Raw genomic sequence first — 144,179 nt, 5'->3', positions numbered from 1 at the left:
ACGTCCTTATATACAGGTAATCATATACTGTATACTTCCCTCTATGCAGGTAATCATATACTGTATACTTCCTTATATACAGGCAATCATATACTCTATACTTTCCTATTAGACATGTGGCTTAAACAGTGAGCTGCATACATAGATTCCTTGAAGGAACATGCAGCATGCCAATAAAGTAATCTGAGTAATAAAAGCTGTCTTCACGTTTTCTATTATAATTACCAGATGGGAAAGAGAGAGGTGGGCAGGACCGGAGAAAGCAACGGAGACAAACAAAGACAAACTAAGTCACGAGGGTGCAGATCAATCCACTTTTACTTTGAGAACTCTCTCTTCTTTTTTGCTAGGAAGTTCTAGCCAGAGGATGACAGCAGTACAGTTTATCCCTTAATTTATTAGCCTGCTCTGACATCAAGAGACAAAGTTCTGCAAGTCCCAGGCCATATATACACAGGAATTTTAGCACTTGACCAAGAGTGCATTTAAAGTTTTGAGGGAACAACTTAGCGAACACATTTGGCGAGGATGTGTTGTGTAAGGCAGTTATTTCAGCTCTAACTTAAAGCTGTTAACTGGGAGGTGGGGAGTTGTAGGTGGCTGAGAACATATGTGAGCATGCTGTATTCTTTGAGAACATATGTAAGCATGCTGTATTCTTTGAGAACACATGTGAGCATGCTACATTCTTTGAGAACATATGTAAGCATGCTGCATTCTTTGAGAACATATGTGAGCATGCTGCATTCTTTGAGAACATATGTAAGCATGCTACATTCTTTGTGAACATGTGTAAGCATGCTACATTCTTTGAGAACACATGTGAGCATGCTACATTCTTTGAGAACATATGTAAGCATGCTGCATTCTTTGAGAACATATGTGAGCATGCTGCATTCTTTGAGAACATATGTAAGCATGCTACATTCTTTGAGAACATGTGTAAGCATGCTACATTCTTTGAGAACATATGTGAGCATGCTGTATTCTTTGAGAACATATGTGAGCATGCTGCATTCTTTGAGAACATATGTAAGCATGCTACATTCTTTGAGAACATATGTGAGCATGCTGTATTCTTTGAGAACATATGTGAGCATGCTGCATTCTTTGAGAACATATGTAAGCATGCTGCATTCTTTGAGAACATATGTAAGCATGCTGCATTCTTTGAGAACATATGTGAGCATGCTACATTCTTTGAGAACATATGTAAGCATGCTGCATTCTTTGAGAACATATGTGAGCATGCTGCATTGTTTGAGAACATATGTGAGCATGCTGCATTCTTTGAGAACATATGTAAGCATGCTACATTCTTTGAGAACATATGTAAGCATGCTGCATTCTTTGAGATGGGATACTAATTTCAAGACACCTATGTCACACCTCCCCTGCGTGCATCATTCAGCCTATTAACCTCAAACAAAGCGCTTACACTAGGTAACAGGCACACACTGCAGTCAGTGCTGCCCACACATACTGGTTATGAGCCTCTCCTGAAGTCTGCACACAGGGTCCTGACATCAGACCTTGGAGCTCCAAAGCAAGGGCATTTCACAGCCATTCTAAGCACAAGGAGTCCTAACAAGTATTCCCATTTTCTACATTGTATTTTCCATGAGTGAGTAGGGTAGGGGCCGATATATGCAGTTCTTAACACTCATTAGTTACTTCTGATATGTATTCCTGCTTAAGAACTACTGGCTCTGGGGCTGGACACGCAGTGGCTTAGTTACTGCTGGGGTAGGCCAACTGAGAGTCCGTCCACACCACCCACTGACTGAAGCACACCCAAACCTTTGGGAAGTAGCAACTGTAATGCTACCTGGAGAACAGACACACACATCGTGGTCATTTGAGTTTGGGCTACCAGAGCGAGGCTGAAGTGACTCTCAGGCACCCTGTAGACTGTGCCGCTGCAGTCTTAACCTGTGGTGCTAATATTTATGCTCATGAGCTGAGTGTGGTTCACACATCTGCAATACAGGCACTGCAGAGAAAGGCAGGAGGAGCCCTGTGTGCTCCAGATGGGCCACAGGTACAGTGAGACCCTGTCTCAAAACTAAAGAAATTCCTTGTCATGTGTGCATGCATGTGTGCACACATGACAGTATGCCGTGATATTTCTTCTCGGCCACCCTGACCACACAGACACCAAGGGCTAGTAATACACATTTCTGTTACCTTCCTGCACAGAATCCTTACTTCAGGGCCAAGTACAATGCTTAATATACAACAGACTTAAACTTACTATAAAAATGTACAGAATAAAAGCTAATTACAATGGAAGACACAGATTACAAAGCTGACAAAGAAAAAGGAATGTAAAGTTCAGCCTTAAACACTAGTGCACACACACAGCACTCTGTAGTGTACAGACTGTCTACTCTTACACACCAGTCACTAGTGCTGTGTGTGCTGGCACACGGCACTCTACTGTAAACAATAACTGTTTAAACAAAGTAACCGTTTTCAAGCAAGTGAATGATTTCCTAAGGGTACATGACTTATGAATACTGAGTAAGCTTACTTGTGAGGGGAATTTTGTAACATTTATTTAGCAATTTATAGGCGACAATCAAAAGCATCTGCTTGTTCTAGGATTTAAAACTTACCAAAAGCTTTAGCAGCCTGGATAGTTTCCCTGGATCCTCGAATTGTCATGATTTGGGCCAAAGCAGTTAAGTCATCGCTGGCCTTGTAAAACGGGTACCGCCCACTGAGCAAGGAAAGGAATATGACACCTGCAGACCACATGTCAATCGCTGTGACAGAAAACATACTTTAAAAACTAGCCCGAAGTTCTCAATGTATGATCACCTAAACCAGTAGCTGCAGGACTTGACTGAGAGCTAACAGCATCTGAGAAGCCCAAGTTAAGACACCCAGGCTCAATCCATCAGAACTCCCTCAAACACTTATGGAATAGATACTGAAGTTTCTTGGGAGCCTCAAAAGTGCGACCACAAGCCTAGCTCAATACTCTTTCTGCAGAGCAGTTTTCTCTCTTGAGCACGCTGCTGGATTAGAAATAGCTCATCATTAGAGAACTGAAAGTAAATGTACACTTTATAGGGTCAAAGGAAATTCAACAAGAGCTATATGTGAAGAAGTCTGGATGCTTTTCAAGATGGTGACTTGGTTGATACATATCTTCTATTCAGTGAGACACACTGAGCATTGACACCAGCACAGCTACAAGCCTGGCTTTGAGCCCTAGCACCTGAGCAGAAACAAGGCCAGGCTGACCTGACCTATCTCCTAACACCCTAGTGTTATGTGATTGGAGTTCTCCTGGCCACTCAGCACTGCCCTCTCTTAGTTTCATTTGAATCACTGTCTGCTCAGTCAGAGCTGAGGCTCCTCAGAGTCCAATCTCTTCGTCATGTATTCTCCCATCTACTTCCCTCCTTTACCCATGCTAGACCGTGTTTCTACCCCAGCTCCTTCCCTGGGCTCCACACTGACCTCTTGCTCTGTAGGACATTCCATCTGGATGTGCTACAGATCTCAACCCAGCCACGACTCAGTGCAGTGCTACCTTTGCTGTAACCAGGCTCTTGGTCATCCTGTCTTGTTTCTGGGCACACGCCCATGTCCCTCAAGCCAGTACTGTGAGCATTCTGAGAGCTTTCCCTTCAGCTCAACATGAGTGTCAACACGCAGCACCTTCTCGGCTTGTCTGTCATCTGCTCACCTTCATTTTCATTCTTATTACAAACGTGTGCACCCAGGCCCTCCTCACCTCAGCCGGACCCCGGCAGGACACTAGCCTGCAGAATCTATTCTCCCTGCACTGGCCTTCTAGAACACAGCCATTCTGTCTCCCCCTGAAGAGCATCTGTGGCAAACAGTCCCAGCAGTCACTCGGTACACATCTAACGTCTCCTGACTCCCTTTCGTACTAACAACACTACTCATGGCTTCCCCCTCAGAGATGCTGCTTCTTGAGGCTCTCAATGCCAATCTCCGACTGGATAGGATTTCCTCAGGTGTCTTTTCTATCGCTCGACCTTCTTTTCATAACCCTTGGGGTGACAGACGCTCCTCAATGCCCTAAGAGCGTCAGCACATTTGACAGGTCACTTTGTGCTCATGAGCATGTGTGTCCTAACGAGAATGGGGACAGCTGTGCTCATTCTACAGCATGACAGCAAGGCAGGTGCACAGTGGAGCCAAGGACCCGCAGGAGTCGCTGCTCGTTTAACTCAGAGTCCTCTAGGCTCTATGGCTTTTTGGACTCTAGTAACTTTTTACCCTTTTCAAAATCTGTTAACTGCTATTATATTATTTTCATGGAAGAAAAAAAAAGGAAAAAGAAAAACTTCACCTATACCACAGAGAATTTCCAAAGTACTAAGTAAACAGATGAGCACTGCGATTCTAACCCCAACCAAAAACTAAAAGAAAAAAGAAAAAGACTGAATATACAGTGTCCCTGACAGCTGACAGCAAGAATTCTCTTGTGAAATTATCTTTCAGATAGTCTGAACAAATATAATCTATAGGGTGGAGTGGGGTGGGGGTTATTTGTAAAAAGCAGCATTAAGATCAGAAGTTGCATAAAGAAACACATCGTCTGAGAAGCCCTCCGTAGGGTGAGAGCAGGGCCCTTCTCCAGCTCTGTACCTGTAGTCTGGTCAGGACACTTTGTCAGGACCTCTGGCGCTCTGAATCCTGGTGTGCCTGCCCTAGGGGCAACCTGCTGCCGCCTTAAGAGGAAGAAATAAGACAGCCAGTTATGCTGAAGTTGGACTTGGAAGACAGAGGCTAGCCTCGCCTACATAAATAGTTCTGGGACAGCCAGGGCTACTTAGAGATCCTGTTTCACACACACACACACACACACACAGAGAGAGAGAGAGAGAGAGAGAGGGAGAGAGAGAGAACAAAAATCCCTATGTAAGCTATTAATTTAGTTCACACAAAATCCTGTCCTGGTAGCAGTATAAATAAAATTCCTATAAGCAATGAAAACTTAATGTGATAAACATTTATTCCCCAACCTCCACACCCTGGCCTAATCCTTATGCCCTGGCCTTGTCCCAGACAGATTTCAACACAATTTCCAAGTATAAAAACAGATGGCACATAATAAAAAACATAATAGAAAAATATAACTTGACAGGAATTCATATAAAAACTCTTGTTTGGAGTCCTGAGTTACTGATATACTCATTCACGTGTAGATTTTAGTTAATCAGGAAAGATCTGTGAAAACAACGTCTGAAGAGACACATCCTTGTCCTGGTTACTAAGTGCAGGCAGGGTGGAGAGGGCAGAAACAATGCCATCTGCAAACAAAGGTCTCCAGGGGCTCTACCCATTCAGCTGCACTCAGCAACTGTGATTTCCAGAGAAAGTGGTTTCGCCCAGTGAGTGCATGCCAAGCTGTCTGCTCACTGCACTGCCGTGACCAGGGCCCCTGTCACTCCCTCTCACTCATAAACCAGTATCCCAGTCATTTGCTGTGACTCTCCAGCATGGCAGGAGCATGTTACCTCGACAGGCAAACGCTGCACACTCTATCTGTTCCATAGCAGTCGCACGTGAGGGCAGCTGGGCAGGACCTGGCAGAGTCCCTCATCGAGCTATTCACAGCCTTTGTAGAAACGGCCATCTTTTTTGTTGCTAGCTTTCTTGACATTATGTCCACAGTCTTCGATTGCTTGATGAGCTACAAAAGAAGTTGTGACACTCAACACAATGCCTTCCAGTGTGAGCACATTACAAGCAGCGTCGGAAGCATGAGCTTCACTCAGAACTGCTGAGGGTACTACCAGATTGCAAGTCTAAACACATTTTAAGGCCACTGAACATGGTTCTACACGTTAATAACAGCACAACTAGGGAGGCTGAGGCAGGAGGATTCCAAGTTTGATGACAGTTTAAGCTATGTAAAAAAAAACCCTGTGTCTCAAAAAAAAAAAAAAAATGTAAAAACTTTTTTGGGTTTTCTGACAAATAATATTAAAAATTACTATTATCTTGGCAAACATTTAACACTGTAGTAGAACACTTCCCGATACAGCAGGAAAACACTGTACCAGTACTAACAGTTACTAATCACTGAGGTCTGACTCCATGTCACAACCGTCGCCTGCAGTTACACCGCCTACACAGCCTGCTGCTCATCACAGGTGCCTACACCAACTGGAAACCATCCGACCTGAGGGCACTGACTGTGGGAACTGGGAGGCCTGGGAGCTCACGTGGTGAAGCCCAACCTTGTTCTGACTGTTCTCTAGAGAAAGAATGGTGATAGATAATCAAAATAAAAAACTCCACCCAAAGGAGTCCGTGAAAGACTGAAGACCGAATTCTGAGTAAACGCGTGAAGTAGCAGTACCTCTGCCAAAGCCAAACAGGCGCTACCCCCAGCGGACTCGCCGACTGAGCGGTCCGTGCGGCTGACGGACAGCTGGGCTAGGAAGCTACATTACTTACTTTCTCTGCAGGGCTCTCATGTGAAATGGAGCTGTGTATATTGAAATTTCTTTCTCCAAAAACAGAGCGCTGGACAGAAAGGCCTACAGACCCCTCCTACAATACCAACAGAGACAAGGAGAGTTAAGGGTTAGATCTGTAACACTTTCTGCCAGCTGTCCTCTGCCACAGTTTTGAAAGACTAAAGACATCCCAGGCACTCGGGCACAGAGAGGAGACACAGTCTAGGCAAAGCTCAGCACCCACACCACGTCACCACAGTGCACACCCACGACACTAAAAACTCTTAAGGCCACCCGCACAGGCGCTTCATCTTCCTGGACAGCCAAAATGGAGACAGACATTTCAGAATTTCCCCTGTAATAATGCTCTTTAAAGAGAGAGGGGAGACATCTAATTTAAATTCTATAACATGAATTTTTGTTTTATCATATAATGTAATCTATAACTGCAAACCATAAGCTGATAGAGTAGAACATTTCAGTTTAAACAAAGGATATTGATTCAGTAACACTCAGTACTAACCAACTAAAACATGTAACGTAGGTTTGCAAAGGCTTCTTAACCCTAAGTGCTATCCTAGTATTAGGTCTCCCTCTGTTGGTTGATGGGAAACATTCCTAAATGTTCTTATTGAAAATGTAAAAGGTAGAACCTTTCCGTCTTTTCCTTGCTTAATGTGAATCTGTGCGTTTGCATAGGATCTTTTGACAGAAGTTTTTGCGGTGATGTGCTGATCCACATTTTTAGGTGCTGGGCGACTCAGTGGGCCCTTGTGTCCAATGACTCCATGACATTTGTTTCGTGAACAATCTTCCTGCTGAGCTTCAGACTGGACAAACTTGAGCAGCTCTATCTTTGTGTCACGGGTTCCTTGGGCCAAACCGAAGTCCACCAAGGCATACCTTAGAAGCAAATCGAGTATTATCACCCTCCTAGAGAGATTCAATCTTAATAACATTGTAAAGTTGTCAAATCACATCCAAAACTATACTTTATTCTAGAACAATTAAGAATGTATAATATTCTTTAAAAAAAGAAAAACTAAAAATTCCCAAGAACTTAATAGCTAAGACTGGACATTAAAGCTGTGTCCTTGAACCAACCAGCCGAGTGCTGTCTGCTGCTCCCTGGCCTGCACCAAGACGAGGCAGAAGAGGACTCAGCAGAGACAAACGACAGAACCCTGCCTTGTAGCAGGGAAGATGGCGCAACAGCAGAAAATTTCTAACTAAACAACAAGGGCCAGTGAATACGTCTAAATCCTTACCATACCTAAGTATGATATTTATAAGTCGCGTCCATATAGAATCAACAAAAATACTCACATAATAACTTTGGTTTTCACACAGAAAATGGATTATGTGATCCAACATTCTCATTAAAACAAAAATAAAAACAAGGTCAAAGGTCAAAGCAGGCCGGGCTCCAATTCCTTCCCCCTAAGTGCGTCTCTCAGGATGCGCATCATGTTCCTAACACAATCTCACTTTCTTCATTCCATTCCCTCTCCCCAGACACACTGTGAACACTGCGTCTCAGAGATGGGCTCCGCAGCGTGAACCCGATGCCCGCGCTTCCTGGACTCTTGGCACTCACTTTTTCAGGCGTCTATTGTATAAAAAGTTACTGGGCTTCACGTCACGGTGAACAATGCCAAACTGGTGAATCCGCTTCAGAGCTACGAAAAGGTTGAACATATATTCTCGAACTTCTTGAAAGGAAAGAGAATTCAAAATGTCCTAAAAGAGAGTTATGAACCACATCACAAATTGTTTCAATTTCACTATTTAGCTGATTAAAGTTAAAAACGATTAAAACCTACCAGAAAAGACTCATGTTCCAGGTAGGGCATAGCAATCACCACATGGTCGTTCTTCCTGAAGCAGTACTTCACTCCCATGACATTGTCCTGCCCCCTGGTGGAAAATGCATATGAACCTTAGAGGGAAGGTCGAACGCACCGTAACTTTATGCCTTAAAAAGAATTAGTTGTGCAATGCACATGTACTCACTACTAGAAGACACAAAATCACATTTATGAATATAAGCATTTAACTGACATGTAAAAGATAAAATTTTCAAACTAAAATAGCACCAGCTACAAGGCTACTCTAACAATGCAAACATGAAATATCTGCAGATAGCACGAGTGAGTTATCAGCAGATGCGATACGCCTAGTAACACTCCCTGACCATCTCCATGACCAGCCAAGCTTTGGTCTAAGCATTTTACACCTATTAATACTCAGCCTGACATCCTCAAACCACTTCTGTCAGCCCAGAGAGCTATACGGAAGAGCAGAAAATTTAAGAGCCAGAGGGGATGGATGACTCCAAGCAAACAGATTCTTCCAGATACAATACTGAAACATGCACAAACTCACAGAAGCTGGGGCAGCACACACAAGTTCAAACCAGATGGGGTCCCAGCACTGCGGGGTAAGAGATGGGCTCCCACCCCTAACGAGGAGACTCTCCTGCAACTGGCACCTGCTTGCAAAGGAAATTAGCCTTCCCCAACGGAGTCTCACAGGTATACTAACCACATGCAACCAACCAGGTCTCCGGGGTACTGACCACAGGGAAGGCAGGCCCTACCCAGGAGCAGACGGCCAACACAACAGCACAACAACAAAGGCTTCACTCATTTTTATAGACACACATTGTTTTGTTTGGGTTTTGTTCTGTTTTGTTCTTAATAGTCTTTGCCCTGTGTGCTATGGTTTCTGATCGTGTGTGTGTGTGTGTATTTTGTGCGTTTATTTTGTTTTTTGAGACAGGGTCTCTCAATGTAGCTCTGGCTGTTCTGGAACTCACTGTATACCAGTCTGGTCTAGAACTCAGACATCTGTCTGTCTCTAACTCCCAACTCCTGAGATTAAAGGCGTATGTCACCATACCTGGTCTTCTTTTGCCTGTCTGTTTTCTAAAAGGAGAAAGGGTGTCGATTGGGTACACAGGACAATTCACAAAAGTATGGTGTAGGGGTTGGGGATTTAGCTCAGTGGTAGAGCACTTGCCTAGCAAGTGCAAGGCCCTGGGTTCGGTCCTCAGCTCTGGGAGGGAAGTATGAGGGGTGGGAGGGGAAGGGGGGTGGGAGTTATGGTGTATATGCAGGGAGTTTCTTCTAGACATACATCTTACTCAAAATGCTGGACCTATGTGTAAAAGAAAGGACTTTACAAGGAAGGAACATGGATATCAATAAAGTAGGAAAACCAGACAAGAAAGCATCTAAAAGCACGAAGACCTCAGCCCTTTCCTTTTCCTGTTCACATAATGGAAACCAAACAAAACTCTGACAAAGTAACCTAAGGAGAAAGCGTCTACTCTGCTGCCCAGTTCCATCAAGGCTGCAGCACTGGGGCAGCGGTCACATCACATCCACACAGGGAGCTGAAACCTTCTCCTGTTTACATAGTCCAGGACGCCTCCAGGGAATGATCCCGCCCAGTTAAAATGGGTCTTCTCTCACCAAATAACCTAACCAAGATAATCCCTCAAAGCCTCAGAAACTATCTAGAATCTAAATAATCCCTCACAGCCTTGTCTCTAGATTATTTCAGATCCTGTCCAGTTAAAAGCACATTAACCATGACATTTTTCAAAGTGTGAAACCAACTTGCAGGGAAAAAAAAGATATTTTGGGTTTGTTTTACCTGTTTGTTTTTTGTCCATAATCTCACTATAGCTCGGTCTGGTCTAAAAACTCATACAATCCTCCTGCCTTGGCCTCTCAGCTGTTGGGATTAGAGGCAAGCCAGATTTGGATAAATTTTTATGTACTTGATGACAGGCACCGTTTAGGAGTAAAATGAAGATGTGGAGGACAATAAATACATGTATGAAGGATGATAGATACATCCGTGTCTGGATGATATGACATATCCATGTCTGGCTTGAGCAACTGAGGAGATAAATGGTGGTATCTTTTGCACACGGGCAGACAAGAACATTTACTGGGATGGTCATCTTCTGGCCAGAGAAGGCAGACTAAAATTAAGTAGTGTATGTGCACATCCATGCATGGGTGCAGTACACAGACAGGGTTGGAAGACAGTCATGGAAATACGCTGGTCACGAGTGACAAGACCTCATGCTCCGCTACAGCGGAGTGGCAGAGTTCACAACTGACTGATACACGTCATCCGCAGGACTGACACACACAGAAGAGATACATCTTTATAGACAACAATTACTAGTGACTCTGATTTGACCATTATACATGATTTGCATGTATAAAATCACTAATCATAATCTGTAAATGGCACACTGAGTAACTTCTAAGAGCACTGGTCATTAAAAAGAGCACAGGACCAATAGAAGACTAGAAGAGGGGACAAGTCAGCACAGGAGCAGGCCACCATGTCCACGGGTGACAGGAGTTACCTAGCAGAGAGAAACTCGTATGCCAAAGGACTCTGCCCTAAGAAGACACAGGAGACAAGGCTTCAGAACTGAGGTGTCAAACAGTTCTTCACACCAAGAACAAGCCCGGACCATGACCCGCGCCTGAGTATTGGAAGGAAGGAAGGTTACAAATACAGAGTAAGAACAGGATGCCAGGCTGGGCCTCAAGAAAAATGCCCTCTAAAAGGACTGACAGCAAGTTAAGCATCACAAGTACAGGGCAAAGCCTGGCCGAGAGCAACGATTAGCTGAAAACTAATTCAGGCACACGCGCATCACCGCTACTGTAAATATGTAAACCACACGCAGCCCGTCCCACTGAACGCCTGTCAAGGCCTACCCCGCGACTGTCAGACACTGAAGCTCGGCCGCAATCCTCACAGGATGGCTTGTGGGAATTAAGTGTTTCAGCGCAATCTTCTCTTCACGTCCTTCTTGCAGCTGCGCTGTGGCCAAATAAACAGAGCTGAAGGTGCCTATGAAGCAATGGGGTGAAAACCCACGTTAGCTTGAAAATGCTAACAGAGGCGACTCCATTAAGACAGTTCAGTGTCTTAATGCATGCTAAGTTAGGACTAATTTATCCTAAAGATTTACTACTTCCATTCTGTCTAGAGAAGAAAACCTGTTGCCATAGTTACTAACATTATTAAGGTTTTAACAGTTTAACAATAGTGGAACATACCTTTAACTTACCTTCTCCGATTTTGTCCTTAATTTTGAACACACTGACAAGCTGTGGTACGGCTTCACAAAGCTCCTCAATATCTCTTTTAATACCTGTGAAGGAAGTTAGGGTTTGCAGCTGAATCGCTGAGGTACAGCCAGGGTCTTGCTGTTCCTGGTGTTAGGGTCAGGGTCTTCTTACGGCCCAGGCTGGCCAAGGCGTAGGATCCCCCACCTCTGCCTCCTGAGTTCTATTATAGGAACGTGACACCATGACCTAGCTTATAATTCCTTAGGTTAAAAAATAAAACCATGGATTATATTTTAAAACAATTAACCACAAAATGATAAACATCAAAACTCCATAGAGTTGCTAAGAAATCGCAAGTTGCAAAATTTTAACTAGCAGGAAAAATACAAAGCTGGAAAATTAAACAGGGCAACTGCGTCCTGTACGGGAGGCACACACTAAGTCAGTACATCTCTGGCCTTTAAGATGAAAATGCTAAGTTTAAAGCAAAAAAGACTAAAGTTTCTCAAAGCGGTGTGGCAGTCCCACCCACTCAGGAGACCAGGCAGGAAGAGCACTTGAGCCAACCGGGCTTAAGACCGGCAGGCATCTCTGAGTTCGAGGGCAGGCTGGTCTAAATACCAAGTTTAAGACACTGGGACACACAAAGTGAGACTCTCAAAAAAAAAAATGGATTTTTTTTCAGATATGGACATCTAATCAGAGAAATTAATCATTTGCTCAGCTTCGGAGAGGTGCTACTGATGCTCACCGGTACTCTTGCAGCCACTACCTTTAAAAATAAGTCGTTTTAAGCATCAGAGTCTAAATGAACAAGCTGGTGCAGAGGGATTTCTCCAGGAGCTGAGTGTGGGGAAGTGTTGCTGTAAAATTGAAATAAACGGTGTCTTCTATCCCGCACTAGGTCTGGCACCTTAGTGCCCCAAGACATCTGGTAAATATCTTCATCTCAGTGAGCAAAGCCTCTCACCCGCTCTGCTCCATCCCATATCACACTGCTGATGACTACTCTCTGTGCCTGGCAGCCTCTCTCTACCCATCCAGTTCCCAAGGCAGGTTGCCACCATGCCAGACATACACATCCCAACTCCATGGTGGCCCAGTGTCTCCAGCCACCATACACTCTCTTGAATTCTATTAAATCGCCACATGAAAGAACACACAACACAATAACCTCTGATCCAATTGATAAGATATAATTGTCCACCTAGACATACAAAAGCCCCGTACACATCCATCCCTTAAGAATATTCATAACAACCTGTAAATGTGCAGAGAGGAGTTTAACATCCACCTCCATGTTCTCTTGGCTGTACTCCTCCCTCACTCCAATCTCCTCCTCCTCTCTAAAACTTTTCTCCCACCCATCCTTCCTTCTCGTCCAATAACAGGCCTTGTTCTGTCTTGTACCTGCCTTCACCTGCATAATGACATCTTCCTAGATTTCACCCTTTTTGTCCAGTTAAAAGGCCTTTCCCCCTCAAATATAATTATCATTCTACAATTTATAAAATATAAAATACACTTAACACCCAGTCCACCAATTTTATCAGTTAAACAGAACATTTAGTTATCTATTTCAGCTTAAGAAAGGCTTAAAATCTATGTTATATCCTGGCTAGCTTGTATACTATCTGATACCTATCTAATAAAACATGTATTTTCAAAGTTAAACAGTCTGATAGGCTACAAGACTATAATCAGTCATCAACCCCGTCAGAAATCTTAAAATGACCAAATATCTATAAACACAGGAAGCCTAACACAGCTTTAGAACTGAGAGGTTGTAAAGACAAATCTTCACTAGCATAGTCCTCTGTTAGCAACATGTGTGAGTGTCTTCAGCCTTCTGGCCCAAAATTAACTGACAACTCTGGAAATGTAGAAACCTCAAAGGGCTGATAATTCTGACTCGGTCTGCCCAGATTATCAGTCAACTATTCTGCATAAAGTGTCCCTTTTTGGACGGTATTGTCTGTAGATGAAATGGGCAGTTTCTGCCCAGTGGCTGCCTAGCCACAAAGTATTATCTCACCTGGAGGTAGAGATGCTCAGTGGGCTTCTCCAGGAGCCAAATGTGGGGAAGAGGGGGTGCTCTCACTCTCAAAGCTGTATGAAGGGTGCAAGTGCATATACGACCAGGTACAAGGGATAAGGGGTGGGGCAAAGAAATGCCTCTGAGGTGACAGCAAGCCTTCAGAGGGTATTATCCCAGTGGTGACAAGATGGGTTGCATTTCAATGTGGAACAAATTAAAGAAAGAAGGAATGATGTCTGCACAGACACTGAAAAGCTAACAAAATACAATCTAGTCATAAACAGGCAAAGCAGAGAACGTGCTATGGAAAGGTTCACATAGAGAGGAGGGATGAAAGACGCAGGGATCAGGAGGGTCCAGAAGATCCAGGGCAGGGACTTCCCACTACAATGACCTCACCTCCCACAGTTTCAATACTGGAGGCAATTTAATACAACGCGGGGGATGGAGACTAAACTGGAACCTCGGCTCCACTGTATAGATAGCACCCTGTTATTACTGGCTTGGGTGGAACTCATCTCTGTGAATCTAAGTTTCCTGTCTATACGTATACATTTATTATCATTATTACTGCTATTATCATTATATTATTATTATTATTATTATTATTATTGTAGTGTTGAGTCAAACCTTGTGCATCCTAGTAAAGTGCTCTCCCAGCTACTGAGTCACAGCACCGGCATTGTTCTATCATCCACAGAAGAATAAGAGTTGCAGATAAGGTTGAAACAGCACCCACGCCATTTGGGTATTCCAAGGACTAGGATGACTTATGCACACACTTTACACACAGCTGTCACCCAGCAATGCTAAGTGTATGACTACGGTGACCTTTACTATGACAGTTACATTTTGTGGGGGAAAGGATTGAAATGGGGTCTCTATGCAGTCCTGGATGTCCTGGAGTCAGAGATCCTCCTGTCTCTACATCTGTAGTGTGTGAAGGCATGTGTCACTACTTCTGGCTACAGTCAGCTTGAGAACATTAATTTATGCTCTGATTGTTGATTATCTCTAATACCTGCTTATAACAGACATGTGGTAAGTACCTCTTAGAGAAGGTTTTCAGTCTCATCATGGAGTAATAGTATAGGAGTATGTTGTGTTTATTTTGGGACTTTATACGCTGACTTAAATTTCCTATACTTAGGGCATCATATATTTTCATACAGGCTAGAGTACTCTGAAGAGTAAAGAGAGAGCATTAATCATTATTTGGTAACAGGAGGTATAAACTGAATCTGTCCCACACAAACCAAGATGGCTCCTGAAACTCACTGTGGAAACAGGCACCACGTGGGTGTTAAGACCTCTAGTGTGACACCTCATTGGAGACACTCAGCATATAAGTTAAACTTCATTCTTTCATCAAACAGATGTTTGTCCTTAAACTGGGGATATACAACTTGAAAGCCATGCTTGTTGAAACAACAATAAACACTCAACCCAACCCTATGCCAGGTTCTTGTGCACTGAAGCATTTTCAACAGGGAAGAACTGAAAATGATTGTAAAAGGCAAGGACAGCGTATTTAGGCAATGGCATTTAAACTGAGCTGTGGAGCAGTTAAGTACATAAGACATTTCCAAGACAATACAGAGGAGCTGGGGGTGTTGCTCAGTGGTGGGGTACTTGCCTAACAACACAAAACTCTGGATCTAATTCCTACCACTGAGGGGAAACAACATTAGAAGTAAGTTGACTATGATCCCAACGAGTGTTTAAAATATGTATCCTAGGCCTGGGAAGATGGCTTCGCTGTTAAATGCTTGCCTTGAAAGCATGGGAATTGAGTCTGATCCCAAAACCCATGTAAAAAATCAGGCATGGGAGCACACACCAGCGATCCAGTGAGTGCCGAGCAGCAGACACTTGGGGCACACTTACCAGCTAGCTTAGCTAAATGGGTGCGCTTTAGGCCAAAGAGACCCTGTTTAAAGAACCAGAATGGTGGGCAGTACTTGAGAAATGATACACAAGATTGTCCTCTGGCCTCTACATGCATGTTTATGCGTGTTCTATTTCCATAGACACAGACACAAACACAGACACAGACACACACACACACACACACACACACACCACAGACACAAACACAAACACACACAGACATAAACACCCACATACACAATACTAAAGGACTAGACAGTGGAAAATACTTTGGCTTTCAAAATTTCCCAAATTTTCTTCAATAATCATGAATAATTTGTTATATTACAAAACTCAACAATACTACTAAACAAAGGGCTTTGCTACACCAAGTATTTATTTAATACCATCAAGCCCCTACTGTGTGCTGAATCTTCTTTGGTTCTACATATGCAAAGATAGACAAAAAGTTCCAAAACTCCTACCAAAACCCAGCAAAACTTCAATAAGGAGTTAGACAAAGTCCAGGTACGTGATGGTTCCATGACCTCATGTACAGTATATGCAGACCTCATCAGTGTTATGTTTCCAATACAGCAAGTCACATTAGGGGCTGGAGAGATGGCTCAGCTGTTAGGAGCACTGGATGCTCTTCCTGAGGTCCTGAGTTCAGTTCCCAGCAACCGCAGGGTGGCTCACAACCATCTGTAATGGGAGCTGATGCCCTCTTCTGGTGACTCTGAAGACTACGACAGTGTACTCGGAACATAAAATCAATTTTTAAAAAGCATCACATTAAAGAATCCCATGGATAAAAGTTCAGCATGCTTTATAAATTATGTAATTTGTAGTTCTACCACAAATTTGTAATGTCCTGTTCACATTACATAAAAGTTACAAAAGTTGTCAAATGGGACATAAAATTCACCCTATTAATCCACCAGATTTTCAAGATATTAGAAAGAGGAGTACTCCTTGAGAATCCCTCTAGAACTAGCTCAGATCCACACATGCGACCCCTCCAGTTAACGAACAATGCCAACCTGAATACGGGGTAAAGGAGAGGGGAAGCCAGGCGAGAGCAGTATTTCAAGGTTAATCTAAAGGCACATGAGGCGGGTTGGGGAGCCGCAGAGTAACAGGAGCAGACGGTTTAGGTTAAGGAAGTTAGTGGTACTTCCGCAAAGAACCAGCCCGTGTGGTAGACACGGACCGGGACAAGCAGCGATATACACGGCCTTTAACATGGAGCGAGCTGGAGGACTGCACACAGGGGGAACACAAGGGCAGATGGAAGGGGACTCCCAAGTCTTTAAGTTCTGAAGTAATAGTGTTGTTCATCACCAGGAAGAGGACCGTTGGGAAAAGCACTTGTTCTAACAATAAGGAACAGTTTAGTTTTAGCCAGAAGTAAAAAATATGTGACGTTACACTTTTTTAAACAGGGTTAAAGCTTTTGGGGGTATATAACGTGCATATCATAAATTAAAAGTCAAAACGAGTATCTTTTTGGAAAAGCCTAAATTTTCTTAGGGCCAAGACGATGGCTACATTTTAGGACTGAATACGGCCAAATGGAATTTTGTTTAAAAACATGTTATGTGATCACCTACACATGGGCACTGTGCACAGATCGTGGGAAGAGACACCCTGTTTCTCGGGTGGGGCTGAGGCAGGGTTGAACTCCTGATCCTCCACCTCCACCTGGGTCTACAGATGTTTACCACCATAACCCGCTGAAGGTACACAATGTGGGAACTTTCAATCGCCTTCTAAAGCTGGAGTCTGTGGTAGACCTGCATCTCACTTCGTGAAGATCAGGGACATGGTGCTGTGTCAGCTACAAGCATTCCATTCGTTTCTGCCTGTGAATTCTGTTTATGGATCCTTAATCCCTTCCCCATCAATTCCTAAAACCAAGCTTTACACAGTCTGGAAGAAAAGTCTGGCATCGACAAGCATGTTTCCCTAAAAAGCCACTAATACTTGGACCTAACCAACATCCTGTAAAAGGACAAGGCTGGATTCCAGCTCTCTTAAAATATGACCCAATCCTAAATCTAGACCTCAAGCTATTCCGTGGACATGTGAAATCCTACATAAACATACAACTCAGTTTATGAGTCCGGTGTGTGTGGTTTTCTGTTTATTTCTGGGGGTGTAATTTAATTACGTCTCTTCCTTCCTCTCTCCCAGTTTTTAAAGAATTAGAAGATGCAGACTGGCGGCCCGTGAGACTTCAGAACTGTACAGTCGGAGCATTAAACACATACCTGAAAGTTTAACACTCTGCTCATATTTTTTTAAAGAGTCATCAGCCGGACACCTGTCACAGCCACGCAGGGGAGAAAACGCCATTGGCTCCTCCATCTGAGTCCCCAAAGAGGCTTCCACCACGCACCACTGGGATGCAGAGAGCAGCGGGCTACCGAGTCATGCGCACAGGCGAGAGCAGCAGCTGTGAAAATCACAACACGGTGAGAAGGGCGAAGTCGCTCACCCAAGCAGGCACGCACCAAACCACCTGCCCTTCAGGAGATAACACTGAAACCCGCACCATATGTCCAAGTCCCAACCGGGGAGGCGTCGCTGCCACTGGCCTGCGGCGAGCACTCCCGCGGGGACGGGGTGGAGCCGGCTACAGCGGGCTGGGACCCCCGGGGACTGCGAGGGAGGGTTGGCGGTTTGCTCCGGAGGAAGTCTCTCGCCAGGCCGTGGCCCTCTGCCCGACTTGAGCCAACCGAGGGCGGCTAGGTGCTAACGGAAGGATGAATGAATGGGCAGCCCTGGGCGAGCGCGCAGGGCAGAGCGTCCGCCAGCGCCAACGGGAAGCTCAGTGCGCAGGCCCAACTCTTCCCGCCGCGGGATGCTCGCAGGGAGACACCATCTAAGTCGCGATCAGGAACTCGTCCCCGGTCCCTCGCAGTCCACGGCTGTGGGACAAACTGTCAGAAACTCACGGTTCATGGAAGTTAGGACGTCCGCGGTCGCTGCCTCCCGGAGCGTCCCACTGAGCCGGCCCGCCAAACGCGCATGCGCGATTCTTCCCGCGCTGCTTTGAATTGCTCATGCGCACTCCGAAGCCCTCTGCGCCTGCGCAAGAGGCGTGGTCTGTCAAAGCCAGGCGGTCGGGGAGACCGTAGCAGTAGCTCGGTAGTCCTCTGCCAAGCTCGAGAGCCCAGGGTTAAAGAAAGCGTCGGAGAGAGCTCGCCCTGCTCGCTCGCCCTGTCCTTGGGGTCCTGTCTCCGCATCACACTGTGATCACAACTGGACACTTGGTTGAAAAGGCACTTGGTTGAGTCCGGTTTTACTTTTCTCCACTGAAAACGAAAAGTGTAACTAACCGCTGGTTCTTGAGGATCTTAGAGACGAGCAGCTGTGTATGTCCATCATTTATCTAGCTGTGATATAAACCACAGCAGTCAAAAAGCTATCCCAATTTCGCTTCTTTTTTTTCTTTTTCTTTTTTAAATAACCCACTAAGTTCATACTGCATGGGTGTGTGGTGATCCACTGGATTATGCATGGGACTCTTATCACTGGTCGCATCTCCAAAAAGAATGATCCCAGGATCGGTGGTTTATCCTGTGCAGGGCAAAATGGAGCTCGAAGTCATGAGTAGGTAGACCAGCCCAGTGAACCCGGCTGTCTTCCCTCACCTGACTGTGGTACTTCTGGCCATCAGCACGTTCTTCACCCCACCCCCCCCGGTTCTTCATTTACGAGGTCACCTCTACCAAGTACACACGCGGTGTTTACAAAGAGCTCCTCATCTCCCTGGTGGCCTCATTCTTCATGGGCTTTGGAGTCCTCTTCCTCCTGCTGGGGTACCCACCAGGAAGCTCACCAAGACTCTCCTTTTGTAAATTAACTTTTTTTTCCCATTGCTATGTGTCCCACCTGCTGTTTACAATAAAGGCAGATGTGTGACAAAAAAAAAAAAAAAAAAAAAAAGATCCCTCCTGGCCTGGCAATTACCACTGCCTCGGTAAGGGGTGGGGCCAGGAAATTACCCTTCTAGGCTGGAATTTTGGCCGGTCTTGTTCACCTACTGAGAGCCATGCCATAGCCAGATCTTCACCATCCCCAGCTCTGACATTCTTTTTTTTTTTTTTTTTCCTTTTCTTTTCTTTTTTTCGGAGCTGGGGACCGAACCCAGGGCCTTGTGCTTGCCAGGGAGAGGGAGGGAAGCAGGCAAAGATCAAAGCGTCCTTCTGTTACTTCCAGTTGTGTGGACTGCCAGAGCAGCTGTGGCCCAGATTCAAGGTGGATCTTCTAATCTCAGATGATCTGGATTTGGAGTGGCTCTTCCACCGCAAATAAACAAACCAAGAAAAATCCCTCACAGGAGTGCCCAGATACCCGGGTTTTAGTTAATTCCAGATGATGTCAAGCTGAGAACCAAGGTTAGTCACCGTGTTCTTGTCTTTGTTAAAAGCATGGCTGGAGGGCTGAAGAAATGGCTTAGTCATTAAGAGCATTGGTTATTCTTCCAAAGGACCCAGGTTTAAATTCTAGTACCCACATGGCGGTTCACAGCTGTCTGTAATTCCAGTTCCAGGTGATCTGACATCCGTACTGGCAGAACACCAATGTAAATAAATGTTTAAAGGTTTTTGTTTTTTGTTTTTGGTTTTTGGTTTTTGTTTTTTTTTTGTTTTGTTTTGTTTTGTTTTTTTGTCCCCAGCATGACTGGTCAGTGAGTCTGATGATAAGAAGGAAGGGAAGAAACTAGAAATGATGGTCATGTTGTAATTTCAGCCCTTGGGAAGATGAGGCAGGAGGATCACCACAAACTCGAAGACAACCACGGCTACATTAAAGAGACCCTATTTCAAAAACTAAAAATATAAAAAATAAAAAGGTAAGGAAGAGCTGTCATAGGTGTGACTTCACTCTAAACTACAAGGCCCTGAGTTCAATCCCTAGTACCAACACTGAACACACAGACACAGTCAGTCACATACACACACACCCCCACACTCACATCACAGTCACACACTCACACACACAGAGACACACAGACACACACAGAGACACACACATATACACACATACACACACACACCCACACACACATATACACACAAACACACACTCCACACACAAGACACACATACAGACATAGTCAGTCACACACACACACACACTCACATACATACATGTATACACACACAGAGACACACACAGACATAATCATATATACACACAATACACACACAGAGACACACACTCACATACACACACATACACACACACAGACATAATCACATACACACACAATACACACACAGACACACACTCACATACACACACATACATACACACACAGATACACACACACAGACACACTCACATACACACATATACACACAGATAGACACACACAGACATACTCACATACACACACAATACATACACAGAGATACACACATATACACATACATACACACACACATGCAAACACACTCATATACACACACAATGCACACACAGAGACACAGACTCATACACACACACATGCACGCACACACACACACTCAACACATATACAGTTTATCCCCAGCTATCATTCAGTGCTGGAAATACCTCCCTAAGACTCTTCCCCCAAAGCAAGGATGTTGATCTCAGAGATATAGGGAGCCAGTGGGGATCAAAGTCTTCTCAACATCTTGAGTTATATACTTTGTACGTGAGTGTATGCACACGTGTGTGGGAGGCTGCACGTGTTTGTGTGTGCAGGTGGGTAGAGAACAGGGGACATCCTCGGGTTTCATCATCTCTCAGGTGCTATCAATATTTTGTTTTCTTGAGATGGGGTCTTTATTTGACCTCAAACTCTCCAACTAGGCTAGGCAGGCTGGCCAACAATCTACAAGGATCCACCCACCTCTGCCTTCTGGTATTGGGATCACAAGTTCACCCACAAGCCTCACTTTTTAAAATATGGGTTCTTGGGATCCAGTTCTGGTTCTCAGTCTTGTAGGTTGAGGGCTTTACCAATGAATCGATCTCTCCAGCCCAAGCTATACACTTCAAGAATATAGAGCTCCCATCTCTCATGGTCATTGCATAGCTAAGGAAGTAGGTGAATGTGGGGACCAAATATCAGAAGAGAAAACAAAGATCCGCATACGAGAATTGTTAGTGCCTTCTTAGATACAACATAAAAGAGGACCTCTGAAATATCAGCCTTAAAGTTAGGAGTAGAAGCCAGTATACCTTCTGGTATTTGATCCTAGAAAGAGACAAAGATCATTTAAACACTCTTCTACCTGACAGAAATCACGTCTCTGGGACGGTGTTAGACTTCAGTAATCAGAATTTCTGGTCCCGTGAATCACATCTGGAACTTGTCAAAGCAGGTTAACTTTACAAGACAGCTCCTTGTGGCAGCACCCCTGGCCAGGGTGCTCCTTCTGTCGAATTCCCACCGTCCTTTCCCCTTGAATAGTCACTGTGGTTATAAAAACAAGGGGAACATTCCCTTAGACCTCAGGTTGTGCTTGGGGGAAAAGTGGGGAAGAAAACAAAGTTACCGTAAAAATAATTAACAATCGGCATTCCGAACGTTCTTCTTTTTTAAGCAAACCTTGAGCGGGCAGTTAATGGAAGTGAATGTGGCTATCCTTTTATATTTGCGCCTCTACAGTATGAGATTAGGAAACCCTTTCAGCAAAAGTAATAGAAGGACTATTCAGTTGCAAGGCCTGTAGACCCATCGTCATATTCTATCAGAATCCAGAGTCTGAGTCTATGTGACTAGGCCCGTCGGCCCCAGTGTGGGTGCAGTCAGTAACTCACCAGAGTGTTACCTCTGCCTTATGAATCAAGCAGTGTGCTCTAGTTCACAGCCCTTTCTGCTATAGTGTTCTAGCACGTACCACTGGCAGAGAGTGAAGCATAGGGCAACAATTTGTAACAGGGCAGGCCCAGGAGGGTGCACCCTATGCATTCCAAGAAACCACCCAGCAATGTGAGAGGGGAAAAGCTGTAACCAGGCTTCACCTCTGGTTCATGTTTATTCAATAGTATCAAAGCCCTGAAGGTCATGGATCCTAACACGGAGGCCCCCAAGGTAAAGGGGCAGAAGCTCCTGGGTATCCTGATGCCGGTCGTCTTATAACAGCAAGCGCTGGTAATAATAGAGCCAGGAAATAGAATGCTCTAGACTTGTGGCCTCCGAGGAGGTGAACTTAGTCCTCATTGTGTAATGTAATCATCCCTCAGCCCCCTCACTCTGTGTCATGCTCTTAGGATCTCTGGGCGTCAGCTTCATTAGTCTTCCAAATGAAACATTGGCTTGATCAGTAATTTGCACACACAGTGCCTTGCCACTTAATCTTCAGGCCCCACCTCCCACTATCCACATGGCATTCTTCATAAAGACGAATCTAAGACACAGGGCTAGGAGTTGCCTACTTGCTAGGATGCACCTTTCTGTGTGTAGATGCACGTGTTGTAACATCTGGTGTAGACGCATCCTTCAAAACCTACTTTATTAAGGGTTCTCAAATGCTTCGACCTCCCTTCTAGGGCAATGTCTAACCCAAGATAGTGGAGAGAAGGTGGTAAATAAGACAAGGGGATGGGGACCTTTTTAGAAGTAGCTCTTTGGGGGAGATTCCAAAGGCTTGTGCATCTTTAGAAAATCAGCAAAGGTAAGAGAGCCTAGTTAAGGCTTATTCCCTTCTCACATTGCCAAGTGGTTTCTTAGAATGCATGGGGGTACACCCTCCTGGGCCTGACCTGTTACAAAATGTTATTCTGTGTTTCACTATCTTGGTCAGGATACCAGCTGTTTAGTTCAGTGGTGTCAGGATGTCAAGCATAAATCAGCAATGGTGGCATGATGCAGCAGAAACTGCTAGGCCTCCACCTAATCGGCATGAGTGACCAGAAACAGCTGGAATGCCAGGACTTCTCTGTTGTGCCTCTCTCAACAAAGTGAAGATCAGTAAAGATGCAAGACCAACAAAGCGTGGGAGACCAATGAAGTGTTGCACAGCTATTTACACTCTCTCCAAACATCATGTGTCCTCCCACTGGTCTTGCCTCAGCAAAATACCATGTGAGTCTATATCACATGACACAACCAGAAACTTTCACTTCAATCTGATCTTGGTGTATTTGTGCTGATGTACACTGAGAGATAAACCCAGTAGGTGCACATGTGGTAACATCTGGGTCTTGGGGTATGCATGTTAATGTACACTGCTCCTGGCCAGCAGCCCATGTAAGACCCTGTGAGTCATTCTTCATGAGTTCATGGCAGGCACCCCAACAAGGGCCTCTGTAGGTTGCTTCTGGGAGCCAGCCTCAGTGATGGCCAGATCCCTCAGAGGAAGTAAAGAATCTGCAACAGAAGAGTAAGTCAGGCATTGGTGATCAGGAGAATCTTGCAGCCTGACTGATTGACAATCAGCATACTTCTTTATTAGTATAGAACTCAGTAGACAGAGATAGAGTCATGTTGTTCCAAAACATAGATCATATCATTTTTGTCCCCAGACACGCATTTTAACTTCCTCTTGGTCGTATATTTAGTCATCATTGATAAACCATAGCAGAGCGGAGTTGTCTTTTATAATCATTTTCCCTCACTGACCTCATAACCCAACATTTAAGAATCTTGCACTTCCAAGGGCGCCAGACAGAAAGAAATTCTCCAAGCCAGCCTGGACAGATTGCCAAGTATCGCAGTGCATTATTAACTCTTAATGGTCATAGTGTTGATTGTCATTAGAAATAAGAAAAATCTTCAGGTCAAAGCTGCTACAGTGATTATTCAATTTCTGCCACAATAAAATGTTTATATCCATGTAGGATTTATTCATATGTCTAATCTTGGTATTCTTTTGATCCTTGGTTGACCATCACAGTAGTGGGCCTGCACAAGCTAACTTTTCTAAGAAGGGAGGGGGTCTTAATACTTCATTCTTTTATCATTTATCCACACCATTCTGTATCAATATAAGCCCCTGTGTAGGGCAGAGATAACTCTGGTCAATCTAACTTTGTTGTTGTATATGTGGCCCCAATCATATATGCCATGTAATCACCTGAGCCTATAGTAGGAAAAGACTTCAATTCAATCTGCTGCCAAATCCTTTATCTCTCTGAATTTTGTTTGCCTTTTAAAGTTTACTTTGTTCTGATCATCTTGCTCCTGGGTAAGTACAGGGGGCAGATGTTCCAAGAGTATCTTGGAGCTAGAGCGTCCTAAAATCTTTAGAGTCTTTATGTGAGTCACAGCAAGAAAGATCTTCAAGTAGGCCAGATAAGGATATTTCTCCTAAAATCGGGAGGTGTTTCCTAAGGACCTGGGGAAGCTTAGAAGTAGTACTCTTCAGAGAAGGCATAAATAATTCGTAAGAAATTTCCCACCAATCCAATATCCCCAAGTTGCACAACTGTTAAAAGCATGCAACATGTGTCAGTGAAGAAAAGAAGTAAAGGACAGAATGACAGCAATTGCATTATACAATGCAATTGTATACATAGCTCGGTTATGCTGGATCTTTGTCAAGTGGGCTGGCTTCATGACTTCCGCTGTTGCCATTGGACATCTATCCCGTATAATATCTATTCTGCTATATTTCAGGACACATTTTACCCAGACTCCTCTGACACCGTGGAGAGCAGGTACACTCAGCAAGCTTGTTAGTTTAAACACTACGGGACTAATTCTGCTCCTCCCTTGCCCTAGAACTGCCTTTGGGAAAGGAGTCTGTAAGCTGTGAGCCTGTACTGGTCCGTGAACCAGTTTGCACTGCGTTTTTCTCGTTGTCTCCCCTTACTATTTTCTTGGCTTTAGGGAAAGGATTGTTGGACCCCATTTCCAGACCTGCTTTACATTTATAACTCTTCTGATATTCTTCCCCCTCTTCCCGATGCTAGGGTGACCTCGATACCTGCTTTTTAATCTCTTAATTTACACACCGGTGGCGTGCAGTATAGTGGACAAGCACCAGATTCTGGGACCACCTGTACCTGGCCTCTCTGTAACCAGCTCCCTGACCTCAGGAAGTGAACATAGTCACTTCTGCTCCAGTTTTACTTCATGCAAAACAGCATTATGAGCATCCTCACCAGCTTTTTATTGCCGTGATATTAATTTACCACAAACACAGTGACTGACACACACCAGATCCATTGCCTTACAGTTCTAGAAGTCCTGAGGAGATGATGAAATTTGCTTTTTTTTTTCTTCCATATTCGACATTTGAGCTTAGACAAGGGGCCACGAAATGATATCTTTTTCTTCGCTTGAGACCACCTGAATTTCACAGGTTCCTCTGCATTTGAGCTGCCTTCTCTCCGGGCACCTCTGCTTCCTTCTTCGTTACACACCTCTCTTACTCAGCTTCCCTGATTTTGTTGGAGTCCAGTCTGGATAACTTAGGTTAATTTCCTTATCTTAAACATCTTAAATAATCATATTGCATGCTTGCTTTTGATCCATAAGATTACAAACATCTGCCACAGTTTGGGGGATTAGGAGATGAGCAATCCTGGCGTGAGGTATTGTTCTCTCCCCCCTACCGTCTAACAGGGTTATTGTGAGGAATGAGGTGAAAGAATGCAGGTCCGTACATGCTCCAGAAGAAGCACCTAAGTGCCTAGACCAGTGGTTCTCAACCTGTGGGTCATGACCCCTCTGGGGGTTAAATGACCTTTCACTAGGGTCACACATCAGATATCCTGCACATCATATATTTACATTGTTATTCATAACTGTGGTGAGATTATAGTTACGAAGTTAACAATGAAATAACTTTATGGCTGGGGGTTACCACATCGTGAAGAACTGAATTAAAGTGTCACAGCGTTAGGAAGGTTGAGAAACAATCATCTAGATGCTGTTTTCCAAAAACGAGCTTGCCTGAGATCTCCTCCTGGCTTTTCTGTCTACCTTGAGTTTCTCTTGCCCTTTCTTCCTTATTCAAATCCCAAGAAGTCATGTAAATCCTCAGAGGGACAGTACAATCCGACTTCAGTGTGGTGCAGAGCCGCATCCTGAGAAACAGAGCCCCATCCCAGGAAAGGAAGAATGTTTTATAATATTCCCAAGTTAGAGAGCATACATAGCAAGGTGCCAGTGGAAAGAGGCTAGAACTTGACACTGAACTGAGGTAGTCTTGCTTGGTTCCTCTGAAGAGAACCAGCTGCTCTTCCACAGTCCTCAAGAGCTGTGCTTGCTGGACCAAGCCAAGGCAAGACTGCAAACTATCAACAGTCACATGACAAAAAATGGACAGCCCTGAGATCCGAAGCCCAGGAAGGAAATTCCTCTTCAATGCTGGGAAAATTATATAAGAATGTGTATTCTCTAAAGCAGGGTCAGGAAGTCCCCAGAGGGAAGCTCTGTGTCTCATTCTGTAAGTGACCTCTAGAAATCAGCAGCCTGGGCCTTGTGGGAACTGAGGGGCTGTTTTAAAGAAAAGAAAGAGCACCAAAGACAGAAGCTGTGGTTGTAGGGAAAGGAGAAAATGCATTCATTTAATATTCAGAGCAGCTGCAGTATATCTAGGCCAACAGAGATGTCTGGTCAGAAGACACAATGACCTCCGGCACTTAACGCAGATCAGTAAGGCTCGCCAATTTCTGAGTTATTGACATATTCAGGACCAGATGGTTGGGACTTAACTGTTCATTTTGTTTTGTTGTTGTTGTTGTTTGTTGTTTTTATTCATTTGATTATGTTTTAAGTAGATTTCTCTAGGAACTCGTGGTGATTCCACCCCAGCTAGCCTGTATCACCATGCTGGCTTTATTTTATCTTTGTCAAAGCAAACTGTTAGGACACTGTTTTATTCTACATGGGGCACTTCAGCTGAGGTGAAGGATCGTATTGTCTTACAATATTTCTGGGAGAACAGAGTTTGATAGTATATGCTGACAGGCTTGGTATTTAGAAGATGTTCTGCCCCCCAAAAGCACAACATTAGAATGCTTACAGCCTCAAGAACCTGGCTTACAGAAAACACTAATCAGGTGATATTTTTAAATTAGAATTTGTTACATACTTTTGAACAGGACACTTCTTATAAAGGGTATTTTTAAAACCAGAATGGGCATTATATAATTATTTTTGTACTGGGGATAAGTCTACTCTTTTGTTTCTTTTTGTTTTAACAGAGGCACACCAATACAGGAGTAAGCTACCATACCCAATTTAAATGTACTCAGAAAAAATAGTCGGAAGCTTGGTCATGGAGTGCTCACCATGAGTGGACATGGTCTTCATTGCTATTCCAAGCACCAAAGAAAAAAGAAAAGGAGAATGAAGAATGGTAATTGGGAAAAGAGATGGAGAGAGTTTGGGGTGGGGGATCTGGTTCAACTGTCTTGGAAATCGGCCTATGAGATGGCATCAGAGAGGCAGACAGGACATGAAGTCTTACTAGCACAGTTTTAAGATTACATTTTTATACCAAACGTGCAAAGGAACCATTGAAAGACATTGAAATTCTTCCTCTGTTCAGATTTTCAGATTAAAAACATTGTTTAGGGAACAGTGTGGAGGGAGGAGACACAGTGCTCAGTATAAGGAGAGTCAGGAGACAATAACCCCATGTCTTGGCTTTCTTAGCTGTGCAATCAAAGTAAAAATATTACAGACCTCACAGACCCAGTGCAATTTGACAAAAGAGTTGTCTGTAAATAAATGCAATACAAAACAATACATCATTGCAGCACCTGCTGTATCATGAGACCAAACATATTATCTTATTGTCTGTGGATGAGAAATGACAAGAATCTGGGATAAGGCAGTGACAGTTGGGAAGGAGGGAAAGGTATCAAGCAAGTGGAACCGAAAGGACTTTTTCTGAGCTGATTAAGGTGGCTTTAAATGGAATGGAGAGTCAGGCCTGGTGGTTCAATCCTATGACTCCAGCCTCCGGAGAGCCTGAGGCAGAAGGATCCCAAGACCTTCTTTGATTACAGGGCTTCCTGGCTACAGGCGGAGTTCAAATATGACACTTTGTCTTAAAATAATTAAAATAAAAACGGGAAACTGAAGAGATTAATCAGCAGTGAAGAACATTTGTTGACCCTGCAGAGAACCTGGATTTGAATCCCAGCACCTACCTGGTGGTTCACAGCCACACATAATTCCAGTTCCAGGGGATCCAACATTTCTTCTGACTACTACAGGCCCCAGGTATTTACATTGTGTACATACATGCATGTATGCAGATATTTATACACATAAAAATAAGATAAATGAATCTAAAAATGTTTAAAAGGAATTATTTCATATGTCGAGTCCTGCATGGCCATGAGGAAGGGACAGCTAACATAGTTCCCAACCCTGGAGCAGAACCAGCAGGGCACGGGCCTCCACGAGTGTTGAGAGTTGTGTGGGCTAGGGGTTTGCTTGTATAATAATGTATATAATTTACTATATATTCCTCCTTCAGGAAATTTTCTCCCTACCAAAGTTATCAGGGAACATTCTCCTTGCCAAGGTTAATATTTCTATGATAATTAGAAGCAACTTGAGTCTGAGAGGCCAGGGTGTGTCTAATGTCCTTAGCAAAATGATAAACACTATGACCTTCAGGACAGCCCTGAAGGCTGTGGGAAAGAACTCTGAAAACATGAGTTCAAGAATGGATAGTTTCTCAACTATGCAAAATATAAGGATGCAATATGAATTTATATGAGGGGCTTCATGAACCTAAAAGAACATAGACAGCTGCACTGTGAACCAGCTTATCAGCAAGATATTAAGGAAAGAGATAAAAAGATTTAGGGAGGGTTGGGGATTTAGCTCAGTGGTACAGCGCTTGCCTAGCAAGCGCAAGGCCCTGGGTTCGGTCCCCAGCTCCGAAAAAAAAAAAAAGAAAAAAAAAAAAAAAGATTTAGGGAGTGGTGTTTGAAGGGCAAGATCCCACCGAGTTAAGTTTATTGTTTGTGCTTAAAAAGGCAGGCAGATTCCTGAGTTCAAGATCAGCCTGGGATGAGCTAATTTAATTTAGGCCCAGGTGGGGTGGGAATGGTGATCTCAGAGCTGGATTCCACCCAACTACCCTATTATCTGTTCCTACCAAGTCAGGCAGATCTCTGAATTCATTGCTATGTCAACAAATGTATTTGCTGTCTTTTCTGAGAGTCAAGGAGCTAAGGTTATAAAATGCTAATTCATAAGATAATCAAAAGGGAACCTGGGGTGGATGATTAAATTGATAAGCAAATAAAAGGGTAGACTTTGGTCTGCAAGAGCTGAGCTGTCTAGAGACCTCTGGAGAGCAGAATACAAACTGCCAGCTTGTATCCACCATTGTCTGTGAGTCATTCTTTCGATGTCCCAAACACAAACACCCTTTCCTCAGAACCTCTCTCTAAGCCTGGGCTGGTCCTTGGCACTGATATATTGAACAGATGAGAAGGGAAGGAGGGCTCAGTTTTTGGATCAGTGTTAGACAAGATCTGACATGGAGGCACATACCTGACATCTTAGCATTAGGACTCAGAGGCAGAAGGTTCTAGAGTTTGAGGTCAGCTTGGATTATGTAGGGAGACCCTATGAAGAAGGACATAAAAAGGAAGGGAAGGGTAGGAGAGGGGAGGTAAAGGGGAGGGGAAGGAAAGGGAGAGGAGAGGAGGAGGACAGTAGGCTCAGTGAGCTATTCCAATTCACTGGGAAAATGTGGGAATCTACTCAAACTTCCTGGTTTATGGTCTTCTCTATACCTCCTTTGAATAGGTCATGCAGTGACTGTCATCTTGCTTGACTTTTCTGAGCATCCCATTCATAAGTGTGCACAGAATAGAAACTCTTTCTCTAGCTAAGATTTGGGTGTTGTTATTATTTATAACCTTTGTTTTGGGTGGAATGTTAGTCAGGGTTCCCTAGAGGAACAGAACTGATGGAATGAATATCTATATTAAAAGGGAATGATTAGTTAGAATGGCTTATAGGCTATGGTTTGAATAGTCCAGCAGTGAGTGTCTCCTGATGGGAAGACATAGAGTCCAACAGTTGTTAGTCCACAAAAGTTGGATACATAGCTGACCTTCAGTATGTTAGAAACACACACACACCCCCCACATCATACCACACACACACACACACACACACACACACACACCACACACACACACACACACACATACCCCACACACACCACACACACACCACACACACACACCACCCACACACATAACATACACCACACACACACCACATCATACCACACACACACATACCACACACACACACATACCACACACACACACACACACACACACACATCACACACACACACACACACACACACCACACACCCCACATCATACCACACACACACACACACACCACACATCATACCACACACACACACACACACCACACACACACACCACACACAACACACCACACACACACACCCCCAACATACACCACACACACACACACACATCACACACACACACACACACACACACACATCACACACACACACACACACACACACACACACACACACACACACACACACATCATACCACACACACACACACACACACACACACACACACACACACACACACACACACCACACACACACACACACACACACACACCACATACACACCACACATACACACACACACACCACACATCATAACACACACACACACACTCACACACACCACACATCATACCACACACCACACACACACACCACACATCATAACACACACACACACACACACACACACACACTCACGCTCACACACACGTTCTAACATTGGTGAAGGAATGCCTCAGCAGCAGAGCACGTGAACTGCCAGTGAACGTGAGGGCGACCAGACAAAGAACGGAAGCCTCCTTTCTCATGTCCTTTACGTGGGCTGCCACCAGAAGGTGGGGCCTGATTTAGGGTTGGTCTTCCTATCTCAAGTAGTCCAGTCAAGAAAAAGCTCTCACAGACGTGCCCGACTGGTTGGGTCTTAGTTGATTCCATAGGTGGCCATGCTGACAACCAGGGTCAGCCATCACAGGAGGCAACAACATCATCCCAGGTCGGCACCAGCATCTTCTCTTTTCCTCATGTGCCCTAGGGTTAGAGCCATCCCAAACCCTCACCAGTTATATAATCACTCTGCTTCAAAAGTCCCCATTTGGGGAGGATCAAGAGATGATTCAGTCAGTGAAATGTTTGTCTGGCAAGCATCAGGACCTGGGTCCAGAACCCCAGCACCCACAAAACGTGTTGTGTAAGCTGACACGTGTCTGTACCCCAGCACTGGGGGGCAGAGACACACATATTCCTGGAGATTACTGGCCAGTCAGCCCAGGCAAATCAGGGATCAGTGAGTGCCAGGTTCAGAGGGGGCGGTGTCTCGGAAAACAAGGTGGAGCTCAAATGGGGAGAACACCCATTGTCGACCTCTGACCTACACACACACACACACAGAGAGAGAGAGAGAGAGAGAGAGAGAGAGAGAGAGAGAGAGAGAGAGAGTGTTTATATACAGATAATGAATACCCTTACCCCAATACTTGCCTGAAAACACAAAAAGTCTTATTTTGCTAAGAATTCTTTCCCCGGGTTGGGGATTTAGCTCAGTGGTAGAGCGCTTGCCTAGAAAGGCCCTGGGTTCAGTCCCCAGCTCCGAAAAAAAAAAAAAAAAAAAAAAAAAAAGAATTCTTTCCTCACATTGAGTGAAATAAAAAAAATATTAGGGAAGATCTCTATATAAGTCAACTATAAAAACAATTTCAGTACAAACAAATATGCATTCCATTTAGCGCTTTCTCTCTTACATCATCATTTCTTCTCTCCTTCTCCTCCTCCTCCTCTTCTTCCTCCTCCCCTCCCCCTCCTCCTCCTTCCTTTTTTGAGACAGGGTCTCATGATGTAGTCCTGGCTTACTTAGAACTTGCTACGTAGAGGAAACTGGCCTAAAGCTCAGAGCTCGTCCTACCTCTGCCTCCCGAGTGTGGTTTTAGAAGATGTGCCATCGTTTCCACTTGCTTTGCTGTGGTTTAAAACTTCTTCACTGCTCCTGTAACTTGACAAGGAGACGTTCAATCGTCTACTGCTGCAGGCTCATTCTTTCATTTTGGAATTCTGATTGTCTGGGATAAAGTGGAAACACACAGTTCCTTGATAAAAGTTGTTTCTTTCCACCATTGATGTGGTCGCCCACTAACACAGTCTCTAGGAAAATGATCAAATTTCTATTTGTCAGATGTAGGTTTGTACATGTGTATGTGTGTGGACCTGCAGGCGCTGTGTCTGGTTATAACCCAACTCCCTGATTCCAACAAGACACCTTCCTACTATATTTTTGGGGAGAAGATGAGTGTTGTACCCTCATATGGTGAGGACTAGGAAGGCGAAGGGAATGATACAGATCCCAGTCTCATCCTGCATGGCACCATGCTCTGAACGTTATTACATTCCAGATTAAATTTCAGCACGAGTTTCGTTGGCTGACCTCCTTAGAAATCTCTAATTTTATGTACAGAATGCTATTTTCGGATGTGCTCTGAGGAAATATGATTCCTTCTCTCTTTCTAATGTTCTTTTGCAGAACTGAGCCATCACCTGTGGGATAGGAGCAAGGTTGGAGGGCAGACGGGGCAGGCTTGCTGCTTTTGTCATAACTATCTCCAACAAGTGTTTAAGGGGCACACGAAGAATACCCAGCTCACTCCATTCCCGTGGTCCGAGCTCTTTTTATTTGCCTATTATTTATATATGTATTTATTTATTTATAAAATTCCAAGGCAGAGTTTTTCTGTATAGCCCTGGCTCCTGGAACTCAATCTGTAAATCAGGCTGACTTAGAATGCAGAGATCGTCCTGCCTCTGCCTCTCAAAGGTGAGATCAAAGGTGTGCACTGCCACCACCACCCAGGTATGGTCCAAACTCTAAAAGGTGCTGCTACCTTTCAATAGCACCACCCCGAGAACAAGTCTCCTATTACAGTGGATCACGAGGGGCACAGAGTGTACTCACGTCAGTCCATCAGAGGGGAGAGGGGGCTGTTCTTTTGAGTATTTAGGGGAAAATGCATGAAGGCAAAGAAAGGTGGAACTTTATGCTTACAAGGACACACTGGAAACGGGTTCTGGGTTCCTCAGGCACTCACAAGTTCTGACTGTTCCTCTTTCGGAACTTGAAATTCTCTTCCCTCTGCCTCTAAGACCACGTATATTCCAAATTCCCTTTCAGAGTGATTTTCTGGTTCTTAGGTTTAATTTTCTTCATGTTGTTGTTTTGGGGTTTTGTTTTTTTTTTTTTTTTTTTTTTGTATAGTTTCATGTAGCCCAAACCATCCTTGAACTCCCTATGTAGCTGAGGCTTCTCCAAAGCTCCTGGCCTCCTTGGTTCCACCTCCCATGTACTGGGATTACAATATGTACCACCTATGCGCTCTCTCTCGCTCTCTCTCCCTCTCTCTCTCTCTCTCTCTCTCTCTCTCTCTCCCTCTCTCTCTCTCCTCCTACTTTTGCATCCTCATCCTCTTTCCATCTCTTTTTTACTCTCTTCTTTATTCTGTCTCCTTATTTCTATTATTTCTAATTTAACTTCTCCAACATTCTCTTAACAAACGTTTCCCCACTTTTATTAGATGCCGGATACTGTGTTAAGTAATGGAAATGCAAATCTGTCCCCAAAGTACATCTAGTATGGAAAACATATCAGCCATTAATTATGGGATGGGATGTATAGTAGGACCTGTGAAAGGGAGGCTCAGAGTGGGCTGGACAAAACAAAAGTCAGTGTATGAAAGGGTGAGTGTGTGTGTGTGTGGTGTGTGTGTGTGTGTGTGTGTGTGTGTGTGTGTGTGTGTGTGTGTGTGTGTGGAATGTGTGGTGTGTGTGGTGTGTGTGTGTGTGTGTGTGTGTGGTGTGTGTGTGTGTGTGTGTGGTGTGTGTGTGTGTGTGTGGTGTGTGTGTGTGTGTGTGTGTGGTGTGTGTGTGTGTGTGGTATGTGTGTGTGTGTGTGTGTGGTGTGGTGTGTGTGTGTGGTGGTGTGTGTGTGTGTGTGTGTGTGTGTGTGTGTGTGTGTGTGGTGTGTGTGTGGTGGTGTGTGGTGTGGTGTGTGTTTTAAAATAAGTTTACAAACTAAGGGAACCTTAGAGAATGTTCTTTTACTGAATTTTTCGAAGAAGCTTGGGAGGATAAAGGAAGGACTGCAGTGAAAGAAGCTGAATAGCACTCACAGAGCAGCACTCTCTGAGGCGAAGCAGCATGCACTCCCTGTGACTGTCAGCCATTTGCTGAACTAGGTAGTACCTGGAGATTCACAGGCCACAAACAAACAAAAGAGCTTTGCAGAGTTTCTTCAGATAAGGCTAGCAGCCTAAGTAAATTACAGAAGAGTGCAGACTGTGACAAACCAGAGAAAACACCCACAGTCCAAATAGGCAACTGCCGGTCTTTCCACCCATTCTGCCACTGGGAATGCAGGCCCCCAAACTGACAGATTCTTTTGTTGTTTTCCAAGAGAAGTCTAAAACTGCAGGTTTTCATGGGAGAGTTTCCCCCCAATCATTAAAGAATCATGGGACCAGACAGAACACATTTGCTCGAAACCTCTGAGTCAAGTCATGAGGACCCTTTTCTGTGGGAATAGTGACAACATGCCTCCTGAACACACCCAGAAGGCCATCACTGGGCATTTGGATGTGGGATTGACATCTCATACTTATGTTCTGCAAAGGTTACAGAGTGCTTGTAGAGGACAGGTTGGGGAGAGATTAGAAAACGGTTACTTGCTACAAGCTTGTGGTAGGAAACCAAAAGGAGCAGTGAGAGAAGATATTGTGGCAGTGGGTGGGGTGAAAGGGAGACTGCAGATGCAAGGTCAGAGCGAGAGCTGCAGTGGGGGGGCTCTCATTACATAGACAATATAAGGGAGGGAAGATCCAGAATCCCTTGCTTTCTGCATATAGTAGTTTGTAGAGGCCCATGGACAGTTCTTTTGGAAGAATTCTGCAGCTAAGAGAGGAAATAGAAAATACACACACACACACACACACACACACACACACACACACACACACACGAAATAGGAAAATATCTCAGGAAATTGAGTCAGGGTTTGTTTGGTAAAATAACTGAATATAGCATTTGTGAATGCTTTATGAACCCTCTCCACTCTGGGCCTAGTGTCCATTCAGCATGGAAGCTAGTTATAACCGTGGAGTTAGAGTCAGTTAATTTCCACTTCAAATTTCCTTTCAGAGAATTTCTGTTATAATTTCATTTCTGTTGTTGTAACAATGGTTAATTCTTTCATTGATAGGAAAATCAAGGTTGAAACTCAAACCAGTTAGTCACATTGTATCCACAGTCAAGAGAAGAGAGAAGCACATGGACTCCTGCTGACTGCTTGCTTGCTTTCTTGTCAGGTAGCTTTCTCTACTCTTATACAGTCCAAGACCTTCTGCCTAGGGAATGATGCTGCCCACAATGGGCTCAGCCTCCCTTTGTAAATTAACAATCAAGGCAGTCTCCCATAGATATGTCTACAGGCCAGCCAGATGTAGGTACCTCATTAAAACTCTTTCCTAAGTGACTCTAGGTCCTGTCAAGTTGACAGTTAAACTGAAGACTATAATATCTTTCAAAATTTTAGCTAGGGATTGAGTCCAAAGCCTCATCTGTGCTAGACAAGCACTCTATCACAGAGCTACACCCCAGTCAGAATGTGTTTTTCATACAGCTACTGATTTAGTTCATATTCTTAGGCTCTGGTTATGACAATGGCTACCTCATTAGTCTTCCTGATTTTTAGTCTCCATTCTTTAACTAGTTTTCAATATAAAACTTCTTTCTGACATATCAAAATTAAACTCCCCTTTTCCCCTGGTTTTCGAGGCCCTCCAAAATCTAGCATTGACTGGTCTATGAATTGGGTTTCTAACTCTTTCTTCAAACTGCTCTCCTGACTATGGCCATGCTCTTCACAGGCTAGTCTCACCAAAGCCTGGTTTTGTCTTTATGACCTAACTTTTTGGTCTCTTCTCCCAGTGATGCTCTGCCCAGGGAGTGGCCCTGTTGGAGTATGTGTGTCACTGTACGTGTGGGCTGTAAGACCCTCATCCTAGCTGCCTGGAAGTCAGTCTTCTGCTAGCAGCCTTCAGATGAAGATGTTGAACTCTCAGCTCTGCCTGCACCATGCCTGCCTGGATGCTGCCATGCTCCTGCCTTGATGGTAATGGGCTGAACCTCTGGACCTGTAAACCATCCCCAATTAAATGTTATCCTTTATAAGAGTTGCCTTGGTCATGGTGTCTGTCACAGCAGTAAAACCCTAACTAAGACACTCCTGTTGTTTTCAAAGTCTGGTCTTCCTTTTGGAAATCTCCAGTGATTTTCTCCTCACAGCTCCTGCCGTTTCCTAAGGCAGTCTGCGACCTCTGCTGAATGAGTTTTGAGAAAGGACGTGTTAAAAACGCCTATCACGTGTGGGGACTGGCCAAGCTCTTTTTTCCTGGGCACCTTGTATTTATTTTAGTAGAGGGAATTCCCTGACCCCAGCTTAATATTATCACCACAGCTGGCTGGACTGGATGTATTTGGGCTAAGCTGCCTACGAGGTGGTTTGTCATGACCCTGACCCCATTGTGGCCTGTCCTCATTTAGGAAAGGATAAAACACTGGGAAAATGGCTTACTGTGACAAATACAACACTCCTGGTTCTCTGTGCAGCCACCCTATCTACCCCTACCCAAGGATCCCCAAACCCAGGTGCTCTGCCTGGCTGGAGAAGCAGGTCCTTGTGGCACTCCAGGTTCCCACATATTTTCGTTAATAATCTCTATCGTACTGCAATAAGTTGGTGCACGTCTTTTATTCAAGTTGAGAAGGCCCCCCCCCTAGAAATACTTCAAATGGATAGCACATGGGTAACTCAGGCAAGATCTGTTGGCTACCTTTCAAGAGACTCCACAAGATGAATTACCTTGGTAGATTTATTACAGCCTATGCTCTGGTTCTCAGCCTATAGATTTAGAAACTGGGTTTTATCAGCATAACACAGATCTATTTCTCATCACTGGTACACATTAATCAACTCACAAAGACTTGGGAAAAGCCAGTATAACTATATATTAGTAGCTGTCTTAAAGACTGGAATACTTTATAGGACATCATATTCAGCAAGAATTAGAGTGAGGAGGAGGGTCCGTGTGTGATAGCATCCATGGAGGGAGGTGTGTGGAATTAACTCTAGGAACTGCACATAACCGTCAGCTGGTATTACTGCTGGGGAAGCTGGCAGCAAACTACTATCTCAGGTGGGTTTGTTCCAGACGTGACGGTCTTTCTTCAGTTCAGTATTTGGCGGTGGACCATCTGGGATGGGTTATCCATTCCAGGGAAAAGGTCTTTCATCTGTACCCAAGGATGACGACAATAATAAATCATACCTAAGAGGTTGACTCAATAATTGGGTCTGGAAGATCGAGGTCAAAATAGGAATTAGAGATGCCTCTCCCAGTTACTTGATTCAAATATACGGGTACATAACAGCCATTTTATTTATGTAGAGATAAGACCGTGGGTTCAGTTTTGGATATAGAGTGATGTGGGGATAACTTCCAGACTGAACTGCACTGTAGGGAGTTACCTATGCAGACCTGTTACTCAGGAGTGGGAACTGTGCCAGAGACATAAATTTGGGATTCGTCAACCTATATGACTGAAGCCATGTGAGTTGATTTAGGAGCCCATGATGTTGCTCTCAGGGAAACACCCAGAGAACAAAGAGTACACGGCCTGGGGCAGGATTCTGATCTCACCAAAGTTCAGCTGTTGGGTAGAAAATGAGAAACAGACTTAGAGACTAATAAAGAGTAGACAATGAATCTTGCTTACATGGAAAAGGAGGCATAAGACTATTTACACAAAGCCGTGTTTCTCAAACGGACATAAGTTCTGATACAAAATGGCACCCGCACTTCCAAGAGTGAAGTGAATTGTCTTGAATGTTGCGGACCAGACACTGCTGCCCCTGAACTCACTATCCCCCACTCCCCGGGAAGGACTTCAAGGAGACTTAGTAAAGTCCCCTGAACCACGATGTATCCGCCCTCTATGATGGAGGCTTCTTCATTTATTTACTACATAAGTAAGATGAGAAACTTAGCAGGATTAGCAACAAAAGAAGAACAGAAAGAGATGTCACTCTTTGATGCCCTCTCAAGAAGTCATATCAGGGGCACTATGGGCTAGTCGGGGTGAAATTACAGTAAGTCAAGAAGCCCAAGGCTTGCCCAGGAGAAAGAAGCACAGGTGTGAGTGTGTGAGTGTGTGTGTGTGTGTGTGTGTGTGTGTGTGTGTGTGTGTGAGAGAGAGAGAGAGAGAGAGAAACAGACAGAAACTGTGTGTATGAGACAGACAGACAGACAGACAGACAGAGTATATGTGAGTGTGTGTGTGTGAGAGAGACAGCCAGAAACAGAGAGTGTGAGTATGTGTGAGTGCGTGTGTGAGAGACAGAGTATGTGTGAGTGTGTGTGTGTGTGTGAGAGAGAGACACACACACAGAGTGTGTATATGTGTGTGTGTGTGAGAGAGACAGAGAGAGAGACAGACAGACAGAGTATGTGTGAGTGTGTTCATGAGAGACAGAAACAGAGTGTGTGCGTGTGCGTATATGACAGAGACAGACAGACAGACAGAGTATGTGTGAGTGTGTGTGTGAGAGAAACAGAGACAGAGTATGTGTGTGAGAGAGAGACAGAGAGTGTGAGTTGTGTGTATGTGTGAGAGAGACAGACAGACCAACAGTGTGTATGTATGTGTTAGAGAGAGAGAGAGACAGAGACAGACAGACACAGACAAAAAGACACAGACAGGGACTCGGAGTCATATAATGTTACTAAAAACTAGGGGAGGAACCAAATCACGGTATCGCAAAACAGATTTTTGAGGGGTGGATATTAGCATGGGAGGGTCTTGGCATGTAGCCTAGGCTGGCCTGGAGCTACGTAGATCAGGCGGCCCCTGAACTTACAACCCTTCCTCTGATTGCCTCCTAGGTCCTAGGTTTACAGGTGTACACCATCATGACGGACTCAAAAAACTCTTAAATATATTACCAAATAATAAAATTTATTTTCGTTTTGTGTGTGTCTGTGTCGTATGTGCTTTTGTATTATGTGTGATGTGTGGTGTGTGGTGTGCGGGTGTCAGTTGAGTAAACGTGTGAGTGTGCTTGTAGAAACTGTGGGGGGGGGTGGCTTCCAGAATCACTCTTCACCCTGCAGTTTGAGACCAGGTCTCTCACTGAGCCCAGAACTCACCAGCTGACTAGACTGGCCTGCTAACACACCCCAGAGACCCTCCTGTCCCGACCCACCCTGATGCCTGGCCTTTTACAAAGGTCTAAGAGATCACTTAGGTTGTAAAGTGTGGGTTACGGGCACTTTACCAAATGAAACCCCCTCTATGCCATCAAAACAACCTGTACAAAGTTACTTTTTGATTTAGCCACAGACACTCTGTGCTAGTATGTAAAATGGAATTTGGTCTTTAGAGCAATGGACCGTTAATCACTCTAAAAGTTAAGTCTAGAAAGGCTTGAGTGCTTCCTGAACTATTTGACGTTCCAGGAAAATGACTTGAAACAATGACGGCAGGGGGATGGGCAGGGGGACAACCGCATCTTGGCTGTCCTGGTTAAGCTAAGGTCAAAGGTTAAAACTGGGCAATTCTGAGCACACACTTGAGATGGCATTTGACAGCTTCTGTCTATAGCGTGGAACTCCAACAAAATTGACCACTCGCCACCCTCAGCACACGCTCCTCTCCCCCTTCTATCCAGACCCAGCCTTCTGGGCTTAAAGAGGCAAACAGGGATGCAGCCTTCATGGATGTCTTAGCTCATATGCCTATCCCCACGCAGAGACACACACACATGGTTAACTAAAAATAATGTGCATTTGAATGTTCAGATAACAGGAAGTAGAAAGTAAGTTCTGTGCTAGCCTCAGTCTAGTTCAGTAAGACCCTGCCACCAATAACAAACAAACAAAACCAACATTGTGAGTGTCTGGTCTGTTGCTCAGCAACAAGGCCCTGAGTTACATCCCTTACAACACCACACACACACACACACACACACACACACACTCACACACACACACACACACAGGGACTTTACGTAGTATACACTATATATTAGAGTTTCTTCAATCAAACTAAATGTAAATTGCTTTATAAGTTTTAGTGCAACAGATTTCAAATTTCGACTTACACATACCGGCTGAAAAAATATATTTCCAAACAACCAAGATTTATTAATTAACTGTTGATCAAATACTGTTAAACACTGGTTCCTCTGTGCTGGGGACAGAAATATAAGCACCTAATGAAGAATCTAAACCCACTGGGGAATAGACACGAGGTGGTTTTATTTTCCTTTCCCCCTTAATTCTCAGAAGCATCCACCACAGAGGCATAGGTTTCTGGTACCACACAATCAGCCTTACCATCCTAAACACCAGTCCCATCCTTTTCAGACTGTAAAGTCTCAGCTTGCTCGTGACTCAAGAACACGGTCAGGGAAGCAGGGGCCTCGTCACCACCACCATCTGCTCCCTCATCCTCCCTGAGCTTTCTGGGCTTGAGGGCGGGGAGGAGAAGTGGAGCGGAAAAGGTATTATTCTTTTTCCTTGGTTGAGCCCATTGGTGGAAATTCTGTTCATGACTGCATCTGTCAGAAATGGGTCCTGGGCACCTATCTGTGCCTGCCCTGTGGCGGGTTTCTAACGGCTGGTGTCTGTGGGAACCCTGTGGGGTCCTTTAGAGGAATTCCTTCCTCTAGAGCCTCATGGGAGTTACACTGCCTCTTAGTGCTGGCATCTCTTCGACAGCAGAATCTAGCAGGGGTGCAGGGATGCAGGGGTGCAGGGGTGGAGGGGTGCAGGGATGCAGGGGTGGAGGGGTGCAGGGGTGCAGGAATACAGGGGTGCAGGGATGCAGGGATGAAGGGGTGCAGGGATGTGGGGGTACAGGGGTGTAGGGATGCAGGGAAGCAGGAATACAAGGGCGCGGGGGACAGGGTGCAGAGGTGTGGAGGTGCAGGACTGCACGGGTGCAGGGGTGCAGGGATTCAGGGATGCAGGGATACAGGGGTGCAGGGATGCAGGGGTGCAGGAGTGCAGGAGTACAGGGATGCAGGGATACAGGGTTGCAGGGGTGCAGGGGTACAGGGGTGCAGGGATGCAGGGGTACAGGGATGCAGGGATACAGGGGTGCAGGATGCAGGGGTGCAGGATGCAGGGATGCAGAGAAGCCAGGAATCCCCATGGCATCGCTCTTGTTCCTCTGTGTTCTACGATTTCATCCATGGGAACATGTATTCTTACAGTGCCTACGTGAACAACCTTCTCTCTGCCCCCACCCATGGACTCCTGGTTGCACACTGGGCTAATGAGATCACTGCCTGGGCTAATGAGATCATCTACCCGAAGAATGAGGTTCTTGTGTCATGAGCACCTCTCAGCTCTTTCATGGTACTCCATGGCTTGGGCGGTGTATGCACCATGAGAGTTTCTGAATCCCAGTGCAGGGAGCCTGGGCTAAGGCGGGGCTAAGGTGGAATCTGGACCAATGTCTGAGTTGAGAAATGAGAATGAAGTTATGCTTCATTTAAAAGAGTTTTGGGGGGTTGGGGATTTAGCTCAGTGGTAGAGCGCTTGCCTAGCAAGCGCAAGGCCCTGGGTTCGGTCCCCAGCTCCGAAAAAAAGAAAAGAAAAAAAAAAATAAAAGAGTTTCAGGGTTGGGGTTTTAGCTCAGTGGTAGAGAAATGACATGGTTTGGTCAGGGGGCAAGAAAGAGATCAGGGAGAAGAGAGAGAGAAGAGGGGCGAGATCCAGAGATGAGTGAAGGCTCCTTTCAAGTGTCCAGCAGTATACGGATCAATAGTCATGGCAGAAAGATACGCATTTGCCAGGGTTTGATTGTGAGACCCTGGCTCAATGAATACCGTGGAAGAGCGATAGAAGAGGACTCCCAATATCAATGTCAGGCCTCCGTGTGCATATGTGCACACACATGTTCCCACACCTATGCACATGTGAATAATAACACGCTCACGGAAATGGAAAGATAACACAACAGCGTCCTCATGTTCACATCACACCTAGAAACAATTCCTTTAGTACACATAAAAGGCAAGCCTTTAAATAGTGAAGACTGTTTTCATTGTTAACACATAACACTTCAAATATTTGATAATAGTTGCTGTGCTAGGCTCTAAACTGCATAATCCCCGTTCTCCACCCGACTGTGTGAGGTGGGCACTGCTGCTTCAGTTTCATGGGTGAGGAAACTGGAGTACAATGTCTTTTAGGAGCCCTGAGCTCCAACACAGTCATAGACAGAGGACTAGGGAATGCCAACGCCCACACTCTTAGTCACACCCTATGCTTCTTCCCGCAGCCCTTCTCCTAATAACAAACGCAGTGATAATTAAACCAAACCATTGTTTGTTGAGCATAATTACTCCAAATCTGTAGGAGTTTAAAGGATATCTTTGCCACAGTGATTCTTTTATGAACAGTGAGAACTTTAATCTCAGAGGGGGTTTATTAACATGACTTAACTAAGCAGCTAGCACGTGCAAATTTTGGAGAACATCACTTAAGACCGTAAGTTCTCCATGATAGCATTTGGTCAACTTAACTTTCTTCTGTAAGAAATCGAAGTCTATGAACTTTTCCGTCGTAAAGATTATAGATTTCAAAAGATCTATCCTACCGCTTAGGTCAAAAGTAAAGTATAGTAAGATGGGTGCTTGCTTCTCAACCACTGCCAAATATCAAACAATAGTCTGAGGACTTATAAAAAATGTTTTTAAACCATGGGATGAAACAAAGAAGCACACTGAGAGAAACCTAAGTCCAAGAGCTTGACAGAAGTGCACATACACCCAGCAACAAGTACGAAATGTTCTGTGAACCCAGCAGCCAATGAGCTGAGACCCCGGGACCGAAAGCGGTGCATCAAAGCAGAATCACCCAGAGAGAGCGGAGTAACCCACCCACCTCCTAAGGGGCTGAGCTTAAAATATTAAAGCTGAGATTGCAATGCTTTAGCAAGGACGCTGCAGCTGTGGTGAGAAGAGACTTTGCTCCGGGACTCCGGTTTAGCGCACTGAGGCAGCTGGTTCCCCGAAGCAGTTTCAGTGTATCCCGTCCCTCTGTTCTGGGAACGCTATGATTAAAGAGCTGCAGAATCACAGAGAACTCGGGCTTTGCTGATTCCCGCTCCAATATCTCTCAGAGTTGTGTGAGATGCATTTTAGAATAAAAAAGACTTGTTGCGGTCACGAGTTTTAAAAGGTAATGAGCTCCAAAAAAGATTAGATAGGAACGACTATCACTTCATGACCTTTTGGCTCAGATCAAGTGTAGAAGCTATCAATACATTGTTTGACATTAGCTGTATTTCAGATGTACTGTTGTTTGTTTTCATTATGATTCTCTTATACGAGAGTTGTATTTTCCTGTTCATGTAGATTATAGAAGAAATGACCAACTGAACATTCCTTCTTCTCTGTGCTGGAGACTATACTGTGCACAGGGCACAGCCTTGAGGACTCTGTTATACCTGTCAGATTTAGGAGGCTTTCCCTCCTCTGTGACCCTGTACACTGTTCTGGTCAAGCTTGGGCCACCCATATTGTTACATGCTATTGTTTACTTGTGTATTTTTCCCCAGAAGACATTGTTGCCCTCTGCCTAGGCACACAGGATCACTGTAGGATCCAGCTTGTGGAAACCAGCCACATTTGAATGTCTGAGTCAGACCAGCACCACTGCTGTCATTAGATTTTATTGGCAAGAGCTCATGCACAGTGGAGCTCCTTGGTTCCTGCATTCAGTCGCATGTGGAGTTAGTCATCCTATCCCTAGCATGGTGAGCCCAGTCATAGCTTCATTCCTATGGAAGATAAGAAAATGGATTTTAGTGAATATTTGGTATTATTCACCTAGAGAGAAAGAGGGGATAACAGCATTGTTGATTATTTTGCATATATTATTAAAAGCAATATATAGCCACTGGGGGTATAGTATAGTATAGTGTAGTATAGTATAGGGGATATAGTATAGTTCCACAGTAGCAAACTCCGCAAAGTCCTGGGTTTAATCTCTCCAGCATGTACACACACACACACACGCACACACACACACACACACACACACGACACACTGAGGTGAACTTTATTTATACCAGAGGAGCATCCATCGTTTGCCATAAAACAGTCTCAAAATTTGAAATTACAATCTGAAACTAGTAATGTATTTTACAAATTCAGGAAAATTTTATTCCGAATTCCTATTTATTTTTAAATAGCCAGGATTTACAAATATATATCTTTAATTTCCTGTCTCATCCTTTTCTAAATCATATCATTTAGATAAACTGGCAAACATTTTGATTTTTGCAAGAGCTGTAGCTAATATAAAGAAAATAACGTTGAGTGTGGTGACACACTTGGAATGCCAGTGTCTGGGAGGCTAAGGCCCAAGGATGCCAGGAATCTGAGCCAGCCTGGGCCACAGTGAGTTCAAATCCAACCTTGGTTACATAGTGAGCCTGAGGCAGCCTGGGATATCCAGGAAGGCCCTGTAACAAAAAGAAAGAGAAAATATAAAGGAATTCCACTGCCTACTAAGAAAGTCTAAGGTCACAAAGCAGACCCCCCAATGGCAGGGTTGCTGACAGTGTCGTAAGGTGACAGCCCAGGCCTGACTAGGGTGGATTCTTACCTGATAAACATATTTTTAAAAATTATTTATTTTATTTTATGAGAGTTTTGCCTTATCTGTGTACCATGTGCATGAAATTCCCGCAGAGCCCAGAAGAGGGCATCGGATTCCCTGGGACTGCAGACATAGCCCGACGTGAACTGGTGGGAGAGCAAGCACCTTCTGTGATAGTCGTGGTGGGCCTTGGAGCTGATCCAGGCTGTTCTGCTTAGTTGGGAACTAGATTCACTTTGCCTGACGTAGTTGACTTTGGGGGGGTCACAAGGGAAGCAGTGGCTTTCCTGACAAACAGAAATCCACATCACTAGATTTCTGAGGAACACTGCTTAGGTGTGTTTGAGGGCTGGGTAGATGGCTCAGTGCACTAGCTGCTCTTCTATCAACCCTGCAGAGGATGCAGGCTTGATTCCCAGTGCCCATACGCAGGTCACAACTGGCTAAACCCCAGACTCAGTTCTTACCTGAGACAAAACTGACACATTCAGGATACAGCAACAATGTTTCAGACGCCAAAGACTTCTTGTCATAACATTGTCTTAGTTAAGGTTACTATCGCTGAGTTAAAGCACAATGGCCAAAGGCAAGTTAGGGAGGAGGGGGTTGTCATAGTCCATCACTGAAGGGAGTCAGAGCAGGAACTCAGACAAGGCAGTAACCTGGACGCAGGAGCTGAAGCAGAGGCCATGGAAGGTGCTGCTTACTGGCTTACACCCCTTGGCTTGTTCAGCCTGCTTTCTTACAGAGCCCAGGAGCACAGCCCAGGGATGTCGACCCTCCCACATCGATCAGTAATTAAGGAAATGCCTTATAAGCTTGCCTGTAGTCCAGTCTTATGAAGGCGTTTTCTCAGTTGAGGTTCCCTCCTCTCGGGTGACTCCAGCGTGTGTCAAGTTGACATAAGGCTAATCAGCATCCCCAGCTCCAAAAAAAGAAACAAAATCTAACTGAGAACTCTGTATCCAGGGAAAACACCTTGGACACCGAGACAGAATTACAGTGAACTCAAGGAGAGCTACAGAGAGACGCTGTCTCAAGAGACAAAACAACAACCACACAGTAACAATGGTTCAAAAAGAAGAACTCCAAGGAAAATTCTCCTTATCCTACCCACAGTACAAGAACTATAAAAGGAATCTTCAAGTTGAAGAATATCAGCTCGAAACTTTACTATGGGGGAAGAAATGAGGAACGGGAGAAATGCTAAATATATGGGAAAAATTAGAAAACTAAGTTATCTAAAGCACATACAATTTTTGACAAGCAAAAACGAGAACATTGCATAAGGGGTTTTAAGATATATTTTAAAAGGGGACGGTGCTGCGTGCCTTTAATTAAAGCACTTGAGAGGTGGAGGCAGGTGGATCTCTATGAGTTAGAGCACAGCCTGGTCTACATAGCTAGCTCCAGGCCAGGCCAGCCAAGGCTACACATAGTGAGGCCCTGCCTAGGGCTGTGGAGATGGCTTAGTAATCACCATGCTTGCTCTACCAGTGTGAGAATATAACCTTCAGATCCCACGTACATGCTGGGTATCTCCTCTATTATTCAAGCCTTGGAAGTCAGAGACGGAAATGCCCAAGTCAGAGGGCTAGCGAGCTAGTCATCTCCGTGGAAGGATGATCAAGGAGGGATCCACAGTCAACCCCGGACCTTCACATGCACTGTACTCCAGGGCATGTGCATCCACATACACATGCATGCTACACACGCTTGACAATGGAAACACGGGAGGAGCAAGACAACAACTGTAATGTGAAGAATGGTGGAGGTAAAGGGGTTTAAGGGGCTACAAGTTTCTATATTAATACTAAACAAACCGTGTAAAATTTAGGAGGGCATATCAAAATACCTAAAGCAACTACTAAAGTAATCATTAAAGAGCTAATTTATTAATTAAAACCCCAAGCCTAAGGTTTCTTATTCTGACAGAAACACAGAAACAAACATTTGAGATGGCATATAGAAACTAACAAAGCAGTAGACATGACATAACCACACCAATTGTTACATTAAATGTAAATGGATTAAATACTCCAACAAAGAAATGAAGATGATCACAAGAGGTTAAAAAGCAGAACTAGTCATCAGTTGAGTATAAGAATACTTTAACTGCAAAGATGTATTTTGCATTGGGTGTAAGATAAATGTATAGATAACAGTAATAGAATTAGGTCCCCAGACTGAACCACTAATAGCCTATTTATTTTCAACAAAGTTTCTCCAGAAATTCGACAGGGAAAGGAAATAAGCACTTGGAAAGGAAATAAGCACTTCTAGAAATGTGGGCTATTTGTATGAAAACAACAGTAAAGACAATCTACTTTTACTTCACAACAAGCATAAAATTAACTCAAACGTGTGCAAGAACGAAAAATAAACTTGAACATATAAACCTGCCAGAAAATAATGTAGAAAACATCTTTGCCAACCTGTGACTGGGAAAAAAAAAACACATATCACAAATTTAAACAATCATGGACTGAACTTGCCCCAAGTAAAATATTTTCTGCTTTAAAAAGGAAAAGGAAGAAGCCACAGTGTAGGTGAAAATATTCTCTACCATAATCCTGTATCAAAGGACTGACTGACTGATGGAGAAGACCCAACAAGGTCACAGCTCACTAGATGTTCATAAGGGTATGTCTAGTTAATGATCTTTAATTTCATTAATTGCCTGAGACATAAAAAGATGCCATTTCAACCATTAGAAGGGGCAAGAGGAGAAATCCTGACACTAAGAAGTGTTTTCAGTTTGTCTTAGTCACCGTTCCGTTGCTGTAAAGAGACACCACAACCAAGGCAACTTTTTTTTTTTTTTTTTTTTTTTTTTCGGAGCTGGGGACCGAACCCCAGGGCCTTTGCGCTTGTTAGGCAAGCGCTCTACCACTGACTAAATCCCCAACCCCAACCAAGGCAACTCTTATAAAAGAAAGCATCTATTTGGGAGCATGCTTATTGCTTCAGAGGGCTAGTCCACTATCATTTCGTCAGAGAGCACGGTGGCCTGTAGGCAGAAAGGCATGGTGTTGGAGCATTAACTGGGAGCTTTATATCCGGATCCATCGGCAGTAGGCTGAGAATCACAAGGCTGAGTGAAAGAGACCAGACCTAAGACACAGATTCCATCGTTGTAAGTGTTCTTACAGCTAAAGAGCAGATCAGCCTTTACCTGGAGTCGAGGGCAGACCAGGCAATTGACTAAAGGAAAGTCAGATCTCAGGGTGGTGTGGTGAGGGCTGGTGGAGTGGGTGGGGTTGGGGGGGGAGTGGGGGGGGATTTGGGGGCTGGGGTGTCCTGGAAATATTCTGTGCTGTTTTCTATTAAAGTGATAACTTCTTGAATATATACACATATGTGTATATATATGTATATGTGTATATATAACTCATTGAGTTGTATATTTTAATTGGATACAGTTTGGGGTATGTAAATTACTTATCCATAAATTTTATGATTAAAAACAATTAGGAAAGCCTTGTTCATTACTTTTCCTGGCTGTAGTCTCTGCTTATTCAGCAGAGGTTTTGACCCTGACTCTGGAGAGCACAGCCAAAGAGTAATTTACACTGCTCAAGAGTCCCTTAAAGATTTGAAAGGAGCCAGCTATTTCCTGAGCCCTTCCTTCTCTGCGTTATATACTGCTGGGTTTCCTCCCCCCAGCCTGCCTTCTTAAACATGCTTTAAGCCTTAAGCTCCCTGGCTTTCTTATTTCCCCGAGGTGGTTTGTCACCAGTCCTTATAGCATGACTCACCCAAAATGGACGGCATTACCTGCCGAGTTTTGCTCACGGGAAGCAGCAGGAGGAGTAGGAGCAGACGAATCCTCTGGCTCTGCCCAGGCCCACTCTCTCATTTTATTATTTTATGTCATGGGCTCTCTGCCTACACATATGTCCGTGCATCATGTGAAAAGACCAGAAGAGGGCACCGGATTCTCTGAAGTGGAGTCACAGACAGTTGTGAGCCATTGCATGAGCTCTCTGGAAGAGCAGCCAGTGCTCCTAACTACTGAGCCATCTCTCCAGGTTCTGATTTTTTAAATCTTAAGGAAGTTAACTATTATAGAACTCGCAGTATAATAAAAGAGTTTAAATTATTTACTTGGCTGAGGACTTTACTCTATTGCAGAACCCAGAAGTGAAAATAGGTAAGAAAGTTCTGAGGACTCTTCTTATTTAGGAAGTAAAATTCACCAGAGATGAACTGTGTACAAGTGAGGCTCAAATACTAGTTTTGTGGCTTGAAGGGGTTATTTAGCTCTGTGCCTGCTCAGTGTACAGAGGTGAGCACATTGGCATCACAATTCCTACCTCTGGGACTAGACTTCCCAGCACCACCCAGAGCTTAGCTCTGTCAGAGGCCAAGAAGCCAGGCAATCTCCGTGGAAGGGAAAATTCAGAGCCTATGGTGGATTGGATGCTCAGTTGTGGGAAATAAAACATTAACTGCTCGGAGGCTGCTCTGTTTTATGCTATCCGTGTGGATGACTTGTTATGGCGGCCAAAGCTGCCAGTTGAGAGTAAAGTCAATAGAAAAAAAAAAGCACTTTGTATACTTCTTTTTATATCTACGCTAAATAACAATAGATTGTTTCAAATACAGATCTTTATAAAGTTTTTAAACATGCACTTCTAATTGTACCGTTAGACAACCGAACACAATGTCAGTGTCTGCTTAAGGGAAATAGAGTGTAGGTAGAAGAGCTGGGGGCCAGGCACGGGCACTCTCTGGAAATATCGTGATATTCGATATCAAGTATTTATGGCAGATGTATTTCCTGACCTACCTCTGGATAAAATGCTTAAACTCAGTCGTGTCGCTTACCAGTGACCTAATGGGTGCCATTTTAAGTAAGACAATAAGTAAATGGAGGTAATAAGAAAATGGAGGCCCCAGGGCTGCAGCCTAGCTAATTCCGGGCAGTAGAGGAGCTCCCAGGCACCCCTGACCGCCAAGGGTAAGATATTTATTTAATGATTAGTGAGGCGCTGTTCAAAACCAACCACACATCTTTGAAGGAAACTGTTGGCCAGGGAAGGGGACTGGGGGCTGCCGATCCATTCCTAGGCATTTGACTAAGTCAGGCTTGGGGGGCGTTCGAAGGGCCGGGAAATCGGCGCTCGACTCGGCGACCCGGGCCAGGTGGATGCGGCCTGGGCCAGACGCGCGTCCCTCGCGTGGGCGCGTCGGGGGCTCGGTGGGCATTGGCGGGGCCGGGGGGAGGAGGAGGGCGCGTGCGCGAAGGGAGGTGTGAGGTGGGGGGAGGGGGCGCGTGAGGCGAGGAAGGCGTGAGGTGGGGGGGAGTGGCGCGCGTGAGGTGAGGGAAGCGTGAGGTGAGTGGGGAGTGGGCACATGGGGGGGACGCGTGAGGGAGGGGTGCCGGGGGAGGGGCGCGTGGGAAGAGGGGCACGTGAGTGGAGGGGGCGCGTCGGGGGAGGGACATGTTGGAGGGAGGGGTCGCGTGGACCGACCACCGGGCGGGGCAGCTGGGCCTCCGGCGCCCCCTGCGGGCGGGCGAGCGGCGAGCGGCTCCACGCATTCCTGTCAGATTGCTTGGCCTGAGGCTAGCGGAGCTGGTGTTGGGGGGAGGGGGCTGCGGTGGTGAGGGTGCGCGTGCGCGGCGCCTCTGTCCGGGAGCGCGGCCTGTCCGACCCTCACCTCAGGGCGTGCACGCCGTGCGGCCTGTTCTCCTGGCCTCTGTCCTTCCCTCGCGCTCCTTTGGGTGCGTGGTCCCGCAGGGTCTTCACGGAGGAAAGGTTTCTGTGTAGTCAGTTATGCGTGAACGTCTGCGCTTCTGAAATAACTATTCATTGTTTGTTTGCAACAGGGTCCGGCTCTGTAGACCAGGCTATCCCTGCCTGGCTTCCGTCTTCCACCTCTCAAGTGTTGGGATTACTGTTGGAAGCCACTGGTGTCTGACTAAGTATGTTTTCACATGTAGAAAAATTATAAGGAACCCGCAATCCCATACTTTCATACAACGAGTAAAAATCACAGAGAATGCGGTACTAAATACGGTCAGAATTACAGAAAGGCGTGTATTACTTTTACAAGCAACAAACTGTACTCACAAAACAGGTTTCACTGTGGACTCCAAAAAGTACTTGAGGTGATATTCTTTATTGAATTTTGCACTGTATTTCTGTATTACACAGTGAAACATGTTTTTTTGTGGTTGTAGCCCAACCTGACCTCAGCTGAGACTGGCCTTAAATTGATTCTCCTGCTTCTACCATCCCAATGCAGAAACACAGGACGCTCTGAAACAAGAACTTTGTGACAAATTTAGAATATCTAAACCTAAAACTTTAAAAATGTATTACCTTACATTAAAATGTAACAAGGTTTATTTTAGGGACTATTTTTTTAAGTGCTTTATTTACATCATGAAAGTTCCAAACTCACCATCTTTTAGAGTCTTCATGGCATGACTGACTACATGAATCTTCAGCTAGAAAAAAAAAATCAAAAATTTAAACTTAACAACCCGAGGAAATCAGTTGACTCAAATTGTCTTAATTTAGAATTATTTTATACCTTGATTGCTAGTGCATTCATGCATAGTGAATTTTTATTCATCATCTTCTCTATGCCAGGAACTGTCCCAGGTTTTTGAAACACATTAAGAAGGAAAAAAATAATCTTTTTTGCTTTCCAGGGAGAAAGATAAATGACTAAACACACAGTAACAATTACAGAGAAGTGTTGTAAAGAAAAGAATACAAGGCTAGGAGATGCACACTTTTAGATAAAGTTTTTTTTTTCCCCCATTGGAGTACATCAGAATTAAAATATCTGATGGTTTTATTCTGAACTAAAATTCCACCAACCTTTGTACAAGAAACAGAAAAAAAAAATATTCTTGTTACTGTGTGTATAGGAGGTCTTTTTTGTGCGGTGTAACATTTAAACTTTTTAATTTGTTGTTTCATGCCTTTTTTCTACTTTTCTTTTAGAAAGAAGAATTAGATCATACATGTTAGTGTTAAGATTCACTTATATTCTGAGGCAGCAGAGCTATAAAAACATGGTTTGATGACTTTTACTTCATTAACCTTTTGTTGATTAAAATGTTCCCAATCTAGACAGAAAACATTTTGCAACTTCTTGGACAATAAACACAATGTTGATTAGCATGTTTCAGATAACTTTTCAAATCCTGAAATTGTTTGAATAAATAGATGTAAAGTTCTGCTCGTGTATTCCTGAATGATTCCTGCTTACCTTCTCTGTTTTTCTTGGCTTTTGTTTATCATGTAGTCAAATTGTTTTAGACATTTATAGACTATTCACTTGCTTTAAATTTTGCTGTTTCTTTTTGTTGGTGACTGAGTGGTTAAGAAATTAAGAACAACAACAGTATCAACTAACCAGACCCCCTCAGAGCCCCAGGGACTAAGCCACCAACCAAAGAGCATAGGTGGGCTGATCCAAGGCCCTGATACATAAGTAGCAGAGGGTCACCTTGCTTGGCATCAGTATGAGGGGAGGCACTTGGTCCTGGGGAGGCTAGAGGGGTGAGGTGGGAGTGGGTGGGTGGTGGGGGAGCACACTCATAGAGGCAAAGGGGAGGAGGGATAGAGAGGTGCTTGTGGATCGGGGGATGGGGAAATTAGAAAGGAAGGAAGAAAGAAAATGAGAAGAGAAAATAAATAAATACGGGAATGGTGGCCCAACTAACTAAAACAATGAGGAACCTGCAATATCCTGGTTCATAAGAAGCATCCCAAAGTCCAGACAGGACTTATCCTCCTGTGCAGTTTACCAAGAGGTGCACTTGAAGTATCCTTCCTACCCAGCTCACTCCTGCATGTGGTTTTGGTCTTTATTAGAGAAGTCTCTAACGCTGGGGGCACAGTTTACCTTGGTAATGGGCTCTTTGCCATGAGATGGTGCTCTTGTAGTTTTAAAATTTTAAATTTCTGTCCTGGGGACAAATTTCCAGTGTCATCCGTCGTATAAGAAATGGAAGTGATGATTTGTCCATCTGATCTCATTGACCTACAGAACACTCATTATGTTTCAGAATTTAGAAAAATAAGGTAATAGTTGTAATGTGTAGTGGGGTTGGATAATTGATGAAAAAGGAGCAAGGTATGCCTTTAATATGGTGACACACACTGAAGGATGTAGTAGAATATGCTAGGTGCGGAAGGGAAGTACATTCTAAGCATCGGCGCAGTTGTAAGAAGGACACGTGGGAAAATGCATGAATGAACAGAGCATAGTGTGCTCCCTTGTTAAGGCGTTTAGGAATTTACAGAAGACAGTTCAGAGAATTGTCGGTGATTATATTTAAGAAAGCATTCTAGGAAATTAATGATTCTGATAGATTTGTCCAGAAATTGTTTTAGATTCCTATAAATGAACATAAACCACCTGTTTTATATCTTACAGATTTCAGACAAAGTCTGTTTTTCAGCAATGCTGGAATCAAACGATTGCATTTTATCCATGGATTCTTTGTTTTTCAGTAGCCCAGGTGAAACTGAAAGGTAAGTAAGTGTGCCTTAAAGAAAGCTTATCTCATGTATCATTTTCAGTTTTATAATTTTAGGGACTTTCAATTTTTCACTCTGATCACTAAATAAGAAGTGAGCTAATTGATATCTCAGTTTTATGTTTAGAAAACAGAATTCAGATATAATGGAGTAACTAAAGTTTATAATTTAAAATGTTATAGTTTGAAAACAGATTTCCTACCTGATTTGTCAGATTAAGGCCAAGATAAGGACTAGAAGTAATGACCAAATAGCTCAGGATGCGAAGGGAGACAGAATGGGCCAACAGAGTGCTGGAGGCTGGGTGTGACACACTCGGTGCAGGCGGGAAGCAGAGGTAGGAATAAAGGCTGATGCTAAAGGCCACAGCCGGAAGTGCCAATCAGTCAGACATTTCTTATGTGTGGATTGCTCTCTTGTAAATATTCTCTCTCTCTCTCTCTCTCTCTCTCTCTCTCTCTCTCTCTCTGTGTGTGTGTGTGTGTGTGTGTGTGTTTGTATTATTCTGTCTTGTTGAAACTTGTTTTTACTTACTCCAATATTAAATATTGTTTGGGTACTGAAAAGGTTAGGAAAAGACTGAAAAGCCCACTTACTTAAACTATTTAAGCTATGGTTGAGATTGAATACACACGTAAGAAAAAGCCACCGGTTAATAATATGAGTAATTCACTAGTCAGACTGGGACACCATGAGAGTGAAAGAGTGTATTCAGCAGGGCAACAGGAGGGAATGGCTGAGGCAAACGCTTATATTCATCCTTCTAAGGATACAAAGTCAAAACATGTTCAAGGGAAATGGCGGCAGTCATATATCTATGCAGTGAACTGTCAGACGTGGGTGATCACCAGGCTTCTCACATTAAGGTAGAGTTTTAGGATGCTTTCAGGGATTCTACTCTTCTCTCAGCAGTAAGAGAGTAAGTGTTGATGCCAGATATTACAGAAAACTAGAAAGCATGGAGATAGGCAGGCGGAGTACTTGTAGGGGACAGTATATAGAGATTTCCTGGACTATTAGATTTATAAAGCAGTAACAGTGAGATATAATCAGAAAAGTTAATTGTGGGTAGATCGTTTTGTATGTTAAATGTTTGAATAAGAATATTGGGTGTGGGGGTTGGGGATTTAGCTCAGTGGTAGAGCGCTTGCCTAGCAAGCACAAGGCCCTGAGTTCGGTCCTCAGCTCCAGAAAAAAAAAAAAAAAAGAATATTGGGTGTGTTTAAATTTAAAAACTAAAGAATTAAATTACATAGCATTTCTTAAAGCACATATTTAAGTATGTGAAGCATTGTGCTCCGTCCTGCCGATTTCAGCAGAAATGAAGCCTATAGGTGTTTGCACTCAAGATGTATTATCAGGTTTATCTATTTCTGTTTCTCTCCTTGTTTTTATCTATTATCTGTCTACATATGCATATCTGTGACAAAAGCCATGAGAAATATTATGGAGTCTGTACAAAGAAAGAAGACAACCTTTGATAACCTGTGAAAATATCTTAGAAAGTGTAGGATTCGTTCTGGGTGATGAATGAATGTAAAGCCTATAGCCTGAAACAGCACCTGGTGTATGGTATCAATAAAGAGTATGAATTGATTGATGAATGAATAGTAGAGCCTCCCTGTGTGGACAGGGAGCGAGGCAGGACAAAGTTCCAAGCAAACCAAAGGAAATATCTTTGAACAGAAAGAAGAGGCACAGAATGTATCCTCTATTTACATCCATCAGTGTTGGAAAACACCTCAGGCAATGATTTGTAAAACTGAGAGAGAGATTTGGCCCGCAGCTGGAAGCTGTGGTCTATTGATCTACTGCTTTAGGACTTGTGGAAAGATAATATGTCCTGGTGGGATGATAGAGTAAACTTCACCTTGTGACAGAGGAAGAGGCCAGCATCTTAGTATTTCTTCAGATCCACACCTGAGTGAGCTAACTTACACCTGTGGACTCTTACCTATGGAAGTTTCACATTCTCCCACCCAAAGCAAGCCTTTAACATGTGGGCCTCTGTGCACATTGGACTGATTAGTGTTGTCAACTTGACACAGTTTTGAATAGTCTGAGAAAGGATTAGATTGATCTGTGAGGATGCCTTCACGGAATTTTCATAAGACTTAGTTGAGGTACGAAGACCCACCTTGAGTGAGGGCAACATCATGTCTTGGGCTGGGACCTAGATTGACTGAAAAGAAGCTTTGGTTAGAACAGTAACAGTAGAAATGTAAAGAAGTGATTAAGAATTATTATAAGGGAGGATTGGGAAGGCCGATGTGTTTCTGTATGTAGTAAGTGGGAATAGTGTACTGTTGTTATAATAATTATTATAAGGAAGAATTGGGAAGACCGATGTGTTTCTGTTTGTAGTAAGTAGAAATAGTGTACTGTTGTTTAGGTTTTGCTGATTAGGAGACGGTGCCTCTAGGAAAAAAATCATAAGGGTAATTTAATTTTGTGAGGAGACTGAGTAGTAGAGCTAGATGTCTGCCTGTAACTCATTAACTTCTTAGATTTTTCTGAAATAGTTCCTGTGTAAAAAGAGTTAACATAGGGGCACTATGCTTACAAAGGTCTACCTGCAGGATTTGCCAGAGTGAGTCTAAGAACTTAGCCTTCATGAAGTTCTGCACCATTGACTATAATAGTGGCTCACTGTGCATAAAGTGTTTATGCACAGTAATATGACTTAGACTGAAAACCTTCTTCTCTTCTGGAAATCTGGAATTCATGTGTCAGTTAGTGGTACTTATGTGATTAGGCTTCAATCAAAACCCTATGCACTAAATCCCTAATGAACTTTATTCCTTAGTAACACTTCATGTATCTTGTTTCAGGCCATGACTTAGGGAATTCAGTGTGCCTGAGGGACTTTAGTAGGAGAGGACCTTTGGAAACGTGTGTATGGGCTCCTCAGAAGTTGATCCTGTACCTACAAGTAGGACTATGTACTCAATCTTATGACTCATTCTGGCCTCTATTCCTGAGAGCCTTTGATCTCATCCTTACTTTCAAGTGTTCTGCCTATTGTTAGGCAGTTTGTCAGACATAGATAATGTGCCCTAGCTTCTTATGGGAAATGTGGGCAGAGTAGGGACGTGCTAGGTTATGAGAGGTAGAAAAGTAGCATTGCCACCTCAGAAAACCTAACCTCCTAAAAAGAAGAGGGGAGAGGAGGGAGGAGGGAGGAGGAGGAGGAGGAGGAGGAGGAGGAGGAAGGGAGGGAGGAGGAGGAGGAGGAGGAGGAGGAGGAGGAGGAGGAGGAGGAGGAGGAGGAGGAGGAGGAGGAGGAGGAGGAGACAGGCAGCGATGGCAGCATCACCAACACTGGGACTAGGCAGTAATGTTTTATGGTGCTCTTTCTTCTCAGTTACATTTCCTGTCACCTACATCTTTTGTTGTAGTTGTAAAAGAAAAGACACTTTGATTGGAACAAAAACCTTTAAGCAGTATCCTTTAACAGGGTCACAGCTAAAGGACAAGGAAGGAAAAGGTATCAACTTGGGGTAACAAGTTATTGAAGCCTTTAAGAAATTGCCAGTCAATTCTGTAATTGTCCTGGATTTTCTTTGATTTATGGATAGTTCTAGACCAAAAATATTTCTCTTATAGCATGAATTTTAATAGTTAAAGGAATAATCTGGAACATAATAGTACTGACATTTCCATGTTAATGGTTATAAGTGAGGTATGTCACAAGTAATCTGTTTTATATAGCATTTTAAATCTCCAGTTTGAGAAGAGGATGAAGAGGAGTTGTAGCCGTTGTTTAGGTAGTGTCCCTCCACAGCAGTGTCATCTGTCCTGTGACACATGGGGACACATTGAGAGCACTGACACAGACAAAGCAAAACCACCACAGAAAGTTTATCTATGGGATGTTTGTAAGAGTTTGTTTCAGTAGTGTTTAATAAATAAATGGTTTGTGATACCCCTTCCTTATAATGTATACCCACATTTTGTGTTTTATATAGCTTTCCAGTTGAGGAAAAATCACAGGATTGGTTTCTCCCTCCAGCTCCACTGATCTCAGAAATTCCAGATATTCAAGAGTTAGAGGAAGAAATTGAAAATTATAAGCTATTAGGTAAATTGTCATGTTTCTTGTGAAGCCAAACTCATGCAGTTTGTGTCAGCATAAAAAAAATCCAACATATTAAACTATTAATTCCTTTTTAATAGAGTAAAAGTCAAAGATTTGCACATGCCCATCAAATCTCAATATCTAAAACATTCACCTTCTCTACAAACATGCACATTTACCTGGTGCATAATCACTACCTCATGTGTGCCTGCTCTTTACAAAGGTAAAGGTCTCTGAAGTGTACTTAGTGAGACCACCGAGAGTCAGAGATTATGTATAGTTTGGGATTACGCTAAGCACTGTCAGGCTAGTGAGGTAGCAGAGCATGTGCTTAGCATACAGGAGGGCCTGCATCATTCCCCATACTAGAGACATTCTCCCAAGACAAGCATGCTCACTGTGTGGTTCTTGTAATAGTCAAAACTTTAATATTATGACTTATACTTTATATGTGTTTGCTTATTTTAGTTTCATTACACTTACTTAGTATGCCTGTGTGGTCAGAGAGTAACTTGTAGGAATCAGTTCTCTTCTTTACCATGTAGTTCCTGGGACTAGAACTCAGGTCTTCAGGCTTGACAACAAATATTTTTACCCACTAAACCATGTCACTGGCCCTCTTTAGAAACTTGTAATTGAAATTTATCATTATTTAGAAATTTTGTTTCCATGAAGAATGCATAATAATTAATAATTAGTATATTTCTTTTCCCCTAGGAAAAAGAAAGATGCCCAATATATTAACATCAAACTTGAAGATCATTAATGAAGACACAAATTGTATTTCACCAACACAGAAATTCCATTTTCCCTATAACATACATGAACAGGATTACCTAAATTTAGGAGGATCAAGTAACAATGACATGTCACATATAGCTGGCAAGCTAGTGTACGGTTCTTCTCAAAAATATAAAAATCACATGGGGGATGAGAGTCCACCGACAAAGAGTGGTCCTGGTGACACAAAGCTGCATACTGCTGCCGAGGACAGAGAGGGCACATCCGCACTCAAAACCAGGTAACTGAGAAGTTCAGGAGTACTCAGCCATCGAATCTAACATCAGGTGTACACTGAAAAGAAAGAACAGGTGGAGGCGGGGACAGTGACAGCGAAGGTTTATGTGGCGCCTCAGACCTGGGTTCCACTCACTGGAGCTAGAGGTTCTCGCCCTTCCCCTTCGGGAGCTTAAAATTTACTGTGAAGGCATGGATAGTGAATAACTAAAGCTAACTCATTAAATGTTTTGTAATATGACAGTTATTTTAACAACAGTTATTGGTATAGCAAAGATTTTCAAGCTTTTCTTATCAGTAACTTTTAATACTTAAAATTTCTGAGGAATCTCAGTTTTTGTTTAGGTGGGTTATGTCTACTAATACTTAGCCATACTGAAAGTTAAAGCTGAAATCTAAAACAAACAATGCTAAACCCACTTCTAGTTAGCCCTAAGTGTGTGTGTATACATACATACATATACCTATACATCACATACATACATACATACATACATACATACATACACACACACACACATATACACTTATACAGATATTATACACATATATACCGGTGGTTTTATTTTGAGACAGGGTCTCATTATGCAGACCTAGGTAAAATGGAACTCACTATATAGTCCAGCTTGAGCTCAAAAGTACAGAAATCCTCTGGCCTTCACCTCATTACTGGCCTTAAAGGCATATTCTAACATGTTTGGTTCTAAATGATATATTTTTGGCTTCACTCCAAAATGACCCTTTTCATAAATTAGAGGATGAGTAGATTAATAGTAAAGTGACAAACCAGGGGCAGAAACTAAGTATGTATACTGTATATTCTCACATGTGTTAGCTTCCTACTGCTGTTAACATACCTGAGAAAAACAACTTGAAAACAAAGGAAAAAAAACCAAAACCCTTACTTTAGCAGGCCAAACCCTTGGTTTGGGGAGTTTCTATGCCTTAACCTCCTGAGAGCTAGGAGGTTACGTTTCTGATTGTATTTCTTTTTAAATTTTTTTCTCTTATTTTTTGAGATTATAATAATGTCATTTCCCTTTCCTTTCCTCCCTCTAAATCTTCCCATATACCCTTTCTATGGTTTGTATATGCTTGGGCCAGGGAATGGCACGGTTAGGATGTGTGGCCTTGCTTGAGTAGGTGTGTCACTGTGGGTGTGGGCTTTAATAATACCCTAGTCCTAGCTGTCTGGAAGTGAGTATTCTGTTAGGAGCCTGCAGAAGAAGATACAGAACTCTCCGATCCTTCTGCACCATGCCTACCTAGATGCTGCCATGTTCCGTCCTTGATGATAATGGGCTGAACCCCTGAACCTGTAAGCCAGCCCCAATTAAATATTGTCTTTATAAGAGTTGCCTTGGTCATGGTGTCTGTTCACAGCAGTAAAATCCTAACTTGGACACCTCCTTATTCTCTTTTAAAAGCACAGCCTCTATTTTCATTAAGTGTTGTTATATATTCTTAAATACATATGTGACCTGTTGAGTCTGATTATGTACTTGTATGTGTTTTCGGAGCTGACCATTTAGTATTGAATAACCAGTTTGTGTGCTCTTGCCTGGAAAAACTGTATCCCATCCTCAGCACTCCTTAGTTGCCTTAGTTCTTTGTCTAGGATTGAGACCTCTTGGGCTTCTTTACCCCAAATCCCTGCTAGCATGTCTGTTGTCATCCTTGTTTAGCTCATGTTTCTGCAGTCATTGGTCTGACCTTCCTAGGAAACACAGTCTGTCTCACAACAAACTCCCTGATCCTTTGTGCTCTCAGTGTTCCTCTTCCCTGCTCCACAGCTTTCTGTGAGACTCATGATTAGTTGTACTTTTCTGTAATGTCTCAGTCTGTTGCCAAGAGAAGTTTCCTCGATGAGGAGTGAGGACTACACTGATCTGTGGGCATAAGGGTTGACAAATGTTTTGAATGATATCAGGGTTATGTTAGTTTAGGAAAGTGGCAGTTGTAGGTTCTCCTCTAAGATTCATGACTTCATAGCCCTGGGTTGTTGGTTAGGTTTCCTGTAACAGCATGTTTTCTCTTCTGGTGAACAACCATCTAGAGATGTGAGACCTGCCAACAAGTGTGAGGCCACTGCTGCACCCCTAGGGTTAGCACGCCATACTGGTCATTGTTGTGGTTCATAAGTGTCACAGCTGGGTAATGTCGTTGGTTGCCTCCTTCCTGTGGGAGTTTGCATGGGACTTTCTGGTAACTTGAAAGCTAGTTCTTAGCAAGGGAATCTTCAGGTCAGATCTGGTCTGTTACCTGTTTTTGTTTACTTTACCTCCCCTAGTTCTTTGTGTAATCATTTTTCTCTGCTATTCATACTGTGGTAGCTTTTATCTTAATACACACAGGACTATTAGCGTTTTTCTATTTCCTAAAAGGATTGGAGTTAAGGAGATTGTTATTTAAGTGATTATTACTGTATTTTCTTATTGAGGTTGTGCTTTGACTCCCTGTGCCATATTATATATAAACCATTAACTATAAAAAACAAAGAAATAAAAATAAGCCTATCAGAATAATAGCAGATTTCTCAATAGAAGTTTAAGCGAGAGGGCATGAAATGAATCATTTCACTCTCTTAAAGTTACTGACTGCCAGTACAGATGACTATATCCAGAAAAACTGTCTGTCATAATTGATTAAGACTTTTTACAATGAAAACAATCTAAAAAAAATCCATGCCACTAAGCACTTTGTAAGATACTTAAGGGGATTCTCTAGAAATACACACATATAAGGTTATAGGAAGAAAAACCACACAGGAACCGTTAAGTAAATGAGGATTAGACAATCTCTAAACACCACAAATCAGCAAAATGAAAGGAATCAATGCTTATCTTTCAATAATGAAATATTAATGGTATTGATTTCCTAATTAAAAGACAAATAGACTAGATCTTTAAAAAAGGATTCATTCAGAGATGGGTGTAGTGGCATGTGCCTTTAACCCCAGCACTTGGGAGGCTGAGGCAGGTGGGTCTCTATAAGTTCAAGGCCAGTCTGGTCTGCTAGTGAGTTTCAGAACAGGTGGAGCTACATGGGATGACGCTATCTTGAAAAGCAGACCTCATCATCATAACAGTAATAGTAGTGCTAGTAGTGGTCGTAATATGGAAGGAAAGAAAAGGGAAACAGCATCCATTGGTGCTTTTAAGAAATGCACTATACCATCAAAGACCCGTACAGCTTGGGGAGAAAGGACAGGGAATGGTATTCTAAGCAAATGGAGCTAAAAAGCAAAAAGTCATTGCCATTCTAAAATTAGACACAACAGATGTCTAGCCCAAATCATAAGAGATAAAAAGGCACTTCTTACCAATTAAGGAAGCAATATATCAAGAAGATATGATTCTAAGCATAAATATTAAACATTGAACATTAGTGCACCCAGTTTCATAAAACATTACTGGATACAAAGAAACAGATTAACCCCCCAAAAATTATGTGTGTGATTTCAGTATTTCACTCTCACCAATAAATATGTCCTTCTAACAAAATATGAACAAAGAATCATATGAGTTAAATACCATCAAAGTGTCTGCCATGCAAACACTGCTGAATATACATTGTCAACAGCCAATGGAACAAATGTATAAAAATTTAAATAATTTCTTATATTTTGTCTGACCACAGTAGAATAATTGCAAATCAACAGCAAGAGAAACTAAAGAACACATACAAATGCATGGAGACCGAACAACACATGAGACAGTCCTGAGTCAAATGAAAGCAAAACACTCCTAAAGGCAAATGAAAGCCCAGCACACATAGACTGTGTGACACCCAGACTGTGTGACACAGTGACAGTGGCCTTGAGAGGGAGGCAGCCCAGCACACCCAGACTGTGTGACACAGTGACAGTGGCCATGAGACAGCATAGCACACCCAGACTGCGTGACACAGTGACAGTGGCCATGAGAGGGAGGCTTATAGTTTCAGATGCCTACATAAAACAAAATAAACAAAAACAGATAGCCTGTAACCTCAGTACTCAGAGGCAAAAGCAAGAAGATCACTAGACTTTCAAGGCCAGGCTGGGTTCCAAGGCATGTTCTAGGTTAACCAGGGCTACACAGAGAGACCACTGCATCTCAAGATTACCATGAAAACCAGATTTCAAGTAAACAATGATGAACCTTAGGGCCCAGGAAGATTCGATTGACTGGGAACTATACATATGAATGTAGCTGTGTCATCATCTTCTAGCACAGATGGCATGCTTGATAGTACTGTGCTTTACCAGTGATTAGCTTTGCTGGTTAGTAATACCCTTTACAAAAGGTACCTTCCGTGTCTGGTCATGGCCAGGGATCTGCCCAGAGAAAACACACAGATACACAGACACACAGACACACACACACAACTGTGTTAAAGACAAAAATCTGGGTTCATAACCTAAAAACCGAACTAAAGCTGGAAAAGAAATATTACACTGCTGAAGGCAAGATATGAAAATGGTAGGAAAAACTGTCCTTTAGAGTGTCAGTTCTCAACCTGTGGGTTGCAACCCCGTTTTAGGGGTCACCTAAGACTATAGGAAAATACATCACAATTTACATCACAATTCACAACAGTAGAACATTATAGTTATGAAGTAGTAACAAAAATAATTTTATAGTTGGGGGTCACCACAGCATGAGAAGCTGTACTTCGGGGTCACAGCATGAGGTAGGTTGAGGGCCCTCCCTCCATGCAGTTGTTTAAAGACTTGCCAGAGAATTTGCCTGCTTTCTAACTTCAAACCTTTCCCTCCTCTTTCTAGTTTCTTTCTCACAACTGTGGAGATTACATACATGGCTGACTTTTCTCTCCCTAACTATAGTGAATCACCCTCAGATTGCCTTCTGTGCTTCTTTTGAATTCATCTACAAGGCCAGGACCCTCAAAGGGGACTGCATCCTATAGTGACTTGATTAGAGAAACTACTGTTATGATTTGTTTAGTGCACCCCTACCTCAGCACTTAGCTGACTTTCATTAGTTTAATTATATATCTGCTGCTGTGAATAAATTACTCCAAAGCTTACTGGCTTAAAACAACAATAAACTTTGTTAGTTTTAATGGTTTTTATGTGCTAGGAACAAGTTAATTAGTAGCTTGAGCCTGGGTTCTCCCATGAAAAAGCACAATTGAGGTTTCACAAAAGGCCACAATCAAAGTCGCACTGTATATGGTTACCTGATGTTTCCCAATGATTGTTGGTTGACTTTTGTCAACTACTCATTTTATCTGTCAAGTTGGTGTTGACGGTTGGCAGGAGTCTTCAGGGCCTTTCCACATGGGCCTCTCCAGGGTTTTAAAATGTGTTTCAGTGGTATGCTGACTAGCTCTCTATAGCATAATCTCTCCAAGAATCCTTGTGGGAGTGTCTTCATGAGCTAAGCCTCAGAAGTTACCTACTTATAGTACTACATACTAGAATGTATGTAGTGACACAGGTCAGTTCTGGCTTAGTGACTCAGTTTGTAGATCATAGATGACTGTGACTACCAGGAGACAAGGACCATTGGAGCCAACTTGGAGACGAGTTTTAGGAAAATGATTAAACTATAGTAATGGGCATTTTTAAGAGAATGATTTTACGCTAGTTTTAAAGCAAATGTTAGAAGCAGAAAACATGTGGTGGTTTATTTGTTTCAGATTATCTAGAACATGTGGCAGTGTACAGGAATGTGACTATGCTAATGGAAATTTAAGCTTGAATTCTCATATTAGTCCAGCGAGACTTACCCAAACAAAAGTAAGCAAAGAGAAGCCATGGAGCTGTGGCAATAGAAAACAGAAACTGCAGTATTCTACAGACAAATCCAAAGCAAACGATGCTTTTTCTGCTTCTGGAGTTGAAAAAGACCTATTCGAAGCACCATCGTTTTCTGCTGCGTCTCAGCCTCATGACGTTCAAGGTGATTTTTTATTTGCTTGCCTATTCAGTTGCTTTTTATGAAAATACAAACTCATTTGCATTGCTTAGCATAAAGAAGAATACAAAATAAATAAGTTCTCTTGCCATGTTCAATCTATGCATTTCCTTATATGTTTTATTATTTTTAGCTCTATCTAACATTTTTAACTGAAATGTAATGTAAATGTACAAATTTTATTGGAGCTGTTTTATGGAAATTGATAAAAATCCATATAATTATGTATTTTTTAGGCATAACCTCAAATGGCTTAGGTTCGTTGAAGGCTGTCACAGAAATCCGTATCCTTTATGTTACAATAGCCACTTTACATTTATGAAATCAGATATTTAAAGTATATTGTTCCATTGTACTCTTGTGTGTTTATTTTGGGTAGCATTGACAAAAAGAGGAAAATAAGTCTTTTGGGTCGCGTAAGAGATACACTATGAACGTCAGAGCTATCCCAAGTGTGCTCTTCAGGCTGTTCTAGTTTACGAACTGTTTTCAGGTTGTGATAATGTAAACACAGAAATCAGGTTTGTAGCCATGGCAAAACTTTGATGTATCGACTTACACTAAATACAGATCATTTCTTTTGGTAAGATAAATAGATATAAACCACATAACGCATATAAACCACAAATGCAGCTTGTAGATTTGAGGGCATTTTACTAACTGATATTTTAGAAGGAACCTTGTTTGAAGTTTATGAAAAGTAAGTTTGTATACTAGGCATTTCTAATGTGACTACTTGAATGTATTCAGGATATTCTTGTAGTAATTAATACTCCTTTTACATCTGCAAAGCAGAAAATGAATTTCAGACTACTGAGTAGTAGTGTCTTAGATATTTTTCTATTGTTGTGATAAAACACCACAACCAAAGCAATTTATAAGAGAAAGCATTTACTTTGGCTTGTGGTTTCAGAGAGCTAAGAGTCCATCATGCAAGGGCAGAGTGGCAGGCAGCAGCATGTTGGCTGGAGCAGCTAGCTGAGAGCTCACGTAGAAGGCAGAGAGCCTGAGAGTAGCAGCAGTCTTTTGAAACCTCAGAGCCTACCCCCAGTGACATACTTCCTCCACACCTCCTAGTCCTTCCCAAATGGTTCCATAAACAGGGAACCAATGTAAGAATCCAGTAAAAGCTGGGCTGGATGGTAGCCTGCCGTGGAGCTAGAAAGTGAAGATGGAGTCACCAGAGCAGGGTGACTAGCCACAGTAGCCTAGACAGCGAGCTCCAGTTTTATTTAGCCAGACAGCCTGCCTCAGTATGTGAAGTAGAGAGCTAAGGGAAGACACGTGAGGCCAACATCTGGAGTGCCGCATACATATGCATACATATGTATTTGCACTAACAGAAGAGGAACACAAGAAATAGTTCACTAATAGGCAATTAACTATATCTAATAAGACCTACATGCCCCATCTCTACGGACTAGCTCCTGTAGTACCAGAAAGTACTACACAAGCTTCCGAAGGAGGGAGGCAGGAGACCATTAGCCAGGATGGTAAGGGTGCAGTAGGGGCAAGTATACCTTGGAGTCATAACAGCTCCCCAGTTGTACTTAGAATCCACTCATAAGAGGAAAATCATGCTGGCACTGGAGACATAACTAACTGCTCAGTGCTGGTGAAATCATGGATCTAAGAGGATAACCTACAACTACCACTTTACTAAGCCCGCAGAATCCCTGACCACATTCTAAACATTTGTGCTTTCACTTACAGATAAGTGTAGTTTTCACCCTTAACAAGGAAACATCTTTGTAATAGACAGAGTCCGTTACAGAAAGCCACAACCAGTCAAAATGCAGATTATTGGAGTTCAATCCCAATGGATACATTATAAAACATTCCCATGCCTAAGGCTCAAAAACACTGAAAGAAGGAGGCATAAAGACTGTAAGAGACAGAGTCAGGGCGTTTGCCATGAGAGTGCATCTCCTAGTAACACGGGAAACTAAAGGATAAAGTTTGAGCAACATGACTACCCAAACGTGAGCAGAACAAGAATGACCTCAGTGAGTATGTCACAGTGATGAGGAGAAGGCCAGGAGGCCTCAGCCCTACAGAAAGAACCACAGGCAACTGAGTAAAGCTGGGAGCAGAAGAGGCGGTCTTCCCTAGGGAGGAGCACTCCAAACGCTTGTCCTGTGCCAAACATCAGCCCTTGTACATGAAAACACATGTACAAGTAACACTATATGGACTGAGTAGGTTATATTTTAGAATATAATATGTATATTATATATTATTGTAATAATATACTAATTACATAACAATATATAATATATAATGTATATATTATATTCCTAAATATATGCATGCAGGAACAATTAGTGAAAAGGAGGTCATGAATTTGAAGGGGGGCAGGGAGAAGTATATGAAGAGTTGGAGGGAAAAGAAAGAAGGGAGAAATAGAATTATATCTCAAAAATATAATTAAAAATATTGTCTGGTTATCTGTATGATGGACTGTTCTTTTGTTGGAAGCATTTTGATAGTTTAATGCTATCCTTTGAAGATTTTTAAGGATTTTTTTTCATGTTATAGTAGCATACTTATGTGGTTCTATTGTTTAGATGTCTTTGTTAAGACTGTTGTCTATAGTTGTTTGCATTGGTTTATTTCTTTAACAATTTAATATATCGCCAAATTCACTGGTCTTCTGTACTTTGTTATTTAAAAGTATGTGTTCAGAGTAAAAGAGAGAACAGTTTATGGATTACTTGGACACATCTATAACCAAGATCTTTTCTGCCAGTGCTCCACTTCCTTAATAAAGACTTCGAGACTTAATTATACATGAATAAATGCCTAGGTTATAAGCTTGAGCCTGTTCCTGACTAGCCTGTAACCTAGTTAACCTGTTAGTCTATTCTATGTGTGCCACATGGTTGGCTATCTCTCCTCAGTTTCATACATCTGTTTCCTCAGAGTCTGGGCACATCTCTAGCATATTACTACCTCCCACGGTGTGTCTCTCTCTCTCTCTCTCTCTCTCTCTCTCTCTCTCTCTCTCTCTCTCTCTCTCTACTGGAACTCTCACCTTCTATTTCCTGCCTTTTGCTAATAAGCCATCAGTTTTTTATTAACAGGTGATGCTTCTACACAGTGCACAAGAGAGTCTCTTCCCATTTTAGTCCAATAAAAGGCTCTTTTTCTAACATAAATAAACTATATACAATAAGAACAATTATGGAAGCTATCAGGCAAGAATTACATCCACAATGTCCAGTATGTATGTACTTGGCAACTTTGGAGAAAGTACTTCATGTGGCATGTGGCACACATAGAGTAAACAGGTTACGTAAGTCATGAGCTAGTCAGGGGATAAGCCCAAGTTTATGGCCAAGGCATTTATTCATAAATAGTTAAGTCTCGGTAGATTTTTGGGGGGAACCTGGGCAGAGTTAGTAAGGAGTGTGGTTACAAATGGTGCCCACAGTGTTAGGCATGTAATCCAAATTTAGCTAAAAAATTCCAAGCTTAGTACAAAAGATTCGGGTATTAGAAAAGCTCTGAGTGAAAGGCATACACAAACACCTCCTGGATCAGACTCCCAGTCAGGCTGCAGACTAAATCCCTTTGAGAGAGAGCTAGTGGGGACCAGAACCTCAACACTTGCCAGCAGACAAAAAGACCTCCCAGAGCTGGGCCTCATAGGTTCTGCTCCCAGTGAGTGCCCACGGCATGAGGCTCAGCTCTCACAGAAGGACAAACAGCAGCTCCAGGCTGGCAAGGGCAACCTGCTAGCCCAAGCCCAGGGGGCCAGAGCTAGCCACCATAAGCACATGCTGGCCTGAGGAGCTGCTGATGCACAGGAGCCCAGAAGAAAGTCTGCCTCCTCAGAGTCTGGGCAAATCTCTGGGCTTATCACTGTTTCCCAGAGTTCCTCTCTAATTAGATCTAATTGACTCTAATTAGATCCTCAGGACAACACCAACTCTTATCAGACCTCTTGGCTGCAGAGCTGCAGTCTGCAGCTGTGCCCACACCCTCCAGGGTAACAACAGATGAGTGCAGCGCACTGCTGGAAGCAGGGAACAGAAGTCAGATTTGGTTTGCAGTGCTCACGTGATGGTAGACGGTGCATCCACTGACTGAGGTTTACTGTGCTCTGGGAGACTGGGTCTATGTTACTCTGCATCAGAGATTCACTCTTGTGAAATAAATCGATGTAGAACTATCTAATAAGAGAAAAACCAGCATGAAAGGCCTCTCCTAGGCTTGTTATAAATAAATACTTTATATGGAAAACATTCTTTGAGGGAAACTGATATTCTTTCAAAAGCTGATTAACTGACATTCTAAATTTTATTTGTCACATATATATTTGCATATACATGTTTCAAATACATTTTTAAGTTTTTATTTTCATTTGTATGTATATGTGTACCTGCTTGTCTGTATACATTATGACAATATTAGGACATGCAGAAAGTAAAATGAAGTAATAATTTAGAAATTAATTATCCGATTTAGTAAGTGCAATCTATACTAATTTAGGCACTGTTGTGAGCTTGTGGAATGTGCCAATTAAGAGAAGAGTGAACCCTTGTCCTTGAGTTGCTGTTCTTGCAATGGTAGGGAAGAGTGATTTAGATCTGAAGAATTGTGAGGAAACATAAAGGAGAATGAAGTTGGGACAGTTGGCATTGAAGGCTCAGAATATTAAATTTAATGAAACAAACAGGAAGGCCTTCTTAACATGGTGAGGAGTAAGCAATAAGGGGAGAGAGAAGGAAATTCGAGAGAAGAATGAAGCATAAAGGCTGAGGGAAGATGTCATGGCAGGTACAGGGCTGAGGTTTCTGAATAGTAGAGTCCACTATAACTAGAGGAGAAGAGTATGAGGTTAAAGGACAGACGATCTGAAGTCAGAGCAATAAGGCTCATAGGAGCTTGCAGAGGGAGTTGGGAATAGGATGTAGGGCCTTGTAGCCATTTTCTTGGAGGGAAAGGGGAAATTTAGACAGAGAAGTCATATAAATCTGATGTAAAAGTTTTAAAAGCATTACTACAACAACCCTTGAGTACTTAATAAATATCTTATAAAATAGTTGTTAGACAACTGTGCTTTCAAATATAATTTTTAATTTTTAATGTGCTTTAATTTGTATGTGTGTACCTGTATATGTACTACCTGCATGCAGTTCATAGAGACCAAAAGAGGGCAATGGGTCACTGGAACTAGATCACATGTGTTTTTGAGCTGCCTGCTGTTGGTGCTAGGGCAGAATTTGGGTTCTCTGCAAGAAAACAAGTACTCTTAACTACTAAACCATCATCTTACCCTCTAATAAGCTTTAAAGGCCCTAGTGATAGAAAGTCATTCTTTTTTGTAGATTTCTAGATCTCGTAATACATTCTGCATATAGTGGTAATGAGTGTAGGTGATTAATTGCAACTTCATAAGAAGACTGCCATTAAAAATCCCCAAGGCTGGCAGCAGTCTCACCTTAGAGCAGTGGTGTGCAACCTTCCCAATGCTGGACCCTTTAATACAGTTCCTTCTGTTCTGACTCTCAACCATGAAACTGTTTTGTTGCCACTTCAGATCTGTAATTTCCCGATGTCATAGGCAACCCTATGAAAGGGTCTTCGGACAGCACCCCAGAGGGAACACAACCCATAGGTGGGGAACCACTGCTGTAGAGAATGGGATAACTAATTACTCCCACGTCTTACTACTGTTTCTAAACTTTCTAACAGGGGAAGGGTGATCCAAGTTCATCTTATTAAGCAAATATGCCGATGGTTACAATTAAACAAAAATAACACAAAAAATGAAGGGATTTAAGACTAACTAACCAGAAATACACCTCCACTAATGAAGTGCAGCCAGCTCAGCAACTAATAAGTGAAAAATTGAGCGCTAAAGAAAATATAAAAGTCGAGTGTCTTAGTCAAAACAAGAAAAGAACAAACTAAAAGTTCTGATGGGCATGGGCATGTCTCCATATACTCAGATCTCCTTCGTTGTGTTTAACTCTCAAGTTCCAGCCCTTATATAACCCTTGATTTTCCCATGTGGATATTACAAATTCTTTTTTAGAATAAGGATTGTGGAAGCAGAGTAGAATCATTTTCATTTTTTACTTAAAAAAATCTTATTTGTACGAGCATTTTGCCTGTGTGTTATACAACATGTATAGCTTGTCCCTGAAGAGGTCAGGAGACAGTATCAGATCCCATGTAATGTGAGCCTCCAGGTGGGTACTAGGAATTGAACCCAGGTCTCTGCAAGAACAAATGCACTTAACTGCCTAGCTGTCTCTCCAGCTCCCTTCCATTCTTTAGATGCGTAATTAATAAGATGCCTTATTATTAGATACTGTGAGTCAACAGCACCAAAACTGAATTTTTAAATTAAAGGTAAACATTTTTAATTCTGAAATATTTAACTCCTTAATATTATTCTAAGCTGCAAAATTTAGAAGTGTATTCAAAGAATTCCCTTACTTCAACTATATTCAATCCAAAGCCTTTGATGATGTAAGTATCTTATACTTGTTTAATTATCTTCATCTTCTCACTAGCTGTGGTCCTGTATGTCTTGAGAGATTAGAAAATACTTGTTAAGTGAGTGCATATGAGTCGTATAGGGGGATTGGTTTGTATTTATTAAATTTATAAGAATTTCATTGAAGGGTAAAGGAATGGCTTTGACTTAGATCCAGCATATCATTTTGACAAAATAGTACGATATGAGAAAATGTGTTGTTATTGAGGTTGTCTAGAACAGGACTACACTTAGGAGTCACAGAGGTAAACATGCTTGAAGCAATACTCCCAATCTTCTTAAAGCACATTTTCTAGAAAATTGAAAATTTATATTAAAATTCCACATATTAGTAATTGGTTCAATTTTATCTCAGCTTCTTTACACAGATAGGAATTTTGTGATTTGTGCCCCCACTGGTTCTGGGAAAACTGTAGTGTTTGAGCTAGCGATAACAAGATTGTTAATGGAAGCACCATTGCCGTGGCTGAACATGAAAGTTGTTTACAGTAAGTATATAAATCAGAGGTTGAAGCAGAAACAAAGTTAATTCCAGGCATAGACATTATTATTTGGTAGCTCAGACATTAAAAAACATTAATTTATTTAGTTGTGGAGCTGCAACTAAACCAATAGACAGCACTTTATCACTGAGCACTACTAGCCGACCAATTCTCCCACACCTTTATTCTTCTTTGTGTGTTTGTGGTACTAGACATTGAGCTCCGCACATGCTCGGTAAGAGCTCTACAACTGCACTATAACTCCAGCCCTCTGTGCATTTTAATAAAAACACGCCACGATTGGATTCATGTCTTACATTAAATTGAAACACTTTTCTAAAGTTGTACATAAAAATATTTGAATCGAGGATTTGAACTTTACACTTATTAAAAGAGGATAGTAAACATGAACAAATGATCATATATCTTATAGTTTTAGAAATTTACATAGAATCATCTATTCTCCTTTTTAGGTGTATATTTTGTAAATATCCCAAAACTAGTATATGTACACAATTTAAAGAAATAACTAATCACAAAAGGCTTCTCATGAAAAGCAGTGATCACTTGCTCCATCTCTCCTGTTTTTAGATTGCCTGAGCAATCACTTCTGTTTCAATTTTCAGTTCTTCTTGGTGATTACTTTTATAGCTTACTAAGTTTGTATTGTTAGTTTTTACTTTGTCAATATTATATAGCAACAAATGTGTTTTTAGCTTGGTTTTATTAACTAGACTTTAAGAAAACATTTAAAAATTATACTGGTGTTCAAAATAAATATATTATTTTAGTGGCACCAATAAAAGCCCTTTGTAGTCAGCGGTTTGATGACTGGAAAGAAAAATTTGGACCGATAGGCTTGACCTGTAAAGAACTTACTGGAGATACAGTAATGGATGACCTGTTTGAGATTCAGCATGCCAATATAATTATGACAACTCCAGTGAGTATTATTTATATTTCATATTTACTTGAGAATATCTATGTTCATTAAGAAAAATTATTAAAGAGAAATACAAAGCATAAGCATGTATTTTCAGTGTAAACAAATGACCATAAAAGCACTAGTATTCAGGAAACGGGCAAGAAATGAGGTCACATGTGAACAGTGAGTAAACCAAGCCAGTCATAAGTGTGGATAATTTATCCCTCATATTTATTTGTCCAAGTGTGTCTTACAGAAGAAGTACCTTGCTTGATAGGGCTTAACAAGGCCTAATTAGCCGCCTACAGAGATGGCTCAGTGGTTCAGAGCACTGCTGCTCTTCCAGGGCACCTGAATGTGATTCCCAGTACTGACATGGTGGCTTACAACCATCTATAACCCCAAATCAGGATGTCTGATGTCCGTTTCTGGTCTTCACTGGCATTCATGCATATATGGCATACACATACATTCAAGCAGAGTATCCACACACATAAATATGAAAAGATGTGACTTGTGGTTTAATAAATACATGGCTAAATAATTTTCAGAGACTAAAGACCCGGTGTTTTAAGACTCTTTTTTTTTTTTTTTTCAGAGCTGGGGATCGAACCCAGGGCCTTGCGCTTCCTAGGCAAGCGCTCTACCACTGAGCTAAACCCCCAACCCCGTGTTTTAAGACTCTTAAAATCATTCAAGTAACTTTTAATCCTCGTCTCTTTGGGGAGATTTTAAAAACTCAACCAAAACATTGCTTGCCCTTGGTTTGTAATATGTCTGATAAAATATATGTGTCCTAATAATACTTTAAATACTTGTAGTTTCCTGATAGATCAGACTCTGTGTACTCTTTTCTATAGGAGAAGTGGGACAGTATGACTAGGAAGTGGAGAGACAACTCCTTCATCCAACTGGTTCGCCTGTTTCTCATTGATGAGGTAGTAAACATACTCACTTTTAGAGATGAACATAAGATGATATTTAAAAAGGATAGAAATAAAAGACATGTTAGTAAAATGGGTATTTAGTCCCTTAAGATGGAAAATGCCTATTTTTCAAGGAAAAGAATTAATATTATTATTGTTTATTTTAGTTGATTAAATACATTTTTAGTTTTATACTTAATATTCTCTCGATTTCTTGCTTAGGTGCATGTTATTAAAGATGAAAACCGTGGTCCAACTCTTGAGGTTGTAGTAAGCAGAATGAAAACTGTCCAGTCTTTATCTAAGACCTTAGAAAACGCCAGCCCTGCTCCAGTGAGGTTTGTAGCTGTATCTGCAACAATTCCCAATGCTGAGGATGTAAGTCGGAATCTTCACCTGCTTCCCTTTTTACTGTCTGTGGAATAGTTAGTCAATTTGATCTCAGAGAAGATATTTCCTTTTGGTCAGTTAATAACTTTAGTAGGAAAGTGTATGTAGAAAGTTAGTGCCAGATTTCGTTGATGTAATAAAGTTATATAGCCATAAATTTTGATAAAATTTAATAAAATGTTTTCAGTACAAATCTGTTATTTGCTTTTATGTAAAATTCATAGTTCTACCTATTTCAGGTACTTTATAACTTGGCTAGTAATGTGTTACATATGATTTGACAGACTAGGATTTGCCCAGCTCTCATGAGAACATACAGGAAAGAGAGGCTGCTTAAGAGAACACAGAGAGAAAGAAAGGAGACGGTTTTACCAGGAGAATTTTACAGAGACGGGTTACAGAAAGAACAAGCTAGACACAGATGAAGACAGAATAAGCAGAGAATGAGAATGAGCCAGAGGATTAGAGCAGATCAGACATGCTGAGAGAGAAGCCAGATTCAGTCAGTCAGCTTGAAGAGGAGTTTGAGCCAGCACAGCTGAGTTGACTACCCAGCCAGAGAGCAGAAAGAACTGGGGAGGGGAGCTTATTGAGCAGTGAGTCTCAGAGCTAGGCCTAGATTAGACTGTATGGAGGGTAGAAGCTCCCAGGACTAGGCCTAGGATAGCAGATGGAGGCAGTAAGTCACGGAGGGGAAAATTACTACAAGGGACTAAAAGATAATAGTGGTTTGCACTATTATTCTATAATCACGTATGACCTTTTCTTTAATTACTAAGCAAACTGCATTTTGTGATATGTATGCTATATGTTTTGCATGCGTGTATGTTTGCACATGCTTGGTGCTCTTGGAGGGCAGTCGAAGGTGTTGGATCCTCTAGAACTGGAGTTGCAGATGCTCGTGAGCTGCCATGTGGGTGCTAGGAACTGAACGTAGGTCCTCTGGAAGACTCAGTCTTCTTAGAAGCTAGTATACAGTCTTACCTTTTCTCACCCCTATTTACTTCCCAGCCTGTTATGGTTTTGGTAATACTTAGAAATTACTTTTGTAAATAGTTGCTATATTGTCTCTTCCAGTGGCAAATTTTGTTTTTATCTTTAAATTCTTATTCTGGTTTTGTTCATGGTCAAGAGCCATATGGAATGTTTATTATTTTAAGTGGGTAGATAGGGTGTAGAGGGCACACGGTCAAGCCCTGGAAAGGTCAGACAAAGGTCAGACACATGGATTGTCTTTCAGAGGAGTGAGGTGCTTGCATGTTGCTCTGGGCAGGCTGGGGAAGAAATGTGCACCTTATAACCTGCCCATGTTTTACCTTCCCTCAGTCAGTGCCCCCAAGGGCCCCAGAATTTATGTTTTGCTTTCCTAGACCCTTTCTACCTAAATCGTGAGAATTGGTTCTAGACCATGAAAGTCCATCCTTATGAGTCATGTCACTTGTGCATCACAACAGCCCAAGTGACTTCTGTGCTATCTTAGGCCAATCCTGATGCCCACAGACTTTGTGTTACCCCAGTCATTCTCCCTAGACCCAAAATCTTGGGCACTGTTTTCTGAGTCAACAGTACCTATCTTTGTGGAAGAAGCCAGTTACCCTCTGAATGTCAATGGAAACATGTCTTAAATTTGCTGTTTGCTGTGACGCTGCAGGAGTCCATGCTGGCAGTGATCCACAAAGGTGAGAATGAAAACTCAGTTGACCTCACCCACCTGGGTCAGACCTGGGGCGTCTGATGCCAGGCCGTTCACTGTCAGCGTGTGTAAAACACCGTGCAACCACTTGCCACAGAACCAGTCACTGATCATTAATTCAAAGACTGCCTCTGAAATGTGCTTTTGGCACTGCCATCTCACAAGAGTTTATTTGGGGTCTGGAGAAATGAGTCAAGAGCTTAAGACCCCTTCCCGGTCTTCCAGAGGATCACAGTTCAGTCACTGCTGCCATGTCAGGACCTCACAACTGCTGTAACTCCAGGTCCCAGAGATCTGATGCACTCCTCTGTCCCCTTATGCCCCCATACATGCATAGCACATGCACACGCATGCGCACACACACAGATGGGTATTTTTAAACAGCTTATTTGTCCCTTGATTAGAAGACCAACATAAGACAGCCATTGCTTTGCTACCATGTTGCTAGTGTTCAGGGAATTCAGAGGTTTCAGCATTTTCAGGAATAGTTCTGAGCAGTGACCAGGAGGTACAGTGCCACAGGGACTTTGATTTTTATGATCAGAATGATTGTAATTCTGTGCTGGGCTCTTATGAGGGAATGTAAACAAAATACTAATGACTAGTCAGAACTCTACCATATGAAGGTGCTACAGTCTTGAACACTGACATTAGTAGCATTTACCAATGTAGAGTAATATTAGTAAAATACGTAATGTTGACAAAAGATGATTTGATTAAATCCTTTCAGACCTTGACTTTAAAGTGATCTAAAGTGTGTTGTTTTTAGCTATAGAACTTTACTAGAAAAAAAGTACATGCTTCTGTTTTTCTCAGATTGCAGAATGGCTTTCAGATGGGGAGAGACCTGCTGTGTGTCTGAAAATGGATGAGAGCCACAGACCTGTGAAACTTCAGAAGGTGGTCCTGGGTTTCCCCAGTAGTAGTAACCAAACTGAATTCAAGTTTGATTTAGCCCTCAACTATAAAGTGTACAGTGTTATACGGACGTACTCCGATCAGAAGCCCACACTGGTGGTATGGACTCTCAGCTGCTGTTTGGGGAGTGGTGTCAGTTGTTAGCCTGAGTGATATGTAATCCTCTGATTTGTTTTCAGTTTTGTGCAACGAGGAAAGGTGTGCAGCAGGCTGCTTCTGTTCTTGTGAAGGACGCTAAGTTTATCATCACCGTGGAGCAGAAACTACGGTGTGTGCAAAGGGAAGGACTTTTGGGGCTCACCCCTTAACCTGGTCTTGAAGCCTAGACTTCTTATGTGTACAGTAACAATATCAGTGCTTTATGGACTGAGTGAGAATACGTAAAAGTGTAAAGACAAAAGTGTGGTATAGGGGAGAGAGGACTGGGTAGTTGTAAATAACTCGGAACCTCTCCTTGCTGGGAGTGAACACACTGGACAGTTGTGCTGTCTGTCACCTTTAGTCAGAATAAGAAGCGTGTGTCTCCCCGCTCACAGACGATGATGAAGGCCTGTGGAATTCTTTGTGCTATAGGAGGTTTATTTGCATAGACTCTGTGTCTTCTTAGGCAAATACTACTGTGTTTTTAGCTGAACCTTTCCATGAGAGACGGAGATATACAGGCTGTGGGCTCCCTTAGAGCAGGACACACACCCCCTCTCTCTCCCCACTGCACACAGTGCAGCTGTTTGTCTCACACGGTTGTTCTCTTGAGCAGACACACGTGCAGCACTTTACCTCCTCTTCCCATCCCTCTTCTTCCCTCATTGCTCAGGAAGGTTTCTGCTTCACCCCTCCCACCACTTTTTTTATCCTCATCATTTTTTATAATTTCCATTGTTTTCAGCAATGAAATGCCAGCATTGGAAGTCATCACATTACAGACACGGATGTGAATTATAGCACTCCATGTTTGCCACTATGTGCTGTCAGGCACGTCATTTCTCTCAGTTTCAACTTGCCTGCCTGCCTGCCTGCCTGCCTGCCTGCCTTCCTTCCTTCCTTCCTGCCTGCCTGCCTGCCTGCCTTCCTTCCTTCCTTCCTTCCTTCCTTCCTTCCTTCCTTCCTTCCTTCCTTCCTTCCTTCCTTCCTTCCTTCTTTCTTTCTTTCTCCAGCTTCAATTGTTTGTTTTACTTTATGTTTGAAACGGGGTCTTGCTGTGTAGCTGAGGCTGACCTCAAATTTGCAATCTTGCCTCTGCCTCCTGAACACTGGGATTACAGGAGTGCCTCAGCGTACTTAGCATCAATGCCTTCCATGTCTTCAATAACCAGTCTCAATATATGAGAATAAACTAGCTTATTAACAATGTGATAGTTAGACAAGGCGACATTTCTGAAGTCCCTGTGTGCAGCACAGCTGTGTTATCAGTGACGTGACATGTCGCTTTGCCTTAGAGAAAATCGTGACTGAGAAAATCATACCTAATAGTTTCATAGCAACAATAAAGACAGAAAACAACAACACGGGGTTTCTTAGATATACCTAAGACCACCCAGAATTCCTTTCTAAAATTATCAAAACTTTCATAATTTCCTCCTCTCCTTAAGCTTGTTTTTTGTTTTTTGTATTTTTGTTGTTTTTTGTTTTTTGTTTTTTTTCATAAAGGAAATGTCCTTATGAATATATGCCAATGGCAGGGAGAAGGACAGAGCGCAGTAGAAAGCTATGCCTACTTCTTTGTTTGTTTGTTTCAGTGTTTCACTTACTAAGGATGCAGTAGAGTTTTAAAGGTTGGCCTTTCTTCCATCTCTGTGACACTAGGAACTGAGGGAGAGCCCTGTGTGGGGAAGGCAGGTGCTGCACCACTGGCCTCCCCAGCCTGGCTTTGCTTCTGTTTTGCAGCACTGGCACAGCTTGTGCCTCGGTCCTTCTGCCCTCATCTCTGTGCTGTCACTAAGGCAGGCCCGAAACTTCTTGTTTCTTACAAACATTATTAGGAAAGTTATGGCGTTGGTTTCTTGTTCTGACCTCATGCATATAATACGTATTTGCATTTTTTTCTAAATTTTTGGTTTAATATTACAGCTAACACACTGAATAGGAAAGCTAAGTATCCCATGCTGCCCCTGCCCTGTGGGCACACATTCGTAAGGCATTTCGTACAGTGTGCTTTGCCTCCTCCCACGCTCCTTCCCCGCTTTACTCTGCTGCCCTGAGATGGGCTCTGCTGTTCAAAGAGAGCTTTCAGTGCCTCCTCCTGCTACAGATGCACCTGGCTTCCACTGCCCAGGGGAGTCCCATACTGTTGGAACCCCCCGCCAGGACAGACTCAGAGAGAGTATGTGAAGAGGGTTTCCTTTCAAAAAACTTGTCAGAGCTGTGGATTTTTGTTTGTTTTGTTTTGTTTTTTTTTTAAAGATAACTTTCAGATGATGGTGTTGTGAAAGTCTCTTTTTAAAATAATAAACTATTTCAGAATTTCCTAATGTTACAGAGAATGACATTAATTTTGTATTTTAATAGGTTGCAGAAGTCTGCATATTCTATAAGGGATTCAAAGCTAAAAGGTAGGTTTAAAGACAAGTTTCCCTTTTTGTTCTGGAAACTGACTCTGCAGTCTCAGATGTGCCTCCAGCCTAGAGATTCTTTGGAATGGCAGGTCTAAATACAGACAGCAGGGTCAGGACTCGTGACATGGCAGCAGTGGCCGACAGGCAGTGTGTCCTACTGTAGATACCTTGGTGTACGGTGTTGGTTACCATCATGCTGGAATGGAGCTGTCAGATAGAAAATTGGTTGAAGAGTTGTTTACTTCTGGAGATCTACCAGTTCTTTGTAAGTAAAACATATTTCTTATAGATGTTAAAATATTCTGAAAAAATATTTTAAGAGAAAAAAGCTTAAATAAGTCTATTTCTTCCAAGACTTAAAGAGAACTGTACATGTGTATTACAGTAAATTTTTGTAAGGTTGAATTCTTTATCATTTTATAAGCAAATATCCTCCCAGGACAATAAAGTTATACGGCTTGGTTATCATTCGATCTGATAGTTACCACAAGTACTCTAGCTATGGGAGTGAACTTGCCGGCTCACCTGGTCGTTATAAAGTCCACCATGCACTACACTGGAGGTGCGTTTGAAGAGTACAGCGAGACAGACATCCTGCAGATGATTGGAAGAGCTGGCAGGCCCCAGGTAAGGGACAATAGCTTTTCTTTTCCCTTTTTTTTTTTTTTTTTTTTTTTGACATTCTAAATATAGCAAAGAAGGGGGCTTGTGTGGTTTTAATTTGCATTTCAAATTAGATAATATTGAAAAATAATATAATTTAAGAATCAACTTTAGTGGTAGAATAAACATAAAAAGACTTAGATACACTTCGTATTCCAGCTTTCTCTAAGCTGCTCTCTGCAAATGAAGGGAATGTGAAAGGGATTTTAAAGGACCTTTCCGTCTCACCTTATTGTGTGAATGAAGATGTTTGGTCACTCGCAGGTTTGTTTTAGGAAATAGCTCTCTATATGTGGCTGAGGCTGAACTCAAACTGGCCCTCGTTCTGGCCCCGCGTCTTCAGTAGTGAGATTACAGGCATTTGCCACGTGTCAGGCCATCTTGGCATTTTAGACAGGCAGTTTTTCCCTGTGAAGGGCCGTTGTGCAGTAAAGAATGTGAAACATCCCAGGGTTGTAGCATTAAATGTTATAATTAAACGTTTGAATGCGGAAGAGAACATCCTGGAAGAAAATCAATTTTAAAGTATAAAAATGTTATATCACACAAGTTTTTAATTTTAGGGGATAAATTAAATGTATCAAGTTATGTGGCATTGTAGTTATGCTGTGATGAAACACCGTTTTGACCAAGAGCAAGCTGGGGAGGAAAGGGTTTATTTGACTTACACTTCCACATTGTAGCTCATCACTGAAGGAAGCCAGGACAGGAACTGCACAGGGCAGAACCTGAAGGCAGGAGCTGATACAGAGGCATGGAGGGTGCTGATCACTGGCTTACACCCCATGGCTTGTTCAGCTGCTTCTTACAGAGCCCAGGACCACAGCCAAAGGATGGCCCCACCCACAATGGGCCAGGCCCTCCCCCAGATACTACTTAAGAAAATGACCAACAGGCTTGCCTGCAGTCCCTGCTTTTTTTTTTTTTTTTTTTTTTTGTCTACTTTATTTTTGTTTTCTAGTTTACTTCAGTAGTTGAGGGATGAAAGAGAACTTGTCAACTAGTATACCTTTAATTGTGATGTTATGTATTCTTTTCTAAAAATTACCTTTAATCTCTTTTTGCAGTCCAGTCATTACCCAGTCTACCCTCCAACAGTTCCTCATTCCATTTCTTAAGTGAGATTCGCTCCTTTCAGATGACTTTAACTTATCAGCATATATGAAAACTACATTAAATCTTAAATTTTTTATTCAGTTTACAGAGATTTATTTTGACTTTAACATTGTCAAAATTAAGTTATATTGAAACAAAAGTGATATTTACTTGGAAGATACTTGAGAGATTTTTTTTAAATTAAACTTTTGTTAATATTAAAATTCAGTAGCTGATTTTAGTCCTTTCCATTCAGTGTGAAATGAAAGTTCTGAGGAGAAGGTGCTGGCCTATGTGTGCTCAGTCTCTCCAGTCTCTGTGCTCTGTTGCAGTTTGACACCACAGCTACTGCAGTTATTATGACTCGACTAAGTACAAGAGAGAAGTATGTTCAGATGCTAGCTTGTAATGACACTGTGGAAAGCAGGTAAGGAGAGCAGTTCCCAAAGAAAGGTAACTAGTCTGACTTGTTTCTCCTTTAATGTATGGAAAGGAAATTCGGTTTAGGGATTTCCTAAGGCCATTTTCTTGGGATAGTCTAACAATTTAACTGTAAAACATGTAATTTTAGGAATTAAATAGATTTATTTAAAGACAACAGAGTTATCTAGTGATTATTAATACACAATAGTACATATCTTTGTTATAAAATCCTAAAAAGTAATAAGGTCTTTTTAATTATTAGTATATTATAACATATGAGAATGTTGTAATTTTAAATTTACTCTCAGTAAGAGAAATGTTTTCATACCTTGAGCTTCATTTTATAATGAGAGAATAATATCTGGGATGGTCTCAGTGTGCAGTGAGCACTCCTCTTTGGGAAAGTAGGACATAATCCTCACTACTGTCACCACAGTGGCCTTTACAAAAGCGTGTATTTTAGATTTGTGAAGTAAGGAGAAACCTCAATTCTCTAAGATCTTGACTGCCTTTTTAAGATTTTCTGTTATATTTTTTAAAAACTTTTCATTGATTATTAATTAAAGTAGCAACTAACATTTATATATATTATTAAAGCTTACAAAGTAATATTTATGTACTTGAAATTCACATTAACCATGCAGTTCCCCTGTCAGTTTGCACAGACATCTTATTGAGCACCTGAACGCAGAGATAGTGCTGCGCACCATCACAGACGTGAGCATCGCCCTGGACTGGATCCGGTCCACACTGCTGTATATCAGAGCTCTGAAAAACCCATCTCACTATGGTTCGTTACTCTGACCTGAAGATTTCAGGGTTTCTATTTGTACTGTTACAGAATAGATTGCAGAAACTAATAAGCAACAGAAAAAAATAGTACCAGTCACCAATATATTCAGAGGTAAGAGTAGGCAAAATGAGAGTACACTGTCTGCTCTACTCCTAGTCCTTTAATAAACTTTGAAACCAACACTGTTAAAAATAGACTCGGTGGAAGAAAAAGTCAAGTATATAAACTAATTTGACATAAGTTAAAGTTTTAAAGTTTTTAATTTTTCTCATATTTATTATTCAGCTGCTCTCTCATTCTAAATTTGTAGCTGTTCATCTTCCAATTTAATAAGAACACAAATAATAAAAGCAAATAAGGTATAATTTTCCATTTTTATGCAAACAATGTCCCATTGTAATAGTTTTCTAACAAATTACTTAAAACACAACATCTTGGAACAACTGACATTTATTATCTCATGCAGTTTATGAAGCCAAGAGTCTCAGCTAGGAGGTCTGGAGTGCAGTCTCTCTTGAGGAGCTGGCAGCATGTCAGTCAAGCTGCAGTGACCTGAAGGCCTGGCAGGGCCTGCCAGCTCATCCAGAAGGCTGTCCATAGAACTCTAGGCTGTAGAGGCTTTCTGTTTTCAGTGTGGCCTTTTCCTGCATCTCTCTTCCTGCAGGAAGAGCAATAAAAGACAGGCTGGCTACGTAAAAGCTGCATTTCCTTATTTGTAACTGTAGTCACACATCACCACTTAGTTCAAAACAAGTTACTCGTCTTGGCCACCTGCAGGGGGAGGAACCCAGTTCAGCTTTTGTAGGGAGGAATATGAAATTGTTAGGAGCATTGCTTTAGAACATAAGTATTTGCTGTGTGGCTTTGGCAAACCATGAATCACAGAAATCTCCGGCCCTAGCCTCTCAGCACTCGGAGCTGTATGCCTCCACTGTGACTGTATTTAAGCTGCTCCTGTTCCACTGTTCTGCACTTCCCTTTGCAGTAGACTTTCTGTTTGATCCAGCGTTAGGCTAGCGTGTACAGTGTAGAGAGGCTTCACTGGGACGTGTTCTTCACGCCTGTTGTCGTGCTTTCTTGTTTACTTCCTTACTCTGCTTTCCCTCTCCACAGCCCTGTGACTGGAGCTTCAGGTCCCCACAGACAGGGTTCCTTCTGCATTGTTTCTCCTGGTCCATTACCCTCTCCATCATCCCTAAGGTCTCCCCTCTCACCTGTGCTTCCATCCCGTCACACACAAACACACGCACACACTTAAGTCTGGACCACATGCATGAGTCTGGCTTGTTTCTCTGAAGTGACCTTCATTACCATTTATTTTCCTGTATATCTCATGATTTAATTTTTCTTTATGGCTAGAAAAATCCATTGTCTCCGTATGTCCATTCTTTATGCATTCATCCCAGCCCCTTCCTGTTGTGAGGAATGCAGCAGTGTACATGGGTGGGCATGCATCCCTGTGGGGCAGGCTGACTAGGCGTCCCTTGGTTATTTACCTAGGGGTGGTAAACTTCCCCATAATTCTGTTTTTAAAATGAAAAGGATTTATTTTACTTGTGTATTTGTAGTATATATGTCTGTCAGGTGAGTGTGCATGTATATCTAGGTAGCAGTGAGCGGAGTCTAAAAGAAAGCACCACACGTCCTCCTCGGTCACTGTGCACTCCTTGAGGGAGGGTTTCTAACTGAACTCGAACTTGAGCTTTCTTACCTAGTTATCCTCCTGTCTCCACCTCCCTGAGAGCTAGTTACAGGCAAGTTGAGCTGCTGACATGGGTGCTGGGAACCAAACTCAGACCCTCTGCAAGAGAAGGTGAGCTCTTAACCAGCCCCACCCTCATGTCTAAGCAGTTCTAGTTACCCGTATGCTCATCTTAAAGCTTACCCACTGTTATCAACACTGTGTCTGCACATGTGTGGATTCATCTTCATGCTGACTTCCTAGAAGTGAAGTTTCTAGCTCAGAGTACCCATCATTTTAAATATAGTGCTCGTTGCTAAGTTATTGTCCTTAGTGGCTTACATGGTTGTCAACAGTTCTTGAGAGTACTGTATTCACATATACCCTGTGGGGGGGATACTTGTATCTTTTTTATCAGTGTTATGCAAAATTCATCTATGTCCCACTTTGCATTTCTTTCTCCTTGTGAGTAATTTATTTTGTAGTGAATTTTTTATATTGTATTATCACAGTAAATGACAGAAATCTTAGGTATAAAAGTTAAATTATATTGATATAAAAGTAAAATTAAGTATATATGAAGACACAGACACCTACATACCACAGTCCAGTATATAGAAGGTTTTCCACAAGTATGTTCATGTTCTATTATATTTCTTGAACTAGAGGTAAACGGAAGTATTTCCTTTTTTGCTTCAGTTTCTTTTAGTTCATGGTGTTCATAGGATTGCTTCAAATTCCTTTTGTTATTACAGTATAAACCCAGTTGTATCAATATGCCACGTTTCAATCAGTTGTTTTGTGGATGGATGTATAGATCACCTGAGTAGAAGTACACCTGTCTTGGGGTTGGGATTTAGTCAGTGGTAGAGCGCTTGCCTAGGAAGCGCAAGGCCCTGGGTTCGATCCCCAGCCCGAAAAAAAAAAAAAAAAAAAGAACCAAAAAAAAAAAGAAGTACACCTGTCTCAAGTGCACTCACCACACAGACATGAAGACATAATTAAACATAGTAAAAAGATCTTTAAGATCTTTAAACTGATTCTACATGCTTCTTGCTCAATAGTTTCACATTACTTAATTCAGTTAAGAAAACAAGATATAGTCAGTTGATATTGAAAAGATTTCAAAATAGTGGTTTTGTTCTATGAATATTTAAGCCTTTTTGAGCTCAGTAAACTGATATTAATCTATATAAAATGTAGATACAATTTTTATGTGAGGTTTAAATTGAACCTATAAAGACTAATTAAATACACTGATTTTTTTTCTTTTTTTTCGGAGCTGAGGACCGAACCCAGGGCCTTGCGCTTGCTAGGCAAGCGCTCTACCACTGAGCTAAATCCACAACCCCACTGATTTTTTTTTTAAATAAAAGTTTTATCACTTACAGGTTTTATATCTGGATTGAACAAAGATGGAATTGAAGCAAAATTACAAGGTTAGAAATATTTCCTTTTAATATATATGTATATATATATTGTATAAAATTTAATGAAAATATTAGTTACTAAAGAAATAAGAATATGCTTTTGTAAATTATTTAAAAAGTAAAATTGTCAGAAAAATATTTATTTTTCATGGACAAAACTTGGCATGTTTAGTTTTTTTATATTTACTGATTAATTCTGTCAGAATATCTGCTTGTATATAAAGTGTAAACTTGGCTAATTTTGGTTCTGTTTTTTAAATAACCTTGATCTCTGAAAACATTTCCAATAGATTAAATGCTTTTTTTTTAGATTAATTTTAATTGAAAATATAATCCTGAATTTATTGTGGATTCTTATTCAAATCTGTGTAATATTTCCCTTTCAAATTTCAACTTTAATACTTTACTATGTATCTTTTAAAGTATAAAAATTCAAAAAGTATTTATTGGAATTAAACATTGCTGTGTCTTCATTGTGTTGAGATTTTCAGTAAAAGTAAATAATTTTGGATCCAGTAACAATAGTAATTTTAATTTGTTCTCTGAATAGCTATATGTGGCAAATACAAATACAGAGATAAGGATAAAGTAATAAATTATCTCACCTAAAGCATAAATATGTTAGGAACTAGTTAGGACAGAGGCTGAAGGCCAGGGGACCATTCTGAGGCTCTGGGCTCCTTCAGGTCCAAGTGTGCTGGGCCCACTCATCTCTGCATTTCCCTTGGAGGAAGGACAGTAGCACAGTAACCTCTAAGAGCTGTATAGTAACCCTGAGAATAGAATGCAGAGTTTCATAGTGCCTACAAGATAGAGCATGACAGCTCCTGCCTCTGTCTCTGACTTCATTCCTTGTCCCTTTCTTTATTTCTTTTTCTTATCTCCAAATTGGTCCTTGTATAGTTACAGTGTACCCATTGTCACTATGTTAGCTAGAGTGTGCTCACTGTCACTATGTTAGCTAGAGTGTGCTCACTGTCACTATGTTATCTACAGTGTGCTCACTGTCACTATGTTATCTACAGTGTGCTCACTGTCACTATGTTATCTACAGTGTGCTCACTGTCACTATGTTATCTACAGTGTGCTCACTGTCACTGTTATCTACAGTGTGCTCACTGTCACTATGTTAGCTACAGTGTGCTCACTGTCACTATGTTATCTACAGTGTGCTCACTGTCACTATGATATGCTACAGTGTGTTCACTGTCATTCAGGGTCTTGTCATCTAATGCTCCTTGCTCTTGGAACATTCTTAAGTATTTTACATGACTTATACTTTTATTTCAACTAAGTCTCTGTTCAAATGCCCACATTTCAGAGAGCTCTTCCTTGCTGTTTTATTTAAATCTATCTTCATTTAAAGATAAAATAACTTTCATGTTGTGGTTATTACTATTTTTCTTGTTCTTGGAAAAAATGCCTTTATTATGAAAACTAGGGATATCCATATTTTATACGGAAATTATATGGCTAAATGAGAAATGCATGTAAACCTTAGTTAAGTGCTTAAAAACTATTATTTAAAAAAAAAACATTTCTCAGCTTTAGTTTTTTATAGTAGTTTCCAATACCAAAAGTGTATTACTTGTTTATTGGTTTTTTTTTTCATTAAAATGCAAGCTCTACATGTATGAGGAAATGTGTACTGTCCACTATACACTTAAACTTTAGAGTGATGCTCAGCATATAGGATAGTAAGAATCCCCTGTGACTGAGTGACTGTTAGTGGATATGATATGCTCCTCTCTTCAGGATTGGGCAGGGTGCATTGCTTACTCTGCTCTGAACTGGGCTGTTGCACAGGGCAGTGAGGACATGATTAGGATAAGCAGTAGGGTATGATTAGAAGGCATTCACTAGTTCCTGTCAGTTACTTGCTTGAATTAGCATTACTTCCTGTTCAGCAGTTTCTGAAAGCACACATGGCAGCCTCTCCAGAGAAATAGAAGTAAAAAACTAAAACATATCAGCTAAAAAAATAAATAAATAAATGCTTTTTTCCAATAAAGTAGCAAACAGGATGAGGGGTGAGACTGGCAAGATTGAGACAAATTTTGTAGAACTCTAACTCTATACTTTGGAAGCAAGAGAATGGGCAGTGAGGTCCATAAATGTTATAACCTTACTAAGGCAACTATGAAAAATGAGGGTAGCAAACAGGAAGCAGTAATGACCCCTTCTGCTGTGGGCATCTGCAGCCCCTCAAATCACACAAAAGTAGATAGAGAGCAGCAAATGGTTCGATATGATGCTAAAGTACACACTGCTGGGTGCAGAGTTAGGAAGTTAATGACACTTGTGAAGTTGTGTGTGGGACTGCATGCAACAGGTGGAGCATGCCTTGGGTTCCACTATGCAAATGAGGGAGAGGGCCCTGGGCTCCACTGTGCACAGGAGGGAGAGGGCCCGAGCCCCCTGTAAAGTCAGGCAGTGGAACTGTTAAATTTCTTCCTGCTCCAGCATGTTCCCTTCTTGGGAGTGTATCTTTACTGAATACATTCTGCCACTTTTCTGGATCCTATCTATGTGCCTGTACATTTCCTTGACCTGTAGGTGCCCTTTGAATTCGGGTGTCAGCCAGTATCATTTTGTGCTATTATATGTTTGATAAAAGTTTAAAAGAAAAATAAATGCCACAATGGAGAAGAGATAAAAAAACAGTTCCCTAGACCTGGAACAAGTAATTCAGCCTCAATTCTTTAGTTTCCCAATGTGTATATGTAAGTAATATTTTTGCATGTTTTTTTAATTTTTGAGAATTAATTAAAGTAATACATATATATCATTTCAAATGTCCCAAGTGCTGAATGATATTTAGCATATTTAATTGGATGTTATGTTTTTGAGTTTTTTCCTTGCTTTTTAAAAGACTCCAAAAATTACAGAAAGCCCACATATACATGGAAGTTGAACAACACTCTACTCAATGATAACTTGGTCAAGGAAGAAATAAAGAACAAAATTAAAGATTTATTAATGAAAATGAAGGTACAACATGCCCAAACTTATGGGACACAATGAAAGCAGTGCTAAGATGAAAACTCATAGCTCTAAGTCCCTCCAAAAAGAAACAAGAGAGAGCATACATCATCAGCTTGACAGCACACCTAAAAAGCTCTAGAACAAAAAGAAGCAAATACACCCAAGAGGAGTAGAAGGCAGGAAATAATCAAACTCAGTGCTGAAATCAACCAAGTAGAAACAAATAGGACTATACAAAGAATCAACAAAACCAGGAGCTAGTTCTTTAAGAAAATCAACAAGATAGATAAACCCTTAGCCAGTCTAACAAGAGGGCACAGAGATTGTGTCCAAATTAACAAAATCAGAAATGAAAAGGGAGATATAACAACAGAATCTGAGGAAGTTAAAAAAAAAATCAGATCCTATTACAAAAATCTATTTTCAACAAAACTGGAAAATCTGGAGGAAATGGACAATTTTCTAGACAGATACCAGGTACCAAAGTTAAATCAGGAACAGATAAAGCATAACTAAAGAGCCCCATAACTCCTAAAGAAATAGAAGCAGTTATTAAAAGTCTCCCAACCAAAAAGAGCCCAGGTCCAGACGGGTTTAGTGCAGAATTCTATCAGACCTTCAAAGAAGACCTCATACCAATACTGTCCAAACTGTTCCACAAAATAGAAACAGACGGAGCACTACCAAATTCCTTCTACGAAGCCACAATTACTCTTATACCTAAACCACACAAAGACCCAACAAAGAAAGGGAACTTCAGATCAATTTCCCTTATGAATATTGACTCAAAAATACTCAATAAAATTCTCACAAACCGAATCCAAGAACACATCAAAACAATTATCCATCATGATAAAGTAGGCTTCATCCCAGGGATGCAAGGATGGTTCAATATATGGAAATCCATCAATGTAATCCACTATATAAACAAACTCAAAGAAAAAAAAAACACATGATCATTTCATTAGATGCTGAGAAAGCATTTGACAAAATTCATCACCTCTTCATGATAAAAGCCCTGGAAAGATCAGGAATTCAAGGCCCATACCTAAACATAGTAAAAGCAATATACAGCAAACCAGTATCTAACATTAAACTAAATGGAAAGAAACTTGAAGCAATCCCACTAAAATCAGTGACTAGACAAGGCTGCCCATTCTCTCCCTACTTATTCAATATAGTACTTGAAGTCCTAGCCAGAGCAATCAGATAACAAAAGGAGGTCAAAGGGATACAAATTGGAAAGGAAGAAGTCAAAATATCATTATTTGCAGATGATATGATAGTATACTTGAGTAACCCCAAAAGTTCCACCAGAGAACTACTAAGCCTGATAAACAACTTCAGCAAAGTGGCTGGTTATAAAATTAACTCAAACAAATCAGTAGCCTTCCTCTGCTCAAAGGATAAACAGACTGAGAAAGAAATTAGGGAAATGACACCCTTCACAATAGTCCCAAATAATATGAAATACCTTGTTGTGACTTTAACCAAGCAAGTGAAAGATCTGTATGACAAGAACTTCAAGTCTCTGAAGAAAAAAAATTGAAGAAGATCTCAGAAAATGGAAAGATCTCCCATGTTCACAGATTGACAGGATTAATATAGTAAAAATGGCCATTTTGCCAAAAGCACTCTACAGGTTCAATGCAATCCCCATCAAAATTCCAACTCAATTCCTTATAGAGATAGAAAAAGCAATTTGCAAATTCATTTGTAATAACAAAAAACACAGGATATCGAAAACTACACTCAAGAATAAAAGAACTTCTGGGGGAATCACCATCCCTGACTTCAAGCAGTATTGCAGAGCAATAGTGATTAAAAATTGTATGGTTTTGGTACAGAGAGAGACAGGTAGATCAGTAGAATAGAATTGAAGACCCAGAAATGATCCCACACATCTATGGTCAATTGATCTTTGACAAAGGAGCTAAAACCATCTAATAGAAAAAAGATAGCATTTTCAACAAATGGTGCTGGTTCAACTGGAGGTCAGCATGTATAAGAATGCAAATCAATCCATTTTTATCACCCTGTACAAAGATTAAGTCCAAGTGGATCAAGGACCTCCACATCACACCAAATATACTCCAACTAATAGAAGAAAATGTGGGGAAGATTCTCGGTCACATGGGCACTGGGGAAAATTTCCTGGACAAAACACCAATGGCTTATGCTCTAAGATCAAGAATCAACAAGTGGAACCTCATAAAACTGCAAAGCTTCTGTAAGGCAAAGGACACTCTCATTAGGACAAATCTGCAACCAACAGATTAGGAAAAGATCTTTACCAATCCTAAATCTGATAGAGGGCTAATATCCAAAATATACAAAGAACTCAAGAAGTTAGACTCCAGAGAGCCAAACAACCCTATTAAAAATGGGGTACAGAGCTAAACAAGGAATTCTCAGTTGAGGAACATAGAATGGCTGAGAAGTACCTAAAGAAATGTTCAACATCCTTAGTCATCAGGGAAATACAAGTCAAAACAACTCTGAGATTCTACTCACACCAGTCAGAATGGCTAAGATAAAAAACTCAGGTGACAACAGATGCTGGCAAGGATGTGGAGAAAGGAACACTCCTCTATTGTTGGTGGGATTGTAAACTGGTACAACCACTCTGGAGGTTCCTCAGAAAATTGGACATTACACTACTTGAGGACCCTGCTATATGTCTCCTGGGCATATACTCAAAAGCTGTTCCAACATACAACAAAGACACACGCTCCACTATGTTCATAGCAGCCTTATTGATAATAGTCAGAAACTGGAAAGAACACAGATGCCCTTCAACAGAGGAATGGATACAGAAAACATGGTACATCTACACAATGGAGTACTACTCAGCTATCAAAAACAATGACTTCATGAAATTCATAGGCAAATGGATTGAATTAGAAAATATCATCCTGAGTGAGGTAACCCAATCACAGAAAAACACACATGGTATGCACTCACTGATAAATGGATAGTAGCCCAAAAGCTCGAATTACCCAAGATATAATCCACAAACCATATGAAGCTCAAGAAAAAGGATGAACAAAATGAGGAATCTTCAGTCCTTAAAAGGGGGAACAAAAATATTCATGGGAGGGAAATGGAGGGAAAGTTTGGAGCAGAGACTGAAGGCACGGCCATTCATAGCCTGCCCCACATGTGGCCCATGTATATACAGCCACCAAAACTAGATAAGATTGATGAAGCTAAGAAGTGGATGCTGACAGAACTGGATATAGATGTCTCCTGAGAGACACAACCAGATCATGTCAAATACAGAGGCCAGTGCTAGCGGCAAACCATTGAACTGAAAATGGGACCCCCATTGGAGGAATTAGAGAAAGGATTGAAAGAGCTGAAGGGGCTTGCAACCCTATAAGAACAACAATGTCAACCAACCAGAGCTCCCAGGGACTAAACTACTACCCAAAGACTATACATGAACTGACCCTTGGCTCCAACTGTATATGGAGCAGAAGATGGCCTTGTTGGGCACCAATGGAAGGAGAAGTCCTTGGTCCTGCCAAGGTCCTTATAGAAGAAGGGGAGGGGGACAGGATAGGGAGCTTATATCTGGGAAACTGGGAAAGGGAATAACATTTGAAATGTAAATAAAAAAATTTGGATAAAAAACTCCAGTTCTTAGCTAAAACTATCCTCAACAATAAAAGGACTTCAGGGGGAATCACTATCCCTGAACTCAAGCAGTATTACAGAGCAATAGTGATAAAAACTGCATGGTATTGGTATAGAGACAGACAGATAGACCAATGGAATAGAATTGAAGACCCAGAAATGAACCCACACACCTATGGTCACTTGATTTTTAACAAAGGAGCCAAAACCATCCAATGGAAAAAAGATAGCATTTTCAGCAAATAGTGCTGGTTCAACTGGAGGACAACATGTAGAAGAATGCAGATCGATCCATGCTTACCACCCTGTACAAAGCTTAAGTCCAAGTGGATCAAGAACCTCCACATCAAACCAGATACACTCAAACTAATAGAAGAAAAAGTGGGGAAGCATCTCGAACACATGGGCACTGGAAAAAATTTCCTGAACAAAACACCAATGGCTTATGCTCTAAGATCAAGAATCGACAAATGGGATCTCATAAAACTGCAAAGCTTCTGTAAGGCAAAGGACACGGTGGTTAGGACAAAACGGCAACCAACAGATTGGGAAAAGATCTTTACCAATCCTACAACAGATAGAGGGCTTATATCCAAATTATACAAAGAACTCAAGAAGTTAGACCGCAGGGAGACAACCCTATTAAAAAATGGGGTTCATGAAGGAACAGACCGGATAAACAGTTCTCTGCACCCAAATCCCGTGGGAGGGAGAGCTAAACCTACAGAGAGGCAGACACGCCTGGGAAACCAGAAGAGACTGCACTCTGCACACATCTCAGACGCCAGAGGAAAACAGCAAACGCCACCTGGAACCCTGGTGCACGGAGGCTCCCGGAAAGAGCGGCTCAGATCTTCCCGGTTGCTGCCGCCGCGGAGAGGTCGTAGGCAGCACCCCACGAGCAAACTTGAGCCTCGGGACCACAGGTAAGACCAACTTTTCTGCTTCAAGAGACCTGCCTGGTGAACACCAAACACAGGCCCACAGGAACAGCTGAAGACCTGTAGATAGGAAAAACTACATGCCCGAAAGCAGAACACTCAGTCCCCATAACTGGCTGAAAGAAAACAGGAAAACAGGTCTACAGCACTCCTGACACACAGGCTTACAGGACAGTCTAGCCACTGTCAGAAATAGCAGAACAAAGTAACACTAGAGATAATCTGATGGCGAGAGGCAAGCGAGGGAACCCAAGCAACAGAAACCAAGACTGCCTGGCATCATCGGGGCCCAGTTCTCCCACCAAAGCAAACAGGGAATGTCCAAACACACCAGAAAAGCAAGATCTAGTTTCAAAATCATATTTGATCATGATGCTGGAGGACTTCAAGAAAGACGTGAAGAACTCCCTTAGAGAACAAGTAGAAGCCTACAGAGAGGAATCGCAAAAAATCCCTGAGAAGAATTCAGGAAATCATAATTAAACAAGTAGAAGCCCATAGAGAGGAATCACAAAAATCCCTGAAAGAATTCCAGGAAAACATAAATAAACAAGTAGAAGCCCATAGAGAGGAGTCACAAAAATCCCTGAAAGAATTCCAGGAAAACACAATCAAACAGTTGAAGGAATTAAAAATGGAAATAGAAGCAATCAAGAAAGAACACATGGAAACAACCCTGGATATAGAAAACCAAAAGAAGAGACAAGGAGCTGTAGATACAAGCTTCACCAACAGAATACAAGAGATGGAAGAGAGAATCTCAGGAGCAGAAGATTCCATAGAAATCATTGACTCAACTGTCAAAGATAATGTAAAGCGGAAAAAACTACTGGTCCAAAACATACAGGAAATCCAGGACTCAATGAGAAGATCAAACCTAAGGATAATAGGTATAGAAGAGAGTGAAGACTCCCAGCTCAAAGGACCAGTAAATATCTTCAACAAAATCATGAAGAAAACTTCCTAACCTAAAAAAGAGATACCCATAGGCATACAAGAAGCCTACAGAACTCCAAATAGATTGGACCAGAAAAAAAACACCTCCGTCACATAATAGTCAAAACACCAAACGCACAAAATAAAGAAAAGAATATTAAAAGCAGTAAGGGAAAAAGGTCAAGTAACATATAAAAGGCAGACCTATCAGAATTACACCAGACTTTTTCGCCAGAAACTATGAAAGCCAGAAGATCCTGGACAGATGTCATACAGACCTAAGAGAACACAAATGCCAGCCCAGGTTACTGTATCCTGCAAAACTCTCAATTAACATAGATGGAGAAACCAAGATATTCCATGACAAAACCAAATTTACAAATATCTTTCTACAAATCCAGCACTACAAAGGATAATAAATGGTAAAAAGCCCAACATAAGGAGGCAAGCTATACCCTAGAAGAAGCAAGAAACTAATCGTCTTGGCAACAAAACAAAGAGAAGAAAAGCACACAAACATAACCTCACATCCAAATATGAATATAACAGGAAGCAATAATCACTATTCCTTAATATCTCTCACATCAATGGCCTCAACTCCCCAATAAAAAGACATAGATTAACAAACTGGATGCATGCGAGGACCCTGCATTCTGCTGCCTACAGGAAACACACCTCAGAGACAAAGACAGACACTACCTCAGAGTGAAAGGCTGGAAAAACAACTTTCCAAGCAAATGGTCAGAAGAAGCAAGCTGGAGTAGCCATTCTAATATCAAATAAAATCAATTTCCAACTAAAATTCATCAAAAAAGATAATGAAGGACACTTCATATTCATCAAGGAAAAAATCCACCAAGATGAAAAATCCCCCAAATAAATACATCTCAAAAGAAACCTTAAAAGCTCAAAACACACATTGCACCTCCCCAAATGGTTGAACAAATACAAGGGCACCTGGTATGCACTCATTGATAAGTGACTAAAAATGAAACCTTATGCATAAAGAAACTCAAAACGGATGACAAAATTGAATACTCAATCCTTATTTAAAAAGGAACAAGAATAATAGAGGGCAAAGGAGACAGACTTCAACCTGCCCCACTGTCCATCAATGGACAACATCATCAAACAGAAATTAAACAGAGAAAACAGGGCGTAGACAGCAAACACAGAGGCGTATGCCAGCAGCAAACCACTGAACTGAGAACAGGACCCCCGTTGAAGGAATCAGAGAAAGAACTGGAAGAGCTTGAAGGGGCTCGAGACCCCATATGTACAACAATGCCAAGCAACCAGAGCTTCCAGGGACTAAGCCACTACCTAAAGACTATACATGGACTGACCGTGGACTCTGACCTCATAGGTAGCAATGAATATCCTAGTAAGAGCACCAGTGGAAGGGGAAGCCCTGGGTCCTGCTAAGACTGAATCCCCAGTGAACTAGATTGTTAGGGGGGAGGGCGGCAAGGGGGGGAGGGTGGGGAGGGGAACACCCATAAGGAAGGGGCGGGGGAGGGGGATGTTTGCCTGGAAACCGGGAAAGGGAATAACACTCGAAATGTATATAAGAAATACTCAAGTTAATAAAAAAAAATGGGGTTCAGAGCTAAACAAAGAATTCACAGCTGAGGAATGCCGAATGGCTGAGAAACACCTAAAGAAATGTTCAACATCTTTAGTCATCAGGGAAATGCAAATCAAAACAACCCTGAGATTTCACCTCACACCAGTGAGAATGGCTAAGATCAAAAACTCAGGTGACAGCAAATGCTGGCGAGGATGTGGAGAAAGAGGAACACTACTCCATTGCTGGTGGGATTGCAAACTGGTACAACCATTCTGGAAATCAGTCTGGAGGTTCCTCAGAAAATTGGACATTGAACTACCCGAGGACCCAGCTATACCTCTCTTGGGCATATACCCAAAAGATGCCCCAACATATAAAAAAGACACGTGCTCCACTATGTTCATAGCAGCCTTATTTATAATAGCCAGAAGCTGGAAAGAACCCAGATGCCCTTCAACAGAGGAATGGATACAGAAAATGTGGTACATCTACACAATGGAGTACTACTCAGCTATCAAAAACAACGACTATGAAATTCACAGGCAAATGGTTGGAACTGGAAAATATCATCCTGAATGAGGTAACCCAATCACAGAAAAACACACATGGTATGCACTCATTGATAAGTGACTATTAGCCCAAATGCTTGAATTACCCTAGATGCATAGAACACATGAAACTCAAGACGGATGATCAAAATGTGAATGCTTCAATCCTTATTTAAAAGGGGAACAAGAATACCCTTGGCAGGGAATAGAGAGGCAAAGATTAAAACAGAGACAGAAGGAACACCTATTCAGAGCCTGCCCCACATGTGGCCCATAAATATACAGCCACCCAATTAGACAAGATGGATGAAGCAGAGAAGTGCAGGCCGACAGGAGCCAGATGTAGATCTCTCCTGAGAGACACAACCAGAATACAACAAATACAGAGGCGAATGCCAGCAGCAAACCACTGAACTGAGAACAGGACCCCAGTTGAAGGAATCAGAGAAAGGACTGGAAGAGCTTGAAGGGGCTCGAGACCCCATATGTACAGCAATGCCAAGCAACCAGAGCTTCCAGGGACTAAGCCACTACCTAAAGACTATACATGGACTGACCCTGGACTCTGACCTCATAGGTAGCAATGAATATCCTAGTAAGAGCACCAGTGGAAGGGGAAGCCCTGGGTCCTGCTAAGACTGAACCCCCAGTGAACTAGACTGTTGGGGAGCAGCAATGGGGGGGTTGGGAGGGAACACCCATAAGGAAGGGGAGGGGGGGGGATGTTTGCCCGAAACCGGGAAAGGGAATAACATTCGAAATGTAAATAAAAAATACTCAAGTTAATAAAAAAAAAGACTCCAGTTCTTCTAGAACAATTATCTTCAATATATTTAATAGTAAATTTTTATTTTCATTGATTCCTTATTTTACTAAACTTAAAAATATGTTTTCTATAATTGAACAGAGTTATGTTTGAAGAATCTGAAAGATTTATCATCACTAGACCTAATAAAGATGGATGAAGACCTTAATTTCAGATCAACAGGTATTTTTCCTTATGGTGTCACTGAGTTTAACGCTTGCTTACGAAGACTAAAAATTATTTTTACTAAAATTTAAGCGATGGTAAACAAAGTTGTTATTTTGTTTTCAGTAGAATATCAACATCTATACCTATAAGGCATTGGTTCCCTTTCTATTAAACACATCTAATAAATGATCAGGTAGCACGTTTTCCCCCTCACCATCAATGGATGCTGCCTGATTTTTCTCTTCTGATGTGTTAATTCTGCTTTTAAATGGGAGCCTCCTTGACCTTTCTTTTTAGTATGAGCTTCAGACTTTGGACCTCTGTTCCCAGTTTTGCTTCTTGGGAAAATACAGCTTAGCTTCACAGACTCAGCTATAAACAATGTAAATTCATTAAAAATTATAGTCTTGTGTGTTTGCAGCAGCAAAGCTGAAAGGCAACATGGTTGTGTGCTGCCAGGTGTTAATAGTTCACGTTCCCCCAGAAACCTCCGCTCAGGTGAAGCAGTATTGTTGACTTTTACTCTAGAAGAGAGTATCAGGATGAGTCAGGATGAAACGAAGGCAGTTAAGAACCAGTCTTTATAGAAGTGTAGACATGGGCATTAAGGAAAGAGACAGATACACAGCTACTTAGGACAGGATGATGTGCATGTGTGGGCATGTGGTTCTCAAGAGAGTCCCCACCTTCCTGTCTTTTTAGCAGTCATGTGTGTGATTTTCATGGCTTCTGAAGTTACTCTGTTCAAAAGATTTCTAAGGAATGCTTTCTTCCCATTTTTCTTCCTTTTGGTAAGCTAGATAAGAGGTAGTTCCGTAGGGTCGCAAGGGTCAAAGGAGTCCTTGGATTTCAGCTCTATCCAGGTAAAATATCCTGTTCTTTGAGAGTTGTCTGTCTGTCTGTCTGTCTAGTTTTTTTCAAGACAGGATTTCTCTATGTGGTAAACTCGCTCTGTAGACCATTCTGGCCTTGAACTGATGGAGCTCTGCCTGCCTCTGCCTCCTGGGTGCTGGCCTGTGCCACCACCACTCCGCTCTTTGAGGATTTATAAATGATAGCTGTATTTATATTAACTATTTTGGTTGACTTTAGCAGAATGCTATTTTATAATTATTTAGGCTGCCATTAATATAGGTAGCAGTTCCTAAATAGTATTTCTAATTCTTTGAATTTTAAAAAATTCATTTTGTTTTGCTATAAGATAAGTCTCACTCTGTACCCATTGCTGGTCTCACACTAAAGACAATCCTCCTGCCTTAGCCTTCAGAATGCTGGAGTTGCAGGTGTGTGCATCACATATCAGTTAATTGTTTTTTATGACTTTCTTGTTATTTCATGTTACTAATATTTTATCTTCTAGAGTTTGTTATTTCTATATAAATTATCTATATATTCTAATATTTCTGCTTCATATAATTTTTGTTTTTTAATTTGTGGTAACAAAACTCAAATATTTGACTAGTTTTATCTGTGAGGTTATCAGTGTTTTCCTATCTTAAGAAAGATTACTCATTTAAAAACAGCTGGTATCTGTGAGAGACTGGCAGTCATTAGATTGGTCTAGATCATCTGTGAAGGAAGGAAGGGGAAAGAAATGCAGCAGGGCAAATTGGGGCATCCCTTGTGAGCCTAGGTGCACTTGACCAAGACCATGGGGAATCAGTCGGAGATAAAGTTGTCTGTTGGGCAGGCTCTCACCTGGCAAGCCTACACTGGCTTACTGCCTTTCACTGCTGGGAGGGGCTTATGAAAGTGGGGTTTTGTGTTGATTTCATGGTGATTTCAGACTGATTTGGAGTAAGTGTAAATGGAGCCATGGGCCGTGAGGTGCCTTCTCACAGCTTCCATGTCTCTGCCCTGCAAACTCTGCTTTAGTGGCCTTGCAGTTGAAATACTCTGGGTGTATCAGTTGGTAACTGTATTGGCAGCAAGTCGCTTTGCGTTCCTGTTTGCTTGTAAGTCTTGTTTCCTCCCATTTTGGTTCCATATTTTGACTTTGGATCATTTTCTTTGTGTTTCTTTTCCTCTAGAATATTTTTTTATTACCTAAGAAACTTTATTCCCATTAAAAAATCAACAAACACTAAGTGTTTTCTGAAGTTTTTAAATATTTTGTGGGGTAGAGAAATGCTCTATATTAATTTTTAAACAGATGGTGAAAGGACCATTTTTAAATATATTCCCCAAATAACAATGTTCTTGTGGTTTGCATTGCACACCACTCTTTCAGAAGCTGACACACTGCACTATTGCATTCTTGTTGAACACACGCAGCAGGCTCCTGCTCAGGACAGTGACTTGAGCTGACCTAGCTCCCTCCAGGCTCTCTCAGTTAACTCTGTCTACTTTATAACTTTCTTAATGCTGCTCACTCAGCTGGCAAGCCAGACATGGCCTCTTCTTCAAGAGAGACTGTGGTTCATACGTAAATGCCGATTGCTCCCTTGAGACCCAGGATGCCACTGGGCTCTTCCTGGCTGTTTGCTGTGTATTGAGAGGACTGGACTATTTTGGATGCTTTTGGATAAGTACTACTTAGACTCAGCAGCCTTGAAGGGAAGTCATTCTATCCACTCCTCACCTCATTTCCTCTTCCCAGTCACCCTGCTATTCTACTTTCAAAACAATGTATCTTGAAACTCCAATTTAACTAACAATTTCTCAGGAATTCTGTGGCCCAGTTAATCTTACAGATCAGATCCCAGTTCTGAGCGCCTTTCAGGGAAAGCTTCTTAGGGCTGTGGTAGCTGTCTCTCACCATTGCTTCACTTTAACAGTAAAGCAGCATTTGCTAAGTACCAGGCACCACAGCCACGTTTAGGTGTGGGCTGTGATTACCCCGTACATTGGGAACTGCCCACATGACTCTTAAGTAGTGAGCAGGGTCCATACCAGGTAGGCTGAGGAGAGCTCATGGTCCTCCATGATGTCCCCTTCTAAACTGTCGTAAAGGCAGTCTTCCTTATTTTCCCATTTCCATAAATCTTGATTCTCTCCAAGGCCATAGTGGCTTTGTTTTCTGTCAACCAAGTCATATTAGCCACATTTAGAATCCTACTTAGAACTCATTCTTGTTACCAGGTTGTTCCGTACTGACCATTCTCTTAGGTAGATTTCTCTCAACTTCAGCTCGTATACAAACATTGTCATTCAGTGGATTCTGTTCTCCACCTTCCTGTGGTTATCTCCAGCCAACTGTAAGTGCCGTACATTGTGCTTTCTACATTTGGGGGACGTGTTGTGGGGTTATTATAAGCACACAGTGCACACTAAGTAGATGTTAAGAAAATGCTTATTAAAGTTTTTCTTAAAAACCAAGTGGCATCAGCTACTGTGGAAAATGTTTCTTTTTCCATCTTTTCTAACAGAGGCGGGAAGACTAATGGCATGGTATTATATTACATTTGAGACAGTGAAGAAATTTTGTGCAATCAGTGGAAAAGAAACTTTATCAGATTTGGTGAGTTTCATTGAAAAATAGTAATTACAGAATAAATTAATATTGTAGAGACAACTCATTTATCTCCTATAACTTAAAATTGAGCAGAAAGTAAAAATCATTTGAATGGTTAGTTCCCTCTGATTATGAGATAGAGAATTTAACTTCTAAGAATATAATATATTTTCATTTATGTTTCTCACCAAAGCTAAGAAAAATGTATATACAATAGGTGTGGCTACTGTCTGACAACTTATTTGATAATGACGACTACTTCAAGTATAGCATAATATATTAGCGAGCCTGCCATGAATGAATGACAGGACATTCATTCACACACATGCACAACATGACAGCATATTGCTGTGGTTCCCTGTGCCTCATCCCTTCCCTAAATTATCTGCCTAAGCATAGCAGTAACAGTGGAAATAGTGTTGTGGTAGCCCAGGTTGGCGAAGCTGATTCTGAAGAAAATAGGACCAATAAATAGGTTGTACTTAGAGATAACGGTGGGAACAGTTTTGCAGCTGCCATGATGAACAGACCACAGGCTGCTGCTGGAAACATGAGAAGAAAGAAGAGATTGGGAGGAGAAGATATTTATTCTCAATTTTGAACCGTATCTTTTAATTTTAAATATCAATTAGTTACCAGAGTATTTATTTTTATTAAAGATTGCACTGCAAAATCCTGGTTATTGTTAAGGAGTTATGTGAGCAAACTTTGATAAAGTAAAAGATTTTTATTTCCATGTAAATATTATTCTTCTCTAAGAAGAAATAGAGATTAACAAATATTCAGTGTCAGTACCATCTCAGTGAGTTTATTACGTGAGAGATTTACAGCACGTAGTTCCATCTCCCAGAACTAGCCCACAAATCCAGTTTTCTTAGTTTTTAAAGCATCTTTGCATTGCTAAATCATTGGGATGTTGACTTGCAAACTACAGAAGGTCAACAGCAACAGCAGCAGCAGCCATGGCAGACAGACAGACAGAAGAGCAGCATGCACTGTGCCTCTTGCTGCACGGATAGACATTTGGTTTTGGCCACTGTTACAGTCTGAGTGATATCATCCTGACACCGATCACATTGTCCATCACACTGTCTGGCATATAGAAGCTGCTTCTAAGTATTTATTAGTGAATGAATCTTAAAAGAAGTAAAACATATAAAAAGCCACCTTTAAATTCTGCTTTGCTAACAAATAAAGCCAGGGTGTCCCTAGGCAACATGAGGGTAAGAAAAAGTTTAAATGTGATCTGTTAAACTGACAAGTGCTTAACTTTTATAGATTTCAATGATATCCAGCTGCAGTGAGTTTGTAGATGTGCAGCTGAGGATAAGCGAAAAGAGAACACTGAACACACTAAACAGAGACCCAAACCGGATAACCATCAGGTACAGAAATTACATCCTTTACAGAACTCAAGAGGTTTTAGTACTTGAGTAATAAGAAGCTTCTGTGTATTTTATTTACAGGTTTCCAATGGAGGGGAGAATTAAAACCAGAGAGATGAAAGTGAACTGGTAATGAGAATGCATTTTCTGATGTCTGGTTTGTGACTCGCATGGTGGGGCTGCAGCTGCTCTCAGACGTCATGCTTTCCCTGCTCCTTCTGTGCGCTGACACTGCTGGCCTACCATGCCCAGCTTCCTCTTCAGTTTTAAAACCTAGCTCCTTTCATTTAATTTAAAAAAATAATGTGTTTACAGAAAAATAAGGAATCAGAATTATATGTTAAATAAATTTCTAAGAACTTTCAGACTTTAATTAAAATAAACTGAGTCTGGGGATGTAACTCAGTGGTAGATTTAGTAGTGTACGCCAGGCCCTGCCTTCGGCCCCACATAGGAGGGAAGGAGAAGGAGGGAAGGAGAGGAGGGAAGGAGGGAGGAGGAGGGTCAGACAAGCAAAGACAGAAGCAAAACAAAAATTTTAACCAGGAAGTCACTTGTCGACAGTATATTCTGTTGCGGATAAGATTAGAAAGGAAATGTGTTTATGCTAATTGGGATCTCACGTTAGCATGGATGACGACCTGTGCATGAAAATAATGTGACGTTAAAGCACAACTGCTAATGTTAACTCAGCAGTGATGGATGCTCTGAGAGACAGACAGACAGTCCCCCAGAGCACCAGTTGTGTTTGAGGGGATAGTTAGTGTGTTGAGAGTGCAGTGTTCACGGGGAACAACTGGACTGACAGTAAGGCACATGGTGGCCTGTGACTTTTGCCCGGTTGGTAATTGAAAATGCAGCAATATACTTTTCTGCTACGATGTGTTGATTTTCGGGGTATGTAGGCCTTGGTACTTAGGTCTTGATTTTAATGATGTGATTCAAGGTAAAAAGTTTCTTGTTTTTTTGTTTGTCTTGTTTTGAGACTGGGTCTCTCTGTGTAGCCTTGACTGTCCTGGAACTTGCACTGTAGACTAGGCTAGCCTCATACGTACAGAGATCTGCCTGCCTCAGCCTCCCAAGTGCTGGAATTAAAGGAGTGGGCCACCATGCCTGGACAATAAAATGATTTTTTTACATAGCCCAGTAAAGACACTTAACTCAGGAACTTTTTTCTCTTTTAGCTAGGGAAGTTCATTTTTTTCTTTAAGATATTTTTCAACCTCTTAGTCAATTTTATGTCCCAGATATTGTATTGCACAGATGATATAACATTCAGATGCACAGTGGCTTGGCCAAGGGTGTTGCTGTGTGAGAACTAAGCTAGAACTAGAACTCTTGACTTGGTGGGTTTTCCCTTAGACTCTGTTGCATCGATTTCTGTGTCAAATCAGGTCAAGATGTTTTTTCACAGACATCTTTTTTAATTTTTTTAAGATTTTATTTATTATTTATATGAGTACACTGTTGCTGTCTTCAGACACACCAGAAGAGGGCATCAGATCCCATTACAGATGGTAGTGAGCCACCATGTGGTTGCTGGGATTTGAACTCAGGACCTCTGGAAGAGCAGTCAGTGCTCTTAACCGCTGAGCCATCTCTCCAACCCCTTTCACAAACATCTTAAGAATACTTTATTGTATCTGAAGCACTTCCACCACACCTACCTTAAATTAGGTAATACATTCTTTTGCTTAAGGCAAGGAATTTAAAAGTTGGTGACTTTACAGGTAGTTTCACACATATCATTATATGTGCGTGCATGCATATATACATATAAATATACATACACACACACACACACACACACACACACACACACGTGCATCTTACTTGAATGTAGCTGAGGAAAGATGACATGCATGTTTGCAGACGCCCTCTCCTAATGCAGAGTTTATATACAGGTGATGAGTGTGTGCTGATATCTAATTGTTCAACTTGCACAGCTCTCTTACATCCCTTGCTTTCCTGAACCTCACATCTGATCACCAAGTAGATGTTAATCCTGTTAGTTGTGAAATGTCCTGTAAGGTGCAAGCTTTTCATCCCACCCTATTCACAGCTTTAGTGACTAAGTCTTCCCTCCTCAACACTGGCTACTGCCTTCAGCAGGTGTTTGTTCAGTGACTACTAGGATGCGGTGTGGAGCCATCGCTGACTAAGTCTATGGTTTGGTGTGGTTTGGCATGTTGAAACCAGTCCTCTCTGAACCAGGACTTTGTCCCAGTTATTGCACACACTCACCCAGCCACTCCTTACTTACTGCCATGCACCTCTCCTGAGAGTGCAACATTTCTTTTTCTACTGAAGATGACACCAGAAAGTAAACTCACAGTGCACTACAGTTTACATTTTTCTTTTGAGTCAAGGTCTCTTTGTGTAGCTCTGGATATCTTGGAACTCACTGTGTAGACCAGGCTGGCCGCGAACTCATCAGGATCCGCCTTTCTCTGTTTCTCTCCCACCCTGCTTCATTGCTGCAGGTTATGATACGGTTTCCAACAGGCAGACATGATTTTAGAAAGGGTTCTACTTACTAATAAAGCATGGTTATTAAGTGTAAGTGTTACTCTAAAAGTAGTTTGCTCCACTAATTTAACAAATATCCCAGTGCCCTTCATACAGCCTCAGAAGCACCCCATCCAGTACTTCATCAGTTCTTCTGAGACAGGGAGAAACTGGCCTAATAAAAAAGTATAAGAAGACAATGAGAAGTCATCTTTTGTGGTTGGGAAAGGGAAGTCAAAAATGGCCTTCAACAGGAGTGAAGCCAACAGAGTCTCATAGCTCTGTACAAAGCAAGGCAGAAAAGTCCTAAGGATACCCAGTCAGTCCATGTCGAGTCCTGTGTGACTGTGATCTTTACAAGGAAATAATGAACCATGTTCTCCCAGTCTTATTCAGGCTCAGCTAGGATGCATCCCTATACAAGATTTTGCTTTGACACAAGATACCTCGAAGATTTTCAGAAATGGCTCACGAATTGCAAAATGTATGTTAAATCATTAATAAATTTTCAACATTTTTCCAGTAAATTAATATACTATATTTAATATTGGAATTTTTTTTAGGGTTGTCAGATTTTGTGACTGCTCAGGAACAGAAGTTTGCTGTGCTTTTAAACAGTGTGATTTTAGCTAAATGTTTTAAGTGTAAACTCTGGGAAAACTCTCAACATGTTTCAAAACAGCTGGATAAAATTGGTAGGTATCAAGACGGGCTGCTTGTCATTCTCTGCAATTTCTTTTACATTTCACTAGTAATAATATTATTTTATGATGATTGTACATTTTAAGGAAAATATGCCTTTTTAAGGTACGGTGCTTGTATTTGAGAACTGGAGTTTTACTTGCTCTTGCTTTCATGGTTACCAGGGAGAGAGCTGACGGGCTGGCTCTGTGGGTAAAGGTGCTTGCTGCTGTGCCTTATGGCCTGAGCTAGAACCTGCTCCTGACCTCCACATGGGTGTTCCATACACACACACACACACACACACACACACACACACACACACACACACACACAGATATATAAACAAATGCAAAACAATCCTTATTATGCATCAACTGAATGATTAAACCAAATACAAAAATACAAGAGAAATCTCATTTTAAAATTTGTGTTGTGAAGCTTATATTTATATTGATAATGAATTTTGTTTTACTAATTAGGTGACTGTGGATTATAATCTCTTACTTCTGTAATTAATAATTTAATGTGTCCTTAATGATAAGATATAAAACTATTACGGTCAGACCCAAAGTCTTGTGTAGACTAGGAAATTAATTCATTTATTTGTATCTTAATTATTTCTGTGTTCAGTACTAGCAGGATATTAATGTTGGTCATAGCACTTCTGCAGGTAGAAGGCTGTTCCTGACTACTTTATGTTAGGACATAGTGCAGGGCATACCCTAAAATACTGCAGCATGCCATAAAAACTGGACCCAGACTAAAGAATTCTGGGGTTTTTTTCCTTTCAGTTTTTTCTCTTGACTTAGTTACCTTACTTCCTAAATAATGCTAAGATCCACAGCCTCATGGCTTTGTTTTATATGTGTCTCGGGACCATTGGAAAGTACATAGAGTGGAAGCTGGTGGTAGTGATACATGCCTATAATCCCAGCACTCAGGATACAGAGGCCTAAGGACCAGGAGTTCAAGGCCAATATTTATTATGGCATTAAGTTTAAGGACAGCATGGACTATTAGTACATGAGATCCTGTCTCAAAATAGCTGTGTGTGGTGGCACATGCCTTTAATCCTAGCACTTAAAGGCAGAGGTAGGCAAATCTCTCAGTTTGAGGCCATCTTGATTTACAAAGTGAGTTCCAGTACAGTCAGGGCTTCACAGAGTAACCTTGTCTCAAAAGATCCCAAAAAACAAAATTAGAAGAAAACAAAACAAAAACAAAAACACCTAACCAAGCAAGAAGTTATGCAATGGATCTTTAGGGATTGCTGTTTGGTTGCTTTGGGTTTGTTTGTTTTTTTTTTTTTTTCTTTTTCTTTTTTTTTTTTTTTTTTTTTGAGTGAGGACCTAACCCAGGGCCTTTAAGCTTGCTAGGCAAGTGCTCTACCACTGAGCTAAATCCCAACCCCGGGTTTGTTTGTTTTTAAATGCTAAAGATCAGACCTGGGTCCAGACAAGCTACACTGAGTATTCTACAACCCCTTTTTGTCTCTTCTGTGTTTACGATAGGATCGAGCTGTGTAGCTACATCTGCTTTTCGGAATTTGTGATCCTCCTGGCTCAGTGTCCTGGGTGTTGAAATCACAAGCATTTACTATCACAGGCTTTTAAAAACTAATATTTATCATATATATTTTTAATATATACGTGCCGGGTGTGTGCAGTTGCCCATGGATTACAGAGGAGAGTGCATAGTGTCGGGTGCCCTAGAACTGGAGTTATAGTTCTATGAGCTGCTCAGCATGAGTTCTAGGAGCCAAACTCAGGTCCTCTGAAGAGCAGAGCATGCTCTTAGCCACTGAGCCATCCCTTTAACCACAGCATTCTTATTTTTGAACAAAGAACTTGAGCAGATATTTTAAATCTCTGTGTCTCTGTCTCTCTAGCTGGCTTATTTCTCACTATATAGACCAGGCTGGCCTCAAACTCACAGACATCCTCCCGCCTCTTCAGTGCTGGGATTAAAACTCTGACCTGCCATGCTCCACAAGTCCTACTTTTTAATTTCTGTGAAATTTAAAGTCAGTGGGAGTAACAGAGCTGGCCAAAAGGTTCTGAGAGCTGGGATAATGGGGGGATTAGGTAGTAAGATCAAAATCGAGTAGGAATTCCTATTGGAAAGTTTCACTATATTAGCTGCTTATCTCATTGCTGTGTCAAAACAACTGACATTAGCAACTTAAGAAAGGAGACTTTATTGTGGCTCATGATTTGATCAGCAAACCTTTGTACTGGGCCAGGCATGGCAGCGGAGTGGTGTGGCTACTCACAAGGCATCTGCAGTCAGGAAGGGAGAAAGATAGATGCTGGTGCCTGGCTTGCTTGCTTTTATTTTCTCCTTTTTATTTAGTGTAGGACCCTGGCCTATGTGACAGTACCACCAACATTCAGAGTGGGTCTTCTTTCTTTAGTTAAGCCTCTTTGGGATTACCACCATGGATACACCCATAGGTGTGTTTCCTAGGTGCTTTGCTTTGGTTTTGGCTATTATTTTGTGTGTTTGGGGTGGTTTGTCTGTGTGTGTATCTGTGTACCATATGCATGCAGTGCCCTCTGGAAGTAGAGAAGGATGTTGGCTCCCTGGGACAAGTTACAGATGGCTGTGAGCAGCCAAGTGGGTGCTGGGGATTGAAACCCAGTCCTCTAGAAGAGCAGCCAGTGCTCTGCTCTCACCCAACAGGGATTGCTCAGCTCTTCCTAGGTGACTCCTGATCCAGTCAAATAAACAGGGAAGATTCAAACTACACGTACGTCATCTATAATGGCAAGCACCCTAGATTTGAAGAGGAGGCTTCACCTTTTAGACAACAGCATCTCACAGGGAGATTTGAAGTTAGGTAAAGGGCAGCTGCTAAGTTCTCTTCTGCTCAGGTTGCTCTTTTTGTCTTTGTAAAGTAGTGTTAGCCTGAGTGTCTGTCATATTCTGTCTTTCCCAGATTGATTAAACACCAGCCAGCTTTCACACAGTACTCAGTACCACTGAACATAAAGAAGTAGGTCTTAGAACCAAACTTGAGAGAATCTAAGCAGAAGATAAAATCTAAGTTCATACCAAGAACCATGAGAAACACAAGATAATAAAACTTGACTTCAATTGTGATTTAAACAAAATAAAATAAAAATCAGGAATAGCTTTGAAGAAAACAAAGAAATATGAAGCAATTATTTATACTAGAAGGTATGATTCAAGAGTGAATAAGATAGACTCCCAGGAGGTAAAGAACCAGATGTCTGTCACACCTTCATCAGTAATGCATATCTTAGAAAAGTAGGTCATGTTTTGGAATCACACAATTCTTTAAGTATTCTTTAAACGGGATTTGCATAAATTTGTCATAAGACGGTATGAATTTTAAATTATAGTTTCTGAAAGCATAAACAAAAAAAAGTAACCCAAAGGGAAAATGAACAAAATAAAATAAAAGAACAGCAAATGTGACTGAGGAACACTCAGTAGGAGGCGAGGGGCAGGACACTCAGTGGAAGTGGTTATGTGGGTCAAGTCAGCAGTTAAGAGAATTCAGCTACAGAAACAAAGTTGCCATTTCATTGTAAATGTGGGAAGCGCTAGGCAGACAACACAAGCCATAGCGGTCCAGGCTAGATGCAGAAACAGCCGGCTTTATCTCAGACAGAGAGGCTCAGGAAGCATAGCTTCATGCATAGACCTATCTTGAATCATGTCGCCTTTGTTTGAAGTTCAGGTATAATTATGTTTGTCTATTGATGCTTACAATGTATAGAAATGAATGTTATGGAGTTGTAAATATTAGAGGCACTAATTTTAAAAATTATTAACATTTTTTATTTAAGTGTGTATGTGAGTGTGTTTACATCTCACACTGAGCATTTGGAGGTCAGAGGGCAACCTGATGGAGTCGGTTCTCTCCGTCTACCATGTGGGTCCTAGGGATGGAACTCAGGTCGTCAGGCCTGGTGGCACCCTTCACCACTGATACAATTGTGTCTTAAGAATGAATAGGAGAGTTTCCCAAGAATAGTTGAAAATTGGAGTAAGGAAATAGGAGAGTCATACTTCACGTGTAGTAAAGCTGAGGGTTGAATCATTATGTAGACCCAGGAGATTTTGTTTCTTATATAAAACACATAAATTCTATTCAAAGTCTGAATTCTAACTATAAATTAGTCAATTTTGTTACTATAATAAGACACTGGAAGCTGGAAACTTTTAAAGGAATGAAGTAATTTATTTTGCTTTTTTGCACTTTCAAGGGCATGGTCCTGTCATCTGGTTCTCACTAGTGAAGGTCTTCTTGGAGATGACATGGAGAGACAGGAAGAAAAAGGCTTGGGGAGATGCCTGGATTGCTCTCTATGCAGTAGCCCTGGTCTGCTCTCCATGCAATAGCCCACTTACTTTGGGTAGACCCAGGCAGATCAATATACTAGCATTAATCCACTTAGGAAGGCAGAACCCCAGAGTCCTAGGAACTTCCCACAGGACCTACCCTCCAAGTCCTCCACCTGCTCAGCACTGCCACAGTGAGGGGCAGTGACTTCAGACAGTCCTTGGAGGACACACTCAACAATGTACAAACCACAGCCGTTCGATGTCTGACTGAGTCTTTCTGAAGGGTTTGATTTGCAACTAATTTTTACAGCCCTGGGGGTTGACACTAGGCTCTTATATATGCTAGGTATTATGGCTTGAATATGCTTGGCCAAGGGAGTGGCACTATTTAGAGGTGGCCATGTTGGAGTAGGTGTGTCACTGTGGGTATGGGCTTAAGGCCCTCACCCTACCTGCCTGGAAGTCAGCATTCTGCTAGCAATCTTCAGATGAAGATGTAGAACTCTTAGTTCCTCTTGCACCATGCCTGCCTGGATGCTGCCATGCTCCTGCCTTGATGATAATGGACTGAACCTCTGAACCTGTAAGCCAGCCCCAATTAAATGTTGTCCTTATAAAAGTTGCCTTGGTCATGGTATCTGTTCACAACAGTGAAACCCTAACTAAGACACTAGATAAGCATTCTACCACCAACCATCATCTCCAGCTAAAAAGGTATTTACTAATATAGTTGATAAATCATAATATAGCTGTTTCATTTAAAACAGCTTAAAAACTTCCCTTTGATTAATTTTCCACAGGCATATCATTGTCAAATACCATGGTAAATGCAGGCTTGACGTCTTTTAAAAAAATAGAAGAAGCAAATGCAAGAGAACTTGAACTGGTATGTAGTATTCTGTGTTCCCAGCATTACTGACTCTTTTTAAATTCCAAACCCCAGTGTGTAATGTTTTCATTCCTATGAAAATTTGTTTAGATGTGGGATATGGCTCAGTCAGTAAAGTCTGTGCTACGCAGTCCTGAGGATCTGAGTTGAGAGCCCAGCATCCATGTCAGAAACTAACCCCAGAGTCTGTAACTCCAGCTTTTAGGAGGTGAAAGCAGGAAGATCTGGGTGTGTGGTCATGTGGTCCAGTGCAGTCAGTGGGCACTGGGTGCAACTTGTCTCCTAAGAACAAAGGTGGTGAGCAACTGAAGAAGACTTCTTCCCCACCATCCTTCCTCAGTCTCCTTGCCATGCGCAGACACTCGCATACATACATACATGACCATATACAGCACACACAGAAATATTTTCTTCTTCATAGGCATAAGTATTTCAATTACAGAGGTTTGGGGTGAGAAATTAATATGTGAAGTCTAAGAACTATTTCAGTAAGAGTTGTAAGTGTTTGTGATAAGAGTATAATGGTGTAACTATGTTTAGATTTTAAATAGACACCCGCCATTCGGGACCCAGATAAAGGAAGCTGTGATGTATCTGCCAAAGTATGAGCTTGAGGCAGAGCAGGTGACTATCCTCTTCCTTGAATATTTTGACCATCTTTAAACGTAAAGCTTTCGTTCCTTCAATTGAAGCCGGGTATGAATAGTGAGATTACTTTAAAGCATTTAATACTTAATCTGTTTCTTGAAGATTGCAAGGTACAGTGATACCAAGGCAGAAATACTGGTGACCATTATATTAAGAAACTTTGAGCAGCTGCAGACCAAAAGAACAGCGCCAGACTTTCACTATGCCACCTTAATCATAGGTGATGCAGATAACCAAGTCGTTTGTAAGCACAAAATTATGTGAGTAATTGTGAAATAGCAACTTGATTTTATTTTCAAACATTGTACATGAAATTATTACTAGAAGATACAGTAATTACATCACCACATAATCAATTAAGTTACAGTTTCCTGATGTAATAGTGGGACAAGTTTTCCCAAGAGAAAGAATAATATTAACTTTTAGTGTGTTGCTTTAGGTCATTCTATTTAGAATTAAATGAAGAAGTTATAAAGTCTTTCACCATGGAGGGATTTGTAACAAGAGGACAGATGGACTCTGGGGCCTTTCTGATTCTGCTGCTTTTCTTCCTTTATGGCCTTAGTATTCTTTGAATATAGTCTTCTACTCAACTCAGAATATAAGCCCTCTTTCCAAGTTAACGTGTAAACACCAACTGTAACTTAATTACAGCATTACAACATTACTCTGTTACAGAATACAGTCAGATCAACCATACAGGAAGGAACCCTCCACATGCCTAGTCTTCTAGTGTGCCATTTCATAACTTTCTCTTTAGCTGTTTTTAGACACTGCTTTTCCCCTCAGAATGTCTTAAGTGAACTGTAAAGATAATAGTTTCTGTGGTGCTAGTCCTTCTTAAGTACTTAGTAGGCTGCAAATACTGAATTGCTTAGCATTTACATGACGTAGGTACATCATGCTTCACATGTTTTAGAGGAGAACATTGATACAAAGATTTTAACCACATATGCTAGCATCTTCTTGATAGCTATGTCTAGAGTGACCCTAAGTGTTCTCATGCCAGAGCCTGCACTCACTGCTACTATAGTACTAAGTTCAGGAGTGGCAGAGACTCTAAATCCAGACTCTCCTAACTGTCAGGATAGAGGAGGATTGTGTAAAATTTCTAAAGGAGCTGAGCAACTCAGTGTTTTTCTCACAGTAACTGTTCTTCTTCAACTAACCCTGGCACACTTAGAACATACCATTGTATAAACCCTTACTTCTGGGGACTATGAGAATGAATTCAGTTCAGTAATAAGTCTTTTCTTGTTTGTCTGTGTCGATATCAAATACAAACTATTTCAAATTCAATATAAAAGATTGTCGAAGTGATTGTACACAATCACAAGTAAGTGGTATTGATTCAGAAGTAACTCATGTCTTACTGATCACTATGTATTTCTATTTGGCCTCAAATGAGTCAGTGCAACTTGGGATCAACTATTGGTCAAATAATTTTGGTCAAGGTGGTTCCCCGGTCATTTGTGGTAGAACAAGCCTGTAATCCTAGCACTTGGGAGGTGGAGGCAGGAGGATCAGGAGTTCGAGGTCATTCTTAGTTGCATAGCAAGTTTGAGGAGACAAACAAAAAATCCCCACCGATACATTATTTCCCCTCAGAATTCGGGGAAAGTGGTTTTCAGTCATTGTCTACTACTATTCAGGACCTGTCTGAAGAAAAACTAGTCCTTGAAATCAATATGTTAGTTCATCTTGTGTTTGGATCATTTTAAATTATACATTACTGTTTTTCAGGGATTCTGTCTTGTTAAAAAGTGGAAATTGGGTTAAAAAAATTGATGTGAAGAGAGCTCTTATATCAGAAGATCTCAGCATAAATCTAATTAGCTCTGATTATGGTAAGTTAGTTGAAGTAATGAAGATATAAATATAAAAATGTGACAGCATTTAAGAGTTATTTCCTTTATGCTAGCTGGTACAGAGTAATGACATGCTATGAATAAACATTGAGGATAACTTCATATACGTAAGAGTATAATTCAGTTCTGCTTGTTTGCTTATAAACATTTGCTTTTAAGACAGTTAAATTTCAATTATAGATTTTAAAACTTTATTAAGATAGATGTATACCTTTTCATTTTTATATTTTAATCTTTTCAAAGTATTTTAATTTTCTGTACTATGAGACATAAAAAGAAATAGCCTTGTGTAAGGACTTAATATGATTTTAATTAACATTTGCATATATCTTCTCTTTCCAGTTGGTCTTGATATTCACCAGAAATTTACAGTCTTTTATTTAGGACCCAGGAAGTTTGTAAATCAAACAATTATGGAAAGAAGCTCAGGAACAGGCCTTTCTCATTCTGAATGCTCAGACAGAGCTACTGCAGCAGGATCCAGTAAGAGTAAACAGCACTGTTCATTTCTACTTCTGTTAACACATCAGTGTGACCCAGGAGGATTGTCACTACAGGATAATGCCATTCAAACTGCTGCTCTCCAGGATTACATATTTAGGTTTCATTTAATAATAACAACATATTATATTAATAATATATACTAGGAATGTTCTCTTATGATTCCTATTTTTCAAAATAGTGTGATAGTTGGGCAACAAGTTATTTGATTAGTTTTACATGCACTATTCCTCTTCGAGTGTACTGCATTTGTAGGAGCATTGTCTGAAGAACAGTGGTGTGGGAACCCAGAGACTTGAGAAAGCAGAGCAGAGTGGAAGTAAACTTCTTATTTAACTCTCTATTGTGAGTAATTTTAAGCATACACTGATGTAGACAGAAGTGTGTGATGGACCTAGTAGTTCTCACTAGCTACCTTAAACAAGAATCAACTCATAGCTTTTACTATGTATTCAATACGTTGTTTCAGTTTTCTCCTTTTAAATTCTGAAACAAAATTGTAAGTAAGTCGTAAACAATAACTACTTTTAAGCTATACTTTACACACAAAAGCTAATGTCATACATTATGGAGTCAATGTGGGAATTACTGTCTCATATGCTATGCAAGGTATATACTTCTATACATCTTGGTATTACAGAGGTGTGCCAGGTTGGCTCCTCAATCCTCTTGGCTTGTCTCTAGTCCTTTCAGCAGTTCTCTCACAGTGCCACAGCAGGGAGGAGTGCTGTGCATCACAGGACGTTGGCGGTGGAACTTGTTGCCATATGCTGATGAACAGAGCTAAGCTCACACTGGGACTGCTGACAAACCATCACAATTGCTACTTCAGTCAGGTGTTCCCTTGAACATAAATCCAAGGGAAAACAACTCAACCAAGAATAGTGACCTTAAAAACAGATGAGAAGGGGGACCACAAATGAGAGAACACTCACATCCCAGAAGACACCAACACATACAGCAAACATAAAGTGAGAAATTACAGTGACCATGACCAACACTTCCAAGGAACATTCAGGAGACTACACCTGAAGTCTACAGGATAAAGCATGTCAAATAGTTTAGACACTCTATTAATGAGATTATAGCTGAGAATTTAAATTTACAAAAAGAAATAGTTAAACAAAGGAAGCATTTAGGACCCCAAATAGATTTGACCAAAAAGATCCTTATGATTTGTCAATAATCAAAATGTCAAAAATAAAAACAAACAATTCAAACAACTGTAAGGGGGGAAACAGAGAGGCAAAAACATCAGAATAACATTTAGATCTGTCATCTGCAGCCTTAAATATTGAGCCAGGAAGGCAGAAAACAGTACTTTTCAAGTCCTGAAAATAAGTAACTATCAAGAGTTTTATACTCAACAAAGTATGCTATTAAAATTGAGGAGAAATAGGAATATTTCAGACAAGCACAAGCTAAGGCAACTTATGCTAAGCCAGAAATACAAAAAAAAAAAAAAAAACTCTGAATAACATATACAGAGGAGGAAAGACTGGTTCACACATGAGAACACAGGGGAGAGTACCCTTCATATGAAGACAGACAAGGCACAGGGAACTGATCATGCTCAATTCAGCAAACCAGCAAGCATCCAGTACTACCAGGGGAAGAAGAAAAGAATTAGTCAGCAAACCAGCCAACCAGAACAACAACCAATAGAATCATTAGTAATAGCAAACCCTCCAGTAATTGAAATGCTTAAAAAAAATTTTAGAAATGAAAGACTCAAAACCAAAATAAAATACAGTAAAAGCTATCATCAGCACCTTGAATAAAAATGCCCTTTTAGACTTATCAGTGAAAAGATACAGCCTGTCCTAGTTTGTTCTCTGTTGCTGTAATAAAACACTAACCAAAAGCAACCTGGGTGAGGGATGTTTTACTGGCCTACAGGCTACAATCTGTTATCTGGGAGAGCAGGCAGAAGATTGGAACAGGAACCTGAAGACATGAACTGAAGCAGAGGCCACAGAGGAACTCTGATGACTAGCTCACTTCCAAGATTCCCACTGTATACCCAGCTCCACCCGCTAAGTGGAGTATGGTGCTGCCCACAGAGGGCTGGGCCCTATTATATCAATTGAAAATCAAGAAAATGTCCTCACTGACACAGTCACAGCCTACTCAAATAGAGACAGTTGCTTTGTCAAGATTCTCTCTTCTCTGGTATGTCAAGTTGAGAACCGAGATTAGTCACCACAGGGACTAACTAGATTAAAGAACAAGATCTAATTATCCCTTGTCTCCCAAGAAACTCATATAACTAGAAAAGACAACCAAACATTTAGAATCTATTGCTTACCATGCAAATAGACGCCACAAGCAGACTTATATAATCATTCCCACATTGATAAGTAGACCTCAAATAAAAACTCCTTGGAAAAACATTAGCCACATATTAATAAAGGAAAGCATTCATCCAGAGGTTATAAGCATTTTTTTTTCTTTTTTCTTTTTTTCGGAGATGGGGACCGAACCCAGGGCCTTGTGCTTGCTAGGCAAGCACTCTACGTTATAAGCATTGTAATATGTATGTACTTAAGGAGACTTTCTTGGACCAGCCAGTGATATGATGGTGACACAGAGGCTTGTTAACATTTTAAAGCTTAGGTCTTTTGCTGGGCAGTCTCCTGACTACTCTAACCCACTGCATCCCACCATGTGGCCAGGTCTACCTCTTGTCCTCTGTTTGCTGGCTGAATCTCCCACTGTCTTAGTTAGGGTTTTACTGCTGTGAACAGACGTCATAACCAGGCAACTCTTATAAGGACAACATTTAATTGGGACTGGCTTACAGGTTCAGAGCTTCAGTCCGTTATCATCAAGGTGAGAACATGGCAGCATCCAGGCAGGCATGGTACAGAGAGGAGTTGAGAGATCTACATCTTCATCTGAAGGCTGCTAGTGGAAGACTGACTCGCAGGCAGCTAGCACTTGGTTATTAAAGCCCAGACCCACAGTGACACACCTACTCCAACAGGGCCACACCTTCTAATAGTGCCACTCCTTGGGCCGAGCATACACAATCCATCACACCCACCTCTGATTTCTCTACCTGGAAGATCCATCCTTCGCTTCCTGCCCAACTGTTGGCCATTACAGCCAATCAGATACAATTCTAGACTGCCTTAGGCAGGTGAGGAAGAACAAGTATTTACGGAATGAGACAGGTGATGGGCCACAGAAATAACAATATCAAGATTCTGCCAGCATTTAGCTCTCTGCTGGAACAGAATTAACAATTGAGTATACAGAGACACACCTTCACACAGTGTACCCCAACATATACTGAATTGAGGACCACAGTAAAGGTCACATGGGTCCTGACATAGGGATAGTAGGAGATTCACTAACCACCTCACTGTCCCAGAGGCTGTTCAAACTAAAACTAAAACACAGCCAAGGAGCTTCAGAACGAATTACACCACCTGTCAACAGCACTTAGAGAGCTAAACAATACTGCATCAATAGATAGAGCATACACTCCTCACTCCTGACAAGACCTTGGAGTCCTGCCATGAAATACCAAGGAATCCCCAGAATTCCTGTCAGTTTCTAGCCTGTTAACATCTGCAAAGGGGAGCACAGGTACATACACTGTCCTGGTGCACCATCTTGTGGCTGCTTTTCAAAACACAGCTCTCAAAAGACTTGGATAAAGAGGCTTTATGACAAAAGAACAATTTAAAAAGGCATTTCCTCCTAGTCATCTCATCTCCTAAATAGTCGGTTTTCCCTAAGTGAGTTAAATGACTATTTGGGGTAGAATCAGCACAGCTGCCCTAACTCTAGAGGCAGAATGCATGGGAGAAAAGGCTCTGGAAGTTGACTACAGAGAGTCCAATCTCCCAATGTTCTTTTTTTGTTGTTGTTTCCTTTTCTTTTATTGGATATCCTCTTTATTTACATTTCAAACCCTTTCGTGGTTTCCCCTGTGGAAACCCCCATCCCATCCTCCACCCCCTGCCTTCATGAGGGTGCTCCCCCACCCACCCACTCCCTCCAGCCTCCTGCCTGGCATTCTCCTACACTGGGGCATCAAGCCTTCACAGGACCAAGAGCGTCTCATCCCATTGATGTCCGACAAAGCCCATCCTCTGCTACATATGTGGCTGGAGCCCGTGGGTCCCTCCATGTGTATTCTTTGGTTGGTGGTTTAGCCCCTGAGAGCTCTGGGGGGTCTGGTTGGTTGATATAACCATAGTCTGAGCATTTACTCTGCATCTCCTCTGAGTTAGGTTTCTCACATACACAGTAGAAGTCAGCTAAGAACGACCAGATAGTTGAGGAAGATGTGGAACATGGAAAAACCTCAAAGTAAATGAAAGTGGGTAAAAGGCAATGGGGCAATGGAGAATGTAATAAACATGAGAGCAACCTCCTAGACATCAAGCATCCATTTGCTGCTATAAAATGTCACCATAGGCATAGATGAAAGAACAGGGATCGTCACAGAGAAGGCACACACTGCAGACGCCTCAGTCTAAATGCTCCCTGGGATCCATGTGGTAGGAGACAACCAACTCCAGCAAGTTGTTCTTTGGCCACACACACACATAAATTTTGGGGTTCTTTTTCAAGATGGTGGTGTGTGTGTGTGTGTGTGTGTGTGTGTGTGTGTGTGTGTGTGTGTAGCAATGAGTCCTGGGACTCATTATGTAGACCAGGCTGGCCTTGAACTCAGAGATCCTTCTGTCTCTGCCTCCAGAGTGCTGCACCACCACACTTGGCCTTAACACTTTTTATTTTGAAAATAGATTTTTAACAGTATAGTAGACATGTGTATTAGCCAGAAGATGGGGATGTTCCATTATTTTTGTAGTTCTTGAGATTTTCTTATCTCTAGTTTCAGAAATAATTACACAGAAATTTCTCTGTCTTTTACTATGTCACAAAATGGCTTTATCTGAGCATTGTTTGTATTTTCCAAGTCAGGTTGAGAACACTGTAGTACAATTACTTTCAGATGCCAGGGATTTATTATTATTAATAACATTTTATTGGCACTTGTATGTGATGGTTAATCTTCACTATGAATTTGACTGGATTTACAGTCACATAGGAAAGACACTTCTGGTTTCAGGAAGTTTATGTGCACTGTGTGTGTGTGCACAGAATGCAGGTGCCCACAGAAGACAGAGACATTGCGTTTCCTTGGAGTGAGAATTACAGGCAGTTGTGAGTCACAACTGTGAGCCTTGGCCTCTGAAAAGCAGTGCATGCTCTTAGTTGCTGAGCTCTGTGTCTCCAGTTGTCAGATGTTTTGTCACAGCACCAGGACGAGTGACTAACACACTGCAAACAGATTTTGTCTCTGTGACACCTGAAACACTTTAACTGAGGAAGGATTTATTTCTGCTCAGCAGTTTTAGCTCATGCTAGCTGGTTGCAGTGGTTCTGGGCCTGTGGTGAGGTAGTGAGCCCTAGGGTCCGGGTGTGGTAGGGAAGAGCTGCTCATCTAGGAGCAGAAAGAAACAAGTGGAAGCCAGGGAGAGAGGTGAGTCCTTCAAAGCAATTCCTCCTCTGCAAACTTACAGAGCTGGACCCTGTGTCTAGCACCACTCCTGTGTCTTAGCACCACTCTTGATGGTTCTGGGTTATAAAGCCCTGGAAGGATTAGTCCACAGAGGACATTTTATATCCAAACTATCCAGTACCTAACAGACCAACTGTCTCAGTCCTCAAAGAGATCAGATGTCTGCCGTTGTAGTGGGAAGCCTCATCTGTTTCTCCAGACTGCTACAGATAGACCTTAAGTGTCTAGTTGTGCCATGACTTAAAAGGATTGAACAAGGACACTGAAAACAAAAAGGCCAAGGAAGGTCGTAAAGGTCTTCACCACTCTGCAGTATTCCAGGTCCCTTAACATTTGTGTTACAGCAGAAAGCAGGCAGGTAGTGGTTCCCACAGTCTTTGCCTACAGTGACCTCCATCCAGAATATCTTCTCCTTGTCCCCTTTCTGTGTCCAGGCCCATCTATCCTATAAGGACAATTAAAATATTCTCCCCTCCTAAATGTTACTAGTCAGAACTAAAACCAAGAAAAACATATTTAAAACATAGTAAAAGTAGGGGTTGGGGATTTAGCTCAGTGGTAGAGCACTTGCCTAGCAAGCGCAAGGCCCTGGGTTCAGTCCCCGACTCCGAAAAAAAGAAGAAAAAAAAAAACATAGTAAAAGTGGCAGGCCTGGTAGCAGTTCTAGTTAGGAAACTGAGGCTCAGGAATTAAGGCTAGCACAGGCGACTTAGATGCTTTTTTAAAACAAAAGGTAGGAAAAGCAGGCTGAGGTACAGCTCAGTGGTAGAGTACTTACTTAGCATGCACAGAACCTATGCTCAAGCACTAGTACAATAATAATAATAATAATAATGATAACAGAAAGCCCACATATGGTTACATATTAACTTTATGAACTTATTTAGAGATACTAATTTGTATCAATAAATATATGTGATTAATAAATTATATATGTGAATAATAAATTATATATGTGAATATATTTGTTATAGCTAGAGGCACCAAGCTCTAAGTATTCTTTCCTTTCTTTGAATTCCTGTAGCAAATTTTACATCCTTAAAGCATTTATTTATAATTCACTAAGTTTATATGACGTCCTACTTTCTAAACAGTCAGGATGCCCTCAAAATGCTGTGAGATTTGCTTGTTTCCAAATGCTCAGCCTTAGTACAGAACGAAGTTTAAAATCCTATCTTCATTCTTACTTACAGGCGGGCAGATGCTCCATTTGAAAGCTGGGGTGGGTTTGGTGGTGGGCAGAGGCTGATATTAGGAATACCTTTTTAAAGAACTGTACTGGTTAATATTTGAAAAGTGAAAGTTGTATTCTTGCTACTACCTTGTAAAAGAGAATGGACTGGAAGTGTTTGTATTAAATTTATAATAGCATTTAAAACAAATGGATTTCTTTCTTGCATTAATTTAGGAACGGCTACCTGCAGAAACCCTGGGAACCGAGAATGCCATCATCACTGTAAAAATAAGCACGCATGTGGGCATGACTGCTGTGAGTGTCCTTAGGATTATCTCAAATCCCTGCAGAGGAGCGGAGTCCACTCCAGCCACCCACAGTTCAATTCCAGTCCACAAGCTCAGTTCCAGGGGCTGTGGCCCCTCTTCTGTCTGCCAAGGATGCCTGCACTCATGCGTGTGCATGTGCACGTGCACATACACAAGGATAAAAACAATCTTGAAGAGGCGTAGTTAGTGAATGATAATCATATGATAATTTCTGTGTATGATATTTATATCATTCAACTTAAAACTTTCCAAATAGTTTTCCTTCATGGTAGGGGAAAGCAACATGAAAAAAACCTAAATGTTAGATTTGACATTTCAAAGACATTTAGTTTAGTTTTCTTTTTTAATACTACCAAAAAAATATAATACAAAAAAACTAAAATTTCACTGGCCATCTGGTCAGTCTGTTATGCAGTACCTTGGAGGCTGAGGCAGGAACATTGTGAGCTGAAGGCCAGATTGAGCTGCATAACAAGACCCTGCCCTAAAACACAAAAGCAACCAGAGAAGAGTCTATGATTTCTTTTGATAGGTAAAATCGGAGTTGCACAAAAGCCAGAAGCTAAAGTGTCAGCAGTGTCCTCATATCTGTCTGACCTAAAAAGCAGAGATGCTGTTTCTTCTCTTCCCCCAGCTAAGCGACTCAAGGTGAGTCTAATAGCACTTACCCTTTGTTCTGCAGTTAACCAAATGCACACGACATTTGTCCTGTGTCACTTAGGAAAGTGATATCTGCAGTGTTCTTTAAAAGTCTTTATGGGCTCACAAGGAGTGATCAAATTTATAATCAATTGATAAATCTATTTTGGAACATAACTGCAGCCCCTTTCTCCTCAAGTCTAGTGACTCTTTAAGCCAGAGAACAAAAGAGGAGTCTGAGCCTGACTTGGTCCGGCAGCAGTGGACCTGGGCAGTGTCGTCCTCCTTGGCTTTGAGCTGGACTGGATTGGATTCCTGCCCCTAAGGCTGTGTGATGAACAAGGGCCTTCCTTCCAAGGGATGAAGCAGTGAGTGTCTGCTGCTTGGTCGGCCAGTCACACAGCTCTCACTAAGCCCTGGTCTGCAGAGCTAGTCCAGGACATAGCCAGGCTACACAGAGACCCTGTCTCAAAAACAAACAAACAAACAAACAAACAAACAAACAAATAGGAAAGGAAAGAGTTTGTGATGGCTTACTTTTACCTCCCTTTCTCTTCCCCTTCCATTGTTCTTACTGTTTCTTTAGTATTCTTATTTCTTTCCACCTTTTTAAGAATAGAGGATATGTCGGCATGCCAAAGTATTGATAAGTAAGACACATTTAGTCTCAATCTTCATTGAGTTTCTGGTTGAACCAAGCATACAAATAAGCAAGTGACTCTGCGACAGAAGTGTGAGGTACTTGGTTTTAGATCACGAGTGTGCTCAGTGCATATCTGATGAACTGGGAAGTGATCCTAAAAGAAGTGGGTGAGGGTTGGGGATTTAGCTCAGTGGTAGAGTGCTTGCCTAGCAAGCGCAAGGCCCTAGGTTCAGTCCCCAGCTCCGAAAAAAAAAAAAAAAAAAAAAAAAGAAAAGAAGTGGGTGAGATTGAGAGGATAATTCAGGTGCAGAGAATGCTAATGAAAATAGTGATGGAGATCGGTAGACTAATGGTAAAGGTCTGGAGTGTGTGGTGGCAGCAGAGAGGTCTTCCAAGTAGCTGAAGAACTGAATCTGGAAAGGCAGTGGCAGTAAGGACATGCTCGGAGTTGGATCATTCTGGCTGCGATGAAGAGAAGGAGATAAAAGATTTTTAAAAATAGGAACATAGTACCATGATTTGTATATGCTTGGGCCAGGGAGAGGCACTGTCAGTGTCTGCTGCTTGGCAGGCTAGTCACACAGTGTCTCCTTAAGCCTGCCTGGATGCTGCCATGCTCCCACCCTGATGATAACGGACTGAATCCCTGAACCTGTAAGGCAGCCCCAATTAAATGTTGTCCTTATAAGAGTTGCCTTGGTCATGGTGTCTGTTCACAGCAGTAAACGCTAACTAAGACACATGGAAACTTTAGGTTGTTTTGCAGGAATTGAAGCAAATGGTGGTGATCTAGGGTAGTGGGCAAGCAATGGAGAAGTGACTGGGCTTGAAACATTTTCCAGAGGCACTTCATTGGCTCTGAGGGCAAGATGAAAGAAGCAGTCAGAGTTAATGTCCATCCTCTGGCTTGGTCAACTAAGAGAAAAGCTGGGCCTCTCTAGGGCAAGGAGAGTGAAGGACCATCAAGTTGGGAGAGACAGAACAGAACAATTTAGGAACTACTGGATTTAGGGCTAGAAGTAGTAAAGTGCTCCATGGTTTAGTGCCTGCCTAAAGCATGTGTACTGGTTACTTTTCTACGATGTCATAAAACCCAGGACCAAGGCACCTTAGAGAAGAGTGTGTTCCAGAGGTTGAGTGGAACATGGGGGAAGTGTGCAGCAGACAGTGGGCACGGCAGCTGGAGCAGCAGACAGTAGGCACGGCAGCTGGAGCAGCAGACAGTAGGCACGGCAGCTGGAGCAGGAGCTCAGGGCCCACATCTTGAACTGCACATATGAAGTAGAGAGCACAGCATGAAAAGGCAGGATTCTTTAAACTCTCAGAGCCTACCTCCAGTGGCTACTTCCTCAGCGAGGACACACCTTGTAAACCTTCCCAGACAATGCTACCAGCTTGGGGGGGTGTTGAAATACATGAGCCTTACAGGCATTCTCCTTGGATTTCTGGGTTCAATTTTCAAATACTACGCCACAAAAAACAAACAAACAAACAAACGAAATAAAACAAGATATCCACGTAAAGGTATCCTAGAGGCAGTTAGCTATACCTGGAAATGAAAAGAGAAGGGAACAGAGTAGAAATATAAATTTGAGAGTCATCTGTAGAAATGTGGTAATTTAAGCCATGGAAGTCAAAGATCTTTCTGACAGTGTATCACATCACATGTAGAGTGAGAAAGACAAGTTAAAAAAAACAAACATGAAAACCATCTATTTTTAAGATGAGTCTGAGAAGAATATTTGAGTTGAGAGCTAGCCCAAGACTCTGCTAATTCATTGGTTTCTGGGCTTTATTTACCTGCAATAACTTCACTATTTGATTTATTTGTGAAAGTGATAGTTGAACTAGAATGACTTTTTTTATTCACAGATACAGATGAACAAATCTCAAAATGTGGACCTTAAAGAATTTGGTTTTGTTCCAAGGCCTTCCCTTTCCAGTATAGCAAGGTACAAATACAATGTTAATATCTAAGGTAAAGTAGTCATTTAAATGCTACTCTAACAGGTACCCACCTCAAGGGGAGTTAGTCATTCCCTACTCAGTAAAAAAATCACTGTAATCATTTATTTTCATAATACAGCAACACTATCGTAAGGGTTTTAATATTTCAGGCTACCATTTTTTGAATCTCCTCTTTCCTAGGAAACCACACATCCCTTATGTCATCCCCTAGCTCCCAGCTTTCTAAGAGACGGGAGGTGCTGTACAAGGAAGCCCATGTTGGTATACCCAGTCTAGTCTATCCTTGAGTGTTTATTCCATACTAATAATACCCTAGACTTGAAAAATACTGTATAGTTTCAAATTTTGCTTGTATAATGTATCTTTTGACCTTCATAACGACCTGGCTCATAAACTAATGTTATCTGATGCTATTTTATATTGTTCACTTACTGGTTGATTAATGTTTTGAAACAGTATCTTGGTATGTAGCCCATGCTAGCCTTGAATTAATTATATAGTCTAGACTTGCCTTGCACTCATCATCCTATTGTCTTAATTTCTCAGGTGCTAAGATTATAATTGTATACCTCAAAACATGGTATTTATTTAATTTTATTAAAAAAAACTAGACCTCATATTTTCAGTTAATAATCAATATACCTCAGATGATAGTTAATTCATTGTTCTTTTCTTATATCATGATGCAAAGAAGAGACTGATGTATATATAATTTCCTATTCAGCTTAGGATATTCTTTCCTGCATCTTAAACTTATCCTTTATTCCTGACAGTTTAATCCTTATTAGAGTGAATTTCAGTGCCTTCACCCCCTCTCCCCTCTCACCCCTTCTCCCACTGGAACACTTTTTCCCATGTGCCTTCCTTCCCTACTCTCACGTCTGCACGTGTGAGCTACTGCTTCAATCGGGATCCTTCGCGTGAGCATGGGCAGCAGCTGTTTTCTGGAGCACAGAACACTTCCCAGTGCCTGGCTCACTGAAGAAAGTGATCCTCCTCCTTTCCTCAACATTAATTGTCAATGTCTCTCAGGGAGGGGCCAGATAGGGGAATTGTGACTGCTAGGATGACATTCTATTTATTTATCAACCATTATAGAGCAAGAGCTGACCAATCAGAAGTCTAGACCCCAGCACTACTTCTGAGCTCTTGACTTCTGCTATCAAACTGACAGTAGCCTTGTCAGTAGATTTCGGAAGACTGTATGATGATGGCGGGTACCCACTGGGCCATGTAAAGACGACCCAGCACCGGGGCGTGTAAAGATGACTCAGTGTTGGCCTCTTCCATCAAACACTTGTTTTTACCTTTGCTGCCCAAGCTAACTGCAGTTTATCACAGAATTGTGAAGTGGATAAACCATGCTTTTCTATTTTTATGAATAAGTAGTTTCCAAGGCCAAATTTATTATACTTCCTTTTTTATCATTTTGTTTATCTTCATAAAGGTCAGAATATTTAAACATCCCTAAATTGCCAATATTAGAACAGAGGACTCAGCATGAGATCTATGGCAAAGTTCAAGAGGGAGCGTCTGAATGCCGTGACAAAGGTGAGCTGCCATTGCTGTTGAGTTGTGAGGGGTCTGATGTCAATAAGGTTAACAAGTTGTTTACTGAAAACCCAACATCTGAAAGGATTATGAATGTTAACTAACAACAGTTTTTTCTCTTGGGTTATTGAACCAATTTCAGTTTTTTTAGGTTATTTCAAATTACCTTGCTGTATACCAAGGTTTTTTAAAGTATCTTCCATACAAAGTGCTGACTATTTTACTTAAAGATAGTGTAAGGAAGAACTGGGAAATTAGAAATTCTTGTGTTAACAAAGTATTAAAATGATGAATATTTTAAGAATTTAAATAATTTTATGGATTTGAAATTATTACAGTTTCATAAAATACTTGTGTGACCTTGAGGGAATTGTTTAACCTCCTTGGGTTTAACCCTGATCCTTAAAATAAAAATACTGGGGCCAGTAAAATGGTGTAGTGGGTAAAAGTGCTTGTTGCCAAGCCTGATGACCTCCCCAGAATCTGCTTGGTGGAAAGACAGACTTCACTCCCGCATGCTGTCCTTTGACCTCCACACACATGCTGTGGCATGTGGCACACATGAGTGATGCGCGTGCACACACACACTCACAATAGTCATTTGAAAGGCATGGACACTTGTGGTCTAGATTGGCTCTTTATCTGTGCCTGTCATTAAAAATGCAGTAAGACATATGCATTAGCAGTGTTATTTTGGGTTCTCTTGCTACTAGTGTTACTTCCCTGGTCATCTCATGGTGTTAAACCATGATGCACTGAAGTGGTGGGGAGTCGCCCTGACCCGTGAGCCATCGTTCAGGAGGCTGTGTGTGCTGTTAATGGAGCATTGGCTTTGACAGTGTTGGGGCTTTATGTTCCCTTTATCCCAGTTCAGTATCCTGGGCAGGTGTGTGTGCAGCCCAGTGACAGTGCTTGCCTAGAGACGTCCTAGATTTGATCCCAACATGTCAAAATAAATAATAAACAGATAACTAGATAGACAATATGGACAAGAGCACCTAGTACCTCTCACGACGTCCATTGGGCCCAATGTGAGATGAGAGAAGTTTCATAGTCTCATGGGACAATCAGAGAACGTTTCCAACTAATTCTTTCAAAACAGGAAGCTTACACTTTCAACCTTTTAATTTTTATCTTCTGTCAACCCATAGCCCTCCAGCGTGTTTCTTCCCTATACTGCCACACTATGCTCTGCTCTTCCTAGGCACAGCTTATACTTCCCCACCCTGCTCCACCCTGACTCCCTCACCACCACCACCACCTCCCCCCCCACACACACACACACACCGGCTGCTTTCCCCCCTGCATCTGTAATCTCCATGTCTATACTCGTCTCTCACTTTACTGCTTTCCACTCATCCTAACCCTGACTTACAGCATGGCACAGCGGCCTCATCTAGATACCGTTCCAGTCATGTCTGTGCTCTTGCTGCACAGTGGGCGCTGTCTCTCCCTCTTCTTGCCCTTGGAGGAAGGAGCCATGTGTATGCTAGTGAAGCTGATAGGACCTAGACGCTGTCTTCCTGTCCTGTCTTCTACGTCTGCCATTCACCATCCCTCATGGTATCCTTACCTCCTTCATCTCAGTTCTCCTACCTGATGTTTCAGACATGTTAGGATTAAATGAAATAGTGCATATAAAATTCATAAATAGCATCTGGTGTTAATGGTATCAGTTAATAAGTTTACTATAATTTTCACACATTAGACTTTATTGTCAAAACATATGTTAAGTTTTGAGGATGTTTTAAGAAAAACATAGCAATTTTATTATCTGTATTCCAGTTTCACAAAGAGAAAAAGAAAAAAGTATTAGAAATTATATGAGAAAGCATTTTGAATCATAAAATTTAATTTGGAAGGGACCTTTGTGCAGTTTCTCATTTTACAGTAAAGAAAGCCAAGATTCCAAGAGATTAAATGACTCGCCCAAAATCACATACCTAATTAATGGCAGGGCCAGAAATAGATTCCATATCTCCTGATTCCCAGTCCAAGTCATTTCTAGAAAATGAAATTGACTTTCGATTGTCAGTAGAAAATTGAGTGTTGAACTTACAGTGTATGAACTCTGTCAGGTCTCCACCATCTCATCCTCCTCACCCAACTCAGGTATTTTTCTGGTTTTGCATCTAGCATTAACCCTCTATTAATCTCAAAAAGAATTATTTTTTTCTTCTATTAAGGCTTTTCCTGAATTCTGTGTAATCTTGCCTTCTTTAGGAATTTAGAAGGCCAATTATTCCTCTTCTCTCTCCGATATTTCCATAGTCTATTTCTTTGTTTTTGTTTTTGTTTTTTTTATTGTTTTTGAGAAAATGTCTGTCTACATGCCCTGCCACTCTTGGAGCTGTCGTCCATACATCCACATGTCCACACGTCCACACGTCCACACGTCCACACGTCCACACGTTCTTCCAGCTTATTCCTGGGGCATCTGCTGCCCACACGCACGCACTTCCCACACCAGCTGGCTGTGTGCTCTCTGCTGTCTGTTTCCTCTGAGCATAAAATGTGCGTAAGCCATTGCCTTCCTCAGCCACTGCTAGCTCCCATCTCATGATCATAGCCTGTGTGGAAGAGATTTGAAATTCTACCAAAGGGACTTACACACAACGTAAGTGGTTATCCACGTATAAACCGCAAGTCCAAGTAGGCATCTGGCTTTAATCTTGGCTAACTCCAGGCACTCAAATGAGCTCATCAGACCTCTGGGTTTCTCTGACTCTTTTAGCTATGTTTCTTGTTAATTGCTTCATTTATTAAGCAGGCTTACTTACATGGCAAGCCCTCCTAATTTTTAGTCCTTTCAGTTTAACAACCTCAGTAGAAAAAGAGTTTTCTCTTGTAGTTTTACAGATTTGAATTCACTCGAAATAGTCCGTTTTGAGTAATGTAGTCACTTGGATAAATCTCTACAGCTGGAGAATGGACATTCTGTCACTGTAGCCCCAGGGAAAGCAGGGTGCCATGAAAAATGACCCCACAGGGATCACCTAGTGTGACAATGGTATGTTTCTTCCCAAAGGAAAGGAAAGATGCTTCTACTGATAGAAAGTTCAGCATTCCAGAAAGATGGTGGTGGTGGTGGGCGTGGTGGTGGTGGTGGGTGGTGGTGGTGGTGGTGGTGGTGGTGGGTGGTGGTGGTGGTGGTGGTGGTGGTGGTGTCGGGAGTGCTGTGGTCCCTGCCTCTACATCTTGCTTTCTTTGTCAAACTGGAAAAGTATTGAGAGAATAATCTACATTTGCTTATTTCCATCTTGGTCACTATTCCCTCACTAAAATTGAGGTTCTACATTACTTTGAGACTACTCTTCTTGGGTCCTGGGTGACTTAAGTGCTCCATTCAGTGAGAGCTCTCCGAAGGCCTTGAAACTTCTGTTCTGGCCTGTGGACAGCCTCTCTGGTTCAGTTGGTGTTCACTCTCAGACTCTTGCCAGGCTCGTCTTCTTGCTGGTGTCTCACATGAATCCATCCCCTCTGTCTCTATCTCCCTGCTCCCCCTCTCCTCCTCTGCTTCCTGTTCCTGTCACCCACCCACTTCCCCTCTCTCTTCTTTTTACTAAAGACTTTACATCACCTCCTAAGCCACATCTTAAATCACCAGCTAACTCCCAAAAAAATTGTTAGTCTGTCTTTTCTAAGTTCAAATCTATTCTTATACCCACGCTCCTGGGTATAACTGTCTCAGAGTTAGCAGTGCCCACACTTAAACTCTGGTGACTTTGTGCTGCATTCTGTGCTTCTGTTTTTCCTTAGATCAGTACATGACTCTTCTGAGCTGCTAATGGGAGAGAAAGGATGCTTCTAAACCTCTCACTCTACACCTAACTCAGCACACACCCAAGTGTCTGTGTCACACCACACTTGCACACTTGTGCTCTCATCTGATGTCCTTACTGACACTCAGGCCTTAACACTCATCTCCTCGAGTTGTTTCAGTAACTGTACTACATGTTCCCTGCTTCAGTCTGTTACTCTCCAATCCATAAATATTCCAAATAATCAAACAGTGTCTGGTCGTGCAGTCTACGTGTGAGAGCATCTTCCCTCGGTGGTCTTGGCTAAGAACAGAAAGATCTTAGGTGACAATTACTTTGGCATAGTCTGACCCATGCCTGCCTGTGCAGTTCCAGTGAGTCCTTCTTTTTCTTACTCTGTGCTCCAGAAATCCTGAAGACTCCTAGTTCCTGCCTGCTCTGGCCTCTCAGGCTGCTGTTCTTCACAGACTCTCTCTCCTGCTCCCCAGCCCCAGCTCTATCAAGCTGAGAGAGTGCAGCCATTCTTTACCTGGCTTTCATCTTAAAGAGGTCTCTCCCACTCTAACTGTTCTTCTTGCTATATTTCCATGAACTCTCAAACTAGTTCTGCTTTTAGTGTATGTCCTACTGTGTGTGACAACACAGAGAAGTGTAAATAGGAACTGTAGGGTAAGCTCAGCTGTCAGATGAAGAGGGCAGCACATTCAAGTGAGAGGGCCTCAGAGGAATAGAGCTCCAGGCTCACACCCCATATGAGAAATTCTTGTTAAATCTTCAGAAATCTTTCAAACACTGTTAAACTGCTAGTAGATTTTATACTGAGCATTTTATGATAATTTAAAACAAATTCCAGTCAAATAAATTATGTTAAAAACAATGATAAGGCTGAAAAACTTAACTTCCTGATATATTATATATTGCTATTATCTGTGTTCTTGACATTTTTCAGTATGGGAAAATACTGTGGAGTGGACTGCTACAAAGTTATTTGCAGTAGGAATTAAAATCCATTAAAAGTCTGGGGCTGGTAAGATGGCTCAGTGGGTAGATGAGCTTGTGGCGGCAAGTCCTGAGTTCAAGCTTCAGGCTATGCATAAAGTAGAAGGAGAACATCAGCTCCATGTACAGCCTCGTGCACACATCACATACACACAGACTCAGTGAAAAGGATGATAAAATTAATTACCTAACATTAAATTCTGTGAACCTCTCGGTCCCCGTAATCCAGTAAACACAATTGTCTGAGCCGTGTGCCCAGTACCTGACCTGTGCTGCTCAGCTCTGCAGAGCACTGGAGGGTGTAGCCCTACAGGAGTTTAAAGTGGTATGTGCTTCTGTGCCTCAGTAAGTGCCCACACTCTTGTACACACACAGCAGATTTTCCCAGATGGGACTATTGTGCAGCTTCAAACAGAAGGACCCCAGTGATGCTCAGCACACATGCTAACACACCTGGAAACCACGGTGTCGCAGTTGCAGATGAGAGCAAGTCTTCAGACGGCCCGCATGTGAACGCAGAGCTGGGAGATGAAGTTTGGGATGACTTTGATGATGAAAGCTTAATAGAAGTTATGAGCTTCTCAGCTGACGCCGAGGAGATGGCTGTATCAGGTAAACTGTATGTTTTCATAAAGCAATCTCATTAGAAAGGCCTTGAGTAGTTTTATTTTGGTCCCTGAGACTCTCTTTTTCCTTTTGGTATATGTTTGTTGAAGTAAGATTCTAATCTTTCACAAACCTAAAGAAAGAAATGTCTCTTCCACAAAGAGTGTCTTTCCCTTTGAGGGCAAAAGCCAAGGTTGCTTCCTGCCTGTGGCATGAGAAACAAGGTGGTTTTCTTTCTTACCCTATATCCCCCCTCTTTTTCATTTTTAAAAATTATTTTATCTTATATATATGAGTGCATTGCCTTTATGCTGTGCAGCACATGCATGCAGTGCACAGAGGCCTGAAGACGGCGTCTGATCCCCTAGAACTGGAGTATTGGTTGGACCGAGCTGCCATGTGGTTGCTGGGAATCAAACCAGGGTCCTCTGGAAGCGCAACCAGTGCTCTTAACCATTGAGCCACCCTCCTGTCTCTTGTTAACAGTCCTATTACATCCAGTCTGTTTATAATATTGTTCCTCATAAAACAGACTCTCCTGGTCTCCATTCTAAGTTCACATAGGATCTCTGTGAAGGACAAAAGTGTTATGTTTTTATTCATTTGCTTTCAAGGAAAGAGAATATAGCCTGACTTTAGTGGAAGTGCTCACTAAAAAAATAAGTAAGTAAAAAGGCTAGTGCTTTCTGTGTTGGAAGGTGTGTTTAAATCAGACATAAACCAAAAACCATGACACAGATGATGAGTTACGGACAGATTTGCTCTGATTACTAAAACAGGTAATCAAAACTCTTAGTAGTCATTTGACTAGAGGGAAAAAATGGCGATATTCTTGTCCTGTGGACAGACAGGGAAACCAGTTCCTCAGCCTGCAGAACACTCTTCCTCCCACAGTTGATTGCTCATACATTCTACCACAACCCTCTGAAACACAGCAGAACAGAAGGCAACAACCAGTTAGAAGTTAGAATGCTATCATCTTGGGATCCTAAAGGCCTCATACTCTTCTCAGGAAGACCAGAACTTGCTCACTTACACAGAATAGACCTAGAAATCTATGGTGTGGGTCACTAGGCACATTTTTATAACATTGAACAACTACTAACCCCTAACAACACTCTTGATGTGTCCTGCAAGCTAGAAGTCTGTGCATGCTGACCCTGTGGGGTGACCTAATCCTGTGCGGGCATAGCTTTGTCACTGAGAAAACCTTTCCCCATGTACAGAGTATTTTAAACAATGACTTTCAGACCCTTAAAAATGCTGAATAAATTTCAATTTGGTCATAAATCTGAATGACCAAATTCAGCCAATGCTGATGAGTTGAAGACCTTTAAGCATAGCGGCTGGCTAATGAACTCTGTTTCATAGTGTACCTTCTTAGCTTTCTGTCTGTGTTCTGTGTAAATCAGTTTCGATAAGAAGAATTGCCCATTGTATTGTCTAGTCCTTGTCAACTTTACATAGGCTAGAGTCATCCAGGAAGAAGAAGCCTCAGTTAACTGAGAAAGGGCCTCCATCAGATTGCTCCTTAGACAAGTCTGTTGGGCATTTTTAATGACCGATTTGGGAAGGCCCAGTCCCCTGTGGGCATGGCCATCCCTGGGACAGTGGCTGGAGGTGGGATATAAAACAGCAAACTGAGTAAGCCTTGGGGAGCAGCCCAGCAGCACTGTTGCTTCATGGTCTGTACTTCAGCTCCCACCTCCAGGTCTCTGCCCTGACTTCCCTTCATGATGATATGCTATAAGTTCAAACAAACCCTTCCTCCCCAGATTTCTTTTGGTCGTGGTATTTTATCACAGCAATCAAAAGCAAATTAGTATATCTCTTCCATTCTTTAATTTTTTTTCTAATTTCTGTTTTTGTTATGGCTTTACCAGCTGACTAAGAAACTCATGCCCAAATTTTATGTGAGTCCTAGGGAAGCCGAAGGCCTCATCCGTGCACAGAAAGCACTTTACTACCAGCCTACCTCCTGAGCCTCTGCTCTGCTACCCCCCCCCACCTCCTGAGCCCTGCTACCCACCCCCCACCTCCTGAGCCCCTGCTACCCACCCCCACCCCTGAGCCTCCTGAGCCCTGGAGCCCCACCCCCCCCACCTCCTGAGCCCCTGCTGCACCCACCCCCTACCTCCTGAGCCCTGAGCCCCCCTGCTCCTGAGCCCCCTACCCACCCCCTACCTCCTGAGCCTCTGCTACCCACACCCCTATCTCCTGAGCCCTACACTTCTTTCTAAACAGTCCTGCCTAGAGAGAGACCTTGTTAAACTTGGACAGCTCTTCCATTAGCTGCCAACTGGCATTTCACTTCAAAATGTTCTTTCCTCTCGTAGGGTTTGGAGACACTCGTGATTCAAGTCTAGGCAGAAGTAAGCTACACTTCGGAAGATCAAGCAGCAGGTTCCAAAGAGACATCTCAAACAGGCAAGCTTCAGAACTTGAGTCTGTAACTTCTAGAATTTTATATCCTCTTGAAACATAATTGGAGATGGGTTTAGGCCATTAGGTGTCAGAGAATCTCCTAAATTTGCTAGCATTGGAGGTTTTTTTCCTGAAGTGCTGTTGTCAAACTGCTTGCATCAAAACCACCTAACAGTGCTCATTAAGGTCTGAATTCTTGTCCCACATCAGACCCACGAAATCATGGTCTCTGGGGTAGAACCCAGGGACTTCATAGTTTCCAAACAAGTGGGAAAGGCAGCGGTGGAGAGGCATGCTAGGTTTGCATTTCCTTTTTAAGAAACGGACAGGCCATGCACAAGGATGGTTGGTGCATGCTTTGTGTGGCCATGGGAAGAAGGATGAAATTGCAGAGTGTAAGGGCCTTAAATGCCACAGTAAGCACTACATCTCGTTCTCAAACTCAAGAGCCTTCAGAAGACTGTCTCAATAAAGGAAGCATTCCTCAGTGCAGCTGGTTATTGCTGTCTACAAAATATGGTTTAGTGTTGGCAGATATTGTGATTATTAAGGAAAGTTAGGACCGTGACACTTTATGGGATGTTTCGTGGTCTTTAAATTTTGACATCTAGTTCAAAGAAATCAACATACTTGGTATCACCCCCATCAAAGTACAGCAACAGTCATCCATGTAGACCAGGATTAGCTTAGGGGTCTCCAGTGGTTCACCTCCACGACAGACAATGCAGACATTCAGTTTAATCGTCAAAGACTCTTTCCAGCAGTGACGGGGAAACGACGTTAGAGTTAGATTGTTCACGAATCTCAGACATGTGGCTGGGAGGCGGCTGCCTGGGTAAAGGTGCTTGCTACTAAGCCGGATGACCTGAGTCTGGGCTTCTGAATCCACGTACTGGAAGGAAGGAGACAACGCCCACAATACCAAGTTCTCAGTGAGCACAGGAAACAATACCAACTTTTGTAATAAATATTCTTTATGTTGTTCACAGAGCACCTATTGATAAGCTTTATATTAAACATTGTATTCTTTGCAGAGTAACTATTATTGTAGAACAGTATGGTTTGTTTTTATGTTTGTCATGTTTCATAAATAATTAATTTAACTTTCAGTTTTGTTTCATCACCCGAGAAGCCAGATGTTTGTTTCTCAGATTGTTCCGTGTCTAATTTCGGGCTGTCCTCTGTGGCAGAGTTCCCTCAACAAGCTGGAAATGCAAGTCTTGTAAGCCATGTACTTTTGTTTTTATTTCAAATTTTGCTTGAATACATAACTTTCAGTGATTGCTGCTTTTAATTAAAACATAGGTCAATTTACAAGAGAGAAAACAGCTGACTCTCTCACCAGTGATTGAGAGGATGTGCTTTACCCACTCTGAGAAAATACCACAGTCTCCCAGTTTTAAGGAAGTGGATATTTTTATTGGAAACAGTGGCTCTAAAAAGGAAATTGATCTTAGGTAAGAACTCTTTAAATACATTTAATGGCTTTACTAGCAAAATTTTTACAAAGAAATTAGCTTTTTTTTTTGGTTCATTTTAAAGAGTGTGTGTGTGTTTGTCTGTGAGCCTCCTGATCTAAGTGCTGGCATTGGACCCTGGAAGAGTACTACAATGCTCTTAACCACTGAGCCATTCCTCTAGATCCTCCTTTGTTCATTTTAAAGATCAAACAAAGCCTTTATTTGAAGCATGGAAATTTTAAATCTCCTGAGAATTGAGGATCCTTAAACCCATCAATATTAAGTATAACCACCCCACCCAACAGGAGAGGTTTATTGTGGGGGAAAGGACAAAGGGGACAATGGAAGAGGAAGGAAAAAGAGGTATACTAATTTTTAAAACATGTTTAATGCTATTCATTATAAAACATTGAGTTGGTAAAGGAGCTTTCCCTGATTTGGATGCAGAGTGTTTTATTGACAGAATAGACTGTAGCGCCATTGGAGAAGTACAAATGAAATCAAGTAACTTATAGACGCTCAGGCTGTGCTTTATCCCGTTAGCTCTGACAGCTCAACAGGTTCAGTGTCACAGTAGCAGTAAATGTGACCAGCACCCCACCGCTGGCCATTTGTGAGAGGAAACCTCTGCACCAGTTTCTCTCTCCTCAGAGAGGCCAGCTTAGAAACTGCTTACGCTTCTACTGAGCACTATTACATCCCAGTGTGTTTAAGAAATAATTAAGAGATCTCTGTTCCTTACCCGTTACAGCTTAGTCTGCTGTTTTCTTACCCACTGACAAGGTTATCATACCGTGTTTGCTACATTAACCTCACCTAACTGTCAAGTGTAACTATACTGTAAAGTTAAATTGTTTACTGTGTATCTTTAAAGTAAGTTGGTTTACAACTTATATTTACTTTTATATGTGCTTTCCCTCCAGTAAGTATTATCCTGATGATGCAGCTGAGGAAATGAAGGCCCTTCTGGGAATATTTAATGGCATTTTCTAAAGATAAAAAATACAGTTAATAAGGCAAAGTATGAACACGTGTAATGACTAAAAATGCTTTTTATTTGTAAAGATAATTGGTAATTGTTCAGAATTTTTCTCTTAAGTTTGATTCATTCTTTGACTTTGTTATTATAAAATATATGGACTGATACATTTTTTATTGTAACTTCTGAAAGAATGGTTTTGTTTCAGTAAACTGATAAATTATCATAATAAATAATTTGTTATTAAACCAATTTTAATAGAAACTTATACTTCATTTTTATATTTTCTTAAGAAAGGTGGCTGAGAAAGCAAAACAATGTTGTGAGTGGACCTGTGTGGTGGCTGTGTATTTGTTGAATGTTCTTGTGTCTGTTCTGTTGCCTGCTCATCTGGATTGTCAAGAATCCAGTAGCCTTTGAATCTGTTCTTTCACTTCGAGCAGTAACAAATGAAATGCTAATCGGTGTGGGTTGTTGTTTTATTTACATTGTCTTTCTTTTTTAAGTGTTTTCCTTACTTATATGTATGTGTGTGATCCTACATGAGTTTATTTCTTCCATGTGAGTCACAGAAGCCAGAGGAGTGTATCGCATGCCCTAGAACTGGAGATGCAGGTGGTGGTGAGCTATCTGTGGGTGCTGGGAGCTGAACCTGGATCCTCAGCAAGGGCAGGAGGTACTCAACCACTGAGCCATCTCTTCAGCCATAGTTACCTTACCTTCCAGTGGCATGAGGTCTGTTGATACCTTTACTATAACAAAAAGGTATTTTCTATTTTTGCCGTAAGTCTTACCTCAAGTCTATGTATTGAGGGGTAGGAGTTTAGGCTCATTTCTAATTTACTGCGCGAGTAATAGCTGAAGTCGAAACAACTTAGACACTTAGAATGATGGTGTTCCTCTAAGCCTAAAACATGGAAGCTGCAGAGAAACGAGGAGGCACTCGTGCTGAATGACTGTGTTGTTACTCCCCAGCATCATTAGGAGTATGTACCACACTTCCATCAAATGCTTAGAGCAAAGCTAAGAATCCTGTCGCCTGGTAAGGACAGCCCTGCCTGGCTTTATGATTTGTGTCTGTGCCTGGATCCACCACACAACCATTAAACGGATTCTTCAGATCGGGTAAAGTGAGAAGCTGATGCACTAAAATTTGTTTATCTTTAACCTTGGCACTGCAGAAGTACGAGTTGAGTTCAGTGTGACCTGTGAAGTGAAAAGCACTGTTTGGTGCTGCAGTTGACGAGACTACCGTCTCTGTTCTTACAGCGTTAGAAGCTGGTAAGCCACTAAGAAATGTAGTGACGCTCAGGCGTGCGTCATACCTCTAGCTAAAGTCATTCACCGTGCAGCCGTGTTAATTGTTTGATTACTAGTGAGTATAAAAGTTATGTTATATAGCCTTGTATATGCAACAATATTAATATTTTTAAAACACTATGTGTGTATCTTTAAAATAGTCTATTGCTAAAATATGCTAACAGTCATCCGAACTGTTGGAAAATGGCCCCAATAAACTGCTCCTTTAGGGCGCGTGATCTTCAGCCTCTACACAGTGCACATCTGCAAAGGACAATGAATGGAAGGATATAGGTGAAGTGTGCCCGCAGAGGCAGTGTGCAGGGCACAGTGTACCCGTAGACGCAGTGCACAGGGCACACTGCACCCCCAGAGGCAGTGCACAGGGCACACTGCACCCACAGAGGCAGTGCACAGGGCACACTGCACCCACAGAGGCAGTGCCCTGGAGGGAGGTGTGCAGAGCACACTGCAACAGTGCCCTGAGTCAGCTGAGGTTGCTGTGGACCACACTCAGAGCTTTTCACTTAGGGCTGGAGCGTCCCTCAGCGGTTTATATTCCCAGCAAAGACCCACAGGCCCCGTGCTGTGGGCTCAGGCTCCACACTGTAAACACGGTGTTAAAAACTCTGCGATATGGTCTTAGCTGCACAGTTAAGATGGCCTTCAGAGAGAAGTTAAAACCTGACCGTTAAGATGAATAGCACTTTGTTGAGGAAAAACGTAAGAAATGGACATTCTAGAAGAGGTACCAGCTGAGAAGAGACCCGAGGAGAAAAGCATCTATCTGGGAAATAATGAGCAGATGGCTTTAACATAGGTTAGTGTGGTTTTTAACATAGGTTAGTATGGTTTTAACATAGGTTAGTATGGTTTTAACATAGGTTAGTATGGCTTTAACATAGGTTAGTATGGCTTTAACATAGGTTAGTATGGTTTTAACATAGGTTAGTATGGTTTTAACATAGGTTAGTATGGTTTTAACATAGGTTAGTATGGTTTTAACATAGGTTAATATGGTTTTAACATAGGTTAGTATGGTTTTAACATAGGTTAGTATGGTTTTAACATACATAGGTTAGTATGGTTTTAACATAGGTTAGTGTGGTTTTAACATACTATTATGATTTTTATGTCTTGCACCCACAGACAGCTCACCACCACCTGCATCTCCAGTTCCAGGGCATGCGGTACACTCCTCTGGCTTCTGTGAGCTCCTGTACTCACATGGAAGAAATGAACTCGTATAGGATCACACACATATTTAACTCATATATATATAACATATATAACTCATGTAGGATCACACACATACATATAAGTAAGGAAAACACTTAAAAAAGAAAGACAATGTAAATAAAACAATACCCCACAGATAGGTCGATATGATTTTTAACATAGGTTAATGCTGTAGAGGTTTAGAATGTAACTGAATGCCAGACTGTGAAGATCTTGAAGTGAAAGCCAAACTTTAATTAGCAAACTAATGTTTCTCAAATTTGCATTATCATAAAAATATGGGCAGTATATTAAATATACGAACTCCTGGACCTTAGAAACCACTCTTTGAGAACCCTTAGCCAGGGGTCACCGGGGTCATATTCACCTGTGGAACTGTAGATTCTAACTGGTGTCTGCATTTAAGAACATTTACTTTTGTGGGAATTTAAAAGGTTAGGGCATGAAGAGGTTAGGGCACATAAGAGTGAGGCTTAGAATCAAACAAAGTAACCAAGCTGGGAACCTCACCTAGGGGTTGGTCAGCTACTTGGACAAAGCAACCATCCTTCAAGGCCTTGCTTCTCATGCAGAGAGAGAGACGAGGATACGGAGGCCAGAGCAGTCAGAGTCAGAATCGGTGCTGACAAGGTTCCTGGTGACTATGCATATTAAAGTATGAGGAACTCTTATATGGCAGAAAGGGGAGGAAGCAATTGAGAATGTTAGAGACTCCACTCCAGAAGACATATGTGAGTGATGACTTCCTGTTTTCTGCGTGTTGTGTACTTCGTTGTCACTGTCATTTTGAGGCAGGGTCTCACTGTGTTGTTCTGGTTTACCTGAACCTCACTCTGTAGACCAGGCTGGCCTTGCACTCAGAGATCCAGCTGCCTCTGCCTCCCTAGTGCTGGGATTAAAGGCTGCACCCCTGTGTCCTGTGCACGCTTCCTACTTATAATGATAGAGCTTTTTAAATTGTCTTTCAGAGTAGGTATTCTTCACCAGCGGTGTAATTGTATTTATAATTCTCATTCATCAACTAGGTATGTAGCTTGAGGGGTACTCTGAGTTCTAGAGGACTCTAGAGTTCTGTTTTAATTAACATAATACAAGTAAATAATTCAGAAGAGTCGTCTTTGTTTCCGTTTGAGAGCCTTTCCCTAGCCTAATATATCCCTTAAAGAGCCTTACATACTTCAGCGAAATTCCACAGAAACAAGCAAGAGCCTCATACTGTTCATTTCAAACGACTTAGAAAATGTACATAGCTTGCATTTGCACACACATGTTACAGCTATAAAAATTCGTGTTTAATAAAAGGAATGGGGAGGGGGTAGAGAGATGGCTCGGCCATTAAATGCACTGGCTTCTCTTCCAGGGGACCTGGATCTTGTTCCCAGCTCATAGCCACCTATGACTCCAATTTCAGTGGCTCTCTGGCCTCTGTAGGCACACATGAGATAGTCAGACATATGTGCAGGCAAAACTCAAGCACATAAAATAATGATTTCTAATAATAAAAAGGAATTGCAATTAAGTTGATATTATCTCTGTATGATGGTAAATGGCGTCAGTTCTTTAGGAACTGCACATAAAATAAAGTCATTGGGTTTGGGTTTTTTGTTTGTTTTATGAGCTTCTTTAATGATCGGTTTGGAAACTGGACACCTTTTACAGGTTAGAACTTCACCTCTACATATACCCTGGGGTTTAATCCAGGGCTTACACCTCCCAGAATAGTTCTGAGCTATGTCACCAGCCCAAATGATTTTACTACAGCTGTTTAATTTTAAAAAAGCTATCAAAAATTTAAACAACTGATTTCCAATTAGTTTGCTTATAAAAAATATTTGTATTCTTTCTGTCACTGCCTAGAAACCCTAGGTCAAAGGTTTAATTTAGGTTTAAAAAATAAAAAAGTAAATCCTTCAGACACTAAATTATTTGTCCCTGAATTGTCAGCAAATATCTGGTAGGCCCAAAACTGGAACCCAGGTTGGTTCTGAATGAAAAAGAGAAGTAAAAGGAAAGATAGGACTGTTCGTAGGTATGGTGGAGAAGAAAGTTAATTGTAGATGGGAGAGAGTAGGCAGAGGCAGACACATTGAGAAACTCCAAGTGGGCGTGAAGACCTAGAGAGAGAAGGAGAGGGGGAAGGAGGGGAGAGAGGGGCTCAGTGATATACGTAAGTACTGTCTTCAGCAGGGAGCCCTGGCCATCAGACTTTAGAGAGAAAGCAGCAGCTTTGGCAACAGCCCATAGTGTTTAGGAGGGCCTTTGAAATGCCTTTTACCACAATATGTCACCCATTTCAGGCACTGGAGGTTTTGCTTGGTGACAGATATCTGATTGGTACATTTCTCCCCATATATATTTCAGGAAGCTTCTACAGTAGTAAGTTTCCATAGGTTTTTCAAATGTCCTTTAGCATTAGTTTTCCCTCCCCATACGGCCTCTTTCACCTTTCTCCCCCAATCAGCCCTCCTATTATAGTTTTCACTTTGTGTACACACACACACACACACACACACACACACACACACACACACACACAATTTCTCCTTCCTTGGAAGAGCGTCTCCTTCTCTCTGGTCCCTTATTATGTTCCCAACCTCAGTGGTTACTCAGATTGTAGCACACATATAGAAAGCTTAAAACTTAACATCACATATAAGAATAATACATATATTTGTCTTTTTAAAGTCTGGGTTACCACAGGATGATGTCGTCTAGCTCTATCCATTTGCTTGAGATTTTCCTTTTTCACAACATTGTGTAAATGCGTTGCATTTTCATTAGCTGTTCATCAGTTGATGAACATCCAGGTTGTTTCCAGTTCCTGGCAGTTAGGAATAGAGCAGTGTCTTAGGGTTACCACTGCTGTGGTAAAGCATGATGACCAAAAGTGAGTTGTCGAGGAAAGGATTTCTTTGGCTTGCTATTTCCACATCATAGTCCATCACTGAAGGAGGACAGGACAGGAACTCAAACTTCCTCCAGGCAGAAAGCTGGAGGCAGGAGCTGATGCAGAGGCCATGGACGGTGCTGCTTACTGGCTTGCTCCTCATGGCTTGCTCAGCCTGCTTTCTTATAGAACCCAGGACCACAGCCCAGGGGTGGCACCACACACAATGGGCTGGGCCTCCTCCCATTAACTAATTAAGAAAATGCTCTGCAGGCTTGCCTACATTTTCTCAACTGAGATTCTCTCTCAGATGAATATAACCAGCACAACTGATTCCTTGTCAACTTGACACCCAAACACATCACTGTTAAGCCACAACCTTTCCTTTCTTGGTTATCCCCAAGGTCACACATTAATATCAACATCACATTATAAACATTCCAAATTTTAGTAATCTCTCAATCTTTAAAAATTCACTTAAAAAATTCAGTCTCTCAACCATGGGCTCCTATAAAATCAAAAATAAGTTAATTACTTTCTTACTTCGAGAGGGACGAACAGGGTTTACAGTTACCAACAAATCAAACCAAAACTAAAGTCTAACAGTCTAAATAACTCAATGTCCTATACCTGGGATTCACATGCAATCTTCTGGGCTCCTCAAAGGGGCTTGGGTCACTCATTTCTCCAGCTCTGTTCTCTGCACAACACACAGCTTGTCTTCTAAGCTCAGGCAGTTTCTGCTCCACTCCTGCTGCTATCCTTGGTGTTCATTCCAAGGTAGCCATCCCATCATTCTGGGAACTCCAAAATGCTCAGGTCTTTTGCTGCATTGAGGCTGCACTCTCACCAGTAGCTTCTCCTGGGCTGTCTTTATAATGCCAAGAGTCAACTTCTCTGTATGACCCCTTCAATTCTGGGCCTTCAATACTCCTTCACCAATGCCTTCCTGACCTTTCACAGTGCCAAGTCACAGTTACTCTCCCATTGACCACTGTCGTGGACCACCTGGTGACTCTTACTTACCAGCTTCAACTGCCAGCACAAGATACAGTCTTGGCTACCTCTGGAACACAGCTTCTGTGGGGTGAAAACACGTTTTAGAAGACTTCACCTCATTGATGCTGGTCTCTTTAATCACATTTGGTTCTTTAGGCCCAGCATCCACTGTCCCTGCAAAGGAAAGGTTTTACCTTAGAGGTTCTAATGTCTCGTTAAACACAGCTGATTCTTCAGCTCCAGCTGACCAGACACCACAGATTCTTCCTTCACACAAATTACCCAGAAGAGTCTTTGTTTCCCTCTGAAACATCACAAGCCAGGTCGCCATCATCCAAACTGTTCTCAACACTCTTGCCATCGAAGCGCTTACAGAACAGCCCACTGAGCTCTCAACACACGATGACTTTTACAGCCCAAAGTCCTAAAATCCTTCCATAATCCTCCCCAAAACAATATGCTCAGGTCTGACACTTTAATACCCCATGTCTAGTACCAATTTCTGTCTGAGGGTTACTATTGCTATGATAAAACACCAGGACAAAAAGCAAGTTGTGAAGGAGTTACAGACAATGGTGAGCTGCCATGTGGGTGCTTGGAATTGAACCCAGGTCCTCTAGAAGGGCAACCAGTCCTCTTAACTACTGAGCCATCTCTCTAGCCCCTCAGTCTGCTTTCTTATAGAACCCAGGACAATCAGCCCAGGAGTGGCACCATCTGCAATGGACTGGGCACTGTCCTATCATTCACTAATTAATAAAATATGCTACAGCCTTGCCTACAGCTGTATGTTGCAGAGGTATTTTCTCCATTGAGAAATATTTTTCTCCCTCCTGTCTCAGGTAGCTCTAGCTTATGTCAACTTAACAAAACCAGCCTGCACAAGGAACCATGGATGAGCAAATGTGTCTGTGGTAGGATGCAGAACCCTTGGGTACATGCTGAGAGTGGAATAGCTGGACCTTGAGGTATATCTGTTTCAGCTTCCTGAGGAACTGCCACACTGATGTGCACAGTGGCAAATGTTTATGCTCCCAACAGCCATGGATGAGTGTCCCTCACCTTCCCCCACATCCTTGACAACATGAGCCATCATTTTTCTTATTGATCTTGGCAATTCTGAGATCTCAAAGTAGTTTTGATTTGCATCTCCCAGATGGCTGAAGATGTCGAACACTTTTTTAACTGTTTCCCAGCCATTTATGATTCTCTTTTGAGGACTCTCTGCTTAGTTCTGTGCTCTATCTTTAAATTAGGTTGTTTTTTCCTTAATGTTCCTTTTTTAGTTATCTACATATGTCAGATTTTAATCCCTTATCAGATGCATAACCTATAGGCTGCTGCTTTGCCCAAATGATGGTGTCCTTTCCTTTGCCCTACAGAAGCTTCTCATGGGGTTTTCATGGGGTTCCATTCATCTCTTGTTGGCCTTAGCATCTGTGCTGTGTCCTATTGAGAAATTCTTTTCCTGTGCCCATGAGTTCAAGTCTATTCTCCACCTTCCCTCTGTCAGATTTGGGGTGTCTGGCCTTACATTGAGGTCTTTGGTCACCTTGTAGTTGGGTTTTATGCAGGGCCATAGATACAGATCTACTTACACTTCGCTATGTGCAGCCACCCAGTCTGACTGGACTGTCTGTTGAAGGTTGGGTCATTTCTCCAGTATGTATTTTTGGTTTCTTTGTTAAAAAAAAAAAATAAAGTCAGGTGTCTGTAGGTGTGTGAAGTCATGTCTGGATCTTCAGTTCTGCGCCCTTAATTGATGTGTCTGGTCTTATGCCAATCCCATACTGTTTTTATTAGTATAGCTCTGTGATACAACTTGAAGTCTGGATGGTGATAGCTTTAATTCTTCTACTTTCCAGGATGATTTCAGGTACCACAGGAAGTCGAAGTCCTTGTCTCATAGGTCAGCTGAATTGCTTCCTCAGAGCCCGTTACAACAGGGTTGCTGGCTTCTGGGGGAGGCATATTGTTTTGATCATTTCTGTTTGTGCTTTTATGGTTGAATCTAGGGATCTGGAGTTAAGGTCTTTGAAGATATTTCTTGAGGTAGATACCTGGCCTTGTCTTTGTTGGCTGGGTGGTCATTCTCTTGTTGGATGTCACCCATTCTGGATCCTAGAAGAACGTGGTAGCTGAGGGGTCCCTGTGAGAGAGTCCTGCAGGACAGTGGTTGACACAGCGGAATGGGGGTGGGCTAAGAGGAAAGGCTGAGAGGGGCAGCAAGAAAGAACGAGGAGTCTGCTCCTAGAGGTGGAGTCCCCAGGGAGCACAGGCAGGGTGAGAGGAGGTGCCCAGCAGGCTGCAGCAGAACTGAGAGTATCTGGGAGACCAGAGTGAAGGAACTCAGGAGACCCTGGGTCTTCCACCATTTATATTTTAGTAAAAAACAAAAACCCAAAAAAACAAAAAACCAGTTGACTGACTATTATGGAAAGTTAAACTATCTTACTTTTGTAACCAAACCACAGATTTGATTGTGAAGCAAGGAACAGACGTCCCTTCCTGCTTCCACTTCCCTAAGTTAGCCACGTTGGTTCTAGTTTTCGGCCCTACTGCTATAGACCACACAGTAGGCATACATGAAGGAATATTTGAATCCTTGAT

The 144,179-nt window shown here is 41.8% G+C and overlaps 2 protein-coding genes across 4 annotated transcripts in view; one reads left to right on the top strand and one right to left on the bottom strand.

Annotated features, from left to right (window-relative positions):
• Cdc7 (cell division cycle 7) overlaps positions 1–18,217 on the bottom strand; it is a 20,370-nt gene extending 2,153 nt beyond the window's left edge. Inside the window, exons 1-10 of one of the 3 annotated variants that reach the window (XR_004389470.1) lie at positions 17,741–18,217; positions 11,560–11,643; positions 11,204–11,339; positions 8,276–8,369; positions 8,050–8,192; positions 7,106–7,355; positions 6,451–6,546; positions 5,505–5,680; positions 4,633–4,715; positions 2,619–2,722 (exon numbers count right to left, since the gene is read on the bottom strand). Coding sequence is in view for 2 of the 3 variants with exons in the window: in XM_032916693.1 (XP_032772584.1) it covers positions 2,619–2,768; positions 4,633–4,715; positions 5,505–5,680; positions 6,451–6,546; positions 7,106–7,355; positions 8,050–8,192; positions 8,276–8,369; positions 11,204–11,339; positions 11,560–11,643; positions 17,741–17,837 (1,309 nt within the window). In the remaining variant the exon portion in view is untranslated. Of the gene's footprint in view, positions 1–2,618; positions 2,769–4,632; positions 4,716–5,504; positions 5,681–6,450; positions 6,547–7,105; positions 7,356–8,049; positions 8,193–8,275; positions 8,370–11,203; positions 11,340–11,548; positions 11,644–17,740 lie in introns of those variants that run through there. The other 2 variants (XM_032916693.1, XM_032916694.1) reach the window with 2 other exon arrangements.
• A 35,093-nt stretch (positions 18,218–53,310) lies between these two features.
• Positions 53,311–135,305, top strand: Hfm1 (helicase for meiosis 1). Its single transcript, XM_032916541.1, has 38 exons — positions 53,311–53,720; positions 57,695–57,807; positions 58,522–58,825; positions 64,468–64,730; positions 64,982–65,029; positions 71,158–71,228; positions 71,612–71,744; positions 72,530–72,681; positions 73,524–73,601; positions 73,812–73,967; positions 76,489–76,689; positions 76,770–76,858; positions 79,096–79,139; positions 79,306–79,407; positions 79,624–79,769; positions 81,233–81,327; positions 81,980–82,113; positions 85,189–85,236; positions 96,754–96,834; positions 100,188–100,279; positions 101,552–101,658; positions 101,740–101,787; positions 104,553–104,650; positions 104,730–104,861; positions 109,965–110,050; positions 110,594–110,677; positions 110,804–110,961; positions 112,445–112,548; positions 112,912–113,058; positions 120,021–120,101; positions 120,648–120,763; positions 123,270–123,349; positions 124,813–124,916; positions 130,175–130,288; positions 132,619–132,709; positions 133,817–133,928; positions 134,012–134,163; positions 135,090–135,305. The coding sequence occupies exons 1-38, from the start codon at positions 53,590–53,592 to the stop codon at positions 135,157–135,159; spliced, it is 4,365 nt and encodes a 1,454-aa protein (XP_032772432.1). The 5' UTR covers positions 53,311–53,589; the 3' UTR covers positions 135,160–135,305.
• The last annotated feature ends 8,874 nt before the right edge of the window (positions 135,306–144,179 follow it).

The sequence above is a fragment of the Rattus rattus genome, chromosome 11, assembly GCF_011064425.1.
Source record: "Rattus rattus isolate New Zealand chromosome 11, Rrattus_CSIRO_v1, whole genome shotgun sequence".
Classification (NCBI taxonomy): domain Eukaryota; kingdom Metazoa; phylum Chordata; class Mammalia; order Rodentia; family Muridae; genus Rattus; species Rattus rattus.
This window is presented reverse-complemented; position numbering and strand designations above follow the sequence as displayed.

Coding starts and splice junctions, on each gene's coding strand:
- Hfm1 (XM_032916541.1), top strand. CDS start 53,590: ATGAACATAAACCACCTGTTTTATATCTTACAGATTTCAGACAAAGTC. Junction 112,549..112,911: donor TCTAATTAGCTCTGATTATG/GTAAGTTAGTTG, acceptor TTCTCTTTCCAG/TTGGTCTTGATATTCACCAG. Junction 120,102..120,647: donor CGCATGTGGGCATGACTGCT/GTGAGTGTCCTT, acceptor TTCTTTTGATAG/GTAAAATCGGAGTTGCACAA.